The 108,176-nt window shown below is 34.9% G+C and overlaps 8 protein-coding genes, 1 long non-coding RNA gene and 5 pseudogenes across 10 annotated transcripts; 5 read left to right on the top strand and 9 right to left on the bottom strand.

Annotated features, from left to right (window-relative positions):
• Positions 1-17,512: 17,512 nt before the first annotated feature.
• Positions 17,513-24,867, bottom strand: LOC132266474 (ubiquitin domain-containing protein DSK2b-like). Of its 2 annotated transcripts, none has more exons than XM_059767347.1 (8): positions 24,364-24,867; positions 21,699-22,472; positions 20,352-20,560; positions 20,159-20,272; positions 19,225-19,283; positions 19,093-19,121; positions 18,176-18,259; positions 17,513-18,097 (listed from the first exon to the last, which is right to left on the bottom strand). In XM_059767347.1, the coding sequence occupies exons 1-8, from the start codon at positions 24,602-24,604 to the stop codon at positions 17,949-17,951; spliced, it is 1,659 nt and encodes a 552-aa protein (XP_059623330.1). In that variant the 5' UTR covers positions 24,605-24,867; the 3' UTR covers positions 17,513-17,948. The 2 variants fall into 2 exon arrangements, with proteins under 2 accessions (XP_059623330.1, XP_059623331.1); XM_059767348.1 differs by having other exon boundaries at positions 20,352-20,551; positions 24,364-24,864.
• A 3,073-nt stretch (positions 24,868-27,940) lies between these two features.
• On the top strand, positions 27,941-31,770 carry LOC132266473 (uncharacterized). Its single transcript, XM_059767346.1, has 3 exons — positions 27,941-28,296; positions 30,629-30,827; positions 30,921-31,770. Exons 2-3 carry the CDS (start codon positions 30,642-30,644, stop codon positions 31,011-31,013), a joined length of 279 nt encoding a protein of 92 aa, XP_059623329.1. The 5' UTR covers positions 27,941-28,296; positions 30,629-30,641; the 3' UTR covers positions 31,014-31,770.
• A 2,066-nt stretch (positions 31,771-33,836) lies between these two features.
• On the top strand, positions 33,837-37,398 carry LOC132266471 (G2/mitotic-specific cyclin-2-like). The gene is made up of 11 exons (XM_059767344.1): positions 33,837-34,074; positions 34,529-34,664; positions 34,752-34,808; positions 34,952-34,994; positions 35,094-35,246; positions 35,337-35,462; positions 36,012-36,101; positions 36,205-36,426; positions 36,521-36,619; positions 36,715-36,893; positions 36,996-37,398. The coding sequence occupies exons 1-11, from the start codon at positions 34,020-34,022 to the stop codon at positions 37,153-37,155; spliced, it is 1,320 nt and encodes a 439-aa protein (XP_059623327.1). The 5' UTR covers positions 33,837-34,019; the 3' UTR covers positions 37,156-37,398.
• A 686-nt stretch (positions 37,399-38,084) lies between these two features.
• On the bottom strand, positions 38,085-38,778 carry LOC132266472 (SKP1-like protein 1A; annotated as a pseudogene).
• A 1,472-nt stretch (positions 38,779-40,250) lies between these two features.
• Positions 40,251-41,435, bottom strand: LOC132266470 (SKP1-like protein 1A). Its single transcript, XM_059767343.1, has one exon. The coding sequence runs from the start codon at positions 40,811-40,813 to the stop codon at positions 40,346-40,348; it is 468 nt and encodes a 155-aa protein (XP_059623326.1). The 5' UTR covers positions 40,814-41,435; the 3' UTR covers positions 40,251-40,345.
• Positions 41,436-41,565: 130 nt separating this feature from the next.
• LOC132266468 (protein GRIP) lies at positions 41,566-59,985 on the bottom strand. Its single transcript, XM_059767342.1, has 22 exons — positions 59,590-59,985; positions 57,977-58,515; positions 57,525-57,640; positions 54,693-54,862; positions 54,032-54,125; positions 52,837-52,923; positions 52,647-52,727; positions 52,302-52,427; positions 50,465-50,573; positions 50,303-50,382; positions 48,796-48,924; positions 48,592-48,692; positions 47,369-47,502; positions 47,149-47,246; positions 46,941-47,060; positions 46,783-46,810; positions 46,597-46,655; positions 43,640-43,711; positions 43,523-43,570; positions 42,694-42,799; positions 42,485-42,543; positions 41,566-41,981 (listed from the first exon to the last, which is right to left on the bottom strand). The coding sequence occupies exons 2-22, from the start codon at positions 58,443-58,445 to the stop codon at positions 41,871-41,873; spliced, it is 2,397 nt and encodes a 798-aa protein (XP_059623325.1). The 5' UTR covers positions 58,446-58,515; positions 59,590-59,985; the 3' UTR covers positions 41,566-41,870.
• A 209-nt stretch (positions 59,986-60,194) lies between these two features.
• Positions 60,195-61,529, top strand: LOC132316279 (F-box/kelch-repeat protein At3g23880-like). Its single transcript, XM_059814787.1, has one exon. It carries the CDS (start codon positions 60,195-60,197, stop codon positions 61,527-61,529), a length of 1,335 nt encoding a protein of 444 aa, XP_059670770.1.
• Positions 61,530-63,678: 2,149 nt separating this feature from the next.
• On the bottom strand, positions 63,679-65,822 carry LOC132266467 (uncharacterized; annotated as a pseudogene).
• Positions 65,823-67,504: 1,682 nt separating this feature from the next.
• On the bottom strand, positions 67,505-73,123 carry LOC132316278 (probable serine acetyltransferase 2; annotated as a pseudogene).
• Positions 73,112-84,190, bottom strand: LOC132266465 (protein GRIP-like). The gene is made up of 11 exons (XM_059767341.1): positions 83,794-84,190; positions 82,180-82,718; positions 81,728-81,843; positions 78,895-79,064; positions 78,234-78,327; positions 77,039-77,125; positions 76,849-76,929; positions 76,504-76,629; positions 74,618-74,726; positions 74,456-74,535; positions 73,112-73,616 (listed from the first exon to the last, which is right to left on the bottom strand). Exons 2-11 carry the CDS (start codon positions 82,646-82,648, stop codon positions 73,605-73,607), a joined length of 1,344 nt encoding a protein of 447 aa, XP_059623324.1. The 5' UTR covers positions 82,649-82,718; positions 83,794-84,190; the 3' UTR covers positions 73,112-73,604.
• A 208-nt stretch (positions 84,191-84,398) lies between these two features.
• Positions 84,399-85,733, top strand: LOC132316277 (F-box/kelch-repeat protein At3g23880-like). Its single transcript, XM_059814786.1, has one exon. It carries the CDS (start codon positions 84,399-84,401, stop codon positions 85,731-85,733), a length of 1,335 nt encoding a protein of 444 aa, XP_059670769.1.
• A 2,148-nt stretch (positions 85,734-87,881) lies between these two features.
• On the bottom strand, positions 87,882-90,025 carry LOC132266466 (uncharacterized; annotated as a pseudogene).
• Positions 90,026-91,707: 1,682 nt separating this feature from the next.
• On the bottom strand, positions 91,708-99,412 carry LOC132266464 (serine acetyltransferase 2-like; annotated as a pseudogene).
• A 5,962-nt stretch (positions 99,413-105,374) lies between these two features.
• On the top strand, positions 105,375-106,131 carry LOC132267491 (uncharacterized). The gene is made up of 2 exons (XR_009469013.1): positions 105,375-105,593; positions 105,849-106,131. It is a non-coding gene; the product is annotated as an uncharacterized LOC132267491 (long non-coding RNA).
• Positions 106,132-108,176: the final 2,045 nt, after the last annotated feature.

Here is a 108,176-nt window from a genome sequence, read left to right as displayed (position 1 = left end):
GGTGAATAATTACGCTAACATGCATATGAATTGATCTAAGTTGTCAACCGCAAGTATGATTGTTGAAAAGATAACAATATCAATTTAAAATATTTTAATATAATTTACCTATGTTAGGACCATTTTAGTACCAGTAATGTGCTAATGTGATTAGTACACGACATCAATGCTCAACATGTGTAAGGTACACTTCATGACAATCTTAACTCAATTTGATTATGACTTTGGTTCGAGTATTTTAGTTCTAACAAGTGTATAATTGCAAGGGTTAATTTAAAATAATAATAAAAAAAAACTTGGATAAATGATTACAAGAAATTAATCCTACGGCTCTGTTTTGTTTCGACGTAAAATATATTTTTTTAGAAAAGATTTTTTTTTTTTAGGTAAAATATTTTTTTATTTTTTAGTATTTGACAAAGGTCTAAGTTGATATTGAAGTCGAGTCTATCGAGCGGAATATGTAAAATAACTTGTTAAAAATTGATGAATAAATCATTGTTGTTAGGTTTTAATTTTTTTTTTTGATAAATATTTTACGACAACCAAACACTAAAAAATAAAAAATATTTTACATCCAAACACACTAAGCCTAACGGTAATCTATTAATTTCCTCGTGTAGCTCTAAAATTGCATACGTATTCAACAATTTTGGAGTATATTGTTGTATGTTTTAAGTAAGGGATGAGTCTCCACATATATTTTATATAATTGTATTATTAAATAGACGAGGTTCCAAATGTAATTTTCTTTTACATGTGTGAGTCAATAATAAAAATAAATAAATAAGCACCTATATATATGTAAAGCTATATGAAAATGTATCTCAGTACTGCATTTTACTTACTTGGATAGAAATAAATAAATAAAATTTATTGGTATGAAAATCTCACTATATTGATAAAATAAATAAATAAAATAAGGTATAAAGATTTTTTTTTAGTTACATAGGATTAGAGTTTTCGAATCGAAATTGATAAAATTGGAGAAAAGTAACTAGCAAAATTGAATTATTCTTATTTTTTTAATTTCACCAATTTCAATTTCAAAACTTTAATTCCATGCCGCCGAACAATAAAAAAATATATATTAGAGGAAATTAATCTTACGGCATTCAATTTATCCGAATCAAGTGATTCTTGAGTTTATTTTAGTTAATTTTTCGTTGCCTATCTAATGGTGTGCTCGGTAGCACCCATAACTTTTTAAAAATTACGTTTTGCCCCTAGGACTAAATTTGTCCGTTTTTAAAACTTCGTTTTCGCATTTTTGTTTTCTTTTAAGTTCCGTGGCTTCATGAGAAGCCATGTTTGTGTCTTAGGGATGACGTACATCTTTCGAGACTTTGTTTACACGTGAAATGACCATTTTGCCCGTGGGACATATTTGGTCTATTTTCACCTCTTGTTTTTGTATTTGTTCTTGTTTTCGCTTCCGCATTCTGGATCCGTTATCGGGTCAACTTTCAAGTCGCATTGACTTATCCGGGTTGTGAAAATTCGGAACGTGACAAGAAGACTTAAAACCTTGAAATGAAATGGAATGGATGTACTGTTTTTCTATTTTTCTTTATCTGAAAAATAAAAAGTTAGAACAGTTTTTTAGTAATGAATTTCTTTTTCAGTCAATATATATAGTCCTATATTTTCATTTTCTTTTCCCTGGGGAATTTATTTACGGAAAAAGAAGAAGAATAAAAGATTAGATATAGAACGGTGTAGATAACGAATTTGTATTATTTATACTAAAAATCAGTTCATACATGTAAATATAAATATATCACACACTTACACATTTACGCCAGATTCATGTACATATAAATATATAATAAACCTATCCCCCTTCAATTAATTATGAGAATATCGGTAGAAACAAAACATGGATCTAACAATGTTTAACTTAGATTTAGATATAATCAGATAGTGTTTAATTGTATGTGTTAAACCAAAAGCCACATCTGTATATCAAATAAAACCGAAATTTTAGAACTGGCTTTTTCTTGAACCAAAAAGAACGTTGGACAAATATAATATTGGGTGTGTGAATAACTTTAAATAAATAAATAATAGTGAGTGTGTGAGTGCAGTACATGTACATCCACTATATTCATCTTCAGAGTTGCTAGATGGTTTCTTATTTAAGTCAAAACTCAAAGACAGGTTTTTAGCTATGGAATATTTACTACGTAATATGATTCTATAGCCTTTAGAAGAGAGTATTTACTACGGACATTATTGATAGTAAACACTTGCTGTGAAATTTCAATTTTCACCTTTAGACTGATATTTACTATGAAATTTTGATTTCGAAGGAAATTTTCCTGTTATTTCCTAAGGAATTTTTCTCCATAGTGAATTTTCTTGTTTTTACTACAAAATTCAGTCTATAGTTAAATAATCTACTATTTTATTACAAAATAATTTCGGAGCAAATTTTGTTATATTTTTTTGACGGAAATATATTCATATTAAATACATTGCATCCTATTCAAGAAAAACAATTAATATATATATATAATCCTTCCACTCAGGATAAAAATATACAGTGCATGTTTTGTGCCGGAGTTTATTCATCCGAGTCTTCTACCATGGCCGGTTCATTTGAGTCAATTAGCTGCCTCATATTCTACTCCTGCAAAGTAGCAACAAACCGTCATATTGTATTGGTCATATCTCGGTCAACCTCCTTTGGGCTAAAGACCAACGGAGGATAAGCCCCTCGTCAACTGCGGTCAGGGTGTGCCCTCATGTGACCATAAAGGCTTTTATCTGTGTCAAATTGTTTCCAAATATAAGGTTTTTCAAGGGAATCCCTCTTCTTAGAAGTACCTGAACTCTCGGCAGTTGCATTGTCTAAGATGAGTCGATCTTTTACTCTCCCCCTCCTGCAAATGACCCCCATCACCAATATTCCACTTCTCTAGAAATGATTAATGATCTTCTGGGGGCCCTTATTGGCTAAGCAAGGATGGCATTTTTTTGTTAATCAGCAGGGATTGGCTTTTTAACTTTTTAAAACAAAATATTTTCGTCATTCTTCCTTTCTGAAAGTGCAATTAGGATCCAATCCTTCTTGGGCGTAGCGCAGTATTTGGTCCACTCAAAATCTTATTGCCGATAGATCTAGATGGATTATGGGGAATGAACAGTCTATCCATATTTGGAAGGATCGCTGATCCCTGGTAAACTTTTACGTCCTAATTATCATTTAGGTAGTCCCAATACGGTTGTTGACTTACTAGACCCGGTATTGGATGGAATAAGCCTATGTTGTATTCTCTTTTCCCGTCTTCCACTGTGGTCGCTATACTCCGGTATTGTTTCAGCCTCTTCTCCAAGGAAGACAAGTTGGTTTGGGATTTAGAGCCAAGTGGTGCTTTTTCAGTTAGGTCGGCCTATCGATTTGCTTATTGACGTTTGCGATATGGTAATGGTCGATCTACAGAGGTTTCCTTTTACCTTCATTTAATAAGATGTTTTGGCATTCTATTTGGAAATGTAAAGTTCCGCCTAAAATTCAACATTTCTTGTGGAAGTGCTGTAGACGAGCTGTTCCAGTCCATGCACTTCTACATGACCATGGTATGTAGACTTATGTGGTGTGTCCTCGGTGTGGTATGGATGTGAAATCCATTAAGCATTTGAATTTTTTTTTGCCCTTAATCCATTCATATTTGGAAAATATCACCGCTCCGACTTGATTTAGTATATGACACACCTTCCTCCTTTGCCGACTGGTGGTTGGCTTTTATTGATCAATGGAAGTTTAAGGAAGGGGAAATGGATATCTTGGGATTGGCGGCCTGCTATTGCTTGGGTATTTGGAAGGCTCGGAATAAGTATGTGTTTGAAGGTGCGTGGTGGGACTCCAATTAGGATGTTGTTTTAGCGTGTTCTCAGTTCTGGGAGTATAAAAATGCCTCATTTTCCATTTCCTCTACTTTATGTTCTGGATCATCTGTTTTGGGCTCTTCAGACTCCTTTTCGTCCCCTTCTCGATGGCTGCCTCCGAGAGATGGTATGGTTAAATGTAACGTTGACGTGTCTTTTCTCTCTTCATCCCAGATAGAGGGTGGTGGTGCTGTTTTTCGTAATTTTATGGGCCATATTTTGCAGGCGGTGATTTTTTCTCCTTTCCCCGCTGCCAGTGCAACTATTGCTGAAGCTATAAGTCTTCGAAAAACGGTTCTTTGGGCTCTGTCATTTTCATATCTTCATGTTTGGTTTGAATGTGATTCTTTGGTGGTGGTCAACGCTGTCAATGGAGATGTTCCTGGGCCAACTGATATTCATCCAATTTGATTTAATATTCAGGTGACGTTTCAGCGATTCTCTCTATCTCATCTTAATGATGTCCATAGAAATGGCAATGAGATAGCAAACGCCCTCGCAAAGCTATCTCATTCTCACATCTGTACGGATACTGCTCTTAGTTTTATTCCTGCTGATATTCTTCATTTAGTGGCCAAGGATAGTGTGTAATGTTTGTTTTTGGGGGTTTTTGTTTGCAAGGGTTAAAAAAAATAAAAATAAAAAATTATGGGGGCCTCAAGCCTTCCTCAGTGCAATGAGGAATTCCACGCTACTTTATTCTAGAGATTTATCTATTATGTTATTTCTCCATCAAAAAGAAAAGTAAAACACTGAGTTTAGTGAGCGAATTTGGATGATCGATTGTTTGTCAACTTTTAATGAGTGAGGGACAGAGACGAGTTCGGATGATTGTTTGCCCACCGAGAAGAAAAAGGGAAACATAATGAGTCTGCGAGATGAGTTTGCATGTATGGGATTATTTATAAGGAGGGATTACTTATAATGAGTCTACGAGACGAGTTTGAATCGCTTTGATTTTTAATATCCCACAGTTTACATCCATTCAATTATTATTATTATTATTTTTTATTTTTTTCATTGACATGAAACACACTCACATACCCACTCATAGGGACTCGAACACTCAACATTCTACTTTGGAAGATGAAAAAATACCATTAGACTACAAGGCCTTTAGTCCATTCAATTTAATGATCTAGGTATGATTTACATTCATATCTTATTGTAGACCCGGGGAATAATAAATAAACCCTAGCATACCAATCATATGAGTAAAACAACAAATAACACCAACATACCAATTATATAACTAAACCTTTATACGAAATAATTAAATTCTAGCATACCAATTATACGAAACAATTAAATATTAGCATACCAATTATATAACTAAACCCTAACATACAAATTATACAAAATATATTGATGACTGAAAGGCTCACCTACCACTTATAAAAATATTCATTGCGAGGGATATAATCTGGTAACATACGGACATCTTAATGAGTCATTTGTGATTGAAAGGCCCACTTATTTTTACAACACTCAAGGTCCACCTATTCAATTTGGATAAAAAGATATATTTATATATTTTGTGCACGTATTACTATATTAATAGTTCTTCAAAGTCGGTTAAAAAAATAAAAATAAAAATAAATAAATATTACCTCTGTCTCATATTAAAAATTCACCTCAAAAACTGTTCCTAGGTAGACTTTTAATATGAGATGGAGGGAATAATTTTTTAAAGGGCGAATTGCAAAAATCCCCTCGACTTTCACCCGTTTGTAAAAAACTCTTTATGAATATCTTTAGCAATCATTTTAACTAACCTCTGTTAGAGTGATTGTGCGAGGAAAATTTTCGGATAAAATTACCCTTAACATGAAACATCTATTTGAGTGATTGTGTGATAAAATTACCTTTAAAATCAAAACAGTACATTAGTATTACTAAAGTACCCACCACTCACTTTTTTTTTTTTCTTTTTTTTTATTATTTTTTATTTTTTATAACTGCATATATAAAGCACTAAAACGAGCTCTCTGATTTTGAAACGAGGCCTTTAATTTTTTCTTTCAAAATGTTCTTGCATTTGGAATATATATAGTAATATGGTAGTTATTTATCAAACTTAAATTGATTCTGGTGAAAAAAAAAAAAAAAACTTGATCCAGAAATATCAGTACCATGATTTTTTATAAAATTTAAAAGTAGAAATTTATCAAACTATGTGGCAAAATCATCTCATAATTAGGTGGAAGTGGCCTTTTTCGTATAAATACGTGTGTGTGGCAAAATCATCTCATAATTAGGTGGAAGTGACTTTTTTCGTATAAATACGTGTGTGTGTGTGTGTGTGTGTGTTGGGGGGGGGGGGGGGGGGGTGGGGGGAATAAATCTCGAGGTGTTAGTTTAAGTTGCCCAAACTACTCCAGACAAAGATGAAGAACAAAACTTGTCAAATAGATGCTTTTTCTACAGGATAAATAAATAATTAAAGATAGTCCAAACAAATATTTGTTATTTAAATGAAATATCTTTTGACTATAAAAAAATAAAAAAAAAACAAGTATGAAATATGTTTTGGGGAGTGGGGGAGGGGGTTTTGTTTTGATATTATGGTGGACGCCATTGGATTTTTTTTGGGTATACTATATCCATAATTTTTTAGAATCTTATAAATTTTTACTTTTAAATTTTATAAAAAATCATGGTATTGATATTTTTGGATCTCTCGTATATATATCTCTTTCTTTATCTTATTTTATAAAAATCATGGTACAAGTTTAGTTTTTTTTTTTTTTTTTACCAAAATCAATTTAAATTGACATTTGATAAATAAATACCATATTACTATATATATTCCAAACGCAAGAACATTTCGAAAGAAAAAATCAAAGGCCTTATTTCATAATAAGAGTCCTCGTTTTAGTATTTTATGCAGTTAAAAAAATAAAAATAAAGTGAGTGGTGGGTACTTTAGTAATATTAATGTTTTGTTTTGATTTTAAGGGTAATTTTGTCCTAAAATTTTATCACACAATCACTTTAAAAGAAATTAGTTAAAATGACCCTCTCATGATAGGTAAGAGGGATTAATTACTAAAAATATTCATAAGAACTTTTTTTGCAAATAGGTAAAACTCAGAGGTAATTTTTTGCAATCCGCCCTTTTTTAAATTAACTCTTCCTATTGCACACATCATGTAATCCCATCCATGATTACGAGACATAAAAGGGACAAAAAAAAAATTATTACCAGTATAGCTAAATGAGTGTCATTTTTTAAACTATTATATTCATCTACATGTGTAATCGGTTCATTTAAAATTTTACATGTAATCCACTTCAGTGCTTATAGTATTATAAAGATATAAAAAGAAAGTAAAAACCTAAAAACCTAATAGGTGTGAGATATTATTTTGTAATTAATTAATTTTGATATTAAAATGTGTCGGATCGAGTTATAATTTTTTATTAATTGTGAGTTTTCAGTACGGAAGCAGAGCAACATGTGCAATCAATATGCGTTTAATGTTGATTCGGTTGACAACATAGAAAAGTTATGTTAGTGAGGACACGTTAACACATTATTTTTACTTCTAGCGAGTTTTTACAAAGTTTGTTTGCGAAGATAACTCATTGGCGTAGCAGAATCAGTCCGTCCAACAATTAAATTTAAATATATCAAGTATCATGAAAAAAATTGCATGTAAAATTTAAATTTAAACAAGTATGCAATAATCGCCTTGCACATGGATATATAACTGTATGTATATGTACATTTATGCCCAGGGACAAGTCAGAAAATAATAAACGGAGGGGCCCTTGAACAATAATAAGGTAAAATTACCAAAAAAATTTGAGACATTATTAAAATGTTAACAAAGTTTTAGATGTTTAATATTCAATTAAAAAGAATTCAATGCAAGAAGACATCCCCACTTGGCCTCATGTAAATCCATGATTATGTAACATAAAAGAAGAAAAAAAAAAATCATAATGAATATAGTTAAATGAGTGTCATTTTAAAAACTATTGTGTTCATTGATATATGTAGTCGGTCCATTTACAATTTTTACGTGTAACCCCCTTGACTACTTGATTTATACAATATTATATAGTTTTTTTTTTACAACTCCAGCGAGTCCATATGTATTATTATTATACGAAATAATCAGTTCATAAATGTGCATATATGGCACATTTACGTCCAGGAAGAAAATAAACCTTTCCCACTTACATAAATATGAGAACATATATATGTAGAAACAAAACAAGGATTTGTTTAACTTAGATATATTTAGATATAATAGTTGTGTTTGTATCAAACCAAAAGCAATGCTTCACCATAAAACAGAAAATCTGGTTGGGGTTTCTAATTTTTCTTGAACAAAAAAAAAAATTACAGATATAAAATATAATATTATATACACTGAAAACTACATCCATCCATCACTTTCAGTGACCACAGAGGCCTTTATCAGCGTTCAACCCGAACTCCTACACTCGAATTCAGGGGCGCAGCCACGAATTTCCATTTTAGGGCTGAAATAGTAATGTAAAATTAAAATTTAAAAATAAAATAAACTAAAATAATTGTAATTATTTTAGTTTGGGTGCATTTTTAATGTAAAATTTTAAGAAGATATCTAGAACTGGAATGAGAAAAATAAATAGATAAATGAGGTTACCAACTGTTTAGCATTCTTTCTCTTCTCTCTTCAAATAATAAAAATATATATATATATATGTATATGTACACTTGTATATATAGTATATACAAATAAATAGAGTACAAATATATTGTATAAATACAATACTTTCTTTTTATTAGATTTGACATTTTAAAAGTAGAAGTAAAGACTTTGGAGCGGGCACAAGTATTTCTTTGGCAAACCAAGGGAGGGGGGAAGATTTTCTATACAAAATTATCAGTTATAACTATAAATTATTACTAATAAAATTTTGGGCTCAGTCTCTGTTTTTGGAAGAGGAGTCAATATCTTCTCTCCTCTCCCGTAGATGAACTCACACCACCACCATGATGGGATGAGACAATTGACTAGTGGCACTCCTCTCCTGTCTTGTAGGGTTAGTCACGAGTGAGAACCCTAGTTGAATCCACGATGGGAATATTCTATTGTACAATGTGTCGGAAAATTATAAAGGGTGGAATGAGTGATAGAGGCAAGTTTGGATGTGTTGCATGCAATAATTTATAGCAGAGAAAAGTTTTTAACCGTTTTAATTTATAATATTCGACAGCTTATGTCGATTAAATATACAGTCAAAGATTATGTAACTGCATTAAATATACAGTCAAAGATTATGTAACTGCAGGAAAATAGCAATTAAACCCTAACCTACGAAAGAATTACACTTTAACATACCAAATGTACTAGTAATAGACCAACATACAATCTATCATATATATATTGTTTTGTGAATGCATTGCATTAAAAATTCTTTAACCAGTGACTTATTATAGAGATTATCTCGCCCACACTTAATGTTACAAATGAAACTTCAGTTATATATAAGCATCCTCCACCCAATGAAGGATGAGAGTCATTACCTACCCACACTCTAAAAACTCTCTCATAAATATACTAGATATTTACCGTGTCTAAAACTTGAATGTTAATTGCCGAACTCTCTCAACATTTCATAATTATTCTAGAAGTGAGATAAACATAGTCATACAATGTTCTTAACTCTCAAATGCATGTCACTTGTGTGACAGTTATCATCTGGTTTTGAATGAAAGAATAATAATAAATAAATAAAAGCAAATAAATTCCTTTCCATCATATTTTATTCTTTCACTAAATAAAAATTACAAATTAGACTTTTTTGAAAGTAAAAATATTATGTATCATGAAAAATTTACATTTAAAATTTAAATTTGAATTGACAACTAGAACTTGTTTGAAAAAAATATGTAGTATTATAAGGCTATGTGTCATTTTTTTTTTTTTTTTTTTTTCATAAGGCTATGTTTGTTTGGATGTAAAATATTTTTTAGAATTTTTTATTTTTTATTTTCTAGTGTTTAGTTGTCCATTAATTTTCGGTAAGTTATTTTACATGTCCCGCCCGATGGAGTCGACCTCAACCTCGACATAGACCTTTGTCAAACACTGAAAATGTAAAAATAAAAGAATATTTTAACCGAAAAAAGAAAATATTTTACGTCGAAACAAACAAAGAAGGAAAAATAATTTACTTGTAAAATTTAATTTTTTTTTTCTTTTCCTATTTTTAATTTTACTATATTTTTATAATACCCCAATAAAGGGACTGATTTTATTTACATGGTATATAATCTTGCTTTTGAATCCTTTTTTCAACATAAAATTTTAACTTCTCAATATTCCTTTTTATAATTCTTTTTTTTTTTTTTTTCCTGAAATGTTTTTATAATTCTTAAATTTTGATTGATGATGGATATAAGTAAATTTTATAGGACTTAAGGATGGAGATGGCAAAATAACATTGATTGTTTTTTTTTTAGTTAAAAAAATAACATTGATTGTTGGTCCCAGTTCATTTACAAATTTACATATAACCCCCATTGACTGCCTAATATATACACAATTATATAGTTATAAATATAAGGGCTAAGTATCTAAAACACCCCTAAGATTTGTTTTTTGAGCAAATAATACCCCTCTTTTACTTTGGTATATAACTCCCTCAATAATTTAAAAATGTGTAAAGAATGGTTTTTCGGCTGTTACCGTTAAAAAAGCATGTATCTGGCACATGACTAATTAAATTTAATAAACATCAAAATTACCCTTTATTGATTCCCAAAACACCCTTCCCTTTTGTATATAAATCTCAAAAATAAAGGATATAATAGTAATTTTAGATTAACTGAATTATTATTATTATTATTTTTATTTTTATGGAAGGACATTTTAGTATTTTTTTTCATTCCATTAACGGTAAATTGACGGAAGGTCTTTATTTGGCCCTATAATAAAAATTGGGTTTTCAGAACCTATAGAAAATTATATGAGCTATATGCATAGAGCCTAAATATAAAGCAAGAATCAACTTGGGATGGTTTTCTGTGTTACGTATAACTACAATCTGTATATATATTGTTCAATTCCAGAGAGGTCAGAGCATGCAAAACATAAGTGTCATATTACATTGGCCATATCTCGGTCAACCTCCTCCAGACTAAAAGACCAGGTGAGGACTACCCCTCGTAAACTGTGGTCGGGGTGTGCCCTCATGTGACCACAGAGGCCTTTATGTCAAATTGTTTCCAACACAAAATGCATTTATAGGGTCTTTCTTGGAAGTACCTCAACTCTCGGCACCTGCATTGCCAAGCCTCTTTTTACGGAGGAGGAGTCGATATTTTTCTCTTTCCCTCGTGCAAATGACCCCCACCACCAACATTCCTCTCCTATCTCCGCCTCTTGTTGTCCAAAGACAAAATAGGGTGGGTTTCTTCAATTGTAACGGGAGGCCTCGAGCTTTCCTCAATGCAACGAGGAATTTGGAGGCCACTTTGTTCTAGAGAATTATCCGTCATGTTGTTTGTCCATCAAAAAGAAAAGTAAAATAACGAGCGAGAGACGAATTTGGATGATTGTTTGTCCACTCAAAAGTTAATAAACATAGTGAATGAGGGAGAGATGAGTTTGGATGTATTGTATGGAATTATTTATAGGGAAGGGAAGGAAAAAGTTTTGAATAGTTTTAATTTTTAATATCCCAAAGTTTACGTATATTCATATCTTATTGTAGACGCCAAAAATAACAATGAAACCTACCTAAAGATGATTAATTCCCAATCCCCGGTGGGTCCCCGCCTCGCCCCGTTTAGGGCCGGTTTGGGGACCCTTTTATGTAAACGGGGATGGGGATGGGGATGGGGATGGGGCCGGGGTAATTTTTTAAAACTCGGCGGGGGCGGGGGCGGGGACGGAGACGGGGATAGAGTAAACCCGCCCTGCCCGACCCCGTTTAGGGTATACATTTACTAAAACACCCTTATATATTATGATATATTACTAAATTATATTAAGTATATATATAAATAAGAAAAATTATTTGCTTAAAAAATTATAGTGTATATTAAACGGGGATGGGGATTGCGGGGCGCGATGGGGAATGGAGGACGGGGACGGGGACAGGGGCGGGGGCGGGGATTGAAATGAAATTTTAAACGAAGATGGGGATGAAAAAAATTACCGAAATGGGGATGAGGAATGAGATCCCCGCCTCATTACCATCCCTAAACCTAGCATACCAATTATATGAGTAAAAAAGAATACCAATTATATGAAACAATTAAATTCTAGTATACCAATCATACAATTGAATAAAAGAGCACATAATACCTAACATACCAATTATATGAAATAATTAAATATTAACATGCGAATTATATAAAATAATTAAATATTAACATACCAATTACAAAAAAAAAGTTCCTTCAGAGGTATATCACTAGCCAACATACCCACATCTGAAATTTAATGAGTCCATTTGTAATTGCAAGGTCCACTTACCATTACAACACACTATATGTGGTCCACCTAATCAATACGGATAAAAGAATATATTTATATATTTTGTGCACGATAATTCTTTAAATAAACTTTTCTTATTGCACACATCCCCAGTTGGCCTCAAGTAATCCCATCCACGATTTTGTAACATAACAGGAAAAAAATTAAAATCATAACGAGTATAGTTAAATGAGTGTCATTTTAAAAACTATTATATATGTAAAGGAAAATGCTGTATAAAATTAAATAAATAGAACTAAATACATAATTTATTGGTATGAAAACCCCACAATATAGTCTATATTGATCAGAAAAATCAGTTTCTAGCTCTGATCATTTTAAGTTTTATAAAATATATGAGAGAAAATTATTCTTACGGCATTCTTAATTTTTATACAACCAAGACTTCAACCTAGAAATTAAGGAAATAGTTGGAGAGATATATATATATATATTTTTTTTTTTTCAATAATAAAAAGTTAATACAGAACAACGCAAGTAATGGATATCATGGTTCACCGTATTATTCGATACGCAATCCCTTTTTAAGTCTGACATACAATTCGTATCGGTCAGTTTATACTGACTTTATTTGAATCCATTACACTGCGACCATGATCAATATTGCGAACCATAATGGTACGCATTATCTTACAAACACACACATTTACATCCCAGAAGAAAATAAACCTATCCCACCTACATAAATATGAGAACATGTACCTTGGTTAATAATTTTTTTGGGGGAAATTATAAAAAAATGGATTTTCCCAAAAAAATGAATTTTGAGAGGATTTATTACCTAGAGATTGAGTTAAAATCAACACTTTCAAATTCATGGACTTTAACCAAAATCTGATGTGAACATGGAAAAACACTCATTTGTCCAAACTACCCTTAGTATCTTTCACACTACTTTTGTATAGGGATGACAATGGGGCGGGGCAAGGCGGGGATCTCATTCCCCTTCCCCATTCCCGCTGAATTTTTCAATCCCCATCCTCGCCCCCATCCCCGTTTAAAATTTCACCACCACCCCCATACCCACCCCCACCTCGGACCTCTTATCCCCATCCCTGCCCCATCCCCGGCCCGATTAACATATATTATTTTTTTAAAAAAAAACATAATTTTTCTTATTTCCATATATATAATAAATCTAATTTAGTAATAAATTATTAAATGTAAGGGTATATTAGTAATTTAATACTTAATCGGGGCGGGGCGGGGCCGTGCCTTGCCCCGCCCCCGCCCCCGGCGAGATTTCAAAATTTATCTCCATCCTCATCCCCGTTTATATAAAAGGGTCCCCATCCGCGCTATAAATAGGGCGGGACGGGGCGGAGACCCGGCGGGGATGGGGAATTTGTCATCCCTACACATGTATTATTTTTGTGCAAACTAAGTAATCAAAATGCTTTGTACAAAAAATGATACATTTGTGCACAAAAGTAATACATCTTATTCACAAGAATGCACAAAAGTAGTACCGAAAGATACTAAGGGTAGTATAGGCAAATGAATAATATTTTTCATCTCCGCATCATATTTTGGTCAAAGTCTATGAATTTGAAAAGTGTTAACTTTGACTCTATTTCTAGATGAAAGAATCTCCCAAAGTCCACTTTTTTATTAATTATTTTTATTATTATTATTATTATTTTGATACTATTTCAAAACATTACATAATCCCTTGTACAAACAACTACTTACCCAAAAAAAAATTAAACCTACCGTATAAAAAAAAAATCAGAGCATCTGTAGAAACAAAACATGGATATAATTTAACTAGATTTAGATATAATTGTATGCATCAAAAAGACTTCAGATATGTAGACACCATAAAACACAAAATCTAGAACTGGTTGGGGTTTCTAATTTTTCTTCAACAAAAAAGAAATACAAAAAAAAAATACCAACATTTATCAAATTTAACGGACTAATGTGGAGTGTATGAATACAGTAGATGGAATCATATTATTATATACGGTGAAAACTACTCCATCCACGGCATCCATATATATCCATCACATTCAGTCCTCCTCACTGTCCGAAGGAGGCTTGTTCAAATCAAAACCGTTGGCATCATTCTTCCCAGGGGAAGAATGTGGAGTGCCTTGTGCCGGAATTTGTTCTTCCGGATCTTCTTCCATGGCCGCCGGTTGATTTATGTCTTCTTCCATGGCTGCCGGTTGATTTAGGTCTTCTTCCATGGCCACCGGTAGATTTAAGTCAATTAGCGGCCTCGGATTCTGCTCCGGCAAAGCAGCAACAATGCCTTGGCTCCTTAACTGTTGTATTACCCTGGCCATATCCCGGTCAATCTCCTCTGCAGTGAAGACCAGTGGAGGATAAGTCCCTCGCCACCAACGGTCTTCGCGGTGTGCCCTCATGTGACCCCAGAGGGCTTTATCAACGTCAAATTGTTTCGGACACAAATAGCATTTATAGGGTTTTTCACCGGAAGCCCTCTTCTTAGAAGTACTACCCGAACTCCATACACCTCCGAGTCTCTTTTTTGGAGGAGGAGCAGTCAGTCTGTTCTCTCCCACTCTCGTAGATGACCCCTCACCACCACCATGATGGGACGGGACAACTGGACTAGTGTCATTGCTCTCCTGCTTAGCAGAAGAAATGGTTAATGATATGGGAGCGTCAGTGGGAGTGCTATTTGAATCCGCCTCTTGTTGTCCAGAGGACGGAATAAGGTTGGTTTCTTCTGTAAGAGGAGGCGTGGAGCCTTCACCAGTGGTGGGTGGCGGAGTTCCGCGGTTATTTTGTTCCCGAGATTTATCAGTCATTATTGTCGAATGAGTGATAGAGGGAGTTTGGACAACTATTTGTGCAAAACAACGAGTGAATGAGGCGGGTTGGGATTGTATTGGATGCCGTTATTTATAGTGGACAAAAAGTTTGAACCGTTTTAATTTATAATATTCTATAGATTATATACGTTAAATATATAGTCAAAGATTACGTAGGTGATTAAATACGATTAAATTTACAGCGAAGATTAATTGAATTTAAAATCGATAGAGAAGGCGGAGTAATCGTACTCGTATTTGAAAAATTAAACCCTAACATATAATCGTTGCGTTGTACTAACATACCAAATGTACAAGTTCGTACATTATAGAGACCCACAACACTATCCTAATAAAATCCGGTCCACCTAATAAATTTTAGTAGAATGTTTTAAAATATATAAATTTATGATTGTATTATATTAAAAATTCTTTAAACAAACTTGTGACTCATTAGAGACTTATCTCACCCATATGTAGAACTTAAAGTTACAAATAAAACTTTAGTTATATATAAAATCCTCCACCCAATGAACAATTAGATGCATTACATACTCTAAAATCCTCTAAAAGTCTATACATAAATACACTAGATATTTACAAAACTCTAAAACTTCAATTTTAATTACCCAACTCTCTCAACATCCTATAATTATTCTAGAAGCTCAAATGTGGCTTGTGCATTTGACACAACTTTAAGTTATCATTTGGTTTGGAATGAAGGAAGAATATTAAATAAATAAAAGAATAAATTCCTCTCCATCATATTAGTTTTTTTGAAAAAAATAATAATAATAAGTATCATAAAAAAAATTACATGTAAAATTTTAATTTAAATTAACTTTTTTGAAAAATATATATATATTAAGGAAAAAAATTTACTTGTAAAATTTAAATTTTTTCTTTTGATTTTTGATTTTTTACCATTTTTTCATGATAACCAACTAAAGGGAAATGGTTTTTTTTACATGGTATTAAATCCTGCTTTTGAATCCTTTTTTCGACATAAATTTTAAACCTCTCAATGTTCCTTTATATAATTCTTAAATTTTGATTGATGATGGATATAATATTTCTAGATGACTTATGGATGGTGATGGCAAAATGACCCTGATTGTTGGTCCCAGTTCTATTTTTGAAGGTTAAACACTTCCCTCCACCCCGAGCATATATCACAGTTAAAAAATACTCTTACTAAAATGTTTTTATTATGTATAAATATATATTATAGGATTAGGCTATTAAGTATTAACTAGGAGCCATTTTTTGATGTCATGGTAAAAAAATTCAAGTTTGCTAGTTTGTTAATTTGGAATCTAAAAACACGAAGGCTGTGTTTGGCGCATAGAATTAGAGTCTTGTAGTTGGAATAATTGGAAGAAAAAAAAAATTTTAATTCAATTTCATGGTGTTGATCAATGAAACGCTCAATTTTAGAGTGTTTTTGCTTCAAAAAGTCTTTTTCTATGGATCCGGATAGAAAATGTAATGGGTATAAATGAGTGCTAATCCCTCCTAATAGCTTAAACTTTTGTATCAAATCGCAAAACACCCGATTCGTTACAGTTGGATTCGAGCCAGGATTCAATGCCACGCCAAGCATGGTCCGACCACAACGAAAGCATTGCGAATTCGGATGAAAAAAAATGTTAACCTACCTAATAGGCTTCGGCTTTTGGATCGAATCGCAAAGCACCCGCCCGTTTATACCGAATTTAAAAATTAGTTTCTAAACATGTTTAAAGTGACAATTTCGGATTTTCGGGATCCAGTAATTTAATTTTTTCATTGTGCTCGGGTCCATCCAAAGGACTTCTAGGCCTTGGGCCAGCATATGACATACTAGTATGAAACCTTTGCCTTTTAATTAACAAACCAATGTAGTAGGCATTTAAGGGACTTCTCAAAGCCCTTTCAGAAATTTCTGCACAACCTCAAGATTGTTCATTAACAAAATCACAGTATTTTCAAATGGCAGTATAATAACTTAGATAATTCATAACTAAATATAACTAAATGCTGAGTAAAATAATATTTTGATTTTAAAGGATTGAATTACTTCTAAGTTTTTTAACAAAGTAATTCTACAAAGCCTATCCCAATATTCGGGCTCTTCTTGGATGCAAACAATTCCTTAGGGGGGTGTTGGTGGTGAGCGTCAACTAGGGGAACAAAAAAGAAGGGTATCCCGATAAAGTTACCATTGTTTTTAGGAAGTTGCACCAGAAAGACACCCCACCAAAAAAAAAAAAATGAAACAAAGAAAAACTCTCACAAATTGTATCAGTTTCAACTTTCAACTGCTGACAAGCAGTTTAAAAGTTAAAGAGCAGATTGCAAGTAAAGAATAAAGTGTATTAAAATCTAGGTAACAGGAAACTGTCATCAAGAACAAATACCAAGATTTAGGTAAAAAGAACAAAAAAAAAATGTAACGACCACAATTATGAAACAGATCTTAATAGCGTACTTACAAGGCTTCAAATCCGGTAATCTCCCCCTTCGTTTTTTTTATTTTTTTAGTTTCTGCGTTGGGGCAGGTGGCTGGGTGAGTGTGGTCCGGGGTTTTTTTTTTTTCGGTGCGGAGGAAGAAGAAGAGAGATTGTAGTCCAATAGTAACACCCCATATTGAGTTCACAGCTCTTATCATAATTTGTACTTTTTCATACCCAAAATAAGATTTTGGTGTCTCAGGATCCAACTGACCAATCTCATCCATCCCTACTGACCATATGGTCATATCAAACAGAATGCCAACAGTGAGCATAATCTACTGACCCGGGTTCCCCAGAAGCCGCTCCACTGCAGCATGAACATTCCCTGCAGTAGCAGTCAGTGCCCGAATATTCTCTTGGGTGTCAAAAAAACCCATTTCTTGCAGCTGCGAGAGCTGAGTTGCATACAGTTCTTCCGGTGGCACTACATAAACGGGGGAAATGAGTTAATAGGGAAAGCATAAATAGGTTGTGTTGGAGGAGAAAGAGTGAGAATAGTAACCATTAGATCTGTTGGGAACAGTCAGGCTCCCAGCCCCAAGTCCACCAAACATGTTCATTAACATCTCCAACCCCATATTGTTACCTGATATTCCAAGAACCACCACAAACCCACAGTGAGATGAAATTACATAATGACAAATAGACAAAAAGAGAAATGTTCATGCTGTCTTCTCACTTCCCATTTTATCATTATTTATTTTACTTTATTTTCTCGTGTGGAGGTACCAAAGGCTACCTAGTAGAGTACTTCCTCACCTTCTAAAGTGAAAGGTCGAAGGTTCAAGTCCCATTCAAGTAAAGTGGGTGTGTGAATTTCAACTAGGGGGGAAAAAAAAACAAACAATGGTATGGAGGTGATTTACATCACGAGAGATTCTACGTATGCAAGTCCCCATCATTGATCTAAGGATGCCCTTGCAATATCCACTTTCAATCTATTGAAGATTTACCACACGAAATTGTCATAATCAGGCCCTTCATTCTCCTGCCAATTGGTAGAATAAGTTTTGTGTACTAGTAAGAGGAGTGCCCTTTTCATACAAATTATTCCATTTTTTGCAGAACCCCTCTTTGGTAAATAAATCTCAAACTTATCCATCGAAGGAATGAGGGGGAAAAAAAAGGTAGTAGAGTGCATAGGAAGATCCCTGTAAAAAATCAATGCAAACAAGTTCCCTTCATAGTAATATAATAAAAATCATCTATTCTCGTGATTTAGAAATCAGAGATGGAATGGTTGGATAAGAAAAGGCTATGAAGTTTAATTAAAACAACAAACAACTTCATGAACCCAGTCCATTGAGGTAGCTTCAACGAGGCTACAGAAGAAACTGTATTACTCAAGAAGCACTAAGCATGATGGTAGAACAAATATTCCTGTAAACAGAAATTGGAGTTCTGGACGTAAAATAATACCTGCTGCCCCAGTAGTTTGACCTGGTTCCCTGCAAAAATACATCAATTATTACATCAAACTAAGAATAGGAACTGGGGATGATAACTGATATAAAAAATAAAAATAAAAAAAAAAGGAATGTTCCAACATACTGGGTTGACTGTTGCCGACCAATCTGAGAGAACATGGCTTGCTGTAAAGTCATGAGTTGCTGCAATAGAAAATAAACAACGAAAGAGAGAAATGGAAACATGAGGGGAAGTGGACAATAACCAAAATAATAATAATACAATAAGATGACTAGCAAATGCACTTGCATACGAAGGCCATTGCTTGTTATGTTATTTGTTCTAAAACAAACTAAAAGATTATCCCAAACCCACAACACAAAACTCAAGTGTGTGTGTGCAGGCGGGCAGGCAGTATGTGTCTAATTTGTAAAATATTATGTATTTTTCTGCATTATTGAACAGTTCCTTGCTATAATGCACAGGCCAGTAAAAATGAAATTTCTTGCCTGTTTACATGCAATGCAATCATGGAAGCAGATTCATCTTATTTTTCCCATGTCTTTTGTTGTAATTTGATTTTTTTCATTGTTCTAGAGATCTACTAGCCAATGATATTAAAGGGCATGATAAATTCAGATTGTGAAGAATATTCTCTCCCTTTTTAGCACTTGGACATTTTCCATATTCAAGAACATAAATATCACTAATCTGTTCAACGCATTGATTTGCCCTAGGAACCTATGTAAAACCATTTAAGTCTTTATTGTTATAAGTCATGTTAAGACTTGAGGTCCATTGTTTGGTGCGATGGCAGAAACTCGGATTGCAATCACGAGGACGCTAATTCAAGTCAGAGACATTTTGTGCCAAAAAAATTATTAGAAGCCTGTGATTCATCTTCGAGAATAGCTTTCTGTTCTGGGGGGAAAGACAGTTTACAAACACATTTGGTTGACAGTTTTCAGCAAAATGAGTAAAAATGTCTAATTTCAGAGAATGGTCATTTTATAGTTATTAATTTTTTCACAAATATATTTACGAGAGAGAGAGAGTAGTATACTCCTTGAGCAATTACCCGCATTGTCTCGGGGGAAGTTAACTGACGAATAAATTCTGGATTTTGCATCATCTCTCTAAGTTGGGGATTGGCATCTAGCATGCCACGCAGCTGGGGATTAAAACCAAGAATCTGACAACCAGAATATGTTAGTATAATAAAATTCACAAGAAAACATGAATATTATTGTATACAATAGTGGAGTAAATACCTGGTTCATGTACTGAGGGTTGGAGAGGAAACTTTGCATCATCTGTGACATAGCTGGATTTTGCATGACCTGATTCAGTGAAGTGGTATCCTGCATGCCACCTAACATGTCTGGTAGACCAAGTCCACCTAAGCCAGCAATTGCCGGTGGCCTAGCATCCCCAGCAGGATTTGACCTTGTAGTGGTGTTTGCTTGGGCACCTGCAGGTGCTAAATTCACATTAGGTTAACAACTTAGTAAAATTTGCGTAATTGCCTTTAAGAAGCCACCCTTAAAATAACAAACAGTGACAACAAATTTGTGATCCAAAGAAATCTTCAGTTACACTGAGAATTAACTAACTTAAAGTAAACACAACAAGAGATAGTTCTAACACAGATGTATAGCATCAATCTATTCAAAGAATAAGGTAGGATAAGACAAAGTTTTGTTTTGTGTGACATTATCTCAAAATATACCACTGAGTTGAGAGAGTTCATAGAAAATCACTAACTCAAATAAATAAATAAATGTAAAATACACATGCGTAAGAGGACGAGGCATAAGAGGAACAGGAAACAGATCAGAGGGCAAAGATGCTTCAACCTTTGGAAAAAACTCTTAAAAGAAACAAACATCATCAGGGGATAAAAACAAGGACTTAACTAAGAGATCACAATATCAAATGAAATAGAGGAGAGAGAGAGATGGAGATTTCGGCAAGTAGAGAGAGGACAAAGCCCTCGTGCCTTTTAGTTCAATATCCAGACGATTTTAGCGATCCAACAACATGGTTCCAAAATCCAACCACAGGTCTAAATGGACCAGCCTAAAGAGAACAACTTTGACTTAAAACAGTTTTTTTAGGGAGTCACCCAGACCGAAAAAACTCCTTGACAGTCCATGCAGTCAGATTGCCTGATCTGATCTGGTTCTTAAGCAACTGTCATACACAAGCCATTACTGTATATGAGACGAACTTTACCATAGAGATATTTCTACAAGATAAATTCAACAAAACAAAAAGGATATTAGAGATTCACTGTTGACTTTTGTAGCTAAGGCACTGAAATTTCAGATAAAAAATTTAAAATTATCTAAGAAAATATCTCTTTTGATCTTCCCACAATATAAGTGTTTAACTTCTAGATTACTTTTTTTTTTTTTTTTTTTTTTTTTTTTTGATAACTAGCTTCTAGATTACTTATTTAAAAAACACTTCTAGGTTGCATCGGGAAAGAAACAACACATCAGAATAACAAAGAGATGGAAAAGATCAGAGAGCAAAGAGGAAGAAGGATAATGAGGGAATCGCTGCTACAAAAGCAACATCCTCAAGAAAACAAGCAAAGAGAACGAAAATCATACCACCACCAGAGGCCCAAGGGTTGGGGAGTGGATTAGTATTCGGAGCAGGAGAATTATTAGTTGACTCAGAATCAGTAGTTGTAGGGTTAGTCGACTGATCTCTGCCCTGCCCCCCACCTTGGCTTCCCAAAAGAGCTGCAAATGGGTTTGAACTTAACTCATTTCTAGTATCCCCAGCAGCTGTCGTTGCATTCAGAAACGGCTCTTGAACATTTTCATACATGCGCCTGAGCATGTTAAATCCCTCAGGAGTGGATTCAATATTGCTCATTGCTCTGTCAGTATTGCGCATCATCTCACGCATAAGTTCAGGGTTTCTTGCAGCTTCCATTGTCTGTCGGAGGGTGCTAGGGTCATTGAGAATGTGGGCAAGCTCCGGATTCCGGTCAATAATTTCACGCATTTGAGGATTGTTCATAATCATGTTGCGCATAATGTCAGGGTTATTCATTAGGTTCTGAACTAGAGGCATGTTCATGATATCTCTCATCATGTTGGGATTTTGAGTCAGCTGTTGCTGCATTTGTTCAAAGTCTGGAAGTCCAGCTCCAAAAAGACCACCACCACTGCCGCCTAACCCATTCAAACCAAGTCCAGGAAATAGTGAGGCTCCAAGACCAGATCCTCCAAATGCACCACTTTCATCAGAACCAACGCCCCTTGCTACAGCTGGAGTAGTATTTGGAGCTCCAGTATTGGTTGCACCGGTACTGTTGGCTGATGCAGCTGTTGTAAAACCACGAACCATGTGGACAGTGTGATCTGCCTCCAAACCTGTTTTCGCCATATACAGAAAAGGAACAAAGATAGATCAGATTTAAGTGTACTACACTTTGACAGTTCGCAATTATGCCATTTAATTGAAACCAGTTTCTATTCCAATATCCATCCATGTATTTGACCAAATGCAGAAACAATTACATCTGTACATGCATATGAACAATCAAGCTGCCTATTGAAACAGAAGTGAGAAGTTGCCAATTGAGATGCTAAAAAAGAGATTTTAAGAGCGCTAAAGGGCAGTACAGAAGGATCATCAGAACTACAAACTCAGAATGGAATGAGTTCTTCTTGTATAAGACCAAAACAACCATCATGAATTCAAGTTGATGTAGCTCTTTCTCATGGTAAACAGGGTTGATAAGAAACAACACCGTAACTTTTTTTCAAGCTTCACTTAACAAAGATCACAAGAGGTTAAGAATACGTTGTAATTTAGGAAGATATAAAATTGACATACAATATATTTTTATTTAAAACATACCATGAGAATTAAGCTAATTTTGTGGATATGAATCTCCCTTGGTAAAGGGATGGTTTCAATTTTTCCCAAAAAAAAAAAAAATTGTTGCACCCATTAGGTAGTGGTGGAGGGTGTCGTCTAAACAAAGTGTAAGAAGGCAGCAAAGTAAATGAATAACTTGTTTTCATAATGTAGCATGGCAAGGGATTGAGGAATGAATAAATTTTCAACCCAGAGTAGGTAAGTGTGGATTAATTTAGATTTTGATTTGCTCCTGAAGCAGAGGGATGGAGTAAATAAGCACAAAAGAAGCAGATTAATTAACACCCCTAATGTTTGTCTAATGCTTGTCTATTGCTTGGCTGGATGAATACCATAGCTTTTGTAAGCCTAAAAAAATGCTCACTCTTTTGTGGACCTGCTGGTGGTAAGACTTCACTCTGTTAACTCATTTTTTTTCCAGATTTTCTAAGGAATTCGATAGCAGTAGCTCTTTTGTGGCAATCCTAAGTCCTCTTAGTTTCTAATAGATGTACTTCTTATTTGTTTTCATACCATGCATATACGTGGTTCTTGCTCAGGCCCTTGTTTTTTGAATAAATAGAATAAATAGTACAGTTTTATTCTTTCCTTTTTCTAAACAAAAAACTACTTCACTATTTATCAAACATTTTAGCAATCCCAATGACTTCCTAACAAAATTGAAACCACAATGAAGCATGAAATCCTATCAACTATTTTTGCTCTTGCAATATTTGGCCTCCCTATTGAGACACAAATAAGTATCTATTTACACATGTATTCACTTAACTTAGTGAGGCTTGTCTTTATCATGCGCACCATTAAATTAGCTACTTTTTACCACTATTATCATGATAGCAAGACATCAAATTGTTTGAAATAAGAGTAAGTGGTTGACTCCAGCATTCCTCTTTCTCCTTATAAGATACTAGAATAAAACTCTAATCTAGAGGGTTATGTCAATACAACTCCAAATCACCATTCACCTTGAATTTACAAGGGGTATCCAATCAACAAGTTGATTTTGCAAAAGATAAATGCTACAAAAAGTCATCAAATTCTTCGAACCACAAGTAAATATTATCCCAAAAATTATGTGCACATGGAAATGAATGCATTCTAATCCCTCAATCAAATTCAAGCCTTTCACTGCATTCCATAAAACAACAAAATCACAATTAACCCGGCATCAACAAATACAAATATATATGTTATATATATATATATATATAACAATTCCTCAGTAAAACAAAAAATGCACAAATCAACCAACAATACATTCACAACACATAAAACCGTGATCAACCCCCAAGTATAAAAACTCATCTGATTCAAACAAAAACCAATTCGACACCAAATGCTTATAAACCAAATATATATAGTAAGAATCAATCAAAATACCGTAGCTTTCTAGGGTTTGATCGTCCTTCAAGATCCGGCCCTTGTAAATCAACCGCTGCTGATCGGCGGGGATGTCGCAGTTCTGAGCGAGCACGGACTTGAACGATCCGACAGCGGAGTCGAGGCTGACCTGCACAGAGAACTTGGAGCCATTGGAACATCGGATATGGATGGTGACCCCTCCACCGCCGGTGGAGTTCGATTCGCTAGCGTCGACCGTCGTAGCACCATCACCGCCCATACTCGTCGTCGTCCTACTCCCCAAAACGGTAATAGCTGCGTTCGATCGATCGATCGATCGACCAAAGGAATTGAGAGTTTAGCCCTAGAAATTGAGAAGTCGATTGCTGATTTTGGTTCGTTCGGACAATGATGGAGAGAGAAGACAGAGAGGGCTTCTATGCAGTAATTCTCAAACACAAACTACTTGGAGGAAAAATTATATATTTATTATATATAGATACACATATACACACAGTCACACACAGATATGTAAATATATACTAATATAGAGTGATAAACAAACGGTAAATCGGAGGTGACGTAGTCCACCGAAATGGGGAAGGTATTATACTTATACGGTTTAGACCTTTTTTATTTGATGAAATGTGGTTCTATCATGGACTCGAAGCAGGTTAAAATTGCGCTATTGGTCTGTGCGTTTGTTGTTACGCATGACTTTGTAGTTTTATTGGTCCTACTTTTTAGTAATGATTTTTTTCATTTTTTGTTACCCACCAATTTTATTTCTGTGGGGTCCGCTTGTCTCTCTGTATTTTATTACTCCGTATTTATCACGGCCACTAATTCATCTATTTTTTATTTTAAGAAATAGAGGAAATAATTTCAGAGTATACCTTTTTTTATTTTTTTAAATCGATTGGGTTCTTTTTTACAATATATATATTCTTTTCATCTTTCTTTTAACAATTTTGTTACTTTTATTTTTATTTTTTAATGAAAAATACAACTTAAAACATTTTCGTTTTTTCTGGACAAACAACTCACACACTCATTTCATTTTGGAAGGTTGAGAATATGCAACACTGGAGTTTATTTTGCAGTAGTAGGCTAGTAGCTATATTGTTCCTTTATTTATTTTAGGTTAAACTGTGAAAAAAAAAAAAAAAAAAAAAAAAAACACCAGTATTTAATATGTGTACATAAATTCCTAACATTTAAAAATATGTACAAATTGCACTCTAACATTTGTTGACTATCAATTTTTGACATTATTTTTTTTTTAATCAAAACTCCAAATAGGCATATAGCCCTAATATACCCTTAAAAACTAAAACAAGTATTTTATTTTATTTTATTATTATTATTTTTTTGTCTTAAAGATATTTTATATATATCAGTCTGCCAATTGATAAAATATTCTTATTTGATCAAATTAAAAATTATAAAGGGTTCTCTTGACCACCAATTTGCATATTTTTATCCAATAGTTTTTTTTTTTTTTTTTTTGAGCACTTCACCCTTGAACCTTATGGGAAAAAGAAAAGAAAAAAAACAAAAAGTGTTACTCATCAATGGTTTCCTATTTTTCTTTTTCTTTTCTTTTTTCCTTTGAAAATGACCTTTTTTTATATATATATATACCATTTGGTATCAAAAGTGATTCAATTGGTCAATGCATGATGTTGTTGGTTCTTGTATTATATTATAAGTTTTTTCTGTTTCTTTTTTATTGTACATAAAGGGGTGTATCCATCATTTGAGCAATCACCTTCTTCTACAAAACATGTTTACACCCTCAGTCCTATCTCTTTTTTAAAACTTCAATTTGGTAGTGTTTTTTACTCTTTCAAAATAAAATAAAAAAGTGTCAAAAAAATAATAATAAATTAAAAAATAAAAAAAAAAAACTGGCAAAGATTTGATCAATCATCAAAATTAAAGCATGTTGTCTAGTTCTCAAACATAGTAGTATAGTAGCTCTTTTTATCTTTGGTTAGTCCTTTAATGTATTTTTTTTATTTTTTTACTTTAGTAATTAAAATAAAAATTTATTTTTATCATACTTACCACAATTCAATTTCTAACCTTAATAAATCAAATGACCAAACTTCACCTTAGTTCAAAAGCTTTATTTGAGGCAATGACACTGATAAATAAAACTGATAGGCAAAACTTGTTTGGTTTGTCACTAAAAAAAAAAAAAAAACAAAAATGTATTTTCAGAAAAGTATAAGGCTCCGTTTGTTTCACCATAAAATATTTTTCGTTGTTTGGAAGACTTCAAGGTTAGGAAATTATGTTTCATGTAAATTATTTTACTCTCCGTTTGTTTCGAAGTAAAATATTCTTTTTGAAAAATATTTTTTTTTCAGGTAAAATTTTCTTTTATTTTTACTTTGTCGGTGTTTGGCAAAAGTTTACATCTAGGTTGAGGTCGAATTCATCGGGTGGGGCATATAAAATAACTTGCCAAAAATTGATAGATAAGTTATTTTTGTTAAATTTTAATATATTTTTTCTTCGTAAATATTTTACGACGACCAAATACCAGAAAATAAAAAATATTTTTTGAAAAATATTTTACAGTCCAAACAAACAAAGCCAATCATTAAAAATGATTTACCAAAAAAGTTTTGCAAGTTATTTTCCACAAGCTACCTCGGGTGATCTAACTATTTTTATTCTTATTGAATCTCTATGTCCATCTAACAATTAATATTTTTTATTCCTCTCAATCTAAAAATCTAATGTTCAGTCTTCTCTCTCTATATGTATACATAGAGTGAGAAAAGAGAGACAAATTTGGAATGGTCGAAAAAACCGATTTGGGTCGAGAACATGTTGTGGTATAAGAAGAGTGGAAAGAGATAGTAATGAGAAGGAGAGGGAGGAATGGTTTAGCGTAGAGAGAAAAAGTTAACGAGGAGAGAGAAAGGGGGATGGTTTAGGGATTTTATTCTTCGTTGGTGAAAAATATTGAAGAAAGAGGGTTAGTTGTATACAAAAATTGATTTAGAAAATATTTTATGAATAGTTGCCAAAAATTGAAAAATAAAAAATAAAAAGAATATTTTATATGAAAATATATTTTATGAGAAAAACATTTTACTTCCGAAACAAACAGAGCCTAAAAGAGAATTACTTTAAAACAAATATCTTTTAAACTATTTTTATAATTTCATGTGGATTACTGTTGTTAAAATTACAATGAATCCTATTGGGTCCGGCCCCATAGTCCAACATGTTAAAGTCAGTTGACCAATTGCAGCTAATTAATAAGGCTAGAAGCCCAATCACTTTTATCTACCATTTCTTTCCCAACAAAATTGGAGTTACAAATCTGACTAAGGCCCAAACCATACTCTTCAAAATCTAAGTCACATAATTATTTTTAATAAATATCGTCGTCACGTTCCGAGTATGTTCTATTCTTATTCTCGCTCAAATTTTCATTATTCAAATTTTCATTACACTTAACTATGTGAAGCTTTCACTCATGCTCCGTGACTTAATTCACAATGGCTTCATCATTCATCTTCAGTCTCAATTTAATTTTCTATTACGGCCCTATTTTGACGAATTTTTTTTTTTTTTTAAACCATTCTGTTGTTTGGTTGCCATGAAAACAAGAAAAGTATTTTACTTGTAAAATGTTTTCCTTAATATCCGGTAAAACAACTTCACTGCAACTTCGGAAAGCTATTTTCATTTTGACGCGCGATCAATTCGACAATAGCCCCCCAACTCTATTTACCTCTGAAACCGATCGACACAGCAAAAACTTCCACTCTCTCTCCTCTCACGAGAACACTACTCTCTCTTCACACCAGCGAAATTTTCCTCTCTCTCTCTCCAGTCTGCAAATTCTGAAACCCTAGATCATTATCGACCCTTTTTAATACTTGCGTTGTGAAACCCTAGACGAAAGCTTGAAATTCCAGTTTGTTCTTCTTCATCCTCGAAAAACAGGTATCAACACTATATTTTTGTATATCTTCATATATTTTGTGTATTATCAAAATTATGTATTAATTTTTCTTAAGAAACTCTTTAGAAATTCTATTATATTTCTGATTTCCACATCAAGCATATTGGAATTGTTTTGAAAATAATGGTTTTTCGAAAAGATATCAGTAATGTTTAATCCAAAAATTGTTTCTGGATGGGATTGTCTTCTCTTCTAATTGGGGGTTAAAATGTGCCCATTTTTTTCTGGCATGAGAGGACTGCTTTAATTGTTGTAAGTGCTATATTGGGTGCTCTGTCTTGCTGATTGTTCTTTTTTTAAAGCTTTGAGGACTATCAGGTTCAGTGCTTTTTCCTGGATGAATTTTTTTTTTTTTTTTTTTTTTGATAAAAAAAAATTTAAGAATGTGTTGTGTGTGGGAATTAGTGCCAAAGTAATGTATTTTTATGCTAGCATGTTAGATATTTAGAAAATCATCAGAATTTGCCCTTTTTTCTGGATATACTAGTGCCAAAGGAATGAAGCATAGTGCCTATTTGCGATATGAGCTTCAATGAATAACCCATTGTCTTGAGTGGCTGTCTTAGATAGATGGTGTGAAGGTGTAGAACTTCTAGATAGATGTTTTGAAGGTGTAGAACTTAGGTTGTGTTTCAATTATATAGAGAGGGGGTTGTCACATGTTATGTGCAGGCAATGATAAGTGACAGAATGGAATTCAATTGGGGAATCCAAGGGGATGCAAATTCTGTATTAAACATGATTTTTATCTCTAATTGCTCTTTGTTAACTATATTGATATTGGATTACTGGTCAGTCGAATTGAGAGTTGAGACTAGATTGATCACATGAAATCACTAGCATGTTGTATCTTACACAGCCACATAATGGGAGTTGATCCAAATGACGAGATTATGCAAGACACCAACCATGAGTTTCGAACCGAAAGACAAATACTCCAACACACATAGAGAAGAGAGGGCAGAAAGTAGGGAGCTGGCAATTAGAAGGGATGCCATAGCCCATGCTATGTATAACGAGTACATAAATGGAAGGAGTTTATAAAGATCGTTGTGGTTTCTTCGTTTTTTTTCCTTGCTAGTGCTATTTGGATTGGTTGATCATTTTTTCTTTGATAGTCAGTTGGCTGTGTTGAAGTTGGTCGCTTTGCTTAGTGTGGAGGATGGTTGTATGTAGTCATTTGGCAGTGTTGGATGCTTTTATGTTTCAGTTGAGTGGAACAGAGACGAGGATGAATGGGATGCAATCACAGTCAAACATGAAGCAGCAAGTCCAGATTTTGTGGGAAGTCCTGATCATGTGATTGATGAATTTGAGTAACTTGAAGATAGAGGGCTCATATTTGCATAAAGTGGTTCCTGATTTGAGATACTTTGAGAAGTTTAGATGAAACCAGATAGATGAATTTCAATATGAAGAGGTTGTTGAGTGGAACAGAGATGAGGATGGATGGGATGCAATTGGGATGCAATGACAGACAAAGCATTTTATCAACTGAGTTGCTACCCAATTGTGCCTCTTCTTCTTGTTTCATTGTCATTTTTATGGATGTTATGTATGTATATTGTGCTGCACAATGAAGGAGAGAACAATGTCATTACTTGTGGCTTTCTCATTGTGTGCTATTTAGATGTGACCCAATTGACTAATTGAACCATACACTTTCCTGTCATCCTTCTGATTTCAGTTATTTTATATATCTTATTTTTTTTATAATAAAATTTAGGGAAACCAAGAAAAAAAATGCTTGATTGAAAGATCAAAGAACGTGACCTAATGTTCGTTTTTACTTTTATTATAATTTTTAAAAAAAACTATGGTAGGTCGATCCAGAAGGAGATTATTGTTGGGTCTTGGCCCTTTTGTCTATGGTCATGTTTGGCAATAAATATTTAATTTTTTTATTTAATTGTCTTTCTTTTTCTTTTATTCCATGACCTCAAATCTCCAATTGTAACTTTGTAAGATATATATATATACACACACGCACACACACACACTTTAATTTACCAAAAAGAAAAAGAGTAATTTTTTTGCATCGGAGGATGTGCTTTCTGAAGTATAAACTTCATTGCCAAACATCGGAAAATGAAAATTTTTAGTATGCCATAATTAAGCCAACACTCATACATGTTAGTTGGAAAAATCATTGTTGTCACAAAATTAAGCCAACAAATATTTTGGTTTGGTTTGGCGTGACATTAAGATGACCTAAGAGTGATTGCAATATGTCGAAGCAAACACATTAGTGCTGGGGGATAATATTTGTCTATTATTACTGCTCTGGTAATATGATGCCTTTTTTTATATCAGGTTTTAGCAACAAATGGCAACAGAAAAAAGTCAATCCGGAAACCCATCATCTGCTGCCCCGATTCCAGCAGTCGCTTCATGTCGAAAGAAGAAGTCGGAAAGTTCCACTTTCTTGGAGGATGTAAAGGACCACATTGATGAGTTTGTTCATGCTTCTATGGATGAACACACGACTTGCTTTAAAAAGACCATTGTAAAGGTTAGTCGCAACTTCCATGCCATTTCCAGAACTTTTGCTTGACTGCATAATCTGTTTGTCAGTGATGATCCACTATTTTGGGTGCGTTTTCAGATGTTTGGAATGTCAAAAATTGTCGCAGAAAGGAATTCCAACATGAAGGAAGTTGAGAGCTCTTTGCCCCTTCAAACAACTGTATCTGACTAGAATGTCTCATGTTCTTTAATAGCTTGATATCATAGTTGAAAACAAAACTTACAGCATTTTGCGATGGCATATGTTTGATCATCATGGATAAGTAAAGTTTTGAAGAGTTCTGCAATTTTGCAAATGACAATCTTATCTACTACTGAATCGATGTGAGATCGATTTTATTATGGATTGTTTATGTTGTCGTGGACTGTATCATGCAGAATCTTTGTCTGGAAATGAAATGAGAAATCAACATATGAGGTGCTACATAGTTAGATGTCATGACTCATGGGGTCACTTTTTTGTTCATCTACCTCTATACTTGGGGAAGGGCACTTGGCCGTTCTCGACGTCCTCCACAAGGATTTCATAATGCCTCTTCACTTCCGCCGCAGTTTTCCCTCCAACAGAGCTAGCCCCGGCGACGTTGTGCCAACGGTCAGGGGTGTCCTTGTCATACACAGCCAGAGCCTTCTCAATGGCTTTGTTCTGCTCAGCAGTCCGGTAGCCAGAGCTAGCGGCGGGAGGACATTAGGTGGATGCCATTTGTTTTCCGGAAAGGAAAACGAGGAAGGAATGGAACAAGGTGAAAGGAGAAGGAAATGGAAAGGAATAGCTTACTGGGGTGCACAGAAAGTATTGGAATTATTACTCTATTTAGATTATAGTACTCAATTATGACAATTTTTTATTGGAATAGAATTGGAATTCTCAAATTTAAATATTGTGAGCTGAATTAGAATATTTTTAAAAATTAATTTAAGTAATCAAAGTGGTTAAATCTGTTTATTATGTGTGTCAATAAACTAATGCAGTTTTGATACATTTAATATATATGATTAAGAATGTAAATCAAATAACTAATACAAAGTTAAAACATGAATTTTTGTTCGGTATCAGAAACGGAAATCCATGGTTTTTACCGTTGATTTTAGTCCAACAATGGTAGACAAACATAATATCGTGTTTGAATTCATTGTATATGTATCTTTTTATCGCATAGCATGTAGTTATGGCACGTGAATCATTTTAAATGTTCTAATCACATCTCTATTTAAACCTAATAATTTGTTTTTGTTACTTTTATTATAATATTAAATTATGCATTATATTCTTTTTTCTTAGTTGATATTCACTCATACACACGTGCCTCTACTGAGGGTCGAACTCCTAACCTCGCTTTGAAAAGTAGGAACTTAGTACCAGTAGGCAACTGGCGTGTTAGTAATTATGCATTACATTTAAATTTTACAAGAATAGTGTTAGGTAAACTGATTCAATTTAGATGGAATAATCTGTGTCTGCGTGATGTGAAAAGATTGCATGCGTACGGTGGTAAGAATCTCGACATGCCATTACAAAAGAAAAATTGAAAAAAATTAAAATTATTTTTCATTTTATAAATAATAAAATCACAATGACAAAAATATTATTGTACAAATAACACGCGTGGATTTGGCCAGGTTGAGCATATTAACTTGACCAAAGAGCTTAATCTTAAAGGAATTGTTTAATGACAATACTTTTATTTTAAAATTTTGACTTGTACTAAATACAGTCGCAATTATGCAGATACAACCCTTATATGTTGTAGGATTTATAGAATTCAACAATTGTATTTGTGTAGTCGTGACAATCTTGCACTTTGACATTCCTCTAAATCTTAAATGAGTGTTCGAGAATTTTCTAATAACACTGTGCAAATGAGACAAAAGAGATAGTATGTGTTGCATGTCTTTGGCATTCAACCCGATGTAATTTAAGAGATCCGACACAATTATTATTGATATATTTATTTATTTTTAGTTTTTTGGTTTTTTTGTTTTTTATAAAAAAAAATAAAGCAAATCAGGGAAGGAGCCTAAATAGCCAAACCGTATAAAGTGGGGAGTGGACTAGGGTGCATCCTTTTCGCACTCATTCGCCATAAAAGGCAAATCACAGTGACAAAATAAAATAAATTAATTGATAGTGTAATCTTTTAGGCACATAGGATTACATGGTCAAAACAATTGGCACAATTAAATCTAGGCACATTCATGGGACATCTGTTTTCGACATATTCAAAATGAAAAAGAGTCCGATCTTAAGTGCAAGTAGATATTAGATGTGTCGTGTATATTATATTATTAGTATATATTTCTATCAAATATAACATATTATTTCATTATTAGTAATTTTTTAAGTAGGAATGCCAAATTTTTTTTTGAAGTAGTGCGTTGTTATTGAGTGAGTATATCAATGACGTGGCGTGCAATGCGTATTCAATATCTATTCCTTAAAAGTATGGTCTTATAACAAGCTTTGAGCAAAACAATGATTTATAGGCTGAAATCTCATGGATCTTTATGTATCGGTTAACTTAATTCAAAGTTTGTACTTTAAGTTTTTGTTTTGAGAATTTTTCGATGATAATATCGATCATATGAGATAAAGGAATTGTATGTGCCCGACACTGAAAAAAAAATAATTTAAGAACCTCAAAAAAAAAAAAAAAAAAAAAAAAAAAAAAAAAAGAAAAAAAAAAGGAGGAGCCTAAATAGCCGACAATAGAAAGTGCGAGTGGACTAGAGCGCCATTCCTTCTCTCTCTCTCTCTCTCTCTCTCGCACACACCCACCAAAAAAAAGCATATCAAAGGCAACTCCAAAGGCGAAACCGAATCAACACTTAATTTGAAAGCAACGTCACATGCCACATGCATAGCAGATGACCGTTAGGGACCAATATACAAGTCGTTGCCACACACCATTCAACGGACAGATTTCACTAGCCGTTGGATTTGAAAAAAGACAGGTATCAGCAGACAAATACCCCATTATTTCCGTCCAAAGTCTTCTCTACACTACACTCCCTTCCTTTTTATTCACTTCCTTTTCTTCTTCTTAAAACCAAGTCTGTAGATTTAGGGTTCCACATGCTCTTTGTCTACATTCTAGGGTTTGAAATTCTTTGTTCTTGTTGAATAACAGGTCTCTGTGTCTTCTTGGGTTGTGATTCATTCTTCGGATAATCAGAGATTATGGATTTATCTGATGAGAACAATCATAGTCTGATTAGACCAACAAACTTACAAGGTAAACTATTCAAACCTGATCTAAAAATGTAGCTCAGTTTGAACATTTTTTTAACACATTTAACTTGGAATTTAGCTACAAAATCCGAGTTTTTGAAATGGGTTTTTGAGAATTTGTTCTTCTTCTGTTCAATAATGTAGCTTAGTTTGAACATCTTTAATACATCTAATTGGAATTTAGCTACAAATTCGGAGTTATTGAAAAGGGTTTTTGAGAATTTGTTCTTCTTCTGTTTAATAATGTAGGTTAGTTTGAACATTTTGAACACGTTTAAGTTGAAATTTAGCTACAAATTTCTAGTTTTTGAAATGGGTTTTTGAGAATTCGTTCTTGTACTGTTTAATAATGTGGCTAAGTCTGACAATTTTGACACATTTAAGTTGGAATTTAGCTACAAATTCCGAGTTTCGAAATGGGTTTTCTGAGAATTTGTTCTTCTTGTGTTTGATAAAAGGAGGAGCAGAAATGGGTACCAGGAAGTTTGGTGTGGAGATTAAGAACAACCGAAGAAGAGCTTTGAGCGTGATTAATCAGAGCTTAGTGGCAGCTCCTTCATATCCCTGTGTTGTTAACAAGAGAGTCTTGTCAGAGTAATTCTCAGTACCATAACCTCAAGATTTATCTATAGAATATGGATATATTTGATAATAACTAACATAATTATTTTTGGTTTCCAGAAAAAATGTAGTCTGTGAGAAGAACCCTCCCAATCCAGTCCATCGACCAATTACAAGGTTCCAAGATATGACCATTTTGCTTTTGATTTTTCATTCCTTTTCTTAATCTGGAAAGCTAATTTTTTTCCCCCTTCAATTTTTGGGATCTGAATGTCATCTTCAATTTGTTCTAATTTGGTTCTACATTGATTCTTATATAGAAAATTCGCGGCGCAAATGGCAAGCACACAAATTTGCCCTCAGGTACCGCCTCTCTCCCTCTCTCTCTCCCACACACACATATAAAACAGTTAATTGTAACATCTAATCTAATAAGTATTGCGTTTGTATAATTTTGAGCAGGAAACTAAGAAACCAAAACCATCAGATGTTAAGCTTAGTGTTTGGGAAGATATTCCAATAACAGATGTGGAGGAACACAATGCAGCTACAGACCACCCTGAGCCAATGTTTCTGGAACAAATTGATGCAGTACTAGGTGAAGAGGATCATATGGTATATCTCTCTCGCTCTCTCTATATATATTTCTACATTAATCAGAAATGGGAAGTTTATATCAAATAATTGAATCCTTAAATTTCATAGGAGGAGGTAGAAATGGAGGATATATTTGAAGATCCCGTTATGGATATCGATAACTGCGATGCCAAGAACCCACTCGCAGTTGTTGACTATGTACAAGATCTCTTTGCCTACTACAGAAAAATGGAGGTAAGATATTAAGCTTATATGCATATAGTTCCACATTAATTGCATATTATGTGTTGTCAATGTTGTGTGAATTTTTGCAAGCTCTAGCACCAAATAATATGGAAATCATCAAAATTTTGAAAGATTAGAATTTTGAATTTGTTTGAGATTTTTTGTTTTTGAAGTGATAGAATTTAATTTTATTAAATTTCCTAATACAATTTTGGTTTCCTTTTTCACCTAATTTGCTTCCATATGATTAAAGGATATGATAAATGCACTCCCCCTTTCAACCAAATGCACTTCAACACCTCTTTAACACTTCACTGTTGCAATGAAATGACACTAGTGTCCCTAACTCATAAACAGAAAGCTAAGTATTAGGGGCATTTTTTTCATTTACGTTAAGAAAAAGACAAGAACAAGGAGTGCATTTGGTTAACATCACTGTAACAGTGGTTAGAAAATATTTGGTGACACAAATATTCATGTTGTTGATGGAAAAAGGAGAAATAACCAATTTTGCACCTTGTTTTGATGACTAAAACTAACACCTTGCTCTTTGTGCAGAGTTCTAGCTGTGTTTCACCAAACTACATGGCACAGCAATCTGACATCAATGGGAATATGAGGGCTATACTAATTGACTGGCTTATTGAGGTATTCAATGGGTGATCTGGGATGCCTAATCTTAGCTTATTCAAAATGTCGTATAACATCCTGTGATTTTTCACTCATTCATCCACTCATTCAAAATGAACAGGTACACCACAAGTTCGATCTCAGGGACGAAACGTTATTTCTGACTGTTAATCTTATAGACAGATTTTTGGCTCAACATGCCATAATAAGAAAGAAACTTCAATTGGTTGGTTTGGTTGCCATGCTCTTAGCATGCAAATATGAGGAAGTTTCTGTACCTGTTGTGGATGATTTCGTCTTCATTTCAGACAAGGCTTATACGAGGAAAGAGATCCTTGAAATGGTAATAATACATTGATCTTGTGATTACAATGAGAGTTCAAATTGCATTACCTGCTCTCTATGGTTAAGTAATTTATACCATTACAATGCTGCAGGAGAGGTTGATGTTAAATACCTTACAGTTCAACATGTCGGTTCCAACCCCTTATGTCTTTATGAAAAGATTTCTCAAGGCCGCCCAATCCGATAGGAAGGTTAGTAGTGGTAGTAGTACTTAAATATGCATCAACAGAAGCGTCGTGATTTTAGTGGTAAATACTTACTTCTTCATATTATGATCTCACAACAGTTCGAGCTCCACTCTTTTTTCATGATCGAGCTTTGCCTCGTGGAGTATGAGATGCTCAAGTTTCCACCGTCCTGTTTGGCTGCCGCTGCAGTTTACACTGCTCATTGTACCCTCTACGGCTTTAAGCAATGGACCAAGACCTGCGAGTGGTACACTAACTACTCAGAAGATCAGCTGTTGTGAGTCATTGTCATGTCACCATTTTGTTTCGAGTTGTACACTAACTAATCAAGTACTAATTGAGTTGTGATTCGTGTTCGTTTATTGTTTGATCACAACAGAGAATGCTCGAGGCTGATGGTGAGTTTCCACCAGAAGGCAGCGACAGGGAAGCTTACCGGGGTGCACAGAAAGTACTGCACATCTAAGTTCGGTTATGCAGCAAAATGTAAGCCTGCGCATTTTCTTGTAGAGACTCAACAAGAAGCAGGGCATGTATAGTGACTACTAAGTACTAACTTTGTGTGACTTGTGTAACTGGAGTGAAATTTAAATTGGGGTGGTGGGAGGGGACAATAATTCAGCAACCTGGGTTGCCCCTGGGAATTAATTTTTAAGCTTTGCAGTCATGGTTGTCAAATGTGCATACAGCCGCGGCTGTTCACACAAGTTCGATTTGAACATAGCCTCTGTTCCAATTTATTTGACAATAATTGAAAGATTTTATCCATTTATATCGTATAACTGCTGAATCAGAATTGTCCATTTATCGTCTCTGTATGCAGGCAATACTGAAAATTCAAAACCCTAGAAGTAGTCCATGGGAGCTAGCTAGTCCAAATCATATGCATCTTACTCCATTTAGATTATAGTGCTTAATTATGACAATTTGTGATTGGAATAGAATTGGATACTACTCTATTTAGATTATAGTGCTCAATTATGACAATTTGTGATTGGAATAGAATTGGAATTCTCAAATTTAAAATATATACTCATTGTGACTAATTTGCAATAATTTTGACAATCCAATTTTAATCACTTATGGTTCAACCAGCAACTTCTGTAAAAATAATCTATTGCAGATTCTTTCCTACACATATCATGATATCTTTTAATTTTTAGCTGAATGTTTATAGCCAAACATATCCATTGCAGATTCATTTTTAGCTGAGGTTGGAAGGTTATTTGTTTGTTTTTTTTTTTTTTTTTGAAAGTACATAATTTCAACTATTTTTCATAACAAAAAGTGAAGAAGTTTTTCCTTCAATCCAAACAATGCTTAATCCTTTTTCTCCATAATCCAATTAGGATACATGATGTCATAGCGATATCATACGGTGAGGCACACTTCACTCACAAAAAACAAAAATCATTCGAATCCTCCAACCGGGAGCATAAATTAATCCTTTTTTTCTTTCTTTCTTTTTCTAACTATTTGCTTTGCCTTGCCAATAAGGAAGCAGGTTAATATTGGTTGAAAAGAAAAGAAAGTTGAAGGTTTTCACAAAGAAAAAAAGACAAAACACAAAAAAGAAAAAAAGCAGCATGTATTTGACCAATGTAAACAAAACATGTATAATAAGCATATTTTATAAATTTATAATATAGTAATCTTAATATGGGTATTGATATTGCATAATTGCAATTTCAAGTTTCACTCAAACGCCCATGCATTCTCCCTACGGACCTCCTCTTCTTCTTCAGGAGTGAAGTCGTTCTTAATGTTAAAAGTGCTGCGAATCTCTTCTGGAGTCTTTCCTTTGATCATGTCCGCCACTTTTTGACATGTCAGATCTAACAAGCTCTTGATGTCCAAATAGTTTGCAGCCAAGATGAAATCGAAGAGGATGGCCTGGTCACTTTGACGAAGTTGGCATCAAAGATTTTGATAACATTGTTGGAAGTATTTTCTTCGGACTTGGGGGTCTTGACATGCTTCCTGCAGTATTCGATGATCTTGGACAAGATGTTGCCGGTGACGTTCGGAAGAGGAATGATAGAATCGGCACAATCGTCTTCGATCATGTGCTTGATTGTCTGTGACTCCAACGCCACAACCTCTTCCACCTCGAAAGTTTCACCATCTGAGCTTCTCAACAAAATCAGCTTTGAAGTGGACATGATGAATTTCTAACCTTAGTGAAAGAGAAAGTTGTGAGATATACGGATTGAAAGCTATTCAAACCACAGAAGTGAGAAAATTACAGAGCAAATATGATATGGCATACTACTATTTAATCCCATTATAAACTAATTTCATCGTCAGATTAATATACTACTATTTATTTAGACATGCTACAATAATTTTCAATCAATCATAATACGCAAAGTTACATGTATATATAAGTATACAATACAAGATTAACTTGCCTGGATAACGCTACACTATCTCTTCTTTTCTACGCAAATCCTTGGCCACCAATTCTCCTTCCTGCTACTGCAGAAGGTGTGGAATATCAGTAACTTCTCTCTCTCTCTCTCTCTCTCGTTCTCTTTCTTCGGGGTGGGTCATTACAAATGGTATTAGAGCTTAACCTAGTTGAAAGAAGGAGGGTAATTGTGGCAATCGTTACAAATGGTATTAGAGCCTGACCCAGTTGGAAGAAGGGGGGTGATTGTGGCGACCTTGTGGGTGGGTGCGAGGTACTGGCAGACTACCACACTGGGCGAGTTACGGTTACAAATGGTATTAGAGCCTGACCCAGTTGGAAGAAGGGGGGTGATTGTGGCGACCTTGTGGGTGGGTGCGAGGCACTGATAGACTACCACACTGAGCGGGTTATAGGCGCACAATCCCACATCGCTTAGGTAAAGGAAAGATGAAGTGCTTATTTATGGTGGCGTTATCTCCAATTGGTATGAGATCTTTTGTGGTAAAAGTCAAGAGCAAAGCCGTGCAGGCTTAGACAAAAAACGGACAATATCATACCATGTGGTGGATTGGGTAATGTATTCTTTCTTGAGATTTTTGGATCAAATGATATCAATAAGACATGCCAATTGTATTTATATCATGCGGTGAGTCCCACACCTCACTTCACACAAACACACAAAAAAACTAATCCTCCAAGTGCATAAATTCATGGTTTATTTTGTTCCCGAATATAAGTACACAACTATGTCCAACAGTACACCTTCATAATAAATTTGGAACTCTTTTGATTTATCTACGAGTTTTTTACACAACTATAGCCAATAGGACACCTTTATAATAAATTTTGAACTACTATTATTTATCTAGTTTTTTCTTTTCTTTTTGTGCCTTTAAATATTACATATGATATGATTAGTCTCTCGTAATGAGTCCTCAAATTTATATCGAGTTCTATTTATCCGCATCCAATTTATTTACAAGGTAAAATTATTAACGTATCCAGTTTTATTTCTCCGAACCAATAAACTCCCTGATTAATCAGTAGAAAAAATAGGGATTAATCCTTTTTTTCTTTCTTTCTTTTTCTAACTATTTGCTTTGCTTTGCCAATAAGGAAGGTTCATATTTGTTGGAAAGAAAGTTGAAGGTTTTCACAAGAAAAAAAGAAAAAAAGCAGCATGTATTTGACCAATGTAAACAAAACACGTATGTTATAAATTTATAATATAGTAATCTTAACAATCTTAACATGAATGACATAATATAGTAATCTTAACATGGGTATTGATATTTGTATAATTGCAACTTCAAGTTTTACTCAAACGCCCATGCATTCTTCTTATGGATCTCCTCTTCTTCTTCTGGAGTGAAGTCATTCTTAATGTTGAAAGTGCTGCGAATCTCCTCTGGAGTCTTTCCTTTGATCATGTCCGCCACTTTTTGACATATCAAATCTAACAAGCTCTTGATGTTCAAATAATTTGCAGCCAAGATGAGATTGAAGAGCATCGCCTGGTCGACTTCGACGAAGTTGGTGTCAAAGTTTTTGATAGCATCGTTGGAAGTATTGTCTTTGGACTTGGGGGTCTCGACATGCTTTTTGCAGTACTCGATGATTTTGGACAAGATGTTGCCGGTTACATTCGGAAGAGGAATGATGGAATCGGCACAATCATCTTCAATCATGTGTTTGAGGGTCTGTGACTCCAATGCCACGGCCTCTTCCACCTCGAAGGTCTCACCATCTGAGCTTCTCAACACAATTGGCTTTGAAGTTGACATGATGAATTTCTAACCCTAGTGAAAGAGAGAGTTGTGAGATATACGGACTGAAAGCTATTCAAACCACAGAAGTGAGAAAATTACAGAGCAAATATGATATAGCACTACATGTATTTATAAGAAGGAACCCTACCGCCCTAACGAAACTAATTGCATCCGGAAACGAGTATTAAGGAAACCTATATAAACAAATCCTAAACCCAATAGTATTAGGAACCTACCCTAACTCCATAAGTTCCATAAACAAACAAAGATACCTAATCGTCCTGAAATCGTTTCTGAGTACGATCACTATAGAATCGGTCCCACACGCTAGACTTATTTTGCTGTTTTTATTCAAGCCATTCGGGCCAACAGTCTATTTATTACTAATAAGGAAGCCCGACTATTTTGGGCCCATGCTATTTTATTTTTATTTAAAAAATAATAATAAATAAAAAATATATAAAAATTCAAGAAATTAAACATGATTGGCACTTCTCCAAGTTCTAGATCAATATCAATTCTAGCATTAAGTTGACAGTTCATAGAAAATCTGGACAATAAATAAATAAATAAATAAAAATTCAAGAAATTAAACTTTTTCATTGGACGATTTTGTGCACAATCATCCATTCACAAATAAATGAAGTTTATCAAACACCAAAAGATTTACACACACAAACCCGGATAAACACACACACACACACAAACACCCGGATAATGGAAGGCATTAAATTTGGTACTAGGAGATTTTCAGTAGGGTGTAATAATTGCAAGTAGTTTATCAAACATGCTTTTCATTTTCAAAGATAAAAGATTGGACTTCTTTACAGCCATAATGCCAATGTCTTTGCCTCTGATGTATTTCCTTTTCTCTCATATCAAATTCTTTACAATATCGCTGCAGTGTTTCATGAAATCAATTTTCATTTTTCCATCAAGAATACAAAAATTACACTGAACTGCATCTCTGTCTCCAAGTGCAGTCGAGCGGCCGCCATCGCAGCTGGATTGCAGTTTCACATAGTTCTTGGAAGAACTGAAGTAGTTTCTTCTTCAGTCATTGTTTCTGTTGTCATGAAAAAGTGAATCTCGAGAGAAGTGAGAGGCCAGAGCCCGATGATTCATTTGACGGGCTTGGTGGAACATCAGAAGCAGCACGATAACCCTGTTGACACTTCTGCATCTGCACTTGCATGTGGAATGCCAGGGGTTTAGCATTCAGTTCTTGTTCAATAGTATATGTTATAAATTGTGGTAATTTGTATATCCAATTAAAACATTTATACAGTATCTACTAAAGTTCTATAATAGTCTTTTCATCCTATTTTCGTGCCTGAATGATAGAGAGGGAAATGAATGATGCTGCAGAGAAACCTTTGGAATCTTTGGAACTTTCAGAAAAACAGTGGAGTGATTTGCTCTCTATTCTTATGTTATAAAATAAAGTCATGATATATAAGACACTAATGACTCCATGAGCAATCCAAACTCAGAATGGACATTCCAATGAACGGGCCATCATTTTAGTCATTGCCCGTCTTATCAAGATGTATCTCAAGCTAATAATGACTGATCAGAATGCTTTCCAAAGTACTAATGACCCTAGCAATGATATTGAGACACGTTGATCTGAATTTTCAGATTCCTAACAATATTGAAGCATCAAAACGAAAATAAAAATTTTACCTCTTCAGGACTGAATTGAAGAAGCATTCCAACCACAGGTAGCAAGGCCTCCACTTCACCTGTTTATAGAAAGTTTGATATACAATGGTTTTTAAAACAGCCAGACAGATTTTACTATTTTGAAAATTGCAGTTCTCTAGGAAAAAAAGACAACAGAGAGCAACAAAAGTTTTAACTCCTATATTCACAAGCTACATTATACAAGGTACCTGTTTCAAGGAGTTTCAAAATAACATTTTTAAGATAGGTCATGTCCACCCCTTCCCTCTTTTGCGCTCTTTCCGTGTTCCGGAGCTCTTCCTTTAACATGGCTTCCTGCACTCGTGGTATTCAAACACTGAGTCAACAAACAAGAGGAAACGAGGAAAGGGAAAGAAAAAACAGAAAGAACAAAACTTGAAACAGTTAAACCATCTTCTCACTGAAGGCCAATATGTAATATGCCCGTCCATGAGGGTGCTCTAAGGGGAAGACTTCACCAGTCTCCACTCAATAAGAAAAAAAAGTATTTAAAATAGAACAATAATGAAAAAATGGCCATGTGATTAATGCTTTGATTAGATCATGAATCAAATGAGTACATATATTTAGCACATTGTCCGCTACTTTTGTGCATCAAATAAAATTATATTCTCCTGTAAACAGAATCTTGCTCATAACAAGGATTTATATAATTTTATGCAACAAGCATTCTAAGAGTTGTGGACAGCACATGACCATCTATATGCTTATCAATTGCTAGCTTGTAAAAAATTCACATTATATATCACTGCCTATCACACACATAGTGCATAGCACAAGTTTTTAAGTATGTGCAAGTAAAAGATGAATTATTGACTGGCTGCATGTGACTCATTCACCAACCATGAATTGAAATTTAACCGCCCATGCTGTATTTATTAATTTATTTTTCTCCAAATATAGAAAGCATTTGTGAATCAACAATTACTAAGCATGTTTACTGGGGATCTGTGCTTACTAGGATTTCATATTGAATGCACAGGTGAAAAATATGGTAGAAACTAATATTTTATGTACCTGTTGGCTGTGGAGACGATTTTCACGTTCAAGCTCCTCAATTTCCTCCTGAATTAAAACACAATTAGAAACTGCACTGTTGAAAAATAAATTAAAGCTAAAACAAGTATGACTCACTTGGAGTGCAAGAATGTGCCGCTGCGACTGTGCTAGCTCTTCCTCTCTTTGAGCCTGTTGCCTTGCCAAAAGCTGCAGTTGAGAAGAATAGAGTACTCAGGCATGAGTTTATTCTTAGTGTGAAAATAGATACTTTAAAAAGGAAGGGGTAAAATCACAAAACCCCCCTGTACTACAGAAATTAATCATATAACCGCCTTGTACTAACTAAACTATTAAACCCCCTTGACGTTTTAAATAAACCATTAACTTACCCCCTTTCTGTTAGTTTACTGTCAAATCATAACGAGAAGAATAGCACGTGAGTGTTATGTATAAAATTTTGACTCTAAAAAACCTAAATGCCCCTTTCAATGATGCAAATACCCTTCATAACTTAACCCAACCCAAATCAAACTGGACCTCGTATGTTCTCCACCTCAAACGGTCTTCTTCGTCTTCTAGGAACCCCTAGCACCACGAGCAGTTCATCAACTCGAAGCTCTAGCTACTGTTTGCAGCCAAACAACTTGATTGTAAACAAATTCCGTTCCTCAGCTGCCGTCGCTGCCATGGTTGACGGGGACGGCAGAGCATTTTTGCAGGACGCCAGAGCCATGGCAGCTGTCATGGCCAGTGCTAATGGCCTCATCTCCATTTTCAATAATCTTACACAGTGCAACCTCATCAAACAGGTCTTTCTCAATCAGTCAATCTCTCTATACACAAACATAAGTACACACACACACACACCTCATAGAACAGGTCTTTCTCAATCAGTCAGTCTCTCTACACACACACACACACACACACACGTTACAGGTAATATGCATGAATATACGCAGATTCAAGGTTAGGTATATCTCTTTAATTTGTTTGGATAATCTTTCTGTAAATCTTTAATTCGATGCGTAGGATTCTATTTCGACTCTCTCTCTCACATCTTTTTCTTAATTCTTCTTCTATATTGAGTTCAATTTCACCTCCAATGGCTACGGTTCCGTGTTGATTATTTCAATTTACAGAAATGTTTGTCGGTCGGGTAAGGTTAGGTTTAATGATTTCTTTGAATTCGAATCAAAACCTCAAATAATTGATCTCACGTGGCAAAGGTCGCTAAATTTGGACTTCCAATCAAATTGTGAGTTGAGATTCAACAATTGCAGGCCTTCATCGAAGATTGATGTGCCTCCGGTGAAGAAATTTGAGGTTTGGAGTTTGCCAAGTCGACTCAGTCATCGAGGGTAGTGTCTGTAAATGTGTAAAGAAACTTTTGAATAAAGAGGAGGAGAGGCCACGACCCATTTGCTGATAGAATCGACATGGTCTCAGTATTAGATTCTGCCGTCTCTAGTTGCAGAAGAGAGTGAATCTGAGAGAGAAGGAGAGAGAGAGAGGTGTCACAGACGGTTCATGCTTTTGGTTGGCTAGAAAGACCCAGAAGACGTTTGGGGATTTTGGTTCTTGTAAAAGTGAGGGAAATGTTGTAATGTCACTAATAAAACTAACAGCTCCATAATGGAATGTCCTTAAATGATGGACATTTATAGTTTAGCGGGTTATTTGCTAGTTCAGGGGGTTATATGATAGAAATTTATAGTACAGGGGGGTTTTGTGATTTTACCCCTTAAAGGAATAAGAACCATGATAAATACAAATCTGGAATCTGATCTGTGTGTGTGTGCATGCAGCTTTAGCAGAACAAAACATTTAGAAATTTACAGTTTTGATGGGCTCATTTAGTAATTGACTCACATTTATTCCCCTTTACCATTATTTATCTGCTTTTCACATTCTCCTTTCTTTATAATCCAGCTAATTTCCGCATTATTTATGATAGTAAGAATGGTTACAGCGTCTTTGCTCACACCATTTCTGTATCCATTCCTTCCATGAAAATCATGGGCACAAGTAATGATACAAAGAACAAGGTCTTAAACTTTTGAAACTAAAAGCTGAAGCCACTCAAACCAATAAAGCATTTTCCCAACTACAGATTTCACCTAGTTCAACTTAAAATAGTTGGGACAGCTGGTTGTTATGTTAAGTCACTTGATCTTCAATTAGAATATGCAGTTGGAAAAAGCTATCACGAGGGAGCTCTTAGCCGAGCATGTGCCCTCAGTTGTTGGATTGAGAGGCTGTGAAGGCGTACTCTTGAACCTATAACTAAGGGTTGAGCTCACACTAAGAGCCCTTATAATGGACTTTATGCAGAAACCTTGAAGTAACCAGAAAGAAGTAAATATCATTGCTTTGAGCTTTTGTTTTTTTTGGTAAGTTGAAAAAAACGAAGGCAAGTGTACGTAGGAACAAAATATGAGCAAAGGAAGCAATAACTCTCCCTAAGATCTTACCAGAAGTAGAAAATGAGTGGGATTTTTAAGAGTGAAATGAATGAAAACTGGTAAAGGGAAATGAATGCGAAGCAGTTGACGTTAGGTAGTTATTGTCTCTTAGATTTTTCCAAGTATTTCTTATGTTTTCAGAAGTATCACAATTGTCAAATTTTATAACATTTAGTTTCTTTTAGAAAGGTCAAATAAGAAACTCATTTTCTGTTTCTGAACTGTCTGGGATACGTACTTCCCAGGAATTAGTTCATTCTTATAGGAAATAGCTTTCCTATAGCCACGTCTTTTAAAAAGAATGGCTATTGAACAATATCTACAAAAACATTGCAGATACAAAACATGTAATGGTGATTATTGAGATATGATGTAGCAAACCTAGAAGGTTAAAGTAACAAGAATACGAGGGGCAAGTACAAATACAGCTGACGTAGGTTTTGTCCATAAACCAGCTGGCTAATTCAGCATTTTTTTTATTTGTCCTTCTTAAATAACAAAACTTTCCACAACCATCAGCTTAAAATCATATTCAACTGAACTTTTCCATAGTAATATATAAATACATCTACTAATAAGCACAACAATAGTTAAATGACAGATGCCTGTCAAAAGAAGATTTGTATATACCAGAATTTGCTGATCTGCAGATGAGGTGCTTGCATATAGTGCATCCTGTTTCTGGGAGGCTGTAAAATACCATAGGAAACAGAACAATGTTAAAGCCCCACCAGATCAATTTTATCAAAACACAAGATGAGCTTTAACTTCTATATATAACCAATGCTACCAAGTGTGACTGAAAGAGCCTCATACCTGTGTTGTAGTTATTGTCATAATTAGCCTGAAAGTATTTACCACATTCTTAGGTCAATAATTAAGATAGGGAAAAAAACTTCATCTCAAAATTCAAGTAGCAGGTATCTTATGAGATGAGCCAGAAAGAGAAAGGGAGAGAAGAGATAGAGGCATACTGGTGGTCTTGATTCTAGTGATTGATGAAGATTCTTATTATCATCTAAAAGTCTAGAGATCTCTTTGTCCTTCTCCTCAATCATTTTATCAGCAAGATCACGAAATGAATCATGCTCTTCCTATAAGTTACAATACAGATTAACATAAGCAGAGAAATCCACATCCTCCACATTGAGATACAAATACAACAAATCAAATGCATGATACCTTTAATCGTTTATATTGTAGTTTAAGGTCCTCTATTTCTCTTTGTCGTTCTTGACCAGACGATTCTTTGTTCTTTGCCTTCAATGCTTCACATCTCACTGTAAAATTATTACTCAACATCTTAATACAAAAGCGCAAACAAAAGAAAATGGGGAAAAAAATAAATAAATAAATAAATAAATTAGTAAGAAACAGAATAAGCTTTGCATTGTTAAAGTACATTGCCAAGTTTGTTCTAAATTCTGAAAGTTTATTTCCCATGCTTCTTTCTCTGACTGATAGTGAGAAATGGCAGAATTAAGTTTCATTTCCAAGCCCTTAATTTGCTGCTCTGCAGTGCTGAGAGCTGCATCTCTGAAATGCAATGAAACTGGAAAGAGTCAATTATGATTGCTTTATGTCCCCAAAGTTCAACATTTTACAAGTAACCATTATGAAGAACAAATTTTATGTACAGAGAAGACCTGGAATTACAAAAAAGTACTAATACCGCACTTACAATGGAATTGGAAGGAAAGGAGAACGAGAGAGAGCTTAAATCGTGTCTGGTTTAGACCCAAGGCCCCCCCCCCCAAAAAAAAAAAAAAAAAAACCAAAAAAACAAATGTTTTCTGTCCTTCCATAAAAAGGAAGAAACGTAGGGAAGGATAAGACAGTGATTCCCTATTTTTGCCCCTATTCTGTATTACAAATGAAACCTTACTTTACCATTATTATTCACATTATACCACGAGGATAAGTTAATATTATCCTCTCATTTCCTTTCTCCCCTTATAATTAATGCTATCCTCTACTTTAGTTCCCCTCCTACGTATCCAAATGCACAGTGAGTAAACTAGATTTGCATAAGATGGAAATGGACAAACAACAAATATCATGCAATACAATTCAAAAGCAATTTACTTAAAATACAACCCTTTTCCCATAATATGGATGTACCAAAACAATAGTTCAAGGGTCAATTCCAACTGTAGAAACAAAATCAGAAAATTCTGAAAGAAATATAGCAATTGAAAAAGAAAACCACTGAGAGATTTTTTTTGCAATTGTTAGGACAACGCTGAGAACCATGAACAAACCAAGAATCACAACTAAAAAGTAACATGCCACACACAAAGAACACAAAGATTTATGTGGCTCAGCTACATCCATGGTGAAGATCTGGCGAAAGATTTCACTATGTGAAAAACAGGAATTTAAAAGTTTCAGCACCCAAACCCTAGCTCTCTCTCTCTCTCTCTCTCTCTCGCAGTTCTCAATGCTCTCTCGTTACCCACTCCAAACCCTAAACACCCTTATATACTGGGCTACGAGAGAGTCCTAAACAGGGTCCAGATCAGCAAGAGAAAAACGGGTCAAAATACTTTTCAGTTCGAAACCGGGTCTCATTGCAACCCGGTCTGAAACAAAATTTGGGCCACAGCATGACAGCAATAATAATACCTTGCAGCAAGTTCGTTGTCATGATTGGCCAAAGCATCCTGAAGATCTTGGAGGGCCCTATCCCTTTCTGAAGATGCCAACAATACTTCTTTCTCAGCATCCTGAAGGACAAAAGAAATGTCATAAGCAGCAAACAAATTTGATGTACTTGAAATCAATCCAAGTTATTCTTCAAAATATATGACATAGGCTACACACATGTACCTTCAATAATTCTTCCTGTGCTTTGAGTTGTTCATTGTCTCTAGCGGCAGCTAGCTCTGCATCCTTTCTCTGTAGAAGAGTATGAGCTCGAACCTTGTAAGATGAAAATTCACTTTGCAGACGGGTGATCTGCAAGATGTAAATTGAGATACCATATAAGAAGAAGCAACGGATATTAAGACAGACAGATATCTGATTAAGAATACAGAAAGCAAAGATGGTGCTTGGCAGTTGAGCACCATCAGTCTATGGTTCAGCGTCGTGTGCTGCTGGCTACTGACCATGGGAAACGGGGCAGTGGCCTCAGGTCTGCCAAACATAATAAAACTACCAGACAGAACTATCAATTTTATTGTTGACTATCTGGAGAGTTAAACGGCGGCTTTGGTGAGGTGAATTGAGTTTATTATAACACCATTATGTCTGCCTTAGCGGATCCTTTTCTCTACAACAGAGGGTAGTTATGAGGGGTCATTCTCATCTAAAGGCCCATCCCTTGGGAATTGTTCAAACTGAATGTAGGCCAATCCCGTCATTTAATTTCCAGGGCTCATATATAGCCTAGAGTGCACCCATTTTTACAGCTTGATCCCAAGTCTCAATCTCCAAACAACGCTAAATAACCATTCACTAATCCTCAAACTTTTGTGGACCCCTTAAAGTCTGGACTGAAGTAAAACCATACAGCAGAAACAATTAAAGAAATAGTTTTGGTGAAAGATTACAAACAACTTACTACTATACATAACAAAGTGCTTGGTGTGGAAGACCAAAAGACCATAGAGATAAGGAAAGACACAAGAAAATATAGTATAACAAATAAGGATAATAAACATGAAATACTTCAAATAGTCGTCATTAATGAGAATCTAACAGATCAAATCATTCTGATACAAATTAAGATATACAGAAAACATGATAATTGATACTCAAAATAGTGCACACAATTTCCATCCTACATTTTCTTACGTTGACTATAGCCAGATACAATGAACTACTTCTCAGTCAGCCATGGGTATACTAACAATGAAACTAGATATGGAAAAATAATGCTTTCAGCAATATACAATAAAAGTAACCTAGGAAAGGTGATGTCTGAGTGTCAACTGCAAGCATCCCAGTCTACAACCTATCAAAATGCTTATTCCGCATCTATGAAAGCAACACTAAGGTCCGTCTGCCCATATGCTTTAATCTATGCAATTTTCTGGCCTGATGCCTGAGAGATTGAGCTCGTTAGTTAAAAATGGGGGCACAATCATACTTCTGGCTTTTCAGTAACCATCATATCACCTAGTTCTGACTCCAGATGCAGAGGATGTAGTAAAATATCTTTTGAAAATCAGGATATATAAGCTAACTTTCAAATCAAGGAAAAACAAATGCTTAGCCAAAATAAAAAGACGATTAAAACCCTGTAATAGTCATTAGAGGGAAAGATTGATATTCAATGTGTTTCCTCCATTTTTGAGTTGAAGAGAGCAGGGAACTGAAGATGATCTAATACCTCCTCTTTTGCAGCCACTAGTTCAGCATCTCGTGTACTTAGCAGCTGAGTTTGCACAGATAATTCTAATTCCAGCTGACCTGCGCAATAAAAAAATGAATGAAGGCTCAATCAACACGTACGAGCCATCAATTAAAAGTTCAGTGAGGGATGGAAAAATACTTCTCATTTTAGCTGCTTCAATTTCAGTACGCATGCAGTTACTCTCAGCAACCTCCAGCTTCGTTTTCAGTGCCTGTGAGTTAACTTCCCAAATCTCCCTTTCTTTCTCCTGAATGAATTTACAAACTTTATGGAAATAATATTCAAAAATTATATAAAACTAGCTAAAGAAATAGGCAATTGTAAGGTAATAAACAATGTGAGGCTACATCATTTAAACCTAAAATTGTCAAAAATATGAAATGCATACACATACCATCAAACATGTGTTCCAAAAGGCACAACCTAAGCATGCCAAAATGCATCTTTAGAGGAGGATAAAACACCCCTTTCTTTGAAGGGAAGATCTCGTCTACTTACAAAAGAATATGCTTCCTAAATCAGTCTAGTACACAGAAGTGCCAGCATTAAAGCCCTAAAGTTCAGTCATAATCTAATAAACAAGGTAGTAACAACGACCTCCAAGAAATTTTTACAAATAGCATCGAATGGAAAGTATTACTTTTCATTTGACTAATATTCAGATAGATCTGAATGAAACCATTTTGGAAATAGTCCATATTGGATTTAAAAAAATTGGAAAATGGAAGTAAAGAACTTACATTCATGGTAAATTTAACTAAACAATGGACACATTCTTATTTAGCAAACAGGTAACCCCTTTTACCCAAAAGAAACTTCAAAAAAGCCAACTCTTGTCTCCATAACAACTGTGTTATCCGGACTCGGGTACGGGTGTGGGACACGGGTGTGTGTCTAGAGGTCGGATTCGTCAATTCATCAAATATAGAGACACGGGGACTCGGCTAAAAAGTGTCCAATATCTAGACACGGGTACTTGGACACTTCTATAAATGAAAATAGTATAAATTTTTAATGTACGAGCATCAATTTTCTAATAAATATAAATATATATTTTTTTTTTCGGAAGGTGAATAAAAAATAAATATTGACCAGCTTTCATGCCATAACTAATGAGTATTGTATTTTTACCTCTTTTTTATATTTTTTTAAAATTTGTTTAAGAAAAGTAACCGCCATAACTAATGAGTATTGTATTTTTGTAAGTAAAAATATACTATTACTTTTTATTAGTTAGAGCAGTAATTAATTAGCTTACAGCTGTAACCCATTACATACAGCTGTATCCCATTAACTAAAAGGTTATGTCTAACCAACGGGCCAGTGGCCTAGCGGTATCAGAATCCTTACTTCCCAAAGGAAGGTCAGGGTTTCAAGCCTCAATGGAGGCATGTGTGTGTGAATACCAACTAAGAAAAATATAAATAAATAAATAAAAGGTTATGTCTGTCATGGACAAGTGGCGTCCTATTTGCCATAAAAAAAGAAAAAGCATTAAGAGATAGCTTCATCTTAGCCGTAAAATTAAAAATGTATCACGGGAAAGATCTGAAGCACGCTTGCCAAGACACATCTTCAACCTTTGAAGAACCAACACCATCGTCAATGGCAGCCAACCCCTTTCGTTTTTTGAACCAGCTTTCTAGCACCACCATCAATGGCAGCCGTGTCCAGTAGACAAATGAGGAGTCCGACTCGTATCCAGTGTCCGTGTCGTGTCATCACACCCTCGCCGGTTCAGGCGAGTCCAGGTAACATAGCATAACAGAGTTGCAGAGATTTCACATATGATTGTCCCTCTAAATAAACAAGGTTAAGACAAGTTCAAAATCAATTTATCTGAGCTGTGTCATCATACTGGTATGTAACTGAGTACCACCGTGACAAATTAAAATCAACAACACTAATCAGTTATACATAGCTTATAAGAAATCAGGGGAAAAAGAAAATTGGGGAAGTAAGAACATTAACATACATGCTCGTGTTTCATGTGATTCAGCTCTCCTTTTACCGTTTCCACTGCAGCTTTAAGTCGTGCTGCTTCGCCACTTGAAGCTGCATCCATCTCCGCAATCTTAGACTCTTTCTCAGCAATCATCCCCTGAAAAACATATATTAACACTTACGTTCAACTCACCATCTCGAACAAGTGTCAGCTACAAAACTATATCACTGACATAAAAACATGTAATGCAGACCAAAGGATATACAACATAACTTGTTGAGCAAGAAGTTCATGGACACAAGAAACACGGTAAATTATGCTGCTGCTCCTGAAATGCATCATGTAAAAAAAGAGCCTTAAATAGTCTGTTCTTACCTGCAGAGAGGAAATCGTTTCGGTTGCTTTGCTTCTATCTGTTAATGCATCAGCAAGTTGGGATTCCAAACTCTCTATTTGCTGAGTAAGAAATAAGAGAGTAAAAAAAATCTAAGGCACAATTCATTCACAAAACATACAGCAAGAAATAGCAGAACTTCTTACATAATGCATCTGCATGCATTATTACCTTCTGGTGTTTGGCAGAGACCTCAGATATTGAGGCTTGCTTTTTTTCTTCTGCTGCTTGAAGGAAACCTCGCATGTCTTCTAGCATCTGTCGATATGCAAGTTAACATACAGATATGGAACTGTACATATATAATTTTTGGAATAAAAATAATAATTAAAAAAAAAAAAAAAAAAGTAGCAGTACTTTTGTCTCACTAGTCACTCCAATACATTGATCAAAGTTCAGGCTCACACAAACATAAACTGACTTTATCAAGTTTCAACATCACTTTTTCCTGCATCCCAAATGGTTGGGAGAAGGTCTTTTTGAGTTGAGTACCACCTTTTTCCAGCATCAAAAATAAAAAATAAAAAATAAAAAATGATTGTAATGAAGATTTGTCAAAACAGTTAGATTTTGCATACAATATACAGACAAATTCACTCCTAATAACATTTGATTGGCAACCCATGGACTCTTCCAGTAATGTACTAATGTCTTATCAGACTAATTGTTCCAAAATAATATCCCCAAGTACGATTAACATTAATAAGATGGTTCAAAAGTTTAAATGATGAACCACAAATAATGGAGTTCTTCCAAATGTCTAGAACATTAACATCTACACACTGCAAGGGAAGAATGAGTTTAACAAGAGCATCTAATAAATTATTGGATTTCTTAGCATGACATAAAAAATCAACAGTGTTAGGCAAACAACTGAACAATGATGAAAGTTACACTCGAAGTTAGGTAATTCAATTACTAAACCAGTAGATTATACGTGAAACCAAGAATACTCCAGTTTATTGACCAATGAGGTGAGCACCCACATGAATAAAAGAACATCGCATATCCTACTATATAGAAGCAGTTCAGAAACTTCGTTTTTATTTTCAGCTTTTAGCAGTTTGTCGTCTTACTAGAATAAAAGTTCTTGACATATAGATGCAAACAAAAACTGACATGTTTCTCCAGTATGCATTCCTGCATAACACATGCAAAAGGATCTCTCAACATTGCATAAGCAGTGCTTGGAAAACAAGATGATTAGGTTCTCCTTAATAATCCCAAGGGATAATCAGGAATTATAGTTTTTGTCAGGTAGATTGGAAGAGCAAACCGAGCTTTTGGAATTATTTATTTATTTTTTATAAGTAAAGATTTCATAGAAAAGAACTCGAAAGGGGAGCGCAACCCAGAGAATTTATACCTGCTCTTTCTCTAAAAGTGACTGCTGCAATGCCTCGAGAGCATTCTCTTTGGGTTCCAAAGATCGCCGTAATTCTTCAATGTTGTCTCGAAGCCTGGATATCAGTTAATTTAACAATAATTAAGAAAAAAGACCTATAATACTATAAATCAAGAAACAACGGATGGAAATTGTCAAATTCTAGAAAGAAAAAAAAAATAATTGACTGACCTATCAGCATGTAGCAAGATGTTGATGAATGATGACTTGTGATATTCAACAGATAATGCATTATTTTTTGTTTCCTCAACATATTTAGTATGAAATCTACCCATTAATTTCTTATAAAGGGACACTTGAAAATATTCATACAATGCAAAATTTGATTCTTTATTGCACTTGAAAAGGATATTCTTAACAAAAGATATTTTATAAGAACACAAGACAAAACAAACCCAAACACATGCACACAGAGTTAAATCCAGTGTATTATGTTTTATTTTTACAAGAGAAAATACTATAGAAAGGTTGGTAGGGTTTGTTGGTATGCAAATCAACATGAACTGGTGTTATTCAAAAAATTGGGTTCCATAAATAATATAATAAAAAAGAACTGAATGATGAATACAGTTTCTCCATCCCTGTACAAAATAAATATGCAGTTATTTGGTATTGTACGTACTTGTTGTTTGCAATCCGTAATTGCTGCCTCTCCATATCTGTTGCTTTAATGGCTTCATTTGCTTGTTGCCGTGTGCGCTCCAGCTCTTGCTTCAATGCTGACAGTTGGGATGATGCTTGGCTGGCTTTTTCACTCACGTCACGAAACTGAGCCGCAAGATCATCTTTTTCCTGGAATTGACAACCTCCAAACAACAATTTGATCTTAAAGAAAAAACAGATAAACAAGCAAACAGAAGCATTTTTCTTAATCTTTAACAAATTAATGCAGATTCAATAAAAAGCAAAACTGATCTTATTAGACAAATATAATTTCCTCAAACATCAGAACTGATGTGAACTTAGAGAAAACAGAATGGAACACACTCCAAACTTGAATACATCCACAAATAATAGTACGTTAACACTCAAATTCATGAAATAATAAATAACTCCCCTTTCGCACCCAAAATTCTTTTTGCTCTAAAAGCTTACTAACACAATAAAAATTTTCTAGTGATAGAAGCATTCTTTGACTCTAAATATGCATTTGAAATGTCTTCATTTAGTAAGAGGGGTTAATTGACATTTATAGTATAATACCCACAAGAAGAGAGAATATAACTATATAGATCACATGAAGAATACGAAAATTAGTTATTATACCACCAAGATTATTAATAGAAACAGATTGTAAGCTGACATTACGTAAGAGTGGAATTTTTTTATGCATCAATCAACGCAACTGGAAAGCAGCACAATGTTTAATGAGTTCAATTTGGCCTTAATTTTGTCCATGCCATAATCACACTGGATTCAAGTCCTTTTTTTTTTTTGTGTTTAAAGTCCAATCCTTTTCACTCACTGGTCATGCATGTGAATACATTGTTGACATAAAATAATCTAGTTCACAACTTGAACTGATTCAGAATAACTTTAAGTTAGAAAATTGAGATTACACCAGGCCCCACAGCATACACAAACCTACTCATGTCATTTAACCATGTTAAACACAATGCTGAATGACCAAATTCAACTCAACTAAACCTTGTCAGAACTATTTCTCCATGGCATTGGAGAAAAACCTTGCATTGTGTCTCTTCTTACTGCCTTAACCAATTTACTTGTGTCCTTTATGGTCTTTCCTTGCCCTCAGTTTGCACAATGTCCAGTGCAGTAACTTCTCTTCATAAGACGTGGAGAAACAACATTAACTAGTCTTCTCTTTCCACTCATTAGTTGTGCATGTCAATGCATAATCACATCAACAGACCCAGTTAACGACACAAACCAGTTGATAATCACTGTAAACAAGGGGTCAAAAAATTGAAATGACAAAAGGTACATAGCTTGACAGGCCACATACATCATAGATGGACCTAGACATCAGTTAGCCATGTCAGCTCAAATGATCCATGACCAATTCAACACAAGTAAACCTTTTCTCAACTACCTCACATTTCACCATTCCACTTTATCCAAGGCCATAGTTTAGACTAAACTATGTGCACTATGCCTTTGCTTACTACCTCAACTAATTAACCCATCTCCTTTTGGTCTTCTGCTCATCCTAGCAACCTCCTCTATTTGGACATAGGGCTACAAATGAACTGGGCCGAGACGAGCTTCAGTCTGTCCTGGCTTAGATTGTTCGTTTATGGGTTCAGTAACTTCAGTTCGAGATCATGACTAGCTCAAATAGCTGAGCTCGGGCTCGGTGTCATTGTTTTGAAAAGCTCGTGCTTGGTTCGTTTAATTATAATTTTCAAAAAACAAAAAAAAAACCTTGATATTACATTCGTGTTCAGGTTTTGTTTGAGCTCGTGTTCAAGATCGCTTTAACTCGTTCATGAGCTTATACAAGCTTACACAAGTCTATGCTATCTCATGAGCTTATACAAGACTACACAAGCCTATATTCATGAATGCGGTGATGACTGATGACCACATATGAGACCGCACAAGCTTGGTGTTCATGAGCTCACACGAGTCGAGCGTAACAATGTTTTGGATCAGCTCACTTACTAAACCAGCTCAAAAATTGAATTCAAGCCCGGCTTGTTTATTCAATGAACAAGCTTGATCCAAACTTTAAACGAGCCGATCCCAAGATGTTCATACAGAGTTCTGTTCATTTGCTCGATCCCAAGCCCTATTTAGACAGTGTCAGTCCTCTTGACGAGTACAATTACCATTCTTCACTGAACATGCGCACACAAAATGATACAATTTTCTCTTTCTCATTTTGGTCCAGAGGCACATTGTTACTTCAAATATTTGTTTTTTTTTTACACAAAACAGACATGACATATCATGTACCACTTAATAATATTACACAATTGAACTTTTTCATGATTGGGCATTAGCATGTTAAGCATATGTCACCCTATGATGATCATCATACCGACCATTAAATGATAACATCAAGTCATCAATACTACCTAATTCTATATACTTTCCCCTGATAATGGTCACCATCATTCCGTAGAGAAATCAAAACAACCAGGACAGTAATATGTTCCACTTAACCTACAATGTCAATCAGGAATAGGGTTTTTAACTTCTTCCCAAGATGAAAAGGACTGCCCATAACTCTGTTAACAACTATTACCTTCCACTTGAAATGTCTTCTTTGCTCAAACAGATCTGTGACAATCTCTCATAAATCCTTGTGATTATGGATAAGAGCGTGATGATTTTAAGACCAACTTACGTAAAATCTATAGTTTACTAGGATTTATTAAATGTGTATCATTTCATTCTAAACCAAAGAGTGTGTTACAACTGGGAACATACGGAACAGTATCACAAAGTGACAAACATCAGACGAAACGAACCCAGAGATAGAATTTACCTTCTGAGTCTCTTGAATACGCTGTTTAGCTCGTTTGTGAAGCCTATTGAACTTGGAGTCAAGTTCAGAGTACTTCTCATCACGCTCTTTTATTTCTTCACCCATCTTCTGTTGAGCTACACATATAAACCACAAAATGCATTTAAACTAAGAAACTTAAACAAAATGTTAGAAAAGATAAAACAAAATGTTAGAAAAGATAATCTCATAAAACTGTTTAATTTAAGGATATACATCTAATATCCTATGGGAGTACGACTATCAGCAAGTAGTCAGAATTCAAAGCATGAGGTCGAATCTAATCATAATTGGAAAGAGATCTAAAATCAAAGAGATCTTTTGCCAAACTTTCTGTTTGGCCCACTGATATCATACCTCCCTCAACAAATATTCAAAAACATCATCAAATTTACATAAGTTGAAATATAAACAGTAATTGAATACAATTCGACCTTCAGAAAGCTTGGCAGAAAGCTCTTGGGCTTTTGCATCTGCCTCGATGTATACAACTTGAAGATGCTTCATGGCCTCCTCCGCGGCACCTCGGGTTTGTTTTTCTTCCAAAAGCTCTCTACTTAAAGATTCTATCTTTTCACGGAGCTCTTTCACATCTTCACATCCCCCTCCTTCTCTCTCTGTTGCTCCTGTTTGTTGGTCAGACCCACCAGATTCTGAGCGAAGCTCTTTAAGGAACTCAAACTGAGACTTCAAATACTCATTCTGGAAATTGAGTTCTACGATATTTTGAACAAGTTGATCATGAGTCTCACTAGTATAAGGGTCGCCATCATAAAGCCCATTCTCCTTAACTACACTTCCAAAACTCTCGTGGTTCAAGCGAATGAACTGTTTCTCAGGTTTTACAGCATCTTCCACATTATTTTCTAGCATCACGCTACTATCCCCTCCCTCTGTCGACATTATTGCACTCCTTGGGATCACCGTGATCTTTTATGTAAGCAACCACCCTGATTTTCTCATCAACAAGAACCTATAATATCATTCAAAAATAAAGAAGTTGTTACTATGACGAAGCATTGCAAACCCAAAAGACCAGTATGAACTATAATATTAACATAAGAGCCCTCACTAGGAGTTGAGATATTTCATTCACGACTTAACAAAAACTGGAAGTGAGTAACATCTTAAAAGTTACAACATCACCGATTTGGCAACACAACATTTGGTTGCTGGGAAAACTGAGAAATGAAAAAAAAAAATAATAATAATGACTCGATTTATTCAAATAGAAAATGGGCCTAGCTGAATGGTGGATTCTTTATAATATACATATACATATGTAGGTGTACAGGGAGGGATCTACTTACACCTAGTGTAAAGTTTCTTATTCTGACATCTTGTAGAACTTGCATTTTACAAAACATATTGTTGGGTTGGCTCTTCTTTCGATCAATAGACTCCCAATTCATACACTCAGATATCATGACAGACATTTGAGGAGTGAAATTTGAAAAGTATTGAGGCCCACAAAAAGTTATAGACAGTTGTAAGAATAAAAGTCTTACGCCGCCGCGGAATGTTGAAAGGGATATGCTGAATAAAAACCTAACCTTTTTCATCATTTGCAAAAATTGGCTGCCCACAGAATGAAAAAGGAAACAATATATAAATAAATTTTCTTATCGTTTCTTACATTTTCTTAACAAAGTGGATATAAGTTTATCAGCAGTCTTATCATTTTCTGGGTGTTAAAATTCTTGACCATGAACCCCACAAAATAACTAAAATAAACTTTGTGGCATAATCATTCGATTCGCTGATGATGATAGACCCATAAAATTACTAAAATGAACTTAGTGACATTTTAATGAGCTGCAAATTATATGTTCCCTATTGAATGCATGATTTGAACGATGAATCAAAATCACTCTAATTGTAAAATTAGAATTCAAAGATGAGACTAATAAACAGTTACTGAATCAATAAGATCCAAGCTTCATTAATGGCAATGTGATCGTTCCCATTGAAACTGTTTCTTCAATTACGCATACAACTTAGCAGACTTGCGATATATGCACACAAAATGGCTTCCAAAATGACTAACCTTCGTGTCGAGCAGTTGCTAAATAAGGGAGTCTCGAGATTAATTGGGCTCCTCCTGCAGATCTATCGACTCCAGTAATAATTTGAGTTATGAATGGATGGATCGAAACCGAGCCCTAAGTTAACAATCTGATCAATAATTTAGTATTGTATTATTATATATAATCATACATATATATATATATAGAGTGTGGGTGTGTAGGACTGCGTGTGAAAGAGAAAATTTGAGAGAGAGAGAAAGGGCGTGAGATCGCAGGTGTCTTGGTGGATCCACCTCTGATCTCACGCTTCTCATGTACAAGAAGAGTGCCCAATATACATGCTTGCCATCTGCCTTGTAATTTGGTTTAGCAGAACTGAAATAAGCAGAATTAGGAATATCTTTCTTACGCAAGCAAGCCTAGGCTTTGTTTTAATTCCTTCGTTTTTAGGAGTGTAAAGAGAATTAGAATTGGATTAGGAAAGAGTTAGAATTGAACTAAATAAATCCCGAGTAGAATAGGATTATTATTTTAATTGGTAACTTATTTAGTTGACCCTCTTGTTATATATGTATATATAGTCAGAAAGAAGAGCGCTCGTCAAGCCAACTTTTCCCCTTCCTGCATGAATCCTTCTACCGCTGAGAAAAGCGAAGCCATGATAAAACGAGTGAATCCTTGTGCCGCTGACAAGAGCGAAGCCATGATAAAACGAAGAAGAATGCGAAGAAATTCATATGGTGACACGCCATATGAAATCATACACATTATACTCTTGAGACTATCCGTCAAGTCTGTGTTGCGATTCAGGTGCGTTAGTAAATCATGGCTTGATGCAATTTCCGATCCCCAATTCGCGAGATCACGTCTCAATGAATCAATTAAGTTTGACCGTCAAAGTATCATCCGCTGGGGCTACAACGGACGTAAGCACAAAAATTTCGACTCCATAGCCTATGACTGCAGTGATAATTCACAGCAAAAACTATGCTTTCCATTTAAGAAGTATAGGAAAGCTGCTGTATTGAGTTGTTCTTGTAATGGTTTAGTACTGTTGTTTCTGGACGACATATGTGTACTGTGGAATCCATCCACTGGAGCATACAAGAGGTTCTCACGTCCTCCTAAATATCACAATTATCCACCACGTGGATTTTGCTATGATTCTTTCCTGGATGATTACAAGGTGCTGTTTTTCCGTGCAAGAGATTTTGTGGTTTACAGTTTCAGAAGTCAATCCTGGACAGAGGCTAAGCACTTCCCTTATTTGGGTTATCGCAGTGGTTCTGGCGTTATTGTCAATGGAGTGTTACACATGGTTGCTTATAAAGACTTGATCAATAATAATGATAATAGAGAGTCGTCGACCTCTGCTAGAGTTGGACCTCCCTCTCCCGGTAGATTGGGCATGGTTGGAACCTCTGATCCACCAACTTTTATGTTCGGTGATTCCTACAAAGAACATCTCCTCGTTTCTTGCAATGCAAAACCCGTTACAAACCAATCTAAGAAGCAATATGGGTGTGTGATTGTTTACTTTGACACGGTGGATCACAAGTTCATGGAGATGCCATCACCAAATTGTATAAATGATGGAGATATGTTTGATTTGACGGTTTTGAAGGGATGCCTCAGTTTATATTTTAGTACCAGTGATATGAACTATTTTGAGGTGTGGACTATGGAGCAATATGGTGAGCATCATTCTTGGACCAAGTTAATTGTCATCCCACACTGGATACGTGAGAGACATATAAGTTCTTTGAAGCTATTGTGTGTTACCAAGGAAGGTAAAATTGTGATGATACTTGATGACAAAAAACTATTCATCTATAATCCTAAAAACAACACGTGCACTCCTCTTGGACAAACAGAGGTTGACGCTAGGCTACGGGCAGTTTCTATTGTGGATAGTTTGGTTTTTCCCATTCCAACACCTCAAGGAAAAGGAAAGAGTTAAAAACCTACAATTGTAAGGAAGTCCATCAAATAATTTCTATTTTTCTAGTTTGTAAGTTAATTCATGTCTTATGATTGTTATGTTTGATATTAGATATTGAAAGAAATATAAATTGTTCCTTTTGTATGGAAAAAAATGGCGTAATTGTTCTGTTTTGTTTTTGTTGTGTTAATTAATTACCATAATTAGAATGTATATTCCCAAACTTCATAATAATCAGCATCAAGGTACATAACAGTAACGCATTAGAGAATCGCACACTCTCAACGATTAATCATCATTGAAGCTCTCCACGAACTCAAAATATTCCGTTACAATTCTTTGTTCGACATAAGCAAGGCTACAAACATAATTGATGACAACTTGGATCCGCTACTGCCAACAATGAAACTGTAAGCTCCATCTGCCGTAGGTTGTGGACAACATGAAAGAATCATGCAAATTGATCTTGCAATTTTGCATAGAGCACTACCAGGAACAAGAACCGAATTTGAAGACGCCACAAATCTCAACAATAAGCAAAGTTTATCGTCACCATGTCTATTTCAGTATGACGCACCATAAAGCACCAAAGTTCCATAACAATCTCCCAACAAAGGAAGTGAGGATGCAAGAAGTTTTCGAGCAAAAAGGATTCCATTTCACCCCAAGCTGGACTGGAATTGACTACAATCACTTACGTTTTCAGTGCATGCAGAATGTTAGAAAACATAGGCTCATAAGCTAATTCCGGGGTTTTATTAGAACCATATAATATAGGAACTCGCAAAGCAAGGACGGAAGAATACACCTCCTCGTCGATTAAAACATTAAAAAGCCATCTAAGCTTTCTAGTGATCCCTAGTATTACATCTTCTTCAAGATCAGCAGCACTTTTCAAAAAACTAAGAAATAAAGCAACCCGACCAAGCAATAATATTCTTGCTCCATGCATAGCATTACAATTAAAAGATAGATTGAAGTAGTCCTATAGTTACCATTCTGACCTCCAGGGATAATCATTAAATCACTCTCATCAATGAACAACCAGTCCAGAATTTGGAACTTGTGTTCCTGTTTCACTTGAGCTGAATTTAATAAAGAATTCAGTAAATGTAACGCTGTTGGCTCTAGAAGTTCTCCCAACAATTCACTAGCCGATTTCAGGAGTTCCCCTTCACTCACTCAGATTCTGAAAGTTGAGATCGTCAGGACACAGTGTTATTTTTGTTTTTTTAAATTTTATATTGTTCTTCTAATTAACACAATATATTTTAGATTGTATTAAATTTCATTTTTTTTTTTTTAAATAATTACAAAATCAACATCCTGAAAGTGTCCAAAACGTATCATTGCCGTATCCATGTCGTGTCTCAACCGTGTCTGACCAGAAAATAAAATATTTACTATTCAGAATACTTCTAGCCGTATCCAATACGTGTCCGAGCCATATCCGCATATTATAAAAGTTTCCAAGTATCCGATACCGCCACGGCACTCTAACAGAAGTATCTGGGCTTCCTAGACTGCATCTACATATCTTTTATAAAGAAGCAGAGACCTAAGGCAGCTTTCTGACACACTCAAAAACATGTGAATGCACTCAATTATTGAAGTTTCACTATTAATTGTGAAGTCATCAGCAAATGCATTGTTCTTATTAATTGTTTCAATCTCTGGTTTAGTAAAGGCCTTCTTTAACCTTTATATTTGTTTTTAATTATTCTTTCGACCTTATCATACAAGGAACATCTCCAACACCGAAAGCAGGAAAATTATAATACAATGAACATCTCTGACACCGAAAAGGAGGAAATGAATACTTATTCTCAAGACAAACAACGATAACTGGAGGATAAATCATTCAAACGCTTAATAATTTAGGCTTTCGCTCTGCCTTTAATTACACATACCGCAAGCTGATTGTTCATTGTTGTAATTTGCTGCTACATGGTACCTCAATGAATCTCTCTCCATGACAAGTCTTTACACCCTAGGAACACACAAAATGACCAAGAAGAAAAGAAACACTTCCAATAAGAAACCCACATAGGTGGGACTAATAATGGGTGACGGACCTTTTTCTTTTCAACCCAAAAACATGCACATTACCAAAAAGCACAGTACTACAACTTAAGAAGACTGCACATAAGCAAACGAACAATTCCAGTTGCACCCTTTAAATATAGAGCAAGTATATTGATGACCTGTGTAAGAAGGAAGAGAGCTTCAACAGTATCCTACAATGGTTCAGTTATATAGTAGCCAACGTACAGACTAAACTTTGTAAAAGTTTATGTAACAAGACCTCGTTACCGACAGTTGAACTTATCGCAAGCAGGACTTTAAAGCACAGGATCATTGGAAAAAGGAGTACCAAAATGTAAAACACTATAGCATGATCCATCAATGGTGCCAGAACTCCTTGTTGCAGCTTCCCGGGCTATAGTGGGTATCACGGTGCCACCAGAATCACCATAAAGTATAAACAAACTAATTGTATCTTTCATATTTAGCATACCAGTCTCAGCTTTCAGCTACTAAGGTCATCCTTTGGATTTTGGCCTAGCGTATCCCAGATTGATTAGTTTTTCCACCAGCTTTTTCTCGGCATCCGCCTGAAAACCACCATAAGGAAAAAAGAGGCCAGACAATGTATTACAGCCAGGAACAAGAACATCCAACACGCTAAATTATGCATGCACCCAAACAAGTCTGATTGATGAAATCCACAATATCAAGGCAGTTTGTTAATAGCTAAACATCACAAAATATGGAATAAATAGAACTTACGAAAAAAAATATTTATGTAAATGTATATTGTTCATTTACGCATTGAGAGAGATAGATTAAACCTCAAGTATGGTGCTGTTTTTTGGAATGTTGCAAGCCAATATGACATTTAGACCAGTCTTCAAAACTGTGAGGACAGTTGCATGTCAGCCCATGGGCCCAAATAACATATTGTGATAGTAATTAATGCATATCACAATTCACCTAATCAACGAGCAATGCCAGATCCTGTATTATCAGAAGCTCCCCCAATTATGGAAGTAACACTAACTGTGTTTTTCTGTGCATAACCATTAAACTATAAGATGATGATGACTAATAAAATAACAATGACAGATGATTTCAACATTTGTAAGCAAGTACGGCAAGATTATCAACACATGGAGTTATTTATAATTCCCTCTCTAAATTATCAAAATTGAACTTTAGATATTGAATCTTTTGCTGAAATAATAGAAAATCTTATCCCAAAGAATCAACAATGAATGGCAGAAAAAATAGGAAGACCGGCATGATGTAGAAATTGTCAACTTACAGGTCTTGCCGGCAGAGCTGCATATAAATTTCCGAATTTGGCTGAGTTGCAACCGATCCATGCATATATCTACAAAAACAGCATAGTAAATAGAACCACCAGAGAGAAGAAAGCTAAAGAACGGACTAGAAAGTCCTTTTTTTAATCTGTGTTCAGAAGCATTGAGTAGTTTCCCATTTTCCTTTTTACTGAGTAATACTTTGTATCAGTTATGATATCATAGCAAGTAAAAAACAAAATGGTAAATAAATACAGTAATAAAAAATATATATATATTAGAAAACTGTGAGTTCTAATGTGCATCATGCTGATTTCTTTTGTTTGCACAAAGTTAGTTGCATTTAAAACAAATGCCTAATGTTCAGGGTGCCACGAGCGTTCTGAAAGTGACTTTTGACACACACACACCCAAAAAAATTGACAAGTTAAAGTTTATGTAACAAGACCTTGTTACCAACAGTTGTACTTATCGCGAGCAGGACTTTAAAGCACGGGATCATTGGAAAAAGGAGTACCAGAATGTAAAACACTATAGCATGATCCATCAATGGTGCCATAACTCCTTGTTGCAGCTTCCCGGGCTATAGTGGGTATCACAGTGCCAGCAGAATCACTATAAAGTATAAACAAACTAATTGTATCTTTCATATTTAGCATACCAGTCTAAGCTTTCAGCTACTTTCATCCTTTGGATTTTGACCTAGCGTATCCCAGATTGATTAGTTTTTCCACCAGCTTTTTCTCGGCATCTGCCTGAAAACCACCATAAGGAAAAAAGAGGCCAGACAAGGTATTACAGCCAGGAACAAGAACATCCAACACGCTAAATTACGCATGCACCCAAACAAGGCTGATTGATGAAATCCACAATATCAAGTCAGTTTGTTAATAGCTAAACATCACAAAATATGGAATAAATAGAACTTAAGAAATAAAATATTTATGTAAATGTATATTGTTCATATAAACATTGAGAGAGAGAGAGATTAAACCACACGCATGGGGCTGTTTTTTGGAATGTTAATTTTTTTTTTAGGTTATTATATGTTTGTCAACTTTATATAAAACAATATTTATAATACGACTCCCATCTATTGTTAAAGTTCAGTACTGCGAAAAGGAGAGTGCTGATAAAATAAAATAAAGGAGACCGTAATTGATCTTCAAATTTTTTTTTTTTTAATTGTCACTCCAAAAATGAAATAAAAATTAAAGTTAAAAATGTGAACCCAATTGTGTGTGTGTATATATATATATATATATTTTCAAGGAGGCTCTTGTCCAACTGGGCTGTGAGACATCAGCACATAAACCCAATTGTGCATAGGGCTGCAAATGAATTGAGTAAAGCTGAGCCGAGCTTGAGTTCTCTTCTTCATTTATAGGCTCAATTAGGGCTACTCTTGTTTAATAATATAAAATTAAATTTAAAAAATGAGCTCTTGCTCAATATGATTTTAGTTTGACCATGAACGTAAACGAGGTTATAAAACCGTAATCATGTTCACGAGTCCAATATTGTTCAAAATCAACTCATTTACTGCTCGAGCTTGACCTTGGCTCATTTGCTTAATAAACAAATCTTAACTGAGCCGAGTTCAAAGTCATTGGTAATTTGTGAAGTTCATTTACAACGCAATTTGTGAAGGCGGAATGGAGAGTTCTTATTTATTTCTTTTCCTTCCTCCGTTTCCTCTCAATCTACTCTCTCCTTCCTCATTTTTCTCCCTATTAAATTTTGAATTAATATTATTGAAAACCTCCCTCTATAATAGTATTGAAAAGTTTGCAATACTGAACACTCTTCACATTATCTGAATTTTAAACTGAATTCACATTTACAATATGAAACACATAAAGAATATATGACATATAAAATATGACACATATATGATTATATTGCGGTATCATTCTCTGATTGCAGCTCTCTTGATGGGTATAATATTTCATTTTCACGAAGAAAAAAAAATCATGTAAGACTTTCTTTGACTGGGGTAGGGTAAGGATGGACTAGGGTATCAATGAAGCCAACTCAAACCCGGCATGTATTAACCTAAAACCCTTCTCTGTTTTTTTTTAGAGGGTTAGTAGATAGGAGGTTAGGGGGAGGGAGAATCGAACGGAAGACCGTAGGGTGGGATCGTGGAGAGCACCTTAAGGACTTGTCCCTTTTCACTCGAGTAGAACCACCAAGCCAAGTAACTTAAACGGATAAAAGTCTAATTCAAATTTCCCAAAAAGGTTTTCTAAAAAAATATTAAATGGTCCCATCCCGGACCATGTGGTCCCAATCAATAACGAGTTGCCACATAACCAAATGTGGCAACTTGCTATTCAGTGACAAGTTGCCTTCTTCAATTTTTTTTTTTTTGATTACACGGCAACTTGTTATCCACCTAGACTTTACGGTCACGAACCATCTAATAATTTTTTCTAAGTTTTATACTAAGGTTAAGCTTAGGTTGACCCGTAAACCCGTCAACTCAACTGAGCCAATAGATTTGGCAGGATATTCAGTTTTTCTTTTTTCCTCTTCTTCACCCAATGGGATATTCAGGTTGAGCGAGTTGGAATCATTACACATAAACCATGTACCCTAAATCTGAAGATAAGAACATAGAAGTATTAGAAACTAATGCAATGGGTTCACACATATAGAGACGTGGGATACCAAAGATGAAGACAATGTTAAAACTCAAGAAGATACAATCCCAAATATGTTAGCATTACATTACTTTACCATCAACATGTGAGCTCCAAGCTCCAAAATTTACATCTCTCAACTTAAAGAATCAAGACAATGGAGTCAACTCTAGGATCCATCAACTGGTTTTTATTCATATATTGCTTTAACATAACTGTTTCTCTGAGGATTTTTGTCACGCTCAAGAAGGAACCATGCTCTGCGAGATTTGCATAACTGGTGCCAGAACTACAACATTTCAGCATAAATTACAATGAAAGACTGTAAATGATCAAATGGACCGATGAAATCTCGACTAACTGCAATTTTATCTTTCTTTGGCAATTTTGCATTTGACATGATAATATGACATCATTTTCGTCCATTACAGTGAATGGAGAAACCCATTAGCAAGGGAGATCATGCCCATTCATCTCTCTGGTGTTCCCGTTGTCTTTTTCCAAACAGAGTGCACCTGGAAATAATACACGACGACTCCATGAGATAGATAAATAAGCTCTAAGCCTTGAGAATCCATTAGAAACTAAAAGGATAAATAGGAACATAAATAAAAAAAATTGCAGCAGACATGCTAGGAAGGGAGGTTCAATAAAAACGAGATAACATGACCAATTAAGATTCCATCTAGAGACAGCATATAAAAGCAAATTTATCTGACATTTATCTCATATATGTAATTGTTTAAATCGAGAACAAAGAATCTCTCATGAAACCTTACATCTCTTCCAAAAAAATCTCTCTATGATGCCTATTGACAGTTTCATGGAACGGTAGGACACCTTTTCTTCTTTTAGTTTTGATCAAATGTCTAGGATCTAAAATTGAGGGCAATCCTATCATCATCCCTAAATCTGATTCCAGATCTTTGGAAAAACTACCTAAATTAATTACCAAGCAAGCTAATAGGGAACTTTTTAATCGACATAAAGTTCCAATGAAAAATGTCAATAAATCAAAAGTAAGGTACTTGATGCAGGACAAGAAAGAAGGAGATGATAAGCATAATAAGGAAATAAGAAACAAAAGAGTATGAGATGAGAAAGAAAGAAGAGGATGGAAAAAAAATTTGAAGAGTTGAGAAAAGAAGAATGAGGAGGGAGATCTCTGAAAACTTTGCAAAAAATTTCAGATGGTACTCTATTGCTGTCAACAAACATCATTGGGAGTTGAGGACCTTCACATAAATCAATGATTTTAATTAAATGATTCACAACCAACACAAAAAGTTGGGGAATTAGCCTAATGTGAGTCTTGTGTGATTGGAAAATCACTTGCCTCTCCCTCTAGTCATTTTCATATTATTTATTGCATAATAACTTTAATTAGAACACAAATATGGAATGTATCAAACCACTACTGAAACGACCCACTCTACTACGTGGTATGATATTATCCGCTTTGGGCCCAAGTCCGCACGGTTTTGTTTTTAGGTTTTACCCCAAAAGGCCTCATACCATACTAGGTACAGTGCACCAATCGTACATATATAGCACTTTCCCTTTCCACACCCAGGCGATGTGGGATCGATTGTGTACCCCGTAGCCTGCCAACTTCTCGCACCCACCCACAAGGGGCTTAACGTCCTCATTGGCCACACTTCCGGCTGGGTCAGGATTTGATATCATTTGTAACGACCCACTCCACCACATGGTATGATATTGTCCGTTTTGGGCCCGAACCCGCACGATTTTGTTCTTGAGTTTTGCCCCCAAAAGGCCTCAAAGAGTGTACCAATCCTACATGTATAGCACTTTCCCCTTCCACACCCAGACGATGTGAGATTGTGCACCCGTAGCCTCGCACCCACCCACGAGGTGGCCACAACCACTAAGGCTTTTCTTCATGAAAATTTGTAGAGTCTAAGGAAAAAAAGGGATGACAAGTGAAAATCAAACTGAGCTGATTTTGTAACATCTAGAGATTTTCTGGTTAGGAAAATATTAAGGATGTCTCCGATCTTTCCATCCTAGCACCTTGTGTAGGCAGGACCACTACTAAGTAATTTCTTTTTCTTTTCTTTTCTTTTTTTTCTTTTTTAGTAATTTTTTTCTCAAGAAAATGTTATATATCCAAGTGGATCAAATAACTTTTAAGTCAACTTACCCGTAGGAGAAAAAGGGATGACAAGCGAAAATCAAACTGAGCTGATTTTGTAACATCTAGAGATTTTCTGGTTAGGAAAATATTAAGGATGTCTCCGATCTTTCCATCCTAGCACCTTGTGTAGGCAGGACCACTACTAAGTAATTTCTTTTTCTTTTCTTTTCTTTTTTTTTTTTTCTTTTTTAGTAATTTTTTTCTCAAGAAAATGTCATATATCCAAGTGGATCAAATAACTTTTAAGTCAACTTACCCGTAGATCTCCCCTCCGTGGAAGTAACAGCTACATGTTCAAAGAATTCTTTGCTAGCATCTGCATAATCAAATAAAAAACATGACAAGGAAGAAACACGAATCAACCTTTCATTTAGACAGAGTTCTAATATTGCAAGAGCTAGGTGATAACAGTTGCATGTCAAACATGCATGCTTTTGGTAGACCAAATCCATACGGGTTCACCAAGAATGCTTCTTTGCCAACAGTTGACATATTATCGTAAAACATAATTAGACATATGCCATCATTTTACTTAGGGTTTCAATACCGTGATGAAGAGCTAATTAGAATTTAAAAATAGCTAGCAAATCCTTTATTTTTATTGTTCAGCCATATTTTAATATAGCCAATGTAATCCTTAGATAAAGGATCCATTCATGTCTCTTTGGCATTACTCCCACCGCTTCTAGCTGATCGACTCTCTAGATTTAGAAAATAACGTATTTGTCCCAAAGAAGTGAAAAGGCATGGGCTTTTAATTATTCATGATAATATAGCCATCATCCAAAAAGAAGTGCCTTTTCCCCACTGCACGAACATAGTCTCCTACTTTTCAACCTAAGGGAACAAGGAATCACAACTCTAAAGAGGGATGGGATCATTATGTATATACGCATACCATGCTTCATTGTTAGAGATGGATCTTGCTCATTTACATATCCAATCACCTTTGCTGGTATCCCTGCCACCATGCTTCAAATAATAAAAGGTAAAATAAAAATATTATCAATATGAAAACTAATTTCTTACTGATCTCAGATAGCAAAAGCATTTTTCATTGATAAGCTGAATACATCATGTTCTACCTGTGTGGAGGAATATTCTTTAACACAAGGGAACCAGCAGCTATCATTGCTCCTTCACCTATTTTTATATTCCCAAGTATAGTAGCACTAGCTCCAATCAATGCACCTTGACCTACTTTTGGATGACGATCACCAATTTCTTTTCCAGTTCCCCTTAAAGTTACACCCTGCCAAACATTTTTGTGATGATCAAAATTATTCTAAAAGAGAATCATCTTATAGATATTCAATCTGTTATCTGACATTACCGAATTGCAATATTATAAAACATGTTAACTTTCAGGAAAAAAAATATCAGAAAACATGTTCAATGAAGATATGATATAATTTCAATTTCAATTTGAGGTTATAGTTTATACATACATTTACACAAATTCATGTTTTCAATTGAAAGGAAGGACATGGAGTTAAACAAATGCACCGTTTGGAGAAAAACAAGAAGAATTGAGAGAGAGAGAGAGGTAAATCAACAAAAAGAATACGAAGATGATACAAGTACAAAACAAGGTCCATAACAGCACGTCAATGACCCGAGTCAAATTCACAAATCCTGTTTTACCACTGCTCTACCTAGGACAATGTTTATGACCTAGCACAAAATTGCAAACTTGAAAAACCTTCACCCATGCTTAAATGTGAAAATCTCCACAATTATAGCTTCATCAAACAATGATCTGGTTTTCATCTAAATGGTCCAGTTATCAACTCTGTGCAAATGCACATGATATTCATCTTTAAGACTCTTGTTAAAGAAATAGTTGAATGTAATTGTTTTTTTCTTGTCTTCCAGGTTTAAAAATGCATTTTAATGAATATGAATACATTAAGTGAATGATTTTATATCAATTTACCAATCTGTCAATCATCCATCAAATAATGGCAAAATAAAGGAAGATTTGGCTTACCTGCATTAGAGAAACTCTATTTCCTATAACAGCTGTTTCACCAATAACTACACCTGTCCCATGATCTAATAGTATTCCCTCTCCAATTCTTGCAGCTGCATTAAAACAACAAATATGTTAAAAATATAGAGTAAATAAATAAAATCAAGAATGATATATTGGCTAGAAGATTTTCAATATTTTACATGATACAAAAACTTAAATAGAGGGAAAACAAAAAAAAAAAAACAAAGTTTTAGTCTATGGTAGCATTATTGTACGCGGACACGCGGACACAAGTCCTAAATATTTTGAAAGTATGCCCAAATACCTTTTCCATTTCTTTGTACTGACTTCATCAACATAGTTCTGTTTAAAATCACAAAAATATGTCATCTAAAAAATTTAAAAGTTTGTTTGAGCTGTTTCTAACATAAGTTTCCACCATGTTGACAATCTTTAATATGAAAAGAATGGCATTTTATTTCTAACAAATCTCAATGACAGGATTACAAACCCAAAGAGTATGAAGAAGAAAGGAAGTGTAATATACCCGGATGTATGTCAACTCCAAAAACCTAGATAATTCAAAGGTAGCTGCATTAGATGAAGTAATTGAGAAGGCACCAGTCACCGAGTTGCACTAATGTATATCGAATATTATAAAGGTCAAAAACTACCTCACTAATTCGACTTTGTAGTGCCAAGGCCAACACTTTGCGTCCTTGGTTCCACAAAGCATGTGCTATGCGATATGTTTGAATAGAATGGTAACCCTACAAAAGCCATTAATCCGTTACTACTAGATGCCTTCAATGTTTCAAGTCTAAATAAACAAAAACAAAAGAACTTTGCTAGTCTTAAGGGTAAATCAAACAACCACCACCAATTAACATATACCTTATGAAAGTATGAACAAGAAGAAATATCGTTCTTCATTTTTTTTGTAAAAATAAAAAATAAAAATAAAAATAAAAAAAGAAGAAGAAAGAAAAGAAAAGAAAAGAATAACGTTCTATGCAAATGAATGCTGAAACTGTATGAATTAAATATTTGTGTATTTGTTGTGTTTAGAGAGAGAAAATGACTGGTTAACCAATTTTGACATTGGAACACTGCCATTAACACAACCAATAAAATGACACAAACAAATAAGTAATCAAAGAGGATTCTACATTACATTTCAAAAAGTTATTTATAAGGAAAAAAATTAATTACAATAAAGAACAAGTACCTTAAGGTATAAAAGAGCCGAGCAATATGACAAGCAAGAAGGATCCCTGTCTTAAAATGCCTGTGAAAGAAGATTTTTAACCATTAAAATCATTTTCCTAAAATAAAAAATAATAGACTACCATGAATGCAGCCAACAAAATTACCTGTACATCCAGGCGAATTGAACGTTGAATCCCTAGATCATGCATCATTACATCACAGAATATATCCATTAATTGTGTTGCCAAGAGTGTCAGATTTTGGAGTCGATTGAGATACCATATAAGAAGAAGCAACGGATATTAAGACAGACAGATATCTGATTAAGAATACAGAAAGCAAAGATGGTGCTTGGCAGTTGAGCACCATCAGTCTATGGTTCAGCGTCGTGTGCTGCTGGCTACTGACCATGGGAAACGGGGCAGTGGCCTCAGGTCTGCCGAACATAATAAAACTACCAGACAGAACTATCAATTTTATTGTTGACTATCTGGAGAGTTAAACGGCGGCTTTGGTGAGGTGAATTGAGTTTATTATAACACCATTATGTCTGCCTTAGCGGATCCTTTTCTCTACAACAGAGGGTAGTTATGAGGGGTCATTCTCATCTAAAGGCCCATCCCTTGGGAATTGTTCAAACTGAATGTAGGCCAATCCCGTCATTTAATTTCCAGGGCTCATATATAGCCTAGAGTGCACCCATTTTTACAGCTTGATCCCAAGTCTCAATCTCCAAACAACGCTAAATAACCATTCACTAATCCTCAAACTTTTGTGGACCCCTTAAAGTCTGGACTGAAGTAAAACCATACAGCAGAAACAATTAAAGAAATAGTTTTGGTGAAAGATTACAAACAACTTACTACTATACATAACAAAGTGCTTGGTGTGGAAGACCAAAAGACCATAGAGATAAGGAAAGACACAAGAAAATATAGTATAACAAATAAGGATAATAAACATGAAATACTTCAAATAGTCGTCATTAATGAGAATCTAACAGATCAAATCATTCTGATACAAATTAAGATATACAGAAAACATGATAATTGATACTCAAAATAGTGCACACAATTTCCATCCTACATTTTCTTACGTTGACTATAGCCAGATACAATGAACTACTTCTCAGTCAGCCATGGGTATACTAACAATGAAACTAGATATGGAAAAATAATGCTTTCAGCAATATACAATAAAAGTAACCTAGGAAAGGTGATGTCTGAGTGTCAACTGCAAGCATCCCAGTCTACAACCTATCAAAATGCTTATTCCGCATCTATGAAAGCAACACTAAGGTCCGTCTGCCCATATGCTTTAATCTATGCAATTTTCTGGCCTGATGCCTGAGAGATTGAGCTCGTTAGTTAAAAATGGGGGCACAATCATACTTCTGGCTTTTCAGTAACCATCATATCACCTAGTTCTGACTCCAGATGCAGAGGATGTAGTAAAATATCTTTTGAAAATCAGGATATATAAGCTAACTTTCAAATCAAGGAAAAACAAATGCTTAGCCAAAATAAAAAGACGATTAAAACCCTGTAATAGTCATTAGAGGGAAAGATTGATATTCAATGTGTTTCCTCCATTTTTGAGTTGAAGAGAGCAGGGAACTGAAGATGATCTAATACCTCCTCTTTTGCAGCCACTAGTTCAGCATCTCGTGTACTTAGCAGCTGAGTTTGCACAGATAATTCTAATTCCAGCTGACCTGCGCAATAAAAAAATGAATGAAGGCTCAATCAACACGTACGAGCCATCAATTAAAAGTTCAGTGAGGGATGGAAAAATACTTCTCATTTTAGCTGCTTCAATTTCAGTACGCATGCAGTTACTCTCAGCAACCTCCAGCTTCGTTTTCAGTGCCTGTGAGTTAACTTCCCAAATCTCCCTTTCTTTCTCCTGAATGAATTTACAAACTTTATGGAAATAATATTCAAAAATTATATAAAACTAGCTAAAGAAATAGGCAATTGTAAGGTAATAAACAATGTGAGGCTACATCATTTAAACCTAAAATTGTCAAAAATATGAAATGCATACACATACCATCAAACATGTGTTCCAAAAGGCACAACCTAAGCATGCCAAAATGCATCTTTAGAGGAGGATAAAACACCCCTTTCTTTGAAGGGAAGATCTCGTCTACTTACAAAAGAATATGCTTCCTAAATCAGTCTAGTACACAGAAGTGCCAGCATTAAAGCCCTAAAGTTCAGTCATAATCTAATAAACAAGGTAGTAACTAGTGAGGGCGCACTAATTCTAGTTTCCAGTCTAAGAGAAAAAATTGGCAACGACCTCCAAGAAATTTTTACAAATAGCATCGAATGGAAAGTATTACTTTTCATTTGACTAATATTCAGATAGATCTGAATGAAACCATTTTGGAAATAGTCCATATTGGATTTAAAAAAATTGGAAAATGGAAGTAAAGAACTTACATTCATGGTAAATTTAACTAAACAATGGACACATTCTTATTTAGCAAACAGGTAACCCCTTTTACCCAAAAGAAACTTCAAAAAAGCCAACTCTTGTCTCCATAACAACTGTGTTATCCGGACTCGGGTACGGGTGTGGGACACGGGTGTGTGTCTAGAGGTCGGATTCGTCAATTCATCAAATATAGAGACACGGGGACTCGGCTAAAAAGTGTCCAATATCTAGACACGGGTACTTGGACACTTCTATAAATGAAAATAGTATAAATTTTTAATGTACGAGCATCAATTTTCTAATAAATATAAATATATATTTTTTTTTTCGGAAGGTGAATAAAAAATAAATATTGACCAGCTTTCATGCCATAACTAATGAGTATTGTATTTTTACCTCTTTTTTATATTTTTTTAAAATTTGTTTAAGAAAAGTAACCGCCATAACTAATGAGTATTGTATTTTTGTAAGTAAAAATATACTATTACTTTTTATTAGTTAGAGCAGTAATTAATTAGCTTACAGCTGTAACCCATTACATACAGCTGTATCCCATTAACTAAAAGGTTATGTCTAACCAACGGGCCAGTGGCCTAGCGGTATCAGAATCCTTACTTCCCAAAGGAAGGTCAGGGTTTCAAGCCTCAATGGAGGCATGTGTGTGTGAATACCAACTAAGAAAAATATAAATAAATAAATAAAAGGTTATGTCTGTCATGGACAAGTGGCGTCCTATTTGCCATAAAAAAAGAAAAAGCATTAAGAGATAGCTTCATCTTAGCCGTAAAATTAAAAATGTATCACGGGAAAGATCTGAAGCACGCTTGCCAAGACACATCTTCAACCTTTGAAGAACCAACACCATCGTCAATGGCAGCCAACCCCTTTCGTTTTTTGAACCAGCTTTCTAGCACCACCATCAATGGCAGCCGTGTCCAGTAGACAAATGAGGAGTCCGACTCGTATCCAGTGTCCGTGTCGTGTCATCACACCCTCGCCGGTTCAGGCGAGTCCAGGTAACATAGCATAACAGAGTTGCAGAGATTTCACATATGATTGTCCCTCTAAATAAACAAGGTTAAGACAAGTTCAAAATCAATTTATCTGAGCTGTGTCATCATACTGGTATGTAACTGAGTACCACCGTGACAAATTAAAATCAACAACACTAATCAGTTATACATAGCTTATAAGAAATCAGGGGAAAAAGAAAATTGGGGAAGTAAGAACATTAACATACATGCTCGTGTTTCATGTGATTCAGCTCTCCTTTTACCGTTTCCACTGCAGCTTTAAGTCGTGCTGCTTCGCCACTTGAAGCTGCATCCATCTCCGCAATCTTAGACTCTTTCTCAGCAATCATCCCCTGAAAAACATATATTAACACTTACGTTCAACTCACCATCTCGAACAAGTGTCAGCTACAAAACTATATCACTGACATAAAAACATGTAATGCAGACCAAAGGATATACAACATAACTTGTTGAGCAAGAAGTTCATGGACACAAGAAACACGGTAAATTATGCTGCTGCTCCTGAAATGCATCATGTAAAAAAAGAGCCTTAAATAGTCTGTTCTTACCTGCAGAGAGGAAATCGTTTCGGTTGCTTTGCTTCTATCTGTTAATGCATCAGCAAGTTGGGATTCCAAACTCTCTATTTGCTGAGTAAGAAATAAGAGAGTAAAAAAAATCTAAGGCACAATTCATTCACAAAACATACAGCAAGAAATAGCAGAACTTCTTACATAATGCATCTGCATGCATTATTACCTTCTGGTGTTTGGCAGAGACCTCAGATATTGAGGCTTGCTTTTTTTCTTCTGCTGCTTGAAGGAAACCTCGCATGTCTTCTAGCATCTGTCGATATGCAAGTTAACATACAGATATGGAACTGTACATATATAATTTTTGGAATAAAAATAATAATTAAAAAAAAAAAAAAAAAAGTAGCAGTACTTTTGTCTCACTAGTCACTCCAATACATTGATCAAAGTTCAGGCTCACACAAACATAAACTGACTTTATCAAGTTTCAACATCACTTTTTCCTGCATCCCAAATGGTTGGGAGAAGGTCTTTTTGAGTTGAGTACCACCTTTTTCCAGCATCAAAAATAAAAAATAAAAAATAAAAAATGATTGTAATGAAGATTTGTCAAAACAGTTAGATTTTGCATACAATATACAGACAAATTCACTCCTAATAACATTTGATTGGCAACCCATGGACTCTTCCAGTAATGTACTAATGTCTTATCAGACTAATTGTTCCAAAATAATATCCCCAAGTACGATTAACATTAATAAGATGGTTCAAAAGTTTAAATGATGAACCACAAATAATGGAGTTCTTCCAAATGTCTAGAACATTAACATCTACACACTGCAAGGGAAGAATGAGTTTAACAAGAGCATCTAATAAATTATTGGATTTCTTAGCATGACATAAAAAATCAACAGTGTTAGGCAAACAACTGAACAATGATGAAAGTTACACTCGAAGTTAGGTAATTCAATTACTAAACCAGTAGATTATACGTGAAACCAAGAATACTCCAGTTTATTGACCAATGAGGTGAGCACCCACATGAATAAAAGAACATCGCATATCCTACTATATAGAAGCAGTTCAGAAACTTCGTTTTTATTTTCAGCTTTTAGCAGTTTGTCGTCTTACTAGAATAAAAGTTCTTGACATATAGATGCAAACAAAAACTGACATGTTTCTCCAGTATGCATTCCTGCATAACACATGCAAAAGGATCTCTCAACATTGCATAAGCAGTGCTTGGAAAACAAGATGATTAGGTTCTCCTTAATAATCCCAAGGGATAATCAGGAATTATAGTTTTTGTCAGGTAGATTGGAAGAGCAAACCGAGCTTTTGGAATTATTTATTTATTTTTTATAAGTAAAGATTTCATAGAAAAGAACTCGAAAGGGGAGCGCAACCCAGAGAATTTATACCTGCTCTTTCTCTAAAAGTGACTGCTGCAATGCCTCGAGAGCATTCTCTTTGGGTTCCAAAGATCGCCGTAATTCTTCAATGTTGTCTCGAAGCCTGGATATCAGTTAATTTAACAATAATTAAGAAAAAAGACCTATAATACTATAAATCAAGAAACAACGGATGGAAATTGTCAAATTCTAGAAAGAAAAAAAAAATAATTGACTGACCTATCAGCATGTAGCAAGATGTTGATGAATGATGACTTGTGATATTCAACAGATAATGCATTATTTTTTGTTTCCTCAACATATTTAGTATGAAATCTACCCATTAATTTCTTATAAAGGGACACTTGAAAATATTCATACAATGCAAAATTTGATTCTTTATTGCACTTGAAAAGGATATTCTTAACAAAAGATATTTTATAAGAACACAAGACAAAACAAACCCAAACACATGCACACAGAGTTAAATCCAGTGTATTATGTTTTATTTTTACAAGAGAAAATACTATAGAAAGGTTGGTAGGGTTTGTTGGTATGCAAATCAACATGAACTGGTGTTATTCAAAAAATTGGGTTCCATAAATAATATAATAAAAAAGAACTGAATGATGAATACAGTTTCTCCATCCCTGTACAAAATAAATATGCAGTTATTTGGTATTGTACGTACTTGTTGTTTGCAATCCGTAATTGCTGCCTCTCCATATCTGTTGCTTTAATGGCTTCATTTGCTTGTTGCCGTGTGCGCTCCAGCTCTTGCTTCAATGCTGACAGTTGGGATGATGCTTGGCTGGCTTTTTCACTCACGTCACGAAACTGAGCCGCAAGATCATCTTTTTCCTGGAATTGACAACCTCCAAACAACAATTTGATCTTAAAGAAAAAACAGATAAACAAGCAAACAGAAGCATTTTTCTTAATCTTTAACAAATTAATGCAGATTCAATAAAAAGCAAAACTGATCTTATTAGACAAATATAATTTCCTCAAACATCAGAACTGATGTGAACTTAGAGAAAACAGAATGGAACACACTCCAAACTTGAATACATCCACAAATAATGGTACGTTAACACTCAAATTCATGAAATAATAAATAACTCCCCTTTCGCACCCAAAATTCTTTTTGCTCTAAAAGCTTACTAACACAATAAAAATTTTCTAGTGATAGAAGCATTCTTTGACTCTAAATATGCATTTGAAATGTCTTCATTTAGTAAGAGGGGTTAATTGACATTTATAGTATAATACCCACAAGAAGAGAGAATATAACTATATAGATCACATGAAGAATACGAAAATTAGTTATTATACCACCAAGATTATTAATAGAAACAGATTGTAAGCTGACATTACGTAAGAGTGGAATTTTTTTATGCATCAATCAACGCAACTGGAAAGCAGCACAATGTTTAATGAGTTCAATTTGGCCTTAATTTTGTCCATGCCATAATCACACTGGATTCAAGTCCTTTTTTTTTTTTTGTGTTTAAAGTCCAATCCTTTTCACTCACTGGTCATGCATGTGAATACATTGTTGACATAAAATAATCTAGTTCACAACTTGAACTGATTCAGAATAACTTTAAGTTAGAAAATTGAGATTACACCAGGCCCCACAGCATACACAAACCTACTCATGTCATTTAACCATGTTAAACACAATGCTGAATGACCAAATTCAACTCAACTAAACCTTGTCAGAACTATTTCTCCATGGCATTGGAGAAAAACCTTGCATTGTGTCTCTTCTTACTGCCTTAACCAATTTACTTGTGTCCTTTATGGTCTTTCCTTGCCCTCAGTTTGCACAATGTCCAGTGCAGTAACTTCTCTTCATAAGACGTGGAGAAACAACATTAACTAGTCTTCTCTTTCCACTCATTAGTTGTGCATGTCAATGCATAATCACATCAACAGACCCAGTTAACGACACAAACCAGTTGATAATCACTGTAAACAAGGGGTCAAAAAATTGAAATGACAAAAGGTACATAGCTTGACAGGCCACATACATCATAGATGGACCTAGACATCAGTTAGCCATGTCAGCTCAAATGATCCATGACCAATTCAACACAAGTAAACCTTTTCTCAACTACCTCACATTTCACCATTCCACTTTATCCAAGGCCATAGTTTAGACTAAACTATGTGCACTATGCCTTTGCTTACTACCTCAACTAATTAACCCATCTCCTTTTGGTCTTCTGCTCATCCTAGCAACCTCCTCTATTTGGACATAGGGCTACAAATGAACTGGGCCGAGACGAGCTTCAGTCTGTCCTGGCTTAGATTGTTCGTTTATGGGTTCAGTAACTTCAGTTCGAGATCATGACTAGCTCAAATAGCTGAGCTCGGGCTCGGTGTCATTGTTTTGAAAAGCTCGTGCTTGGTTCGTTTAATTATAATTTTCAAAAAACAAAAAAAAAACCTTGATATTACATTCGTGTTCAGGTTTTGTTTGAGCTCGTGTTCAAGATCGCTTTAACTCGTTCATGAGCTTATACAAGCTTACACAAGTCTATGCTATCTCATGAGCTTATACAAGACTACACAAGCCTATATTCATGAATGCGGTGATGACTGATGACCACATATGAGACCGCACAAGCTTGGTGTTCATGAGCTCACACGAGTCGAGCGTAACAATGTTTTGGATCAGCTCACTTACTAAACCAGCTCAAAAATTGAATTCAAGCCCGGCTTGTTTATTCAATGAACAAGCTTGATCCAAACTTTAAACGAGCCGATCCCAAGATGTTCATACAGAGTTCTGTTCATTTGCTCGATCCCAAGCCCTATTTAGACAGTGTCAGTCCTCTTGACGAGTACAATTACCATTCTTCACTGAACATGCGCACACAAAATGATACAATTTTCTCTTTCTCATTTTGGTCCAGAGGCACATTGTTACTTCAAATATTTGTTTTTTTTTTACACAAAACAGACATGACATATCATGTACCACTTAATAATATTACACAATTGAACTTTTTCATGATTGGGCATTAGCATGTTAAGCATATGTCACCCTATGATGATCATCATACCGACCATTAAATGATAACATCAAGTCATCAATACTACCTAATTCTATATACTTTCCCCTGATAATGGTCACCATCATTCCGTAGAGAAATCAAAACAACCAGGACAGTAATATGTTCCACTTAACCTACAATGTCAATCAGGAATAGGGTTTTTAACTTCTTCCCAAGATGAAAAGGACTGCCCATAACTCTGTTAACAACTATTACCTTCCACTTGAAATGTCTTCTTTGCTCAAACAGATCTGTGACAATCTCTCATAAATCCTTGTGATTATGGATAAGAGCGTGATGATTTTAAGACCAACTTACGTAAAATCTATAGTTTACTAGGATTTATTAAATGTGTATCATTTCATTCTAAACCAAAGAGTGTGTTACAACTGGGAACATACGGAACAGTATCACAAAGTGACAAACATCAGACGAAACGAACCCAGAGATAGAATTTACCTTCTGAGTCTCTTGAATACGCTGTTTAGCTCGTTTGTGAAGCCTATTGAACTTGGAGTCAAGTTCAGAGTACTTCTCATCACGCTCTTTTATTTCTTCACCCATCTTCTGTTGAGCTACACATATAAACCACAAAATGCATTTAAACTAAGAAACTTAAACAAAATGTTAGAAAAGATAAAACAAAATGTTAGAAAAGATAATCTCATAAAACTGTTTAATTTAAGGATATACATCTAATATCCTATGGGAGTACGACTATCAGCAAGTAGTCAGAATTCAAAGCATGAGGTCGAATCTAATCATAATTGGAAAGAGATCTAAAATCAAAGAGATCTTTTGCCAAACTTTCTGTTTGGCCCACTGATATCATACCTCCCTCAACAAATATTCAAAAACATCATCAAATTTACATAAGTTGAAATATAAACAGTAATTGAATACAATTCGACCTTCAGAAAGCTTGGCAGAAAGCTCTTGGGCTTTTGCATCTGCCTCGATGTATACAACTTGAAGATGCTTCATGGCCTCCTCCGCGGCACCTCGGGTTTGTTTTTCTTCCAAAAGCTCTCTACTTAAAGATTCTATCTTTTCACGGAGCTCTTTCACATCTTCACATCCCCCTCCTTCTCTCTCTGTTGCTCCTGTTTGTTGGTCAGACCCACCAGATTCTGAGCGAAGCTCTTTAAGGAACTCAAACTGAGACTTCAAATACTCATTCTGGAAATTGAGTTCTACGATATTTTGAACAAGTTGATCATGAGTCTCACTAGTATAAGGGTCGCCATCATAAAGCCCATTCTCCTTAACTACACTTCCAAAACTCTCGTGGTTCAAGCGAATGAACTGTTTCTCAGGTTTTACAGCATCTTCCACATTATTTTCTAGCATCACGCTACTATCCCCTCCCTCTGTCGACATTATTGCACTCCTTGGGATCACCGTGATCTTTTATGTAAGCAACCACCCTGATTTTCTCATCAACAAGAACCTATAATATCATTCAAAAATAAAGAAGTTGTTACTATGACGAAGCATTGCAAACCCAAAAGACCAGTATGAACTATAATATTAACATAAGAGCCCTCACTAGGAGTTGAGATATTTCATTCACGACTTAACAAAAACTGGAAGTGAGTAACATCTTAAAAGTTACAACATCACCGATTTGGCAACACAACATTTGGTTGCTGGGAAAACTGAGAAAATGAAAAAAAATAATAATAATAATGACTCGATTTATTCAAATAGAAAATGGGCCTAGCTGAATGGTGGATTCTTTATAATATACATATACATATGTAGGTGTACAGGGAGGGATCTACTTACACCTAGTGTAAAGTTTCTTATTCTGACATCTTGTAGAACTTGCATTTTACAAAACATATTGTTGGGTTGGCTCTTCTTTCGATCAATAGACTCCCAATTCATACACTCAGATATCATGACAGACATTTGAGGAGTGAAATTTGAAAAGTATTGAGGCCCACAAAAAGTTATAGACAGTTGTAAGAATAAAAGTCTTACGCCGCCGCGGAATGTTGAAAGGGATATGCTGAATAAAAACCTAACCTTTTTCATCATTTGCAAAAATTGGCTGCCCACAGAATGAAAAAGGAAACAATATATAAATAAATTTTCTTATCGTTTCTTACATTTTCTTAACAAAGTGGATATAAGTTTATCAGCAGTCTTATCATTTTCTGGGTGTTAAAATTCTTGACCATGAACCCCACAAAATAACTAAAATAAACTTTGTGGCATAATCATTCGATTCGCTGATGATGATAGACCCATAAAATTACTAAAATGAACTTAGTGACATTTTAATGAGCTGCAAATTATATGTTCCCTATTGAATGCATGATTTGAACGATGAATCAAAATCACTCTAATTGTAAAATTAGAATTCAAAGATGAGACTAATAAACAGTTACTGAATCAATAAGATCCAAGCTTAATTAATGGCAATGTGATCGTTCCCATTGAAACTGTTTCTTCAATTACGCATACAACTTAGCAGACTTGCGATATATGCACACAAAATGGCTTCCAAAATGACTAACCTTCGTGTCGAGCAGTTGCTAAATAAGGGAGTCTCGAGATTAATTGGGCTCCTCCTGCAGATCTATCGACTCCAGTAATAATTTGAGTTATGAATGGATGGATCGAAACCGAGCCCTAAGTTAACAATCTGATCAATAATTTAGTATTGTATTATTATATATAATCATACATATATATATATATAGAGTGTGGGTGTGTAGGACTGCGTGTGAAAGAGAAAATTTGAGAGAGAGAGAAAGGGCGTGAGATCGCAGGTGTCTTGGTGGATCCACCTCTGATCTCACGCTTCTCATGTACAAGAAGAGTGCCCAATATACATGCTTGCCATCTGCCTTGTAATTTGGTTTAGCAGAACTGAAATAAGCAGAATTAGGAATATCTTTCTTACGCAAGCAAGCCTAGGCTTTGTTTTAATTCCTTCGTTTTTAGGAGTGTAAAGAGAATTAGAATTGGATTAGGAAAGAGTTAGAATTGAACTAAATAAATCCCGAGTAGAATAGGATTATTATTTTAATTGGTAACTTATTTAGTTGACCCTCTTGTTATATATGTATATATAGTCAGAAAGAAGAGCGCTCATCAAGCCAACTTTTCCCCTTCCTGCATGAATCCTTCTACCGCTGAGAAAAGCGAAGCCATGATAAAACGAGTGAATCCTTGTGCCGCTGACAAGAGCGAAGCCATGATAAAACGAAGAAGAATGCGAAGAAATTCATATGGTGACACGCCATATGAAATCATACACATTATACTCTTGAGACTATCCGTCAAGTCTGTGTTGCGATTCAGGTGCGTTAGTAAATCATGGCTTGATGCAATTTCCGATCCCCAATTCGCGAGATCACGTCTCAATGAATCAATTAAGTTTGACCGTCAAAGTATCATCCGCTGGGGCTACAACGGACGTAAGCACAAAAATTTCGACTCCATAGCCTATGACTGCAGTGATAATTCACAGCAAAAACTATGCTTTCCATTTAAGAAGTATAGGAAAGCTGCTGTATTGAGTTGTTCTTGTAATGGTTTAGTACTGTTGTTTCTGGACGACATATGTGTACTGTGGAATCCATCCACTGGAGCATACAAGAGGTTCTCACGTCCTCCTAAATATCACAATTATCCACCACGTGGATTTTGCTATGATTCTTTCCTGGATGATTACAAGGTGCTGTTTTTCCGTGCAAGAGATTTTGTGGTTTACAGTTTCAGAAGTCAATCCTGGACAGAGGCTAAGCACTTCCCTTATTTGGGTTATCGCAGTGGTTCTGGCGTTATTGTCAATGGAGTGTTACACATGGTTGCTTATAAAGACTTGATCAATAATAATGATAATAGAGAGTCGTCGACCTCTGCTAGAGTTGGACCTCCCTCTCCCGGTAGATTGGGCATGGTTGGAACCTCTGATCCACCAACTTTTATGTTCGGTGATTCCTACAAAGAACATCTCCTCGTTTCTTGCAATGCAAAACCCGTTACAAACCAATCTAAGAAGCAATATGGGTGTGTGATTGTTTACTTTGACACGGTGGATCACAAGTTCATGGAGATGCCATCACCAAATTGTATAAATGATGGAGATATGTTTGATTTGATGGTTTTGAAGGGATGCCTCAGTTTATATTTTAGTACCAGTGATATGAACTATTTTGAGGTGTGGACTATGGAGCAATATGGTGAGCATCATTCTTGGACCAAGTTAATTGTCATCCCACACTGGATACGTGAGAGACATATAAGTTCTTTGAAGCTATTGTGTGTTACCAAGGAAGGTAAAATTGTGATGATACTTGATGACAAAAAACTATTCATCTATAATCCTAAAAACAACACGTGCACTCCTCTTGGACAAACAGAGGTTGACGCTAGGCTACGGGCAGTTTCTATTGTGGATAGTTTGGTTTTTCCCATTCCAACACCTCAAGGAAAAGGAAAGAGTTAAAAACCTACAATTGTAAGGAAGTCCATCAAATAATTTCTATTTTTCTAGTTTGTAAGTTAATTCATGTCTTATGATTGTTATGTTTGATATTAGATATTGAAAGAAATATAAATTGTTCCTTTTGTATGGAAAAAAATGGCGTAATTGTTCTGTTTTGTTTTTGTTGTGTTAATTAATTACCATAATTAGAATGTATATTCCCAAACTTCATAATAATCAGCATCAAGGTACATAACAGTAACGCATTAGAGAATCGCACACTCTCAACGATTAATCATCATTGAAGCTCTCCACGAACTCAAAATATTCCGTTACAATTCTTTGTTCGACATAAGCAAGGCTACAAACATAATTGATGACAACTTGGATCCGCTACTGCCAACAATGAAACTGTAAGCTCCATCTGCCGTAGGTTGTGGACAACATGAAAGAATCATGCAAATTGATCTTGCAATTTTGCATAGAGCACTACCAGGAACAAGAACCGAATTTGAAGACGCCACAAATCTCAACAATAAGCAAAGTTTATCGTCACCATGTCTATTTCAGTATGACGCACCATAAAGCACCAAAGTTCCATAACAATCTCCCAGCAAAGGAAGTGAGGATGCAAGAAGTTTTCGAGCAAAAAGGATTCCATTTCACCCCAAGCTGGACTGGAATTGACTACAATCACTTACGTTTTCAGTGCATGCAGAATGTTAGAAAACATAGGCTCATAAGCTAATTCCGGGGTTTTATTAGAACCATATAATATAGGAACTCGCAAAGCAAGGACGGAAGAATACACCTCCTCGTCGATTAAAACATTAAAAAGCCATCTAAGCTTTCTAGTGATCCCTAGTATTACATCTTCTTCAAGATCAGCAGCACTTTTCAAAAAACTAAGAAATAAAGCAACCCGACCAAGCAATAATATTCTTGCTCCATGCATAGCATTACAATTAAAAGATAGATTGAAGTAGTCCTATAGTTACCATTCTGACCTCCAGGGATAATCATTAAATCACTCTCATCAATGAACAACCAGTCCAGAATTTGGAACTTGTGTTCCTGTTTCACTTGAGCTGAATTTAATAAAGAATTCAGTAAATGTAACGCTGTTGGCTCTAGAAGTTCTCCCAACAATTCACTAGCCGATTTCAGGAGTTCCCCTTCACTCACTCAGATTCTGAAAGTTGAGATCGTCAGGACACAGTGTTATTTTTGTTTTTTTAAATTTTATATTGTTCTTCTAATTAACACAATATATTTTAGATTGTATTAAATTTCATTTTTTTTTTTTAAATAATTACAAAATCAACATCCTGAAAGTGTCCAAAACGTATCATTGCCGTATCCATGTCGTGTCTCAACCGTGTCTGACCAGAAAATAAAATATTTACTATTCAGAATACTTCTAGCCGTATCCAATACGTGTCCGAGCCATATCCGCATATTATAAAAGTTTCCAAGTATCCGATACCGCCACGGCACTCTAACAGAAGTATCTGGGCTTCCTAGACTGCATCTACATATCTTTTATAAAGAAGCAGAGACCTAAGGCAGCTTTCTGACACACTCAAAAACATGTGAATGCACTCAATTATTGAAGTTTCACTATTAATTGTGAAGTCATCAGCAAATGCATTGTTCTTATTAATTGTTTCAATCTCTGGTTTAGTAAAGGCCTTCTTTAACCTTTATATTTGTTTTTAATTATTCTTTCGACCTTATCATACAAGGAACATCTCCAACACCGAAAGCAGGAAAATTATAATACAATGAACATCTCTGACACCGAAAAGGAGGAAATGAATACTTATTCTCAAGACAAACAACGATAACTGGAGGATAAATCATTCAAACGCTTAATAATTTAGGCTTTCGCTCTGCCTTTAATTACACATACCGCAAGCTGATTGTTCATTGTTGTAATTTGCTGCTACATGGTACCTCAATGAATCTCTCTCCATGACAAGTCTTTACACCCTAGGAACACACAAAATGACCAAGAAGAAAAGAAACACTTCCAATAAGAAACCCACATAGGTGGGACTAATAATGGGTGACGGACCTTTTTCTTTTCAACCCAAAAACATGCACATTTCCAAAAAGCACAGTACTACAACTTAAGAAGACTGCACATAAGCAAACGAACAATTCCAGTTGCACCCTTTAAATATAGAGCAAGTATATTGATGACCTGTGTAAGAAGGAAGAGAGCTTCAACAGTATCCTACAATGGTTCAGTTATATAGTAGCCAACGTACAGACTAAACTTTGTAAAAGTTTATGTAACAAGACCTCGTTACCGACAGTTGAACTTATCGCAAGCAGGACTTTAAAGCACAGGATCATTGGAAAAAGGAGTACCAAAATGTAAAACACTATAGCATGATCCATCAATGGTGCCAGAACTCCTTGTTGCAGCTTCCCGGGCTATAGTGGGTATCACGGTGCCACCAGAATCACCATAAAGTATAAACAAACTAATTGTATCTTTCATATTTAGCATACCAGTCTCAGCTTTCAGCTACTAAGGTCATCCTTTGGATTTTGGCCTAGCGTATCCCAGATTGATTAGTTTTTCCACCAGCTTTTTCTCGGCATCCGCCTGAAAACCACCATAAGGAAAAAAGAGGCCAGACAATGTATTACAGCCAGGAACAAGAACATCCAACACGCTAAATTATGCATGCACCCAAACAAGTCTGATTGATGAAATCCACAATATCAAGGCAGTTTGTTAATAGCTAAACATCACAAAATATGGAATAAATAGAACTTACGAAAAAAAATATTTATGTAAATGTATATTGTTCATTTACGCATTGAGAGAGATAGATTAAACCTCAAGTATGGTGCTGTTTTTTGGAATGTTGCAAGCCAATATGACATTTAGACCAGTCTTCAAAACTGTGAGGACAGTTGCATGTCAGCCCATGGGCCCAAATAACATATTGTGATAGTAATTAATGCATATCACAATTCACCTAATCAACGAGCAATGCCAGATCCTGTATTATCAGAAGCTCCCCCAATTATGGAAGTAACACTAACTGTGTTTTTCTGTGCATAACCATTAAACTATAAGATGATGATGACTAATAAAATAACAATGACAGATGATTTCAACATTTGTAAGCAAGTACGGCAAGATTATCAACACATGGAGTTATTTATAATTCCCTCTCTAAATTATCAAAATTGAACTTTAGATATTGAATCTTTTGCTGAAATAATAGAAAATCTTATCCCAAAGAATCAACAATGAATGGCAGAAAAAATAGGAAGACCGGCATGATGTAGAAATTGTCAACTTACAGGTCTTGCCGGCAGAGCTGCATATAAATTTCCGAATTTGGCTGAGTTGCAACCGATCCATGCATATATCTACAAAAACAGCATAGTAAATAGAACCACCAGAGAGAAGAAAGCTAAAGAACGGACTAGAAAGTCCTTTTTTTAATCTGTGTTCAGAAGCATTGAGTAGTTTCCCATTTTCCTTTTTACTGAGTAATACTTTGTATCAGTTATGATATCATAGCAAGTAAAAAACAAAATGGTAAATAAATACAGTAATAAAAAATATATATATATTAGAAAACTGTGAGTTCTAATGTGCATCATGCTGATTTCTTTTGTTTGCACAAAGTTAGTTGCATTTAAAACAAATGCCTAATGTTCAGGGTGCCACGAGCGTTCTGAAAGTGACTTTTGACACACACACACCCAAAAAAATTGACAAGTTAAAGTTTATGTAACAAGACCTTGTTACCAACAGTTGTACTTATCGCGAGCAGGACTTTAAAGCACGGGATCATTGGAAAAAGGAGTACCAGAATGTAAAACACTATAGCATGATCCATCAATGGTGCCATAACTCCTTGTTGCAGCTTCCCGGGCTATAGTGGGTATCACAGTGCCAGCAGAATCACTATAAAGTATAAACAAACTAATTGTATCTTTCATATTTAGCATACCAGTCTAAGCTTTCAGCTACTTTCATCCTTTGGATTTTGACCTAGCGTATCCCAGATTGATTAGTTTTTCCACCAGCTTTTTCTCGGCATCTGCCTGAAAACCACCATAAGGAAAAAAGAGGCCAGACAAGGTATTACAGCCAGGAACAAGAACATCCAACACGCTAAATTACGCATGCACCCAAACAAGGCTGATTGATGAAATCCACAATATCAAGTCAGTTTGTTAATAGCTAAACATCACAAAATATGGAATAAATAGAACTTAAGAAATAAAATATTTATGTAAATGTATATTGTTCATATAAACATTGAGAGAGAGAGAGATTAAACCACACGCATGGGGCTGTTTTTTGGAATGTTAATTTTTTTTTTAGGTTATTATATGTTTGTCAACTTTATATAAAACAATATTTATAATACGACTCCCATCTATTGTTAAAGTTCAGTACTGCGAAAAGGAGAGTGCTGATAAAATAAAATAAAGGAGACCGTAATTGATCTTCAAATTTTTTTTTTTTTAATTGTCACTCCAAAAATGAAATAAAAATTAAAGTTAAAAATGTGAACCCAATTGTGTGTGTGTATATATATATATATATATTTTCAAGGAGGCTCTTGTCCAACTGGGCTGTGAGACATCAGCACATAAACCCAATTGTGCATAGGGCTGCAAATGAATTGAGTAAAGCTGAGCCGAGCTTGAGTTCTCTTCTTCATTTATAGGCTCAATTAGGGCTACTCTTGTTTAATAATATAAAATTAAATTTAAAAAATGAGCTCTTGCTCAATATGATTTTAGTTTGACCATGAACGTAAACGAGGTTATAAAACCGTAATCATGTTCACGAGTCCAATATTGTTCAAAATCAACTCATTTACTGCTCGAGCTTGACCTTGGCTCATTTGCTTAATAAACAAATCTTAACTGAGCCGAGTTCAAAGTCATTGGTAATTTGTGAAGTTCATTTACAACGCAATTTGTGAAGGCGGAATGGAGAGTTCTTATTTATTTCTTTTCCTTCCTCCGTTTCCTCTCAATCTACTCTCTCCTTCCTCATTTTTCTCCCTATTAAATTTTGAATTAATATTATTGAAAACCTCCCTCTATAATAGTATTGAAAAGTTTGCAATACTGAACACTCTTCACATTATCTGAATTTTAAACTGAATTCACATTTACAATATGAAACACATAAAGAATATATGACATATAAAATATGACACATATATGATTATATTGCGGTATCATTCTCTGATTGCAGCTCTCTTGATGGGTATAATATTTCATTTTCACGAAGAAAAAAAAATCATGTAAGACTTTCTTTGACTGGGGTAGGGTAAGGATGGACTAGGGTATCAATGAAGCCAACTCAAACCCGGCATGTATTAACCTAAAACCCTTCTCTGTTTTTTTTTAGAGGGTTAGTAGATAGGAGGTTAGGGGGAGGGAGAATCGAACGGAAGACCGTAGGGTGGGATCGTGGAGAGCACCTTAAGGACTTGTCCCTTTTCACTCGAGTAGAACCACCAAGCCAAGTAACTTAAACGGATAAAAGTCTAATTCAAATTTCCCAAAAAGGTTTTCTAAAAAAATATTAAATGGTCCCATCCCGGACCATGTGGTCCCAATCAATAACGAGTTGCCACATAACCAAATGTGGCAACTTGCTATTCAGTGACAAGTTGCCTTCTTCAATTTTTTTTTTTTTGATTACACGGCAACTTGTTATCCACCTAGACTTTACGGTCACGAACTATCTAATAATTTTTTCTAAGTTTTATACTAAGGTTAAGCTTAGGTTGACCCGTAAACCCGTCAACTCAACTGAGCCAATAGATTTGGCAGGATATTCAGTTTTTCTTTTTTCCTCTTCTTCACCCAATGGGATATTCAGGTTGAGCGAGTTGGAATCATTACACATAAACCATGTACCCTAAATCTGAAGATAAGAACATAGAAGTATTAGAAACTAATGCAATGGGTTCACACATATAGAGACGTGGGATACCAAAGATGAAGACAATGTTAAAACTCAAGAAGATACAATCCCAAATATGTTAGCATTACATTACTTTACCATCAACATGTGAGCTCCAAGCTCCAAAATTTACATCTCTCAACTTAAAGAATCAAGACAATGGAGTCAACTCTAGGATCCATCAACTGGTTTTTATTCATATATTGCTTTAACATAACTGTTTCTCTGAGGATTTTTGTCACGCTCAAGAAGGAACCATGCTCTGCGAGATTTGCATAACTGGTGCCAGAACTACAACATTTCAGCATAAATTACAATGAAAGACTGTAAATGATCAAATGGACCGATGAAATCTCGACTAACTGCAATTTTATCTTTCTTTGGCAATTTTGCATTTGACATGATAATATGACATCATTTTCGTCCATTACAGTGAATGGAGAAACCCATTAGCAAGGGAGATCATGCCCATTCATCTCTCTGGTGTTCCCGTTGTCTTTTTCCAAACAGAGTGCACCTGGAAATAATACACGACGACTCCATGAGATAGATAAATAAGCTCTAAGCCTTGAGAATCCATTAGAAACTAAAAGGATAAATAGGAACATAAATAAAAAAAATTGCAGCAGACATGCTAGGAAGGGAGGTTCAATAAAAACGAGATAACATGACCAATTAAGATTCCATCTAGAGACAGCATATAAAAGCAAATTTATCTGACATTTATCTCATATATGTAATTGTTTAAATCGAGAACAAAGAATCTCTCATGAAACCTTACATCTCTTCCAAAAAAATCTCTCTATGATGCCTATTGACAGTTTCATGGAACGGTAGGACACCTTTTCTTCTTTTAGTTTTGATCAAATGTCTAGGATCTAAAATTGAGGGCAATCCTATCATCATCCCTAAATCTGATTCCAGATCTTTGGAAAAACTACCTAAATTAATTACCAAGCAAGCTAATAGGGAACTTTTTAATCGACATAAAGTTCCAATGAAAAATGTCAATAAATCAAAAGTAAGGTACTTGATGCAGGACAAGAAAGAAGGAGATGATAAGCATAATGAGGAAATAAGAAACAAAAGAGTATGAGATGAGAAAGAAAGAAGAGGATGGAAAAAAAATTTGAAGAGTTGAGAAAAGAAGAATGAGGAGGGAGATCTCTGAAAACTTTGCAAAAAATTTCAGATGGTACTCTATTGCTGTCAACAAACATCATTGGGAGTTGAGGACCTTCACATAAATCAATGATTTTAATTAAATGATTCACAACCAACACAAAAAGTTGGGGAATTAGCCTAATGTGAGTCTTGTGTGATTGGAAAATCACTTGCCTCTCCCTCTAGTCATTTTCATATTATTTATTGCATAATAACTTTAATTAGAACACAAATATGGAATGTATCAAACCACTACTGAAACGACCCACTCTACTACGTGGTATGATATTATCCGCTTTGGGCCCAAGTCCGCACGGTTTTGTTTTTAGGTTTTACCCCAAAAGGCCTCATACCATACTAGGTACAGTGCACCAATCGTACATATATAGCACTTTCCCTTTCCACACCCAGGCGATGTGGGATCGATTGTGTACCCCGTAGCCTGCCAACTTCTCGCACCCACCCACAAGGGGCTTAACGTCCTCATTGGCCACACTTCCGGCTGGGTCAGGATTTGATATCATTTGTAACGACCCACTCCACCACATGGTATGATATTGTCCGTTTTGGGCCCGAACCCGCACGATTTTGTTCTTGAGTTTTGCCCCCAAAAGGCCTCAAAGAGTGTACCAATCCTACATGTATAGCACTTTCCCCTTCCACACCCAGACGATGTGAGATTGTGCACCCGTAGCCTCGCACCCACCCACGAGGTGGCCACAACCACTAAGGCTTTTCTTCATGAAAATTTGTAGAGTCTAAGGAAAAAAAGGGATGACAAGTGAAAATCAAACTGAGCTGATTTTGTAACATCTAGAGATTTTCTGGTTAGGAAAATATTAAGGATGTCTCCGATCTTTCCATCCTAGCACCTTGTGTAGGCAGGACCACTACTAAGTAATTTCTTTTTCTTTTCTTTTCTTTTTTTTCTTTTTTAGTAATTTTTTTCTCAAGAAAATGTTATATATCCAAGTGGATCAAATAACTTTTAAGTCAACTTACCCGTAGGAGAAAAAGGGATGACAAGCGAAAATCAAACTGAGCTGATTTTGTAACATCTAGAGATTTTCTGGTTAGGAAAATATTAAGGATGTCTCCGATCTTTCCATCCTAGCACCTTGTGTAGGCAGGACCACTACTAAGTAATTTCTTTTTCTTTTCTTTTCTTTTTTTTTTTTTCTTTTTTAGTAATTTTTTTCTCAAGAAAATGTCATATATCCAAGTGGATCAAATAACTTTTAAGTCAACTTACCCGTAGATCTCCCCTCCGTGGAAGTAACAGCTACATGTTCAAAGAATTCTTTGCTAGCATCTGCATAATCAAATAAAAAACATGACAAGGAAGAAACACGAATCAACCTTTCATTTAGACAGAGTTCTAATATTGCAAGAGCTAGGTGATAACAGTTGCATGTCAAACATGCATGCTTTTGGTAGACCAAATCCATACGGGTTCACCAAGAATGCTTCTTTGCCAACAGTTGACATATTATCGTAAAACATAATTAGACATATGCCATCATTTTACTTAGGGTTTCAATACCGTGATGAAGAGCTAATTAGAATTTAAAAATAGCTAGCAAATCCTTTATTTTTATTGTTCAGCCATATTTTAATATAGCCAATGTAATCCTTAGATAAAGGATCCATTCATGTCTCTTTGGCATTACTCCCACCGCTTCTAGCTGATCGACTCTCTAGATTTAGAAAATAACGTATTTGTCCCAAAGAAGTGAAAAGGCATGGGCTTTTAATTATTCATGATAATATAGCCATCATCCAAAAAGAAGTGCCTTTTCCCCACTGCACGAACATAGTCTCCTACTTTTCAACCTAAGGGAACAAGGAATCACAACTCTAAAGAGGGATGGGATCATTATGTATATACGCATACCATGCTTCATTGTTAGAGATGGATCTTGCTCATTTACATATCCAATCACCTTTGCTGGTATCCCTGCCACCATGCTTCAAATAATAAAAGGTAAAATAAAAATATTATCAATATGAAAACTAATTTCTTACTGATCTCAGATAGCAAAAGCATTTTTCATTGATAAGCTGAATACATCATGTTCTACCTGTGTGGAGGAATATTCTTTAACACAAGGGAACCAGCAGCTATCATTGCTCCTTCACCTATTTTTATATTCCCAAGTATAGTAGCACTAGCTCCAATCAATGCACCTTGACCTACTTTTGGATGACGATCACCAATTTCTTTTCCAGTTCCCCTTAAAGTTACACCCTGCCAAACATTTTTGTGATGATCAAAATTATTCTAAAAGAGAATCATCTTATAGATATTCAATCTGTTATCTGACATTACCGAATTGCAATATTATAAAACATGTTAACTTTCAGGAAAAAAAATATCAGAAAACATGTTCAATGAAGATATGATATAATTTCAATTTCAATTTGAGGTTATAGTTTATACATACATTTACACAAATTCATGTTTTCAATTGAAAGGAAGGACATGGAGTTAAACAAATGCACCGTTTGGAGAAAAACAAGAAGAATTGAGAGAGAGAGAGAGGTAAATCAACAAAAAGAATACGAAGATGATACAAGTACAAAACAAGGTCCATAACAGCACGTCAATGACCCGAGTCAAATTCACAAATCCTGTTTTACCACTGCTCTACCTAGGACAATGTTTATGACCTAGCACAAAATTGCAAACTTGAAAAACCTTCACCCATGCTTAAATGTGAAAATCTCCACAATTATAGCTTCATCAAACAATGATCTGGTTTTCATCTAAATGGTCCAGTTATCAACTCTGTGCAAATGCACATGATATTCATCTTTAAGACTCTTGTTAAAGAAATAGTTGAATGTAATTGTTTTTTTCTTGTCTTCCAGGTTTAAAAATGCATTTTAATGAATATGAATACATTAAGTGAATGATTTTATATCAATTTACCAATCTGTCAATCATCCATCAAATAATGGCAAAATAAAGGAAGATTTGGCTTACCTGCATTAGAGAAACTCTATTTCCTATAACAGCTGTTTCACCAATAACTACACCTGTCCCATGATCTAATAGTATTCCCTCTCCAATTCTTGCAGCTGCATTAAAACAACAAATATGTTAAAAATATAGAGTAAATAAATAAAATCAAGAATGATATATTGGCTAGAAGATTTTCAATATTTTACATGATACAAAAACTTAAATAGAGGGAAAACAAAAAAAAAAAAAACAAAGTTTTAGTCTATGGTAGCATTATTGTACGCGGACACGCGGACACAAGTCCTAAATATTTTGAAAGTATGCCCAAATACCTTTTCCATTTCTTTGTACTGACTTCATCAACATAGTTCTGTTTAAAATCACAAAAATATGTCATCTAAAAAATTTAAAAGTTTGTTTGAGCTGTTTCTAACATAAGTTTCCACCATGTTGACAATCTTTAATATGAAAAGAATGGCATTTTATTTCTAACAAATCTCAATGACAGGATTACAAACCCAAAGAGTATGAAGAAGAAAGGAAGTGTAATATACCCGGATGTATGTCAACTCCAAAAACCTAGATAATTCAAAGGTAGCTGCATTAGATGAAGTAATTGAGAAGGCACCAGTCACCGAGTTGCACTAATGTATATCGAATATTATAAAGGTCAAAAACTACCTCACTAATTCGACTTTGTAGTGCCAAGGCCAACACTTTGCGTCCTTGGTTCCACAAAGCATGTGCTATGCGATATGTTTGAATAGAATGGTAACCCTACAAAAGCCATTAATCCGTTACTACTAGATGCCTTCAATGTTTCAAGTCTAAATAAACAAAAACAAAAGAACTTTGCTAGTCTTAAGGGTAAATCAAACAACCACCACCAATTAACATATACCTTATGAAAGTATGAACAAGAAGAAATATCGTTCTTCATTTTTTTTGTAAAAATAAAAAATAAAAATAAAAATAAAAAAAGAAGAAGAAAGAAAAGAAAAGAAAAGAATAACGTTCTATGCAAATGAATGCTGAAACTGTATGAATTAAATATTTGTGTATTTGTTGTGTTTAGAGAGAGAAAATGACTGGTTAACCAATTTTGACATTGGAACACTGCCATTAACACAACCAATAAAATGACACAAACAAATAAGTAATCAAAGAGGATTCTACATTACATTTCAAAAAGTTATTTATAAGGAAAAAAATTAATTACAATAAAGAACAAGTACCTTAAGGTATAAAAGAGCCGAGCAATATGACAAGCAAGAAGGATCCCTGTCTTAAAATGCCTGTGAAAGAAGATTTTTAACCATTAAAATCATTTTCCTAAAATAAAAAATAATAGACTACCATGAATGCAGCCAACAAAATTACCTGTACATCCAGGCGAATTGAACGTTGAATCCCTAGATCATGCATCATTACATCACAGAATATATCCATTAATTGTGTTGCCAAGAGTGTCAGATTTTGGAGTCGATTGGCAAGAACAAAGCCCAATGCCCGCTCTAAACAATCATGACACAAAATACTGGCATACAAGAAGCTGCTTAAAATTGGCTCCTTCTCTGCCTGAAATATTTCATTGCAGCAGCCACTGTATCAGAACTCACGTTAACAAATAATTTCTTGACCAGAAAAGATCCTCTTTTAGATATTCCTAATTTCCAGAAGTTTCATGATGGACAATAAGTTGACCTGCTTCCACTACCTTCATCTTCCTAAAAGTATGTATAAAACATTGCGCCAGTGGTGAAAAATTCCGGTAAGAGTTATAAAGAAAACTATACAAACCTACCTAAATGACGTTATATTATGCCCCTCATCCCAATAGGTTGTGTATTATACCAAATTCCATCATTATCCTTGCCTTCATCCCATATGAATCACGTGAATTCTCTTTTTCCAATCTTTCCTAGTATACACCATGTCTCCTCGAATATTTAATTTTTTAAGATCATTTTTAATTACCTCATTTCATGTAAGTTTTGATCAACCACTTTGTCATTTCCGTCTAGGAAAACAACTCTAACTCGTCCAACCGGTGCTTCTTCAACCGGATCTACGACTTATGTGACCATAACACCCAAGTATACTTTCTTTAATTTTATCACTAATAGGCGCTACTCCTAAATTTCCCCACTCATTCATTACCAACCTGCATAATTCTTTTTTCTTTTTCTTTTTTATAAGTACTAACCTGCATAGTTCATAAGCGCTTAATTTCCCTGAATAGAAATACAAATCTTGCTAAATGCCAGTAGGATACACACTCCCAATTATGAACTGTGAACAGACTATGTACTCTTGCCACTTTGTCTTTACCGCTAGGAGGCAAAGCCCATACGTCTGTCTGTGCAGCATATAGTATATGTTTGTGAGAAACTAGCGACATTTGTCCATCTAATAAGCAGGAAATCCAGTCTATAAAACAATTTTATACATATATTCATGTCAAGTATTAATAAAGATGACAAGAGGTTTCCATTAAAAACCACCTTGTTTCTCCCACCACTATTATTTATTTATTTGGATGACGTGCAACCCTAGCAACCACCCGCCCTTTGGTCTTGTAGCTACCAGGTAAACCCCCGGCTACTCACCCCGACCCCACAGTGCAAGTAGCATTTCAAGTCACAAGTCCCACCACTATTTGATTGCCAAGAAAACATGAGAAAAAATCTTGAACCTTTTACTCTGTGAAACTATATGGTTAAGTAAAGCAATTACCAAAATAATCACATGGCCAAGTAAAGTCCAGTTCTTTGACCTTTTTCTCCATTATCAAAACAACCCATGTGGTGGGTTAGGAATCAGTTCTTTAAGTAACACCCATCTAAACTTAAGTGAAGTAACTACCAAAAAAATAATATGGCTAAGTGAAGTCCAGTTCTTTGTACCTTGTCTCCATTTTCAAAGAAACACAGCTGGTGGGTTGGTTATCAATTCTTTAAGTAAAACCTGACCTCCACAATGTATTTTGACTCCTCCATTTCAAAACACCCAAGTGCTAGTGGTGGATTACGGAAAAGTTTTTTTTATAAGTAAAACCCATATAACCTTCACACTTTGTGTACATATATGTGAATCAATTATTTCAGTTAAGCCTGTGTGTGTGAAACACATATCTAGCTGATAGGAAGAAGAGCATACCTCCATCTTAGCCTCTTCTCTGACAGCATTCCAGATGGAATCAGCAACGGTAGAACCCGAATTGACAACCGAATTCGAATCATTACGGTTGGGAATCCCCATTGCATAAACCGGGAACACCCTCTCCAATCGGTAAATCGATTTGGAGCCAGCCATTATCGCGGCTTTATTATCTTCTTGTTCGAGAACTGTGTGTTGCGATAGCATTTCGGGGAGAGAGAACCAAGTGTCGTCGCTCAAACAAGCCATTCAATGATGAGTTAGGGTTTTATTTTGAACGACTGGCTCTAGAGAGAGAGGAGAGAGAAATAGGGTAGTGGGGCGGTGGTGGTGGCGGCAGCTGCTTTTTTTTTCTTTTCCCGTTGAGAGTTATTTATTGTTAATCATTTGTGTTGTATGTTCTTTTTATGTAGTAGTGTGCAATTATTGTGTATTGGGAATGTTTTGGGCGACGATAATTTTTATTGATTGGGTGGCTCTTCTTTGCGCTAGTCTTCTAGATTTGGTTGACCCTTTCATTACAAGTTACGTACAACTTTGTTAGGTCTCACTTCTTATACAGGCTTTATGCAAAACTAGTTCCTACTTTTTAAAAAAGTGCATACAAGTCTACAAAATTAAAAAAAAAATGTATAACTAATTCCTCTAGCCAATTTTAAAATTGAAAACCCCATTTTATCCTTTTGTTTCCCATTTTGCACCCTCACCATTTGTGCATAAAAGGCCCTCAGCAATTGTGCATTTAAGGACCTCCACCCCTAAACCCAATTCCCCCCCCCCCCCCTCTCTCTCTACATGTCTGCTTTAATTCTATGGGGAAAATTTAAAAACTGACCAATTGTACATTTTGTATGATGGTGTCTGAATTTGGATGGCTTTGCTTCGACCCAACAGTGAGGTCGAAGCAAAAAATTTCATTGAAGACCCAACAGTAAGATTGTTTTGATGATAAATTGTAGTGAAGTTGAAGTCCTGGCATCAGGCGCTAGTTTCGTAATGCACCGAAGAAGCTGTTATTCTTCAGTAAATGGGCTGCTTTCATTCCATAACAAAAAAACAATTTCCTGGACATGAGGACCCAGTAGTTCTTGGGTCATAGACAGGTTGTAATTTTTTTTTTTTTTTTTAATATAAAAATTATTATGTCAGTGTGGTGAAATTTTATTATTCTTGTTTAATTTGATGGCTATTGAAATTTATTGAGTTAAGTATCATCGGAGGATTGATTATGGTTTTGGCTAAAGCTTCTGAGATTAATCTGTTATATAAGCTAAATAGTGAAAACCAAAGCAATTTTTTTTTTCTGTATTTACTTCAGTTTCATTTTGATTTCTAAAGAAAACTTATATGTGATTTCTTGTTCATCAGTCAGTGTTAGTGAAGTTGAAGCACTGTTTGAACTATTCAAGAGTATTAGCAGTAACTTAGTTGATGACGGATTAATAAACAAGGTAATGTTTATCGGTAGTTCATACCAAGACTATACCCAGTTCCGGTGAATTCCACTCCGGCCAGTTCCGGTGAGCTCCAAGCTTCTGTAAAACCCATGTCAGTTCAGTGCATTCATTTTCGGCGAAACCCACTTCAGTTCGGCAATGTGTCCACGCTACCTAGGCCCACCGTTGCAAAAACGCAATAGTGAGCTCATAAAACTGAAACAGAGCTCGCCGTTTTTGTTCACCTAAGTCGAATACAAGTCGATGAGTTCACTGATTTATCACCGGAGAAGGCAAGTATGCCGTGAAGCTTGCTGTCGATCAGTTCACAGGAGCTCGGAATGCAGCTTGGCTTCCGCCGGAATCAATGGTCACTTATTGACCCAAACTGGAACAACGGCTGAAGCTTGCGAACGACGAACCAGAACTGGAACAGCTAGCGATGGAAACAGAAAGATATGGGTTTTGATTTTTTGACAATATGAAATGATATGCCGATATGGGTTTTAAACTTTTGATTCTTACAGCAGATAGATGAACTAAAATATATGGGTTTTGAACTTCTGATTCTTGTAGTTTGCAGTTATAGAGAGAGAGAGAGAGAGAGAGATAGAGAGGGGGGGCAAGTTCAGAGTTGAGAACGAGAATAACGATGGAGGCAGAGGCGGAGGCTGAAATGATTTGCCCTAAAATAGATTTGCCCTAATGATATATGGTGTGCATATATATATATATATATATATATATATTTTAAAATATGAAAGGGCATGTTTGGTTTTACATTTAATTATATTCAGGTTTAGGTTATCCTTATTTTATACAATTTGAGGTTTATTTTATCCTTCTGCCAAACAAACACCATTTGACACAAATTTGGACAAAAAAGTCATTTTACATGGTCTGTATTTATAATCATTAATTTATTCAACTGAAGTGAGGGTATTATCGACATTTTACACCACCCAGGGACCTATTTGCACCAAATCGATAGTATAGGGTGGTTTTTACCATACAAGGACTGATATGCACTATATCGATAGTAGAGGGGGGTTTTTCTGCACTTCACCCTTTTGTAAAACACATAGTACTAGTGTATAGAAAATATATACTCCTATATATATATATATATAATATATACTACTATATATATATATATTAGGGTAGTGGTAGGTGTTTTTAACCCTCCACCTAGGGCGTGCTAAAAAATCATCAATCCGAAAAATCAAATCAGATCGAGTCAAATCGCGCAATTTGAGTCGATTTCATAACAGTTCAGTCCAATCACAACTCTAAAATAATGGAATCGTGAATTTTTTGTTCGGTCTCATACTAGGGTCCTACAGGACCGGACCGATCCAAACCGTTATATATATATATATATATATATATATATATATATATGGATTTGTATGTTATATTATATACTATTCTTAAATTTATAAGGAATTTCGGCACAACGATCAAACGTGAGCCAACATTCATCACTATCTGTCTATCTGATATATTTTTTTTTATTTGCTTTTGCTTCTTCCAATGTTTTGATTTTTTGGTGCGTCCTAACATTCCTCCACTGTCTTCTTCTTCTTCTTCTTTTTTTTTTTTTTTTTTTCCTTGCTAATGCCACCTCATTCACTTCTTAGTTCTTACCACCACGAGATCCAGTTGTTGATCAATCTCTTTCACGCAACTTTCGAAGTTCGATTATCGTCATCGTTCTTTTATCGTTGTTGTCGATGACATCCTTTATCACACTCTCTTTTATTCTCTCTCACTTTCAGTTCATGGATCTCTGAGTCTCGTGGCATGTTTACACCTCATGCACAACCAACAACGACAACGAATCAAGTTTCTTAGTTTTTAACCACGAATTTGTCATCATTTTCAGTTTCAGGAAGATTCAACCTTATTTTAATATTTAGGGTTTACCTTTTGGATCATTTCACCCACTTTCCCCTCTCTCTTTTCTCTCTCTATTTTAGTCTTGGCTTCGGAAATGTGAATGTTTTTATTGTTATTTTTGTTATATATAAAAGGGGGGAAAAAATAGGAAAATAAACTTCAACTAGAACCATGAAACAGAACCGAATTGTTCGGTTGCATGACTCAAATGATATGGTTCGGTTTTAGATTTTCTGGAACCATAGGGGAGCGGTTTGGTTCCAAAAATCCTTAAAACCGGACCAAACTAGATCGTATGCACCCCTAACTCCACCTTTTGAATTTAGAGACTAAATTGCCTATTTCATCCTTTTCTTCCCAAACCTTATATAGGTTCCATTTTTGAAAAGAAAAAAAAAAAAGAAAAAAAAAAAAAAAAAAAAAAAAAGAAAAGAAAGAACATTAGGTGCAAGAGAAAATAAATGAGAGGATAGTTTTAATCGTTTATTAACGATTCCTTTTCTAATTTCCTTCCAGACCTTATAGGATTCATTTATGATGTGTTTGGTATATTGGAAAAGAAATAAATAACATTAGGTGCGAGGGAGAAAAAAAGAAAGGAAATGAGAAAATAGTATTAACCATTTATTTATTGTGTTTGGTTGGTTAACAAAAAAAATGATACGGAATAGTAAATTAGTAATCATATTTTGGGGAAGCAAGGAAAGGAAATAAAACATTTTAATAAAAATAAATGACAAATTTGGTATTAATAAAGAAAATGATAGCCTTTTTCTTTCATTTTATCCTATTTTTGAAAGATAACAAAATCAACTCATTAAGTTTTAATGTATCCTTGAAATTCCTCCATTTCCTTTATTTTCCTTTCAAAATTTTATACGAAACACAATAAATAATATCCTTCCATGTTATTTATTTTATTTTTCTTATATTTCTTTCCATCCAATTCGGCCTTATGATATGAAGGGTGAACATATTATTTTTATTATTAAAATTAAAAGTTCGAGCACTGATAACATCTTCCCATGTAATATAACAAAACACATCGACTCCAAATTGGATGATCATGTGCATTCTAAATCGAGAATGCAACACCCATACAACATCCATGCAAACCCTTATGGAACACATTTACATGGATGCAATAGTAAAGCAAAATATTACCTTGACCTGTAACACTATAAAATACAACTCATTTAATTACAAAATGGTTGGTGTCTTAATTTAGTTATACTATTGATAGGTTTCGGTTGTATATGCACAAACCCTTACAGTTACGACAAATACCAATGTAATATCCCGTAATTTGAATGAAATTATTAAATGAGTTTTATTTGATTAAATTAGATTAAATTAAATTAGATATATATTATTATTATTATTATTTTGTGCTTTTAATTATTTAATGTTATTTAGTTATTTATGTGCATTTAAATTATTTACTGTTAAAAATAAGTTATATGTTTTTTTTAAAACTTTAAGTTAGTATTTATTGGTGAGTTAAAAACTACATTTAATAGTTTGATTTTGGCAAGTTTCGATTGTGTAGCACTAGGTACTGTCAGTGCAAAAAAATTAGTGTTTGAATTGCTTTTGACTATCTTATGTTGGGTTTGGTAGAGCAGAAGACAAAATGGCTTATATCTGTTCAGATAGTTAATGAATGGAGGATTTTAGTGTGTTGTATATAGCCGGTCTATTTCAAAGACTTCGTGGGAAAGACTTCATAAAATTTATTAGAGAGAGAATGAGTATTTATGAAGAGAGAGAGAGAGAGAGAGAGAGAGTTGGTATATATACATATGTTATTCTTACCTTGGTCTGGAGAGTGAGGAAGGAGAGAACCAGAGAGGACCGTAGGATTTGGAGAAGAAATTTGGAGGAGGAGGCTAGAGGAAACTTGCAGATTGATTTAAATACGAAAATCAAAGGCAAGTCCAAGCTCTTCTCTTCCCCTTTGAATTTATAAAGTTTTCACCTCTGTGCTTATGCAATTTTATGATCAAGAATCAAGCTAGTTTAGGTGATTAATTATATTTTTATTTTATGATGAATTATAGAATTTAAAATGAGTTTAAGGTGTTTTAGAATTTTTATGGGACCAATTATTGCATTTATGACTTTAAAATGGTTAAATAAGGCTTTTATAATTTTTAGGAATTTTATAGATTTTTCTAGAAATTTTTTTAGAATTTTTTGTTTGTATTTTCCGGCCATTTTATGCATTCTGCAACTTCCGGCGTAGTTTTCCGGCTACCGGCGACGACAAAAGAAGGGTTTGTGATCCAGTGCGGCGTGGCTACATGAAACACCATGCGCGCGCGGATCTAGACCATCAATCCTCATGATATTTAAAGCTTCAATAAGGTGTGGCGCATGCGCATTAATACACCAATGCAGTCGCGAGAAATGATATGGTACGGCGCCCACCATCAAGAGTTGATGTAGTAGCGAATTAGAATGCGCCATGTGTCAGGAGCTTAGCTTTTGATCCGGTGTGGGCGCGCTCACAGTAGCGCTTGAGCTCAACCTATTATATTGCCTGTTTTGTGACACGAAATTGAAACGATCATAACTTAGTTGTTTTAACTCAAAATTGGGTCATTCTTGAGTTGAAATTTAAGGATTTTTTGTTAGCTTTCCGATGGTACCTATTTTATTTTCAAATTCCTATCCTACTAAGAGATATTTCTGTTTTAGTGAGATAGCGTTGTGAAAATTAGTTAAACCGAGATGAATTATTTATGAAAAATATTTCATTATGCTAATATTGGTATTTAAAATTAATTGGGTGATGTTTTGCTTGGTAACTACTGTTAAGTAGTTTTATGGTCTTTGTGATTATTATTTAATCATAAATGTAGTATTATTTTAATTAATGATATAAATCATTATTAATATTTTATTAAGTGATTTTAATCACTATGAGTATTCGGATATTTTTTTGTAATTTTTTTACGATACTAATCATGCCATAGTTGTTATTAAAATCTAACGAATGTTCTTTGAAATTTAATTAGCTTACAAGCCATTGATGATTTAATCATTAACATGTTATATAATGTGTGCTTTTGATGGAAATTATTATGTCATTTAAATTGCAATCATTATTACTTTTATATGCCTGTGTGGAACTATGTGAGCTGGCTAATAAGTCTAAACTCATTTTACCGTGACAGATTTTATGGCTGTTGGGTATGTGGTTGGTTATTTATATGTATGTATGGAACAACGTGAGCTGGCTAATAAGTTTAGACTCACTTTACCGGGACAGATTTTATGGCTGTTGGGTATGTGGTTGATTATTGTTGAGTTTCTTGTTATTGTGTTTTTACACTTATCATTTGTGGAATTCATTGCACATTTTTTTTATTGCATATCGGTGATTAATAAGTTATATTTTAATGGTGTGTATTTCTATATTAATAGATATTCTTACTGGTATGGTTTTTGATTTGAGATGATTATTTTATCGATTCTCTGTTGGGATGTAGTAGAGAGGACTTGCTTGTGGGTCTAACCCACCTTTTGTTGAATCATTTCAGGCCCTCATCAGTTTCATCCGCAAGGCTAAGGTTTTAGTTGTCCGTTGCATCTACCTTATCTCTACTCTTACTATTTACTCCAGGGTAGAAGTTTTATCCATTTCGATAGATTTGTCTATTTCAGTTATGTAGTTGGTTTCGAATTTAGGAGTCTTCTTTATGAGATTCCCAAGTTTTATTTTGGAACTTTTATTTTGTTTTGGACGACTGTAATCCTATTATCGCTTAAACTTCTTTTTTGCTTAATTTATCCTTTCAGATTTTTTTACTTGTTTATTATCAATTGTTTTTGATATCCCCGTATTTTTTGGTGTGAACTTGATCAACCCATGCGTGGAAATTCTGGGGGTATCACAACCAACAACTAAGAACAAAACACAAATCATAACATAATTAAAATTAGGGTTGTTATACTCAGACCGACGGTTTTGGCCTTTTTCTTAGGTAGAATCCAATGTGGCAGTCCAGTTGGTAATGAACCTAAAAAAAAAGACGTCTAAAGTGGGTTTGTTCCGGCGGTGAAGAGGATGTGGCTCGAGTGAACCAACGAGAAATGGGTTTGTTCGAAATTGAAGAAGCAGACGACGAGCAATGTTTGAACAGCACGCAGGAAGCGAGGAACAAGTATGAAGAACAGTGAGCTTGAAACAGCGTAAATGTATTCCGGTGGTGATGAGGCTTGGGATATGCCGGCAGCGTAACAAGGTGGACAGTATTGAAGACAGCCGCCAGAGAAATTTCGACGTCGGCGATGAACAACATTGGCAAATAAGGTCGAAACTGTTGGTGAGCTATGTGTTCACAGAGGACTACGAAAACCAAGATGTTTGGCGGCAACAGAAAACACCGTCGAGCGAAGAGATTTCGTTTCCCAGGGAATAGATATATGAAGGAAAGGAAATTTGCGGAGGCCATTTGTCCCTCTTTTTCTGTCTCTTTTCTCTCTAGATCTTAAAGACGACACCACACACAAAAATATGGTGCCGAGAGAAAAAAAACATCACTGAACGCTGTTAATGGCGATAACTGCAAGGAGACGCATTTTTAAGGTGCGATTAACATTTGACGCGGTGGCGCATGCATATGACTCGTTAGCGCGTGAGTTTCGTAACGCCACCGAAATCACCATCGTTAACAACGATCGGAACCCTAGTTAGAGCATAATACCGTGGAGTCCTCCAGTTCTGTGACGTTAACTGCCGCAGCTTTACTTCTGCCACCGTCGCTTAACCTTAGCGATTTCTCGTCCATTGTTTCAATTACTCACATGGTAGTCCCTAGAAAGTTCATTAGCATCGATCTTAACCTTCCTCCACCTCGCCTAAACCTCGTTGCAAACGAGGAAAAAACGGAAGAGAGAAAAGTTATTGACTTTTTTGTGGATATCCATGTAGATAAGCCAGAGAAATTGGTTCAACACTTCGGTGTTAATATCATTTTCCTTAAAATTAAACACACTACGCATAAATAATACAAAGATTTACATGATTCATTCAAAATTTAGGGGTTACATCTACGGTGAAGAATTGACTTCACCATACGGAGATTATAAGTTTCAGCCCCCAAAACTAACTTTTGTTCTTACCCTCGTTCATACAAATTTTCAGTGTTCTCTTATTATACACTTCAAACCCTAAATACCCTGATATAATAGGTTACAAGAAAATTCTAAACAGATTCCAAGACAAGCAAACATAGGCCTGTTTGGCTAGTGCTTTTGCTTTTGCTAGTGTACTGTGGCGAACTAAAAGCACAAAGCATGTTTGGTAATATTTGATGTCATTTGAATAGTATCGAAGCGCTTCCAAAATTGAGGTCAAAATCGGAAGCATTAAAATGATATTTTTGTTTTTTTTCGCACTGTAGCAAAGTACTGTTTAAAAAAAAAAAAAATCTAAAATAATATTTTTAACTAATTATTTAAATTTTCAAACTTGCAATACTTTTTACCAAACATGCTTTCATGTTCTTACTTCTAAAAATTTTATAACAAATTTACATTACCAAATAAACTTTTAAATAGTGTTGAATATATTCTAAAATAGAATTATTATTTTTGTTTTGAGTCAAAACAAAAGCATAAAATAACTTTGATTGAAGGGTAAACAGGTTAAGATTTTCTTACTAACAAGCGTTGCCCTCGAACCTTGTGTTTTTGGTGGGCATGGATACCCATACAAAAACCATTTTTTTAAGTCATAATGCAATCCGAACTAAAACGAAGTCCAGACCACAAATATGACACTTACCATACTCCATTTGTTTACCATTAAAAAAAAAAAAAAAAAAAAAAAAAACATAGGATTACCGCATTAACACTGTGTTTGG

The sequence above is a fragment of the Cornus florida genome, unplaced genomic scaffold (genome assembly GCF_030987335.1).
Source record: "Cornus florida cultivar Cherokee Brave unplaced genomic scaffold, ASM3098733v1 CherokeeBrave_3.0.0_Hap2_Chr07, whole genome shotgun sequence".
NCBI lineage: Eukaryota > Viridiplantae > Streptophyta > Magnoliopsida > Cornales > Cornaceae > Cornus > Cornus florida.
Note: the sequence above shows the minus strand (reverse complement) of the source record. Positions and strands in the feature narration are given on the sequence as shown.

Excerpts from the sequence above, each read along its gene's own strand:
- LOC132266468 (XM_059767342.1), bottom strand. The coding sequence starts at position 58,445 with ATGTCGACAGAGGGAGGGGATAGTAGCGTGATGCTAGAAAATAATGTG. Across the intron at positions 52,728-52,836 it reads TCTCTGCCAAACACCAGAAG|CAAATAGAGAGTTTGGAATC; the intron begins GTAATAATGCAT and ends TTTCTTACTCAG. Across the intron at positions 50,574-52,301 it reads ATCACATGAAACACGAGCAT|GAGAAAGAAAGGGAGATTTG; the intron begins GTATGTTAATGT and ends AAATTCATTCAG.
- LOC132266473 (XM_059767346.1), top strand. The coding sequence starts at position 30,642 with ATGGCAACAGAAAAAAGTCAATCCGGAAACCCATCATCTGCTGCCCCG. Across the intron at positions 30,828-30,920 it reads TTAAAAAGACCATTGTAAAG|ATGTTTGGAATGTCAAAAAT; the intron begins GTTAGTCGCAAC and ends GTGCGTTTTCAG.
- LOC132316279 (XM_059814787.1), top strand. The coding sequence starts at position 60,195 with ATGAATCCTTCTACCGCTGAGAAAAGCGAAGCCATGATAAAACGAGTG.
- LOC132266465 (XM_059767341.1), bottom strand. The coding sequence starts at position 82,648 with ATGTCGACAGAGGGAGGGGATAGTAGCGTGATGCTAGAAAATAATGTG. Across the intron at positions 77,126-78,233 it reads CACTTTTAGAGAAAGAGCAG|ATGCTAGAAGACATGCGAGG; the intron begins GTATAAATTCTC and ends GCATATCGACAG. Across the intron at positions 74,536-74,617 it reads TGAAGCAGCTAAAATGAGAA|GTCAGCTGGAATTAGAATTA; the intron begins GTATTTTTCCAT and ends TTTATTGCGCAG.
- LOC132316277 (XM_059814786.1), top strand. The coding sequence starts at position 84,399 with ATGAATCCTTCTACCGCTGAGAAAAGCGAAGCCATGATAAAACGAGTG.
- LOC132266474 (XM_059767347.1), bottom strand. The coding sequence starts at position 24,604 with ATGGGCGGTGATGGTGCTACGACGGTCGACGCTAGCGAATCGAACTCC. Across the intron at positions 22,473-24,363 it reads TCAAACCCTAGAAAGCTACG|GTTTGGAGGCAGATCACACT; the intron begins GTATTTTGATTG and ends TGGCGAAAACAG. Across the intron at positions 18,260-19,092 it reads TCAAACTACTGGGGCAGCAG|GTAACAATATGGGGTTGGAG; the intron begins GTATTATTTTAC and ends TTGGAATATCAG.
- LOC132266470 (XM_059767343.1), bottom strand. The coding sequence starts at position 40,813 with ATGTCAACTTCAAAGCCAATTGTGTTGAGAAGCTCAGATGGTGAGACC.
- LOC132266471 (XM_059767344.1), top strand. The coding sequence starts at position 34,020 with ATGGATTTATCTGATGAGAACAATCATAGTCTGATTAGACCAACAAAC. Across the intron at positions 36,102-36,204 it reads TAATTGACTGGCTTATTGAG|GTACACCACAAGTTCGATCT; the intron begins GTATTCAATGGG and ends CAAAATGAACAG. Across the intron at positions 36,620-36,714 it reads CCGCCCAATCCGATAGGAAG|TTCGAGCTCCACTCTTTTTT; the intron begins GTTAGTAGTGGT and ends ATCTCACAACAG.